General features: G+C 38.8%; 4 protein-coding genes and 3 long non-coding RNA genes across 8 annotated transcripts; 4 read left to right on the top strand and 3 right to left on the bottom strand.

Moving 5' to 3' along the window:
• The first annotated feature begins 40,120 nt into the window (after positions 1-40,120).
• LOC129430585 (uncharacterized) lies at positions 40,121-43,957 on the top strand. 2 transcript variants are annotated; one of them, XM_073861955.1, is made up of 5 exons: positions 40,121-42,395; positions 42,932-43,025; positions 43,123-43,254; positions 43,343-43,429; positions 43,548-43,957. In XM_073861955.1, the coding sequence occupies exon 1, from the start codon at positions 40,783-40,785 to the stop codon at positions 41,755-41,757; it is 975 nt and encodes a 324-aa protein (XP_073718056.1). In that variant the 5' UTR covers positions 40,121-40,782; the 3' UTR covers positions 41,758-42,395; positions 42,932-43,025; positions 43,123-43,254; positions 43,343-43,429; positions 43,548-43,957. The 2 variants fall into 2 exon arrangements, with proteins under 2 accessions (XP_073718056.1, XP_073718055.1); XM_073861954.1 differs by having other exon boundaries at positions 43,329-43,429.
• Positions 43,503-44,669, bottom strand: LOC129436706 (uncharacterized). Its single transcript, XR_012365922.1, has 3 exons — positions 44,479-44,669; positions 44,053-44,189; positions 43,503-43,733 (listed from the first exon to the last, which is right to left on the bottom strand). It is a non-coding gene; the product is annotated as an uncharacterized lncRNA (long non-coding RNA).
• A 4,353-nt stretch (positions 44,670-49,022) lies between these two features.
• Positions 49,023-87,310, top strand: LOC141359513 (uncharacterized). Its single transcript, XM_073862099.1, has 3 exons — positions 49,023-49,446; positions 86,114-86,350; positions 86,528-87,310. Exons 1-3 carry the CDS (start codon positions 49,183-49,185, stop codon positions 87,134-87,136), a joined length of 1,110 nt encoding a protein of 369 aa, XP_073718200.1. The 5' UTR covers positions 49,023-49,182; the 3' UTR covers positions 87,137-87,310.
• LOC141359550 (uncharacterized) lies at positions 69,789-74,472 on the bottom strand. Its single transcript, XR_012366048.1, has 2 exons — positions 74,098-74,472; positions 69,789-71,383 (listed from the first exon to the last, which is right to left on the bottom strand). It is a non-coding gene; the product is annotated as an uncharacterized lncRNA (long non-coding RNA).
• A 169-nt stretch (positions 87,311-87,479) lies between the features above and the next one.
• LOC129436663 (uncharacterized) lies at positions 87,480-89,808 on the top strand. The gene is made up of 5 exons (XM_073861825.1): positions 87,480-87,639; positions 87,819-87,940; positions 88,277-88,529; positions 88,756-88,902; positions 89,302-89,808. Exons 1-5 carry the CDS (start codon positions 87,480-87,482, stop codon positions 89,577-89,579), a joined length of 960 nt encoding a protein of 319 aa, XP_073717926.1. The 3' UTR covers positions 89,580-89,808.
• A 7,604-nt stretch (positions 89,809-97,412) lies between these two features.
• On the top strand, positions 97,413-109,667 carry LOC129436660 (uncharacterized). Its single transcript, XR_008641886.2, has 3 exons — positions 97,413-97,653; positions 108,483-108,602; positions 108,966-109,667. It is a non-coding gene; the product is annotated as an uncharacterized lncRNA (long non-coding RNA).
• Positions 109,668-111,759: 2,092 nt separating this feature from the next.
• LOC141359413 (uncharacterized) lies at positions 111,760-113,212 on the bottom strand. The gene is made up of 3 exons (XM_073861824.1): positions 112,830-113,212; positions 112,408-112,690; positions 111,760-112,320 (listed from the first exon to the last, which is right to left on the bottom strand). The coding sequence occupies exons 1-3, from the start codon at positions 113,210-113,212 to the stop codon at positions 111,760-111,762; spliced, it is 1,227 nt and encodes a 408-aa protein (XP_073717925.1).
• Positions 113,213-144,179: the final 30,967 nt, after the last annotated feature.

Raw genomic sequence — 144,179 nt, 5'->3', positions numbered from 1 at the left:
TCTGGGAAGAGTGCAGAGAACTGAACTCCATCACTTTTCGGATGCGAGTAGCCATGGCTACGGTCAGTGCACCTATATACGATTGCTCAGTGAAGACAAAGTCCACTGCTCTTTAGTCATAGGTAAAGCAAGGGTTGCACCCACAAAAATTGTTACCATACCTAGACTCGAGTTAACAGCTGCAGTGGTCTCCTCAGCAGTCAGTAGTATGTTAAGAAGAAGAAGAAGAAGAAGAAGTTTTATTTATATAGCGCCTTTCCATGGCTCAAGGCCGCTTCACATAGTATAATACAGTACATTAACACCTCCACCTATACAATACAACACATAAGACCATAACACAATACAAGTACATTAGATCAGATTCAACAACATTATCCATAATATCCATAATAAGGTAGACAAGGTTGTTATTGTACGAATTGAAAGGGGTAGGGAATTCCATAGTTTGGGTGCATTAACACTAAAGGACCTACCACCTACAGTGGTCAGACGAAACCGGGGAATGGACAAAAGACCAAGCTCAGATGATCTGAGGGGCCGGGCAGGAGAATAGGGGCAGAGAAGGTCAGACAGGTATGGAGGTGCAAGACCATACAATGCCTTAAATGTGAGAAGCAATATCTTAAAGTGAATGCGTGACGCCACAGGTAGCCAGTGAAGATCATGCAGTAGTGGTGTAATGTGAGCAGAACGCCTGGTGGAGGTGAGAACTCTTGCTGCAGAACTCTTGCTTGCTTAAGAGAAGAGCTAGAGCTCAAAATTGACCAAGAATATTTTTGGACTGACTCTAAAGTAGTCTTGGGTTACATCAATAACGATGCTCGAAGGTTCCACATTTTTGTTGCCAATCGAGTCCAAAGAATCAGAGAAGCAACAGACCCTGCACAGTGGCATTACATTGATACAGATCAAAATCCAGCGGATCAAGCATCCAGAGGCCTCAGTGTTTCAGAGTTGATTAGTTCAGACTGGCTTACTGGACCAAAGTTCTTGTGGAGAAGAGAGATTGTCATGCCCAAGTCAACTCCAGAGCTCATAGTGGGAGATCCTGAAATTAAAAAACACAGGCTCTGCAAACCAAAGTAGTACAAGAGGAAAATTTCTTGGAGAGATTTAATCGCTTCTCAAAATGGCATACAGCATTAAATGTGGTTGCTCGGATCCAGCTCTAAGCAAAAAGAGACAAAATACCAAAGCCCATAAATGTTGAAGACTTGAGAAAAGCTAGCATTGTGTTCATAAAATTTGCACAAAGAGATGCCTTCAAAAAGGAAATGGAAATACTAAGCCATGACAAACTGCCAAATAACCATCCATTGTTCCAGCTTGACCCAGTGCTACTAGGCCTGGCAAACTCGACTCCTTTTAAGGATCCGGGTTATTGTGAGTCACTCACTAAAGTGATCCGGGTTGTGTGAGTCACTTGAATCACTTGAGTCAGTATTGCTAAATCGCCAAGGAAACTCAGTACAGACCCATTTGTAACCGGCTGATCCGCGCGACTCGAGATTCTCAGAGCCGAAAACGTTGCAGACTCACAGACCATGGGACTCGCTCTACAGATCTACTGACCGGCTGATTCGCGTGGATCAGCCGGAGCCGGTTGGTGGATCTATGGAGCGACTGAAGTCTCCTCAAAAGCAAATCCACAACAAAAGCCTTTCACTTCTCAGATAGCATGCTTATAGGTTTTAGGTTTGGTGTGTATGGTCGACCATTTAAAAAAAATAGGCCTAATAATAAGAGCATTATAATATAGAAAAAAACTGTGTCCTGCTTATGCAGCCCCCAGAGGCGGAGAGACAGTTCGTGCTGATCAGCCGGTTACGAGTTGAAAGATTCTCGAGTCAGAGCAGATTCGCAGATCTCTCGAGTTTGCAATGTTTCCTGCTCTGAGTGAGAATCTCGGGTCAATTCGCGGCTCGCGCGGATCCACGGGTCTCTCGAGTTTGCAATGTTTCCGGCTCTGTGTGAGAATCTCGGGTCAATTCGCGGCTCTCTCGAGTTTGCAATGTTTCCGGCTCTGAGTGCGAATCTCGGGTCAATTCGCGGCTCGCGCGGATCCGCAGGTCTCTCGAGTTTGCAATGTTTCCGGCTCTGAGTGCGAATCTCGGGTCAGTTCTCGCACAGATCAGCCGGTTACGAGTGGATCTGTAGTGCGAGCGAAGTCTCATCAATAATGTTGAAAGAGGTTTGTGTGTGTGGTGGCGCTGTTTATGGTTTTACATTGAATTGTAGTAGGACTCAACTGATCCGGGTAAATGACACTAGAGACTCGCGACTCATGAGTTAATTTAAAGATCCGGGTTAAAGATCCGAGTGAGTCGCGACTCAAACAGGTCTAAGTGCTACAAGATGGTGTCCTTAGGGTGGGAGGGCGACTGAAGAAAGCTAACTTATCTCTGGACTTGAAGCATCCAGCCTTCCTACCTAAGGCAGGCGTGGTCACAAATTTAATGCTGGGTTACTGCCATGAAAAAACTCAGCATCAAGGCAGAGGGCAAACCCTCAATGAACTGAGAGCTAATGGTTACTGGATCATTGGTGGCAGCAAAGTCGTAGCCAACTACATAAAACAATGTGTTACATGCAGGAGAGCTCGCAGACCAACAGAAACACAAAGGATGGCGGATCTACCTATTAATCGTACTGAACCATCACCACCCTTTTCATACTGTGGTATTGATGGCCATTTCACACCAAACAAGGTCGCAAAGAGCAAAAGAGGTATGGTCTCATATTCGTCTTTCATCCAGAACAGTTTACATTGAAATGTTGGACGACTTGACGACGGATGCCTTTATAAATGCCCTACGGTGTTTCATAGCTATTCGTGGAGCTGTGAGAGAAATCAGATCTGATCATGGCTCAAATTTTGTTGGGGCAAAAAATGAACTGTCAAGAGCACTAAGGGAAGTGGATAAAGACAGACTGACTGCTTACCTAGCCCAAAAACAATGTGACTTCAAAATGAATGTGCCCGATGCCAGTCATATGGGAGGTATTTGGGAAAGGCAGATCAGGACCGTTAGGAGTGTTCTAAGGTGGGTCTTATCGCAGAGTGCTGGCAGATTAGATGATGCTTCTTTAAGAACATTCTTCTACGAAGCCATGTCAATTATCAACAGCCACCCACTGACCGTCAACACACTTAATGATCCAAAAAGCCTAGAGCCCCTTACCCCAAACCATTTACTTACCATGAAAGCTTCTGTTCCGCTGCCTCCACCACGAAAATTTGTAGCAGAAGATATGTATGCCAAGAAAAGATGGCGCAGGGTACAATATCTTACAGAGCAGTTCTGGTGTAGATGGAGGAGAGAATACCTCGCAAACATCACCCTCAGACAACGCTGGCATTCTCCATAACGTAATGTGAGGATTGGAGATATTGTTATTCTCAAAGAGGAAGAGATTCCACGCAATGAATGGAGGCTTGGAAGAGTGATTGATGCTTGTAAAGATGAAGATGGATTGGTGCGAAAGGTCACAATACAAATAGGAGATAGAAAGTTAGGTAAAGAGGGTAAAAGACACAATAACCTTTCCATTCTGCAACGTCCTATCCATAAGTTAGTTGTACTCATAGAAAACAACTAAAGTGTGTTTCATTTAGAAATAATTTAAACACTCACACATAAACTATAGAGTTTTTTGAAACTTTAAATGGATGTAAGGGTTTTGTAAATAATTGTTTCTGGTATGTTGTTCTGGAATTACTAGATTTATTCAAACATGTACATTAAGTTTTTCATAAATCAAAGTAATTGGTGGGAGTGTAAATGTCTGTAAGACAGTTTAAATGTTTTTTGTTATAAATTCAAGTTCATTTCAGTTAATGAAAATTTAAACAGAAGGTTAAAAATGTAACATGTAATGTTAAGAGAGTGTATGTGCATGTTTCTTTTAAACTACGTGATGTACACGTGACGCCAGTGTTCTAGCGCGGGACTATGGACACGTTTAACATGCTGACATGATCGGCTTCCACAAATAACTACGATTTATCTGCATGTGGTTCAAAAGGCGCACACGGGAACTGTGTTAATATTGTGTTAAATGTTATTATGTTGTTCATGTGCTGTTATGTAAGATGTGTTATGTATTATATATATCGTTGTGTATATAAGTGTATTGTGCATTGTAATGTCGTGATTGGGACTAATTATGAAAGGATTGCGTTTTGTCGATGTTTATTATGACTGTGAGATGTGTATTTGAATGTTATATGTTTATATTTTTTGTAGTTTTCACGGTGTTTGAAGAAAGAGCGAGTGAGAGAGTGTGAAAAAAATTCAAACGACATCAGTACGATGCGTGGGCATTATTTTATTGAACCAGTGCAGCTACACTAAAGTCACGTTCTGTGTTTTCTCGGTCAAATAGGCACAAAATTCTCAGAGGTGTAAAGAGTAGCTGAAAGCCATACTTGAGTAAAAGAACAGATACCTTACTGTAAAAATTACTCCACTACAAGTTACAAGTCACCAATTTAAATATGACTTGAGTAAAAGTATTAAAGTAACCCAATTTAAAAGTACTTAAGTATTTTTACTCGTACTGAATGTTGGCTCAAAGATGCACTAGTCCTCAACACAAAGAGACATTGACCACATTTACATGCACACCAATAATGCGATTATAATGGGATTTTGTCAATACTGCGATTATACTTTACCTCATGTAAACGCAATAATTCAATAAAAATAATGCGATTAAGGTCATAATCGCAGTAAGTATAATCGCATTAAAAGAGGTGGCGTACGCCGTTTATAATCGCAGTATGCATCCATGTAAACGCTTTAATCGCATTTATACCGCACTAATTAAGTGCACGTGTGTTTTAGTCACGCACCTTAAGCACAAATTCGTTTTTAAACTTGACATTAGGAAGTTTAACGTGAACTCTGCCAACACGACATCAGTGTATTAAACCATTGGGACATTATAACAATGATTATAACGATAAATATATTAGTGACCACATCATGATAACTTCATGCTAATTCGCTCAACCAGCACGGCATTACCTATTGGATATTTCTTGTAATTTCTTGCAATTGTTTACATGTCACTGAATAGAGCTGTTCTTGTTGCATTTATACAGCGGTAAACCAGCAGATGTCCTCAACTAGCTGGGTGATTCTCTGAATTGGGTGCCCTTTAAGTCCCCCAAACTTACTTCAAAGATTTTTAATTAAAGGAAATCACAAAATGCATTTTAACGCAATCAATTAATAGAACCAGGTGCCTTTGCATTATAATGCAACAAAAAATGCTTTTATTTTATTTTAATTTATAGATATGGGTTGCCGAAGTAGTAGACAACAAGCATACTTGCATGTCCCCACTAACCATCATTACATTTTCATTGAATATCAAACACATAAAAACTGCAATTAATGCAAAATAGTTACTGCTAATTTAATCATACGTGGGTTTACTTTAACTAAAATATACATATGTATATAAAAATGCATTAATTATATATGAAATTGCAATATTTATACACGTCCTCCAGTTTGTTTTTAACCCCGTCACGCCATACTATTTACCCCCCTATAAAAATAACGGATCAATCCCTGTGGCATCACACCCAGAAAGTGATATCACACAAGTCTCTTGAAGAACATGCTGCAAAGAAAGGCAAGTGTCAGAATCTTTTCTTACATTTATTTCATGTTTTTCACTGTCAGATTAAGATTGTCAGGCTCAACATTTCAACTCTGTTGTATTACTAAATGATAGTAAACAACGGTTTAAGAAATTAAATAAATGTTTTTGCAAAACATTAAACTTGTATGATTTCCTAAATGCCATGTGATGCTACTGTCTTAGTTAAGTACGGAGTTACAGCTACTGTTAGGCAAAGACTTCAACCCCGTCACATTCAACCCCGTCACATTTTTATTATAACAGGGTTGAATCGTTGTGACGGGGTTGAAAATTTGACACTTTTTAGTAGAGTACTCAATTGTAGACTTGTTATATTGTTATGTGACCTGTTAGAAATAATCGATTATGGTATTTTATGTCCAATAAAACCAAATTGAAAGATCGATTGATGTTTTTGATCAATTAATCCTTAATTCTTTTGATTTAATGTTAAATACTTATTAAAATGTTTGTTTGTTTTTGCCAACTTTAATAAAATACAATTTTATTGAATGTGATATCATTAATTTTACAGGTAAGAAATCCATGCTATATTAAATGATGATCATCACTTCAACCCTGTTATCATTTTCAACCCCGTTATGCTGAGTTCAACCCTGTTATTTGATAGTTTTTATTAATATTTTGGTGATAAAACGACAAATTAGGTCAAAGTTTGTTTTGCTGTGTGCAGAATTTACAGGACAGTCTGAAAAAATATGAAAGCCTGATTAAATTCTAATGTTAACGCATATTTTGTGATAAGATATGAAGACCAATGTTAGATACAGTTTTCATGACCTGATTTGGTATTCAAATGGTGAGCATTAAAAAAAATTCTACATGCAATAAATGATATCAAACAAGGGACATCTCATTGAAAAGCTTCTACAAGAATTTACTTGAAAATCTTTTTAAATCATATTTAAACAGGGTCCAAGTCCAAGTGGAAAAAAACACTCAATATTGATTAGAATTTCATGCCTGAGGTGGTAAAATGTATTTTTTTAAAGGTTTGACTAATCCACTATCACAGGAAATGATCAAAAATATAACTATTTAAGGTATATATTTAAAAAAAGTATGACCCAAAAGGCACCCAATTCAGAGAATCTCCCAGCTGCGTTTCGCGTAACTAAACATAGTAGGTTAATATCTTACCTTTTGGCGTAGTCAGTGTGGTAGAAAAATTTCACAGCAACAACTGCATCAGCTCTGGATACCTGAGGTAATTTTATGTTATAACCTCAGCAATGAATGAGCTTTCTACTGCATTTTAAGTGCGCGTGCACTTCAAGTTCAAATAGATTTGATTGGCTGTCAATGGTTTATCATTCATCATGTGCCAAAATCGCTATCGTTATAGTTGTTGTGTGAGCTCTGCTATTATCTTTAATATAAAACGATTTTTAAAACTATATTTTTATATAATGTGAACGCCCTTTACAGGCACTGTCATATTTATATCTTCATCACGGCACCGGATAATGAATCTATAACAACGTGTTTGTCATTTAACGTAAGTAAATTAAAACAGTGGACCATATATGTGAGTTCATCATTTGTGCTCTGCATTGGGCTATGTGTGAATAAACCGAAAATAAAAACTGCATGTAAACCGGAGTGAAGAGGTTAGATCCAGTCATGTAAACATCTTACTGCGATTAAGACCTTACTCGCATTATTGGAAATAATCACATTATTGGTGTGCATGTAAACGTGGTCATTGTAGGTCAGTGAAAAACAAGAAAGTTTATTTAAGAGGTTTTGCTTCCTAATATAGAAAATTTTTATTAAGTTTTAGTCATATTTTTGTCATCTGAATTGATTTAGTTTTAGTCTAATTTTATTCAACTAAATGCCATGAGATTTTAGTCTAGAAATCTACATTAAATTTAATTTAAACCCATTTAATTTTAGTCTAGTGTCATTGTGTACTTGAATGTGCCATGCTGACAAATATATAGCCTAACTTTGTGATATATGGTAACACTTTACAATAAGGTTCATAAGTTAACATTAGTTAGCTACATTAGTTAACATGAACTAATAATGAACTGCACTTACACAGCATTTATTAATCTTTGTTAATGTTAATTTCAACAATTACTAATACTTTATTAAAATCTTGTTAACATTAGTTAATGGACTCTGAACTAACAAACAATTAAAGCTTAAATTTTTATTAACTAACATTAACAAAGAGGAATAAGTACTGTAACAAATGTATTGCTCATGGTTTGTTCAAATTAGTTAATACATTAACTAATGTTAACTAATGAACCTTATTGTTAAAGTTGTTATCAAATATTCTTATATAGGCCTATCCTAAAAAAGTTATAATCTTAATATTTCAAAAATTCCAGTATTAGAGTCCAGTAGGTTGTTACAGTTAATATACAGTAACAGAAATATGATAATGCATATTAAAAACGTGAAGTTGGTCATTTGAAAGATTAATTGAAAACACATGTAGTAGAAGTAACACCACTTTCTCACATTAAGTGCACTACATTTCTTCAGTCATGCATCCCTCTTTACAGTAAATACATTAAAGCATACTTGATTAAATGTGAGGACAGTGAAATTGTACACTTATTATCAATCTTATTACTTAAAGGTATAGCGGAAGATTTTCGTTTTCCGGGTGGATCAACTCTGTTATTGGTCATCCCAGATGTCAATCATTCTGATTATATGTTGACGTATAACCGTCGTACGTGCTCGCCTCTCGGTTCGCTTTCTGCACATGCGCACTTTCACGTGTATGTGTGTTGTGCTACGGTTTCAACCATTCATTGAAGCTCGCGTTCTCGTTGTGTTTTTTTTTCAAAATGTCTGAGGGTCGCAAGAGAAAAAGTGTCTACGAATTGTATGACAAGAAGAGAAAGGACTATAAAGAAAGAAACAAGACCAGACTGTTTATGGGAGAATTTCTACAGGAAAGGTACATTTTGTCATGCTATTTGGAGAAATCCATTTAAAATCACTGCTAGTAAAGTTGATGTAAGTTATGATTAGCAATGCTAGCCCTGGCACGAGTCACGAACCGCACAGACACGGTAAACATGCCGACAGAAACTTGTAAACAGAGCGAATAGAAGAACTAGGCTCCTGCATGCTCTCTCTCTCTCTCTGTCTCGTGCACCCGTTTAACAGGCGTTCCCTCTCGGGAGGAGGTAGAGAGTTTCGTGTGCATTTTTTTTTAAATACGGAGGGGCGGTTCTTTTAAATAATTTGGGGAAATCTTCCGCTATACCTTTAAGTTACTCACGCAATCAGTACAGGACATCGCTGGGTTATTTAGGCTTATATAGTAAGTAATATCAAGTTATATAGCTGATAAACATTAGTATATAAAACATTTGTGCTTGCCTTTGAGTTGCGGGATGACCCTCCTGCGATCACGCTTCACTTTTGTTTTGATTGTAGCATCACAAGTTTAACAAAGGGCCCCTTGATAGAATAAAATGTGATATGCATCCATATGTCTGCTCTTCTCAGACCAGACGCGAACTTTTCCCTACAGTTTATGACATACGCAGCACCCAGATGTCCCGCTACGGTGGCTCAAAGCAAGCCATTCAGCGTTTGACATCAAAATACCGCGAGACCAGACTTCTCCATATGCATTTGATTCACTCTCGCAGTACTTTGATTTCATACGATTGCCCTGCGTAGCGCCACATGAAGTCCCTCAGTTGTGTGTGTGCGTCTAACCTCGCGACCACAGATTCTATCCATCATGACCCTCTGACACTTTCGTCTCATTTTTATTCGTTGACGAATAAACAAAGTAGCGAGTAACGGTAAGTGTTGTTTCAAATGTAGTGGAGTAAAGAGTACAAATACCCAATCAAAAAAGTAATTGAGTAGAGTGTAAAAGTTGCTTATATTTTTGATACTCAGTACAAGTACAAAGTAGCCCAAAAAATACTTAAGTACAGTAACTAAGTACATTTACTCGAGTACTTTACACCTCTGATAATTCTACATTTATGTTACATTTCGACTACAAATATGACCCACTTTCCATAAAGATTAATGTTCCTATCGGTGAAATGGCCCTTTAAGAGAGAAATGTTTTCCTGCACTTTTTAATTTTTCCAACACTGGCAGTTTAGTTTTGCCTGTTTGTGTTTCTGACTGATATTGATGATGATCTTTTACCAGTGCAACTTGAAGCACAGAAGAGAGTGTTCAACATTACATTTAGTTAAGTACAGACAATAAATGAGAATGAAGGTAACATGTGATATGATTTGATTAAGCCAGAGAGGTTTGTATTCATTGATTATGATCTCATTTTAGCAGAAAAGAACCCTTTCGTTTTCCTTTTAAGTTGTTATGTGGAAATGAATTTGTGTTTTGAATATTTGAACAAATATTTACACTAATTTCTTTAGTCTGGCGAAAGCTGTCAATTTATGTTTTTACGTGCAGTACATGTCCGGACCTCGGCTGGTGTGGGGGGTTCATTTACTGGACCTCCACCAATTTTAGTTGAAGACCCCTGCTCTAGACATTGAATAAAGAAGTTGACAACATACAGTTCCATCTTTTATTCTCCATTCTTGAACAATAACCTCTTTCAGATCCTGGATGGAAAATGACGTTCTGCTTGTCTTTTCAGAACTCCCCATATACCTTAACCTGGGGTTGATGTCTGAATCACTTTTACCCTGTGCTGCTTCTAAAATGAATTAGTGACCTTAGATGTGTGTTTTGGGTCAGAATCAAAAGATTGTCCGTTAATCAAGGGCACAGAGTGATGGTAGCGTCTTCTCTTTAAGTATTTTACAGTACATCTGTGTATTCTTCATGCCGTCTATAAAATTCAACTCTCCAACACCTGCAGCACTCATGCAAGTCCACAGAAGATCACTGCCACCATCCTGTGCTGAACTTGCATGATGATTATTTTCAACATCCCTCATCACAGAACACTCTTGACGAGGTGTTAACTTCAGTAAACGTCCTGGAGATCGCAGAGAGCTTTTTTAGTCCATGTTTTTTTAATTTTTGGATCCCTTTCGTGACAGTATTCAAACTTATTAGCAATGCTTAACTAATTATCCTGAAACATTGACCATTTTGTGCAAAGAAATTATTTTATTTCTCACGTCTTGAGACATTTCTTTACCATGTGGTGCTATTCTGTCACCATTACATGAAAGTGGATTTTCTCTCTTAAATACGACCCTAAATTGCCAGTTATCATGTGGCCACCTATGTGATGATTAATTATATTCATAATTTTCTAGTGAATTCCTGTTAACTACACTTTATTTAATTTTTTTGCTAACATATTCATCAGGGTGTACTCCTTTTTGCAACACCCCATTTGATTTAAATGTGTTATTTTTTGTGTCCTGGAGATGGTCAGTGACTTTTACTATTTAATCAAAGTTAATGTTTAATTGTTTTGTAAAAAAGAAAGCAAATTAGTCTCATATTTACTAACAAATGGAGAAAAATCGTGGATTTCAAGGAGGGTGTACTCATTTATGCTTTGCACTGTATATGTTTGTTTCATTTAAAATATAAATATTTCAACATTTGAATTGTGTCTCATCACTTTTAAAAAGTGTATGCCAACTGTGTATTTTTGTCTGTGGTATGGTAGGATACATTGTGTTTTTGAGGGTTCACCTACACTATAGACATCGACTACATCTTGACAAGATAGATCACTTTTTCAGTCCCATTTTCTATATTTTAAGTCTTTATAAATGTATTTTTTTTTTAAACAAATTTCATCTGGGAGTGACACAGTGCTAGTTTCTAATTTGTCTGGTAGTCTACCTGTTATATCAACTAAAATAATGCTGGTTACACACCAAAATATGTTTTTACATCTTAGATTTTCAAAATGTGATAGACCACAAACATGAGTATAAAAATCCTAGATTTAACCGTTTGCTCCTGTGTGGTAGGGGTGGTTCACTCGACACTGTCCTGACACACGTACAGAGCTTTTGAAACACTACTGCTTTGAAACAGTGCTCTGGAGCCTAGCTTGAAATGAGGCTGTCATAGGGATGGGGCGGTTAGCTAATTTCATATAATGATTATAGTGACCAAAGCTATCACGGTTATCAGTATTATCATGGTTTTCTTAAATTGAGCTGGAAATGTTCACACACTGAAAACATTTTAACAAGTTTTATTTTTAAAAATCAGCAAACAACAAATACAATTAGCAGCTATATGCACTTTTTTAAAGCATAAACATTAAATCAGGGGTGTCCAGCCTTTTTTGTGTGGTAATCTACTTTTAAAATGATAAAGCCGACAAGAACTACCTGCTAAAAACATTTTTTAACAAAACACTGTTACATTTTCTAATAACACTTTAAATGTGTGTTAGGAGGACTATTTCTATACGTTGAATTTAGGGCTCTCACAATTACACAATTATTTATTTTTGAGGAGTTAAAAAAAATAATTGAGTACATGCCATCCTTATAGGGGAATAGCGGAGATGTGGTTTTGATGAAATAAACTAGAAAATGACAACATTATCAGATGCATCTCTCTCTCTCTCTCTCTCTCTCTCTCTCTCTCTCTCTCTCTCTCTCTCTCTCTCTCTCTCTCTCTCTCTCTCTCTCTCTCTCTCTCTCTCTCGTTCGGTCGCGCGCAAATACAAGTGCATCCAAATTTCGGAAGTTAGACGACTCAGCTGCAGCAGGCAGGCATAAGATTGATAAAAACACACTTGAGAAGAAATGCGCAGCAGCTCAAAAAGACTTGTTTCTAAGACCATAATGCCAATTTGGCGCTTTGTTTTCCGAAGCTCGTTGAGGCATGGAGCAGCATACACAGTTATTAACTTATAGGCGATCTACCGGCATTGCATTTGCGATCGACTGGTCGTATTGGACACCCCTGCATTAAATGAACATTAACATGGAACCCTGCGATGTATGAACCTGTTTTAATCAACAGTAGCTTAAATAAGAACATCAAATGCACACATAAGCAATGCATTAAAACACAGTGCACCTGTTACTGCCTTCCGCCATGCCGCCTTGTGCAAAAACCAATGTTGCACGCGCGCGTGTGTCAAGCTGATTCTGACTGGAAAGGATTTACTGGGAGTTTTCAAAATCACGGTAATCAAACACGGTTGTAATGATAATTACATTTTAAACGGTAATACTAACCTCAGGACATTTTATCATGGTTAATCGTGAAACCGGCAATCGTCCCATCCCTAGGCTGTCACGTGAACTATGAAAACGAAGCTTTGTTACCTCACTGACACAGCATGCAGGTTTCAAAACACAGCGTGATCTAGTTAATGCATTAAATAATTATAATGCATCAATGTCTATATAATTGTATGTGCATGTGTATTGATGTTCATTAAATAATAATAATAAAACCACAATGACCACTCAACCATCACTCAATAAAGAATAAAAGTCCTTCTTCAATCACAGTACTGTTTGCTGCTTGTAGACGCCGTCTGACTAGATCATTCACGCTAATAATTAATTGTGAAAAATTCACGATAGAGAACCCGTTCTTAGGTTTGGGAACATTTCAGTCTGGAGAGTCCCACACAAGTAGTATGTGGTATATGTGATCAAATTTTGTCTTATTCCAACAACACATACAACACATCTTCAATGCTTCACCATCTACGTGCAAAACACCCACTAACTGTGGCAGAGGATACTCCAACTTCAGAGACACAGTCTGTACCAACTGAAGGTAAAAAAAATGTATCCAAATTATTCAGTTAAAGTTATTAATGATCATAATTACCCAAATAAGTTAAACACTATTAATAAAATCCAAATAAGTAGTTAGAGTTCTGGAAAAAGGTTTTGGCATTTAGGACTGACCCCAAACAAACAATTTAGATTAGAACATATTAGGCTGTTGCTTATTATAAGGTGTGTTCGTATTCATGCGGCATTGCGCGCAGACCAATCGACGGCTTACTTAAAGCAGTGCATGCCGTTCGTAATTTGGTCAGACTTGAGCTTGCACTGAAGGCACGTGACTGTCTTACAAATCATGTTTACTGCGATAAAGCAAGCAAACGTCACGTGATCAGCCATGCCTGATGTAACTGCAGTAAACTACCCTGCAGAAAATAATAGCATCAAACCAGCAGGGGAATTATGCTGGTTTAGCTGGTGGTCACCAGCATACCAGTACCAAAACACAACATATGCTGGTCTTGCTGGTATGACCAGCATGGGATGCTGGTGCTAATGCTGGTTTGGTGCTGGTTTAGCTGGTGCTAATGCTGGTTTGGTGCTGGTTTAGCTGGTGCTAAAGCTGGTGTTCACTAGCAAACCAGCACCAAAATACAACATATGCACGTTTTGCTGGTATGCTTTTTTTCAGCAGGGTACGGGAACCACAGCGTGTCCGACTGAGAAACATAATCTAAAAAAGAAATCACAATGTATGATTTTTTTACTATTTATTTGTATTATACAGCTGCAAATAAGTATTTAAACACCTGAGAAAATCAATGTTAATATTTGGTACAGTAGCCTTTATTTGCAATTACAGAGGTCAAATGTTTCCTGTAGTTTTTCACCAGGTTTGCACACACTGCAGGAGGGATTTTGGCCCACTACTCCACACAGATCTTTTCTAGATCAGTCAGGTTTCTGGCCTGTCACTGAGAAACACAGAGTTTGAGCTCCCTTGAAAGATTCTCTATTGGGTTTAGGTCTGGAGACTGCCTAGGCCACGGCAGAACCTTGATATGCTTCTTATAGAGCCACTCCTTGGTTATCCTGGCTGTGTGCTTTGGGTCATTGTCATGTTGGGAGACCCAGCCTCGACCCATCTTTAATGCTCTAACTGAGGGAAGGAGGTTGTTCCCCAAAATTAGGGATGCACCGAAATGAAAATTCTTGTCCGAAACCGAAAAAAGGAAACCAAGGCCGAAAAACCGAAACCGAAACACCAAAATAAATTATTATGCCAATTATTAGTACAATTGCATTTATGGCTATCACTGTGTACTAACTTTTCTAGGGGTGTGTGACGAATAAAAAAACTCAAAGTTCGGATCACATCAGACAGCAGACGACTCTGGACCGGCCCAGAGTCGTCTGCTGTCTGGGTTATGAGGCACAGATCAGATTATTTTTTGGATCAGCAAAAAGGTGGGAAAAATCTAATAAACAATAAAGAAATTGCAAACATTTATAAAAAAGAACAAAGTTGTACATTAATAAGGTCTGAAATTAGCATTTTAACACAACTGAATGGTATTTTCACATATTATCCGTTCTGTTGTCAGACATATAGTGGCGTTTTCCCAGACAGGGATTAGACTAGTCCTAGACTAAAATAAGTATAAGAGCTGTCCAAACTGAAAACATCTTGCACTGACATATCTTTAAATACATCAGTGCCTTTAGTTTGTCCTCAAAATGCACACAAGTAATGTTTTTAGTAAGGCATGTTTGTTTAAACTAATTATATTTCCTAATTAAACTAAGGTCTAGTTCTGGCTTAAGCGAATCTCTGTCCAGGAAACCACCCCAAAGACTATTAAAATAGTGACTAAACATGACCCAATAACCTTGTGTTTAATCCAACCAGCTGTTACTTTAACTACTAAGTTACTTAAATCTTGATTTATAAACGAGACATCGCAGACAATTCGGCGCAAATTACAAAATTGCCATTACACAGAGTTACTACAGAAGGCATGCGCGGGCATAGGAGAGAGAGAGCTCGCGCACAAGCACATAGAGAACCAGTGTGTGTGGGAAAACACTGCTAACCTTTCATGATAAACTCGAATCAGTCGTCTTCTCGGTCAGTAACATCTGACGTTTACGTGAAAATGCAAGTACACAGAGGAATCCGCATGGAAAACACATCCAACTTTTAATTCTTTCACTCAGTGTCATGTACACTCACGCTCACAACAATAAATTAAGCCGTTTTAAATGAAAATAAAAATGTAAATCTTGCGACCATTGTTGATTTTGTGGTGCACACAAACAAATAAATGTATGGATAACACTGCCAGGAGCAGAAGTTGCCATTACGCAAGATTAATGTAAACAGCGTGACGCATCGCGTAGTCGACGTAATCGATGACGTCGACGCATCGTTGCAGCACTATTGAGCACGAAGGGGAGGGGTGGGAGACGACTGATCACCGTGAGTGAAACCCAAGCGCTAGCGCACAGATGGGAGGGGCGCGGTTGACATTCATTTTCGTTTTACATTTTCGGCTGGATTTTTTATTTCGGCCCGAAAACGATAATGCCATTTTCGTGTATCCCTACCCAAAATCAATCAGGTTTCTGGCCTGTCACTGAGAAACACAGAGTTTAAGCTCCCTCGAAAGACTCTCCCTTCTTTTAAAACATCGGCTGGTTTTAATGATGAACGGATTTTATGTAAATGTGAGTGTACAAAACTGCGTGCTGAACTATCTGAACTTAAGAACATTGTTTTAAAACTGGAGAAGATTTTAAAGACTCTGTTGAAAGTCATTTTAACCGTGAAGTGTTTTTTAGAGAAAGTGTGGATTTTAAAATCTGTAAGCTGGAGGAATCTGTGAAGGATGCCGTGGCCACACTGGAGAGAGAGGTGGTTGAGTGTTTTAAGAGGAGGGACAACAAGTTGGCAAAACAGCTGGAGAAAAAGAGAGCTTCAGTGGCCACAGTTGCTCCAACTGCATCGACTGCCAGCCCAGTGCCTCCCACAATCTCCCCTGGTATTCCTCCTACCAACAGTCCCACCATTTCTACTACTTCACGGACAGTCAACAGAGCCATGGACAGAGAACACTGTGCCACAGTACCAGCAGGGCCAGATTTCCACTTCACCTTCTCCGTCCTCCCCTTCTCCAGACAGGCAGGCTACGGACGACATACTCCAAGGACTTACCATCTCTCCACCCACCGCCCAGACCACCAACATCAGCGTGAGGAGCCACCAGGGCCTGCTGTATCGTCATATCCAGAAGGAAGATGGCCAGGGCAAGATACAACTCATCATACCTCAAGCCCTGGTCCCCCAGACGATACAGCACCTCCATTACAGGTCTGAGGAGAGGCATCACGGAAAGTTGAAAACTCTCCTCAGGATCCTGGAGGTGGTCTGGTGGCCTACAATCCGCAAAGACGTCTGGGCATTCCTCGGAAACTGCAAGATATGTGGTGTGGAGAACAAGGAGTATGTTGTCACCATCTCACATAAGCAACCACAACATGAGCATCACCACCAATCATCTGCTAACATCATCCATCATCAGACCCACAAGCCGGAAAGGAGGAAACACCAGGGGGAATGGCGTGCCAGCGGAGCTGGGTGTAATAGAACTCTGGGAGGAAAGGTACCGTCTACCCAGGGGCACTCGGGCTGGTATAGGATTCCACCTCTCTACTGGATTTCCACAGATTCCTCCGGCAAGCTAGTGCCGATGTGGGCGGGCCTAGCACGAACTAATTTGATACAAGGACATTTTAATGCACAGGTGCGAAAGGATACCCATTTCATGAACAATGGCTGACTGTAACTTTTAAGGGTCTAGTTCTTTCCCCAAGGCGGTAAGCTAAGGGGGGGGGGGTGTCAGGGTTCTTATCTGTGTGATCTTGTTGTATTATGTTATGCTTTGTTTGTTGTATGTGATGTTTATTATTATCTGTTTTATGCATTGTTTTACTCTGTCGTGCTTTAATATTTTGAGTTGTGATTTTAGTCTTGCCTGTGTTTTCTCCTGTGTTTGATTTGGTCTCCACCCCGTCATTAGTTACTATGGTTTTTCATTGTCTATATGCTCCTCCTCCTTGTTTAGAATCATTGTTTTTGTGTTTTGATTGGTTATTGGTTTGTATTTAGTTATTTCCTGTTCACCCCTTGTTTGCGTTCCATTGTGTATTGTTACGGCGTTGTTGCCCTGCGTGTGTTTGTTCTTTTTTGTTACCTTTAATAAAAAATCTCAGCTGCATTTGGATCCGCTCTTGACAGAATGGAACGCCAATTAAAGGATTCAGCAGCAGGGAGTCCCGCGAGAGGGGTTGTGTGTTCGGGCATACGTTTGTCTCCTGCTATGTCTGAGGACGAGTTTCGAAACAGACGCATTAGGTTGGCCTCTCTGCGTCCGCAGGAGGATTCACCGGAGGTATTTACTCTCAACTTTTGGTTGGATTCTCAAGAGTTATTGCTCAACGAAAATGAAAGGAAAATATGGTTCAATTATTGTTTGGGAGAGCCAGTTGCGGTAGATGAGATTTGCCGGAGAGTAGACATGGACTTCTTTGCCTTCGCACGTTACGCGAATTGGTGTCGCGAGGGGCGTCCACAGTGCACCTCGGAGTTGCCTGAGGTGAGATCTGTAGCTTCCACATCTGTCGAGCCGGTGAGCGTTACTTCTACGCGCGATTCGCGCAATCGAAGACGGAAGAAAAGGTCCACACGCGAGCTGTCCATTGCCAGCACAAACGCCGTCCTCTTGAGTATGGTTCTTCCTGAGTCGTCTCAGAGTGAATCATCGCCTGGTGACTGTCCGAGTGAATCATCGCCTGGTGACTGTCCGAGTGAATCATCGCCTGGTGACTGTCCGAGTGAATCATCGCCTGGTGACTGTCCGAGTGAATCATCGCCTGGTGACTCTCTGAGTGAATCATCATTGAGTGAGTCATTTCTGAATGATTCCTTATTTATTCACGATTCTGAGGAACTGTTTAAAGCCAGCAAAGTCACCGTTTCTCATGAAACGATCACTGTTCATGAAGCTGAGACAATGAAACTGTTCTTGCCACTGGGAGCACCCAAGCCTTCAGAGCCTCTTGAACTTTATGAACTCTACGAATCATCAGTGTATTCTTTGGCTTTGTGCTGTGTGTGGTCTGTGTTTTGTACATCTGTTCCACAGGAAGTCACCCAGGCTGAATCATCTGAGCTTCTTGTCACTACTAGAGGGTTTGAATCTGAGCCTTCTTCCCGTTCTGTCACTGAGCCATCTGTCACCACTAAGCCTTTCGTCAATTCTGAGCCACCAAAGTCTCTAGGGTCACGTGAGTCAAAGACATTTCCTGTTTTAGATAATGAGACTGAGATTAAGTGTTGTGAGCAAATCGCCCTGATTAAGTTTGCTGAGCCTAAAGTTGTTGAGTTTCCTGTTCTGACCATAGAGCCTGTCACCGAGCCCCCTGAGCTTCCTGCAATGGCTGAAGTGGTTATTTCTGAGTTCCCTGAGTTATTTAGGTTTGCTACGGTCCCGCCTAAGCTCCATAAACTCTATGTCCTATCCAAGATGGTATTATGTGACTCACAAAGACACTTTTCTCCACTTAATATGACTTACTCTGAACTTTTCACACCACCTAAGATGGCTGATGCCGAACCATGTGTCCCGTCTGTCTTGACCTGTAATGAACTCTCTGTCCCGCCTGAAATGACTATTAATGAACTCTGGACTTCGCCAAAGGCAGTTGAGAATGAACTTTCTGCCCCACATAGTATAGACCCTTTGCAAACACGTGACCTAGACCACGTGACGACGCCATGCTGGACGGCAAAATCACTGACGCACTAGGTTGATTAGTAATAGACGAGCAGGATTTTTGATTAGTTTTAAACAGTTTAAATATATATTACACTAAAATACATGGCTTCTTATTTTAAGGAAGTTGTTGTGCCGTTATCGGTCGAGGTAGGGCATTTGGTAGGTCCTCACAAAAAGCGCTATTTAGAGAAGTTAGAGATAGCGGGACTGGATACCGACCCTTACCTTCTTCCTCCTTCAATTTTCACGGACCTCATTAAACGCCGAGTCTGCCCGACTTCAGCCCGCATGATTTGTACCACTATGTGGTAAACGGGATATCCCCATACACTGGTGTTGATCTTAAGGCTTTTAAAAGTCTGCAGAGCTGCCAACTTCTGAGTTCAGCTTGGAGTGAGATTTTTTTTTGGGGGGTGGGGGTTTGTGGTAATAATTTCTAACCATTTGCCAATTGATAATAGTGTGGATTTTAGCTATTTCTGTGTTAAATAGTTGGAAAAGACTGCGTTAAAATGGTTCACAATACAAATCGAATCATATTTTAGAAATTAAATTGAAATAAAAGCTTTTACTGAGTTTAAATGCCCGAGATTAGAGTCTTTACTATTATTTTATACACTTCTATTATGCTTTCCTTCTGATAAAAGTGCCAAAAAAGTTCAGTTAAAATCTGATGAATAGGCTACTGGTCTCTGTAAAATGTATAACTGCAGATAACAGCAGCTTTGATTCAGTTTATCCACTGAGAAAGAGAAGCGTAAAGTGATGATTTGTGGTTGGTATTAGAGGGACTGTCACAATCAAATAAACCAAATGAGTAGTTAATATTAAACTAAAGCAACAGATAATGTGTATGTCAAGACCATATAATTATATTTCGTATATATTATTGTTTATAGATGTCAAATATCAATTGACTTTTTTCTCTTTTATTAAAACCTGTCACAGCAAACATCACGCAGGCTTGTACTGCCTGCAAACATGCACACGCGAATGATGGTTGATTAAAATTGCTGTTTTCTTCACGGTGCCGCGCGCATGCGCCGAAAACGAGATTTCCGCCAGTCCGCATGCTAGGATCGTGTGTACTGTTAATGTTGTGGCAAGGGAATAATGTTGACGATAGTCAATAGCTCTTTTCAGCAAGCGATAGTCATTCTGTTTTTGAGTGTGTCTCTGCTGTTTGTGTTAAGCGCTCTGCTGTGGAAAATTCAATGTGATGCTATGCCTACATGCATGTGTTACATGCTGCCAGTCCGATATACCGCTAACGTTACTCCACCATAGTTCTATTTCTATACACGTTTTAGTACTAAGTTAATCTTAACATGGAAACAAAAAATTGTCAGAGTGGTGTAACGTTTGAAAACAATTTCATAATGGATGGCAGAACCCGAGCTAACTTTAGTGGCAAACGATAGCTGTAACTTTTACTCAAACAAAGTTAAGGTTATGGACATAATAGCTACCAAATGAATTCTGCAAGTTTTCATTAAACTTTTACAAACTTCTTTTTATTATAGGTTGAAGTGGAAGAAGTGCAGTGAGCATTCCTAAAAATCAAGGTGACCCAAATGTTAATTTAGTCTGTATTTTTTAGCATCTCTTTTATTTGAAGCCTAATTTATTAGTATATACTCTGGTTTTACACTATATCTTGAGCTAATATTTGTGAATAACCCTCTGAAGTGGAATTAATTTTAAATAATTAATTTAAAAGTGTAGGAAGAGTGGAACAGGGTTTTTATAGTTTAAAAAAATATATTAGTTTTTATTTCGTTTTGTTATGTGTTATTTTATTTCAGTTTAGTTTTAGTTCTTTTTAGCAGTGCATAAATAGTTTTGATTTCGTTTCTATTTTTCAAAAATCATTACTTTTAGTTTTTATTTAGTTTTAGTATAGTTTTAGTCTTTAGCATAATATCATGGTTGTGTACATACACCTTGTCAAATCTGGAAATGTTGAAAATACGACGAGAATAAGAGGATTAAAAAAAAAAAGTTTTGTTTATTTAGTCCTATCAATCAAAGGCCGGGACAAATACCACACCAAGTGGGGAAGTGGTGGCGCTGCGCATGCGGCGACTCGCAGCTACAGGTGTCTTTGTGAGTGTGAGTGTGCTTGCTTGTGTTTGTTTGTCATTTTAAGTAGTGTACAGTTTTAATTGTAATGAGGATTATGCTGACGTTTGACGTAAACTACTACTGAAGAAGGATTTTAAGAATTTAAGAGTAGCAATGGAGAAAATGGGGGTACTCGTTTTACTGACCCTAATCCACCTGTGTTTGTTTGAAACAACCCTGGATTCAGCAAGAATCCAATACTCTCGGGAGTTTCTTCTAAAATGGAATAAGCCTTACATCGCGAATCAATCTGTGGAATGTGTATATTCCGATTTGGCACTCTATACGCCTTTTAAGCAAAAACAAAGTGGCTCCGGACGAAATGATTCAACAATAAAAATCCGGAAGAGAGGACGTCGTAAAGGAGGTGTTCGACAGAGATTGAAAAAATTAAGTCTCTCTAAAATCCCCCATTCCTACGATTGTGTTGGCGAATGTGCAATCCATACGGAGAAAAACAGATGAGCTTCAAGCAATGATGAAATTTATGCATGATTATAAAAATGTTTGCATTATGGCGCTTACGGAGACTTGGCTCTCCGAAAGGGACTCAGACTCCGACTTAAAGCTGGATGGCTTCGGCATGCCTGTTCGTATGGATCGGGATCCGATTGTAACTGGAAAAGCACATGGAGGTGGAGTATGTTTGTACATTAGAGAAAACTGGTGCAAATGTGTGACTGTGAAGGAGAGAGTGTGCACAAAGGATATTGAGTTGCTGACTGTGGCATTGAGACGTCAGTATTTGCCACGGGAGTTCCCTCAGCTGTTTGTTACAGTTGTTTACATCCATCCTCGTGCTAATGAAGAAAGTGCGACAAGGGAGATTGAACGTGTGGTGCATGAACTGCAGTCTACATCCCCTGACGCACCTAGTTTTATTCTTGGAGATTTTAATATTTGTACATTGGTGAAATCATTAGGCTATTTAAATCAGTATGTGACTTGCCCAACACGTGAAGATAAAATTTTGGACTTATGCTATGGATCGATCAAAGGAGCGTATAAGTCCTTCGCAAAACCACCTTTGGGAACTTTAGATCACAACATGGTACTACTTGTTCCTGTATACAAAACAGTTTTGAAACGAGAGAAGACACAGGTAATTAAGACAAAAGTTTGGTCTGCAGATGCTACACTATGTTTAAAAGGGTGCATGGAATGTACAGACTGGACAGTTTTTATGGATATTGACTCGGATGTTGATGAAGCAAGTGATGTAATATGTAATTATGTTACGTTCTGTGAGGATATGTTAATTCCTGAGAAAACTGTTTGAATATTTCCAAACAGTAAACCGTGGGTTACTAAAACAATTAAGATCCTTCTGTCAAAAAGAAATAGGGATTTTAAAGTGGGAAATATTGTGGAACGTGACAGGCTAAAATTAGAAATTAAACACGAAATTAAAAGAGCCAAAGTAGCCTATAAGGAAGATCTTGAGTTAAAACTGAAAAAAGGAAATTTAGGCTCTGTTTGGGAGGGAATGCATCTAATAACGGGTCAAGAAAATAGGAAAACTAAAAATAGAATTTGTTTAAAGGAATTCAGTTCAGATGAAATTTTGTCACAAGAATTTAATAATTTTTATTCAAGATTTGATTCGTATGGTTTTAACTAGGAAATTGTGAATTTAAAAAACAAATGTAAAGTAAATGCCAAACAGGAATATGAGTGTACGTTTTTTAATGTGGAAGATGTGATAACAGTTTTTAAACAGTGTAAAATTAGGAAAGCTCCTGGGCCTGATAATATTAGTGGCCGTCTACTTAGGGAATGTGCGGAGCAGTTAGGACCAATATTTTATAACATTTTCGCTTTGTCCCTTCAACAACAAAAAGTACCTGCACGGTGGAAGCAGTCAACAGTGATTCCAGTACCCAAAAAGAGAAATGTACGGACAATAGATGATTTTAGACCGGTGGCGTTGACATATCTGGTAATGAAATGTTTTGAAAACTTGGTAAAGAGAGAGATTATGCATAAAACCCAAAGTTTGTTTGACCCACTTCAATTTGCCTATAGGGATAAGAGAGGGGTAGGGGATGCAGTAGCAACACTCTTACAGTACACTTAGTACTTCAGCACTTGGATAAGCCTAAAACATTTGTTAAATTACTTTTTATTGATTTCTCATCCGCTTTTAATACCATTTAGCCTCACATTTTAGTTGAGAAACTTATTAAGGAATTCGAGCTGAATTACAATTTGGTAGGGTGGATCTTAGATTTTCTAGTACAGAGAACTCAAAGAGTTAAAGTAAATGAGTGCTTTTCTGAATGGTTGGTGTCATCTACTGGGTCACCTCAGGGGTGTGTCTTATCCCCTCTACTGTTTATTTTATATACAAATGATTGTAGGAGCGGTTTTAAAAACAGACATATTTTAAAATTTGCAGATGACTCGGTAATTGTAAGTCTATTGAGTGAGGAGGACACAATGCAGGGCCCTGTGGTTGATGATTTTGTGAACTGGTGCCAAAATGCTTTTTTTAAACTAAACACTCTTAAAACTAAGGAAATGACTATTGATTTTAGTACTAAGAGGAAACTTACTCAACTCCAACAAACTAGTATAAATGGAATGAATATTGAGAGTGTGGAACAGTATAAATACTTGGGTACTATTTTGGACAACAAATTGTCATTTTCTCTAAACACTGAGGTTCTGTGTAAGAAGGGGCAGCAAAGATTGTATTGCTTGCGGAAATTACGGTTATTTCATGTGGACAAAACATTGATGAGTATGTTTTACAGATCCTATGTTGAGTCGTTGCTGTCTTTTTCACTGATGTGTTGGTTTAATTCTCTAAATGTGAAAAATAAGAGATGTTTAGAGAGAATTGTAAACCAGGGAAGTAAAATAACAGGGAGGAAGCAGATGTCTATGGCCCAGTTATACAGCAGAGAGGTTTTGGGGAAAGCCCAGAGTATTTTATTGGATGATTCCCACCCTATGTATAATGAGTTTGACCTTCTCCCCTCAGGCATTAGGTACAGGATCATTATCAGCAAAACAAACCGTTTTAAACATTCATTTGTCCCATCAGCTGTTAAACTTTTAAATATGAGATAATGTATTTTTAATTCTTTTGTAAATTGGGTGAATGTTTTTGTGTTGTTTTTATGTTTCTGTGTGATATACTTGTATGCTGCAACAAAAATTGCCTTCGGGAAATGAAATAAAGTTGAACTGAACTGAACTGAACCAACACTCTAAATTCTGTTGTGTTATTTGGGTAAATATAATATACATATATAAATATACATGTTTGGTTATAAATAATCATATGCTGGGTTGTTGTTAACCCAAACATGAGTTAAAACAACCCAGCATTGCATTGAAACAACCCAGCATATGTTTATTTATAAACCAACATGTGTGTTCTGTACAATATTTTCCCAGCATTGGGTTAAAAATAACCCAGATAATTTGGAGTAAATCAGCACACCCTACTTGTACAAACTGTGCACAACAACTGAAAATCAATGCATAGTTTAATGTTCTGTCTATGAATGTCCATTTCTGTACCAGAAGAGATCGCTGTAGCCTACAAACATAATATACCTATTTGTTGACTAAATATTAATATATAATATTATTTGTTGATTATCCGCAAAGGCATATAATAGTTTCAGATTAGTTAAGCAGACATTCTGTATCATAGCACTCAAAAAGCGTCAGCTAACACTGCCAAGCAAGCGGTTGGCGTCAGCGTTTTCAGCCATATTTAACGTTTTAATGCTTCCGTGTACAGTACACTGAGATAATTAAGCCTTCTTCAGTTATTGTAATGGTTTGCCAGCAGAAACATTGTCTTACTAAACTAGCCGTTAGCAACAAGATGATGTTTTCTGAACCGAACTGTTGGCTCGGGGGCAGGGATCCAGTGCCCTGACAGCGTCATACACATCACGTGACGCTGCTGTGCAGGTCAGGAGTTCTAATAGACTGCCACCTATTGGTCATTAATGATTCAGCAACATCTGCTCATTTTCTTATGATCCGGTAATATGAGTGACTCCGTGTTCAACTGCTGATCCAATAACATTTAAAAAACGAAAACGGAAGATTTGTTTTCCTAAATTTTAGTTAGTTCTAGTTAGTTTTACAGGTCCACATTATAGTTATAGTTTAGTTTTAGCTTTTTTTTTAGAAACCTTCGTTTTTATTTTATTTCAGTTAACGAAAATGTTTTTTCACTAATAGTTTCAGTTTTTGTGATAGTTTTTGTTTACGGTAATAACCCTGGAGTGGAAACAGACACACTCTGTGTGATTTCATAATATCAAAGCATAAAGCAGATAAGACCCCACCGGTATTCTGAAATATGATAGTATTGTTATTTGCACTCTTGGTCATAAAGTGCTTCACTGGTTGGGGGATCAGTTATTTTATGCAGTCAGCAGTGAATGCATGGACACTGCAGACTTTGATTGTTTTTTGTTGTTTTTTTGCAAAGTGAGTTGTAACAGTATATATAAAATCCAGTCTTTGCCAATTATTTTTGCTCTTTCTGTCCTTGAGTAAATCAATAAAAAGTCTCTTAAAAATGTAATATCTTGCTGTCTGTTTTGTGTGCACGTGCAGACTTACATTCTTACCAAAAGCAACATCATTGGTAAGTTACATTAACACTTGAAATTTTTTATCATATTTTGTATCATTAATTTGTATCTGTCCAGTCTATCAGCTCTACTGGTTGCACTTCCGGTTGGAGTCGAACACACCTTGAGCATCGTGCATCGGAGCTCCGTCGAGCTCATCATCTAAATCCTATTTTCTGACTACCTTGTTCCAATTTATATAATATAACATATTAGTTTATCTCAAGAATACTTTACCGTGACAATTATTGAGCAGTACTACCACGTGAAACGATTTATCACTAATAAACACCCAGTGTTAGCATATAGCCCGCTAGCATCAACAAAAAGGTGCCGGCTTTAGTTACCATTTGCCGATCTAATGGCGGATTCATCCGATGTATGCTATTCAGACCTGTCCTCACCTGAGCGGGAAGCTGTGGAGCAGTTGATACCCGGTTATCGCAGATCCTACGCGACGTACAGCGCCCAGTTCACCCAGGCTCCAGACGTCCACAAGCGAGCAAGGCGTGCAAAAAGCGAACACCCTACGCTCAAGGGAACGGAGACGCCATCTACTGTAAGTTTCATCCCCCCTCGGGGGATGCCATGCAAATCAAGTAAACAAGCTTCAGCTAGTTCAAAACGCTTCTGCAAGGGTACTTACTCAATCTAAAAAGTACGACCACATAAGCCCAATTCTGGCATCTTTACACTGGCTACCAGTTAAATATCGCATACAATTTAAAATATCACTAATCACCTACAAAGCATTAAATGGCCTAGCACCCTCATATCTTAGAGAATTACTATCCGAATACAATCCATCATGTACACTACGGTCGCAAAATTCTGGTCTCTTGATTATCCCTAGACTATCAAAAGTGTCTAAAAGTGGAAGATCCTTTTCCTACTTAGCCCCTAAGCTCTGGAATGATTTACCAACCGATGTCCGAGAATCAGACACAGTCGATAATTTTAAATCTAGACTTAAAACTTTTCTCTTCAACAAAGCATTCGCATAACTCGAAATAGTTATTTGTACGGAACAAAGCACTCGCGGTTATAACACAGACCAAATAAATAAATAAATAAAAAACTTATCTTAACGTATGGTCGGATTGCGATTTTGGAACTTTCGTATGTCTTGTGAATAGGATGCCATACAGACCCGTTTGCCACTGAACCTGCATAAACGACGACAGTAGGGCTCCCAGTCTTAGTCAAACGGGTTGGCACGTATGGTCGGGTTGGGATTTTGGCATTTTCGTGTGTCTTGTGAATAGTATGCCATACAAACCCTTTTGCCACTGAACCTGCATTAACGACGACAGTGGGGCCTCCAGCCTTAGTCAAACGGGTTGGCACGTATGGTTGGGTTGTGATTTTGGCGCTTTCTTTGTCTTGCGAATAGTATGCCATACAGACCCGTTTGCCACTGAACCTGCATTAACGACGACAGTGGGGCTTCCGGCCTTAGTCAAACGGGTTGGCACGTATGGTCGGGTTGCGATTTTGCCGCTTTCGTGTGTCTTGTGAATAGTATGCCATACAGACCCGTTTGCCACTGAACCTGCATTAACGACGACAGTGGGGTTACAGGTCTTAGTCAAACGGGTTGACAGGTTTCATTTTCTTTTAAAGATCGGAAGGTGACCTTTAGTTACCATATATACCGTCGCAGTGGGCCCCCAATTTGCAAAATCCTCAACTGTGGATAATATAATTATGCCGCAATAGTTAGTCTGTCTGAAACTAAGCTGATTAAACCACATCACTCTGTGACACTTGCATTACATGTGAACGGCCCCTACGCTAATATGATTTTGTTTTTCTCAGTGGCGGAGCCAGAGGGGTGTCCACCCCAAATTTAATGCGCTACTTTCACTTAATTGCTATGTTTATTTTCGATGTGCGGCAGCGCAGCACATTGTTAAAAACAAACATTATGAATATTAACCCTCCCTGCGGTCGCGGCGCAAACCCTTTATTTTTCAATCACTGCGCAAAGAGATTTGGATTACTCTGCTGATTTTGGACATACAGATATGATTTATACATCATTTAAAACGTTCAAGTGTCATTTTTTTTGTGTCTATAAAACTGAATGTTGTGCTGTTCACAAAATTAAGAAAATATACATAATGCGCGTTTTGTTATCTCTCCATCGGTGACGTCTTTTCAAAAACGCGTCAGAAAAATTACTGCAACTTAACAAATACTTTTCATACCATCAGAAGATATATGTCATGTCTACATAATGCTTGGAATCTTTAAAATGATGTAAGTGAAGTCGTACATTTTGCTAATACTACATGATTTATTTTCACCGTATTTTCACCGTATATGCTGGAAGTGAAAATAAATCATGTCTTGTGGACTGAATAAAGTCTAAGATTGCCAATTCTTTTTACAACAAAACCCAGCACCATGTTTTCATTCTTGACGTGATCTTTATAGGCTACTGTATAATTGTTAATTCGGCTGGATTGCCACATTGAACTTGAAAGCGTGACGCGCAAATCCGATAGTGCGCGTGCACAGCCAGAGCTTAAACGACTTCATATTCGCGTCTTTTTGGCTTAAACGGACAAATGCTCATATGTCAAAATAGCTGTCTTGGTGATTTTCATACTAAACATTTGGTTACTGTACGTCTTAAACGAATAAACATTCTATTGCATTCGGTCATAGCCTAACCTGTTGTAGTATGTCATTAAAGTTAATTAAATATAAAAAAAAGAAAACTTTAGCATCTTCTGTATCTCCGTAAATAAAGATTAATCGAAACATCCTTTGTGTTGAGCTCTGCTATTTGAAGTAAGTTTAAGGTTTATCATGGAGTTTAGATTTCCTGATCTTTTGCTTCATTGAAGGGATAGTTCACAAAATGAAAATTCTGTCATCATTTTTACATCCTTATGTTGTTCTAAACCTGTACGTATTTCTTTTTCTTATGAACACACAAGAATATATTTTGATAAATGATGGTATGCACACAGCTGTTAACCATTGACTTCCATAGTAGGAATAAAAACAACATAATGGAATTCAATGGATATACCATTAATTGTGTGCTTACCATCATTTATCAAAATATCTTCTTTTGTGTTTATTAAAATAATATACAGGTTTAGAACAACATAAGGGTGAGTAAATGATGACAGAATTTTCATTTTTGGGTGAATCCCTTTAACAGACAGTAAATCAGATGTAAGAAATATAGTAGAAAGATTTAAAATTCACCCTTATTATGTTTACATCTAATGCGATCAAAAGATTCATTTATGCTTTCTTGATACATGGTTACATGTCATTTTCTTTTATGGACTATGGACCCCCTAAAGTAGCTTTGGCCACCCCCTGACCACCCCATTAAAAAAATTCTAGTTCCGCCACTGGTTTTTCTCTCCCTGTCTCGTCCTCGACCCCGAGGACAATGGGACAAACAGACCCAGTTCCGGTAGATGTGAAAGTTGGCACACCTCTGATCTACTGGTCGTCCTTCAACGTGATGCCCAGCTGATGCCTGATCAACGATCACCGGCAGGACCCGCTTAATCTCCGCTTAATCTCCTTATATATGTATATACACACATATAAACGGATATCTCCCAAGGGTTTTTCCCTCCTAGGACTTTTTTTATTTCCTCTGCTAAACAACCCTGTAATGGTTTTGTTCTGTGTTTTTCTTGTATTCTGTGTATTTTTGTATTTTGGACTTTTATTTTGACATCCTGTTCTGTTCTGGCTTTTATTTTGATATACATCATGCCATGTCACAGTTCACACTTCCTGTCTGTCTGTATATAAGTCACATCCTGTTCACCTGCTCCTGGCTGATTATTACATCGCCAATACCAAGTCTGTTTATCTGCCTGTTTCTGTTAATCTGTATCTGTATCTTTATCTGTATCTGTTCCTGTTTTGACCTGTGCCTGTTTCTGGATTTTGATTGTTACTCTGCCTGCCCCTGAACATTTGCCTGATTCTGGATTACGATTTGTGGATTACCCTTTGGATTTGTTTGCTGGCCCTTATTGGGATTTTACATAATAAACACCTTTTGCACATGGATTCTCCTCTTCATCGCTTTCTTTAAAGCACTCCCGTTACAAACCCGGGGTTTTTTTTTCTCCTAGGGGGTTTTTTACCCCGGGGAGGTAGCCTGCTTCGGCTTAACTTAGCTTCTTCTTCTAGACGTTACATTAGTAATACGCTCGCTCATAATGTCGAGTCATAGCCGCAGCAAATTTGACTGCTTATGCTATTGTGTATTATGTTGTGCTATATGTCGTTTTTCTGTGCTTTTACTGCTTCTATTAATGTAAAGCTGCTTTGAAACAATTAAGTATTGTGAAAAGCGCTATATAAATAAAATTGAATTGAATTGAATTGAATTAAAGAGGTTGATTGCATAATTTGACTGGTTTCATATTGATTTTGTCTTTGCCCACAGGAGCAAGTTTGTCTGTGCCCACAGGACCAACTCCAAATATTAAAACAAGTCTGACCTTCTGAGTAATCACACATTTCACATGCAGGAACATTATGTTAAGTTTATAAGTAGTAAGTCTGAAGCATAAGGAATTTTAGTGGTCAATTTATTCAATGGATTGGAAGTGCAAGTTGTGTGCTGTCACCACAGACACCCGGGCCCATTTATTTAGGCAGTACCGTTTACAGTAGGGGTGTCAAACTCAAGGCCCGCGGGCCAAATCCGGCCCGCTCCCTCATTTCATCTGGCCCGCGAGAGTTTACTAATTATAATATTTGTGTGGCCCGCGAGAGCTTACAGTTTATTTTTTTGTGTTTTTTTAAGTTTTTTTTTTTGCAGGTTATTTCCTACATTGATTTTCTTAGCAGCCACTAAAACAAATGTTTGTCCGGCCAAAGTCTTTTTGTAATGTAATTATATTGATAATGTTGATGATTGCATGAGAGAGAACGAGCAGTGCTTTGCACGCGCGCACTGCTAGAGTGGCCGTTTCTTAATGCGAAGGCTGCAGCATCCGGAGGTCGCATTTCCAGGCTGCATACGTCATCAAGACTGTCTTGTTTCAGAATATTAACAATTATAAAGTTAAATATTATTCTTCGTTTATAGTAAATAGTTGTAATATGCGTATGACTTGCAAATGTAATGGTCAGTTAACTTAAATAAACCAGGCTTGATGGCGCTGCATATGCGACCTCCGCAGGCTGCTCACGCGCATCCAGCGAGAGAATGTACACAAACTAATGACTCATCTGAGCCGATTACTTTAATAAACGATTGAAACGATCTCCTACAACACTGAACTTATGAGACGTCAGTCAATCAGACACTATAAGCCAGGTAAAAAATAACAGCATATTGTGGTGGAGATTGTAAAACTCTTTATCTAAAAATGCCTCTCATTTTCTTACCTGCACAATGAAGGATAACAGAACATTTTGAGTGTACTAACATACAACATGTGTTTTTGTCGCCACAATTATTTTTAAAATAATCTGTAGAATAGTTGTACTACTTTGTAATTATTTGCCTGGGCTTCTACTTTCAAAGCTAGGTATTAATTTAGTTATTAACAAAACCAATAGTAATCAAATGCAGAGAGAATTATGCAATGTACAGTAATAAAAGAGTTGATACATTCATACAGTCGTTCAAATACAACCGGCCCTTTGAGAGTAACCGTAATGCTGATGTGGCCCGGGATGAAATTGAGTTTGACACCCCTGGTTTACAGCATAGTCATTATTCAAGAGTTAGCCCTTTGCCATGTCTCTACAACTCTTGTATTTGTACATTTCCATCATTTAATGCATTGCACATTCATTTATCACGTTTCCACAAAGACACATGCAGAACTGTTGCAGATGAAAGGGCACAAGACATACATACAATTTTTAAATGTCCATTGTGTGACTTCAAGCAGCCTTTCTCAGAGGTGACACTGTTCAGTCATTTAAGGGGGCATTTAAAAAACCATGAGAATGTACCATGCCCATTTAAGGACTGCAACTACCGCACAAATGTCTATTCATCATTTAATGCACACAAAAGTAGGGCACATGAAGGCAGTTTAAACTTTTCTGATGGCATTGTATCAACAGATAATGATAGTGCACCAGTCATAAATACTGCTGTCCTTGAGGATGAGGATCCTGCTCCGTGTCACCATGCAGGCACATCTGCTTTTCCTGAGTCTGACAGTTTGTGTGACACCAGTCAGTTAAAAGCTCAGTTACATCATAACTTGTCCTCCTTGTTCTTGAAGATGCAAACTGTTCTTCATGTTTCTGACATGGCATCTCAGGAAATAGTTGATCACCTGAGTCAGATATTTTCCCTGTCTCAACCTCTTGTCAAAGATACTATACAGTATAGAGATACTACAGAGGCATCATGTCTCTCCTACTGAAGCAATCGTGAATGATTTGGTGAATGCTGTTATGGACACAAATATTTTTGTCAGTGCCACAGCTAAAGGTGAGGAGTTGTCCTCAAGTAAACTAAGAAAAACTTTTATTGAGAAAAACTACCCTGTGGTAATGAGTCGGGCAGGACAGACGAATCAGAGGAGTCGGGCAGGACAGACGAATCAGAGGAGTCGGGCAGGACAGACGAATCAGAGGAGTCGGGCAGGACAGACGAATCCGATGAGTCGGGCAGGACAGACGAATCCGATGAGTCGGGCAGATCCGATGAGTCGGGCAGATCCGATGAGTCGGGCAGATCCGATGAGTCGGGCAGATCCGATGAGTCGGGCAGATCAGATGAGTCGGGCAGATCCGATGAGACGGGCAGATCAGATGAGACGGGCAGATCAGATGAGACGGGCAGATCAGATGAGACGGGCAGATCAGATGAGACGGGCAGATCAGATGAGACGGGCAGATCAGATGAGACGGGCAGATCAGATGAGACGGGCAGATCAGATGAGACGGGCAGATCAGATGATTCCGATGGTTCAGATACAGAGCCTGGAGGAACACAGGGGACAAACGAGCAGAAGGCAGACCACACGCACCACAGGGCCATGGCAAATTCAGTAAGTTCAGAGTCAATGAGACATACCTCTGCGGTAGTCGGTTCAGGCAGGGCGGCCATCTTGATGATAGGTGCAGGGTGAGTCGTAGCCCTCATGTGTGCAGGTGTGGTGGTGATGATGGCTCTCTGTAATTTAGGTGCTGGGATGACAGTAGCGCTCTCAAAAACGGGTGCAGGAATTGTGGTTGCTCTCACATAGACAGGTGCAGGTGCAGAGACAGGCAGGGTGGCGGCCATTTTGGGATTAGGCAGGATGGCGGCCATTTTGTCAACAAGCATGGTGGCGGCCATTTTAGTAACAGGCATGGTGGCGGCCATTTTGTGAACAGTCATGGTGGTTGTTTTCTCAAACCCAGGTGCAGAAACAGGCATAATGTGGTTAGGCGTGTTGTGAATATTCCCTGGTGGTGTATCCACAACACCCACAGTGAAGGGAGAGCCACACAAACACAGAGCATGATCGATGTAACGTTCCAGAGTCCAGTGTGGTGTATGGAGTGGCATAGCATGAGAAATGTTGCGATTTAATCCGCAGTAAAAAATGTCTTTCAGAAATGAATCCTTAAAATTCACCTTATCTGACAATTCAGAGAACTCTTCGACATAATCCTCACTGGGCCGGTTACCTTGGCGCAGATAAACAAGTCGGTCAGCTGGAGTCATGGTGCTGGTGGGAATTTTCAAACCTCTGCTGGATTCCGGTTTAGGCTGATTATTCTGTAAGGTGGTGTGCTTTGAAGAAAGCGAGTGAGATGAATCCATGTGCAAAAGGTGTTTATTTAGTAAAATCCCAAAAAGGGCCAGCAAACAAATCCAGTCAGGGTAATCCAAAAACGTAATCCAAAACAGGCACAAGGTCAAGGCAGGCAGAGTTCAATCAAAAATCCAAAGAAACAGGCACAGGTCAGAAACACAGGCAGGTAAACAGGCAGAATACAGATAACAAGATACAGGACACAGAATACAGGTAAACAGGTTGGTAGGCTAAGCATTAATCAGCCAGGAGCAGGTGAACAGGATGTGACTTATATACAGACAAACAGGAAGTGTGAACTGTGACATGGCATGATGAATATCAAAATAAAAGTCAGAACAGAGCAGGGTATCAAAATAAAAGTCCAAAATGCAAAAATACACAGAACACAAGTAAACACAGAACAAAACCATTACATAATGCCAGAGCAGTATGTATTAGAGCCTGAAGGCACAGTGGTTTATGTCCCTATGCTCCAGATGATCCAGAAAATGTTCAAACATAATGACATCCATGACAGAATAAAAGAAACCAAGAGCTCAGAAAAAGGCCATTTCACGAGTTCACACTTACAAATAAGTTGGTTAGATTAAATTAGTAAACGTATTTGGCGTGCTGTCCGGGGAGAGGGCTCTGAGCTTGGAAATGGGCCCGAACGCAGAGTACCCCCCCCCCCCCAGTTTAGGAATTAACCTGGTGAGTGAGAGGTGATGGGGTGGTGGAGGGATTCTGAAGACTTCAGAGGATCTTTGCAGAGTCAAACTGTGACTTATATATGGCTTGCCTTTGTCCTGATTGGGTAGATATGATGATTACTGATTGAGGACATCTGGTGGTACTAGAGTATCTGTTGATTACTGATTATAGACAGCTGGAAGTACTTAAGTGGTTTATTTGACGTGCTCCTCCCGAACTACGTTAATAAAACATCATTTCACGAGTTCACACTTACAAATAAGTTGGTTAGATTAAATTAGTAAACGTATTTGGCGTGCTGTCCGGGGAGAGGGCTCTGAGCTTGGAAATGGGCCCGAACGCAGAGTATCCCCCCAAAAAGCAAAATTAACTTATTCGGACAGCAGCCGGGAACTGTACCCCCCAAAAATAGAAATGATGAGGCTGATGTTGGCTGTGTTTGCTATGCATCCGATGGGAGTTCAATACTCGCTGCGATTGGAACCGTCTGACAGAAGTTCAATACTCACTGTGATTGTACAGGAAAGCCTCGGTTGAAAATTATGTGGACGGTTTATATTTGGAGGGCTTTTTGCGGCCTCCGAAGGGAGTTCAATACTCGCTGAAATCAGCCATCCGACGGGAGTTCAATACTCGCTGCGATCGGACGAGTAAGCCCTCACTGATGATGGGGTGAATGAATTATATTGGGAGGGTCCTGCAGCATCCGACGGGAGTTCAATACTCACTGTGATCGGAACCCGTCCGACGGGAGTTCAATACTCGCTGCGATCGGACGAGTAAGCCCTCACTGATGATAAGGTAGGCAATTTATATCAGGAGGGCTTTGCGGCATCCGACGGGAGTTCAATACTCGCTGCGATCGGAAATCGTCCGACGGGAGTTCAATACTCACTGCGATCGGACGAGTAAGCCCTCACTGATGATGGGGTGAATGAATTATATTGGGAGGGTCTTGCAGCATCCGACGGGAGATCAATACTCACTGTGACCGGAACCCGTCCGACGGTATTTTTATACTCGTTGCGATCTGTAGTGTATGCCGTCATTGATGATAAGGTAGGCAATTTATATCAGGAGGGCTTTGCGGCATCCGACGGGAGTTCAATACTCGCTGCGATCAGAACCCGTCCGACGGGAGTTCAATACTCGCTGCTATCGGACGGGTGAGACCCCGTTTGTCGATGACGTGGACGATTTGTATTAGAAAGGCTTTGCGGCATCCGATGGGAGTTCAATACTCACTGTGATCGGAACCCATCCGACGGGAGTTCAATACTCACTGCGATCGGATGGGTAAGCCCTCCATTGGCGATGAGGTGGACAATTTATTTGGGAGGGCTTTGCAGCATCTGACGGGAGTTCAATACTCGCTGCGATCGGAACCCGTCCGACGGGAGTTCAATACTCGCTGCGATCGTAAGCCATCGCTGATGACGAGGTGGATGTTTGATTATTTTCGATTTGGTGGACTTTGCAGCGTCTGGCAGGACTTCAGTACTCAATGTGATCAGGCGGTTAAGCCCCTGCTGACTATAAGGTGTACATTTAGTACATTTGAAGGCCTAGATGTAGGCCGAAACATGTTGGTGGTATTTCAAGGTTCCATTATGAACTAGCACCTTTATTAAAGCGGTTTTATAATTAAGAAGAGTGCCTTGGTGTCCTTTTGTAATGTTTGATAGATTTGGTTATTTTAGATTTGGAGGGCTTTGCGGCGTCCGACGGGAGTTCAATACTCACTGCGATTGGACGGGTAAGCCATCGCTGATGACGAGGTGGATGTTTGGTTATTTTCGATTTGGTGGACTTTTGCGGCGTCTGGCAGGACTTCAGTAATCAATGTGATCAGGCGGTTAAGCCCCTGCTGACTATAAGGTGTACATTTAGTACATTTGAAGGCCTGGATGTAGGCCGAAACATGTTGGTGGTATTTTTAAGTTCCATTATGAACTAGCATCTTTATTAAAGCGGTTTTATCATTAAGAAGAGTGCCTTGGGCTCCTTTTGTTATTTTTGATACATTTGGTTATTTTAGATTTGGAGGGCTTTGCGGCGTCCGACGGGAGTTCAATACTCACTGCGATCGGACGGGTAAGCCATCGCTGATGACAAGATGGATGTTTGATTATTTTAGATTTGGAGGACTTTTATGGCATTTGACGGGACTTCAGTACTCACTGTGATCGGATGGGTAAGCCCCCACTGTCGATGAGATGTACATTTGGTTATTTTAGATTTGGAGGGCTTTGCGGCGTCCGACGAGAGTTCGATACACGCTGTGATTAGATGGTAAGTCCTTGCTGACAACGAGGTGAATGTTTGGTTATTTTAGATTGGGAGGGCTTTTGCGCCGTCTGACGGGAGTTCAATACTCGCTGGGATTGGGCGGGTAAGCACCTGTTGATGTAGACTTGAATACGTTAAGTTATTACCAATTGGGAGGGCTCTAGCACCATCCTAAAAAAGTTCCATACTCCCTGCGATCGTATGGCTAAGCCCCTCCGACAATCGAACGGGTTAGAGTTGGTTTGCTGATAAGAGTTTGGTGCGCTTTTTTGATGTGGAAGCGGTTAGAGCAAGCATCACTACTGCAGCAGTGGAAAAAACTGACCCTCCGTCTGAGCATAGGAAACATCACTGCGGCGGTTGAAAAACTAAACTTCTGCGGGAGCAGGGAAAACATAATTGTTGCAGCAGGAAATTTATTGAGTATACAATATAGCTGGCTGTGTGTAAATTTAGTTGCTTTAAGAAATCCTTGTACCTACGTCGATCAGACTTTTGAATTGATGTTGATTAATAATAATGATAATAATGATATTTATAAATTATAAATGTTTTGTGTACTTGTATAGTTTGTATTGTATGGTATATTGTATTATGTTTTATGGTCAGTGCATGTGGACTAGGGGTGAGCAGCGGAGTTTGTATTTGTATTCATAACGATCTCAAAATTGTTTGAATCTGAACACAGCAAAAATCACCAGTGTCAAATCCACTCCGCCAGCGCACACACGGGCACCACTACTAGGTCTGGTGGCACTCTTATAAACACCAGCAGCATACATCCAACACCGGCGACTCCACTGCGTAATTTTTGTTTTGAAAATAAAATGCAGGACTTGCTTAATGTTAAAAGGGGTTATTAAGAGATAAAGTTTGGAACTTCATTGGTGTTAAAAAGTTATTAAGATAGATGAAACTTGAAAACGATCTTCCAGGCGCTGAATGACAGATTCAAAGCATGCATGGACGAGCAAGTGCGCGACCTCAATATATACACACACGCAAGGTTGATAATTGTATATTGTTTTTAAAAGCTATCATGTCCGGTTCTGCTGTAAATCATGGATGGATGAAGTTGTGGCTGCAGGTTAAGCATCAAGCCAATGCAGTCTGGGATCGAGATGTTTAATAAATCATCTAAAAGGTGAACGACGTAGGAATTGCAAAGTTGTTAAGGAGAACCCATCAAATGCTTCTAAAAGCATATAAAAAATCTCTGGTATCTTTGCAGGCAAGTAAAAATTCTCTATCCCATAAATCCAGATTACTGAGCATCACTTTTAAATGCACAGGTGATACCTACTTTGCCAGCCGAGCACCACGACTGATGTTTTTGATCAGGGTTACAACTTGATCAATGTTATAATAGTGAAGAGAAAATCTTGGACAGCGTTTATCAAAAGCCGTGTTTAAGTAACTAAAATATAATCTTTATACGACAGTAAGTTGAATGCGTGTACGTATGACGTTTCCCAGATAGGTACGTTTGCAAGATGTCTGTTAAAGATCTGGAGATCTGGAACACATCTGGTGTGTAAAACATCTTACAAAGGTTTAAGAATGAGCTGCTTTATATGCATTCTAAATTAAAAAACGTCTTGCAGGCATCTTCAACATTTCGATATGACATCTTTTAGGAAACGTCTCAGAGACGTGTTGCAAATGAGCAAAAAATCTAAATACGTCTTGCAGATGTAAACGCAGACATCAAATAGACGTCTTCGAGGTGTACCTGTGCCATTAGGGTTAACACCTTGTTACATGTTTTAATGAAATCCCTGTTTAATATAACAGACCACTGGCTGATATTGTGTGATTTTTTTTATACATTTTATGTTAATGTTAAATAAACTTACATTTTGCCCGTCAGTCATCTCCTCAGTTTATGCAAAATGGTATCAGCATGGAAGCGTACTGATGTTGAACACTTACTATTCGTTACATGCATGCCCAAGATGTATGGTGAATACAGATTATGCACGGGAATATTGTCTTATTTCGAGTCGGGGTGGCTGTTGAGCAGGTCTGAAAGTGAGTAACTTCCGGATCGTTGCTGTTTGGAGACACAAATGTTTAAAATGATTCAGTCCGAATTGGGGAACGGTTTTAACTTGTTTGCCTTAAAGAACCAGTTCAAGATAATGATTCGTTCACAAACTAAACAGACATCATTAGTCGTCACAAATAGTATTTTGGGACGTGAGGCTTTCAACGTAGCCGGGTTTAAATTGTGCTCGAGGCCGGGCAATGAATACTGATGGTAAAGCGAAGCTTTGAATCTAATTGCTTCTACAATGATTCACTGTTTCTAAGCACTAGAAAAGCCTAGATATGGCACCACCTGCTGGTGAAAACGTACTACACACTTTATACAAATTCCACCAAGCAGAGGTAGGCTCTCGCTTGGGGGGCAGGAGAATAGAGGAAGGGAGCTGAGGAAGAGAAGAATATATGGCGTTCGGGCCCTTACCGGTAGCGGAGGCAGCCTCACGCTACAGTGTTCGGTCAGGCCACAGCCAGAGGACAGGATTAGAAGGAGAAACCTGTTCCACTAACGGAGACATGCTCACGCTTAGGAATGGCGAATAATGGAAGGAGGAAGCTGAGGAAGAGAAGAATATAGGGGGTCCGGGCCTGTACCAGTAGCGGAGGCAGCCTCACGCTACAGTTTTCGGTCAGGCCACGGCTGGAGGACAGGATTAGAAGGAGAAGCCTGTTCCACTAACGGAGACATGCTCACGCTTTGGAATGGCGAATAATGGAAGAAGGAAGTTGAGGAAGCTAATAGGGTGTCCGGGCCTGTGCCGGTAGCGAAGGCAGCCTCGCTCTACAGTTTCCAGTCGGAACATGATTAGAATGAGAAGGATCCTGGGTCTGAGCCGCTAGCGGAGCCATGCTCACGCTGCAAGGTTGCCATGCGTTGCCGATGGCTGTTGCTGATGATCCATAGCATGATCTGGCCGTGCTGGAGACTGTAACATGTACTCTAGAGCAAGGGTCTAAGCACATTCTATTAATAGACAATTGTAATATTTATTTATTACATATTTTCTATATTAGCTTGGATTGGTTTATGCATGTTAACATTTTAAACAATACTAAAACATATTAACAAGTAAAACAAACATTTTTGAGTAGACTATATCAAAAAGTTGCCCTCCAGATTATTTTATCCATTGTGGTAGCCCTTGCTAACAAAAAGTTTGGAGACCCATGGTCTAGAGCTTCTGAAGACTTCAGAGGATCTTTGCAGAGTCAAACTGTGACTTATATATGGCTTGCCTTTGTCCTGATTGGGTAGATATGATGATTACTGATTGAGGACATCTGGTGGTACTAGAGTATCTGTTGATTACTGATTATAGACAGCTGGAAGTACTTAAGTGGTTTATTTGACGTGCTCCTCCCGAACTACGTTAATAAATCATCATTACATGAGCCATCAAGAGATATTTCCAAGCCATATTTCCAAGAGAATAATTTGTTGTCGTCTTCAGAGCTGTCACTGCCACTGATTTTGTACATTGATGACCTTGAAATTGCAAATCCACTAGGCACTTCAAGGAAAATCCATAAACTCTGTGCAGTGTACTGGGTGGTTGCTGATTTGCCAGTTAAGTACCGATCAGCACTGCACGTGATTCAGCTAGCAGCACTATGCAAGGTACCTGATCTTAAGAAGTGTGGCTATCAAGAAGTACTTAGTCCTTTGCTGCGAGACCTTCGCATTCTTGAAGAAGATGGTGTATTCATTGAGTGCCTTGGTCAGTCAGTCCGTGGCACTGTTTTATGTGTTGTGTCTGATAATCTGGCAGCCCACTCATTGGCAGGCTTTATGTAGTCCTTTAGTGCAGGATATATTTGTAGATTCTGCAAGGCTAAACGAGACCAAATTCAGTCTCTTGAAGTCAAAGATGGTGAATTTAGTCTAAGGACTAAAGCCAGTCATGACTGTGATGTGCAGGATGTTACACAAGAGGGTGGTCAAAGCCAGTGTGGTGTCAAAGGGGACTGTATCTTGAGAGAGAAGTTACAGTATTTTCATACCATCACTGGTTTCCCACCTGATGTCCTGCATGATCTTTTTGAGGGTGTTGTACCTGTTGAGTTGGCCCTATGTATTAAGGAGATGATTCGGCTCAAATATTTTACTCTTGAGTATTTGAACTGTAAAATTGTGTCATTTCCATACCAACACACAGACAAGATTGATAAACCACGACCTATTTCAAAGAACTTTGCTTCAAAGAGGACCATTGGTGGCAATGGCCACGAAAATGGCACGTTGTTGAGACTTCTCCCATTGATGATTGTTAATAAAGTCCCTGAGGGAGATGGTGCTTGGACTGTGTTGATGGATTTGAAAGAGATTGTGGAGCTTGTGCTGTCCCCAAGATTTGATGACTCATCTATCCAGTATTTGCAGACTAAGATACAGGATCACAGACACATGCTTCAGGAGGTTTTCCCAGACTTCACACTGCTCCCTAAACATCATTATGTGGAACACTACCCAGATCTCATACAGTGTTTTGGGCCTCTTGTCCATTTGTGGACTATGCGGTTTGAGGGCAAACACCGCTTTTTCAAGCGTGTAGTACATGACACACTAAACTTTAAGAATGTTTTAAAAACACTAGTGACTAGGCATCAGCACATGATGGCCTACCACCTTAATGCACCATCATTCTTTAAACCACATCAGCAGACATCAAATGTCTCCTCTGTCTTGGTTTCAGAGCTTCCAGAGGTTGCAAAAGAACACATTAAGCAAAAAACAGACAGCAACCTGATATACAGCACATCAAAAATCATTATTGACGGTACTGATTATGATGTTGGGATGTTTGTATCTGTGGGACAGGAGGGGGGACTGCCTCAGTTTAGCAAAATTCAGCAGATCCTCCTTGTTAACAATGATGCCACTTTTCTTTGCCAAGGACACACATCACACTACACTGAACACCTGAGATCATATGAACTTTACCCTGGCAATGCAACTGTCCACAGTGTATCAGAGCTCAATGACAACTCACCCCTCTCTGCATACAGTGTAGAAGGAAAATTGCTCTTGAAGCCCAAACGATTCATCCTGTTGCACTGAAAGTACATTTACATATTGTGATCTAAATAAATACTAAGTAGTAGATCTCTAATTATAGGTTAAAGAGCACCTATTATGAGATACACGTTTTTAAACATCCTTTTGTGTGTAAGTGTGTATTAGTACATGCTAACGATATTCAAAAAGTACATACCTCAAAGAAAACGATGACGCGAGTTATCGTCTCTAATGTTCGAGGACTACAAAAAACACTCGGATTGTAGGCAACAGTTTACTTCCTGGGATTAGTGACGTAGAGAAGACCAACATTATCATAGTTCAGCCCTCTCTGCTTTGCTTGGGTACGCCCTCAAAGACGCGGGGTGGAGAGCGCTGAGTCAGAAGAGAGCTAAAATGGCGGAGGTTGGGAGTCCCTGCTTTGACCCTGTTTGCAAACTCTTGTTTCATCATTTAAGCGATTAAATCTCTCGAGTAGACACTGTCTCTTTAGATGCAAGGGCAAAATAGCACTTTATGGACTTACACAGAGGACATCATGTTTAATACGGTTCCGGCAAAATCCAGTCAGAAGTTGTTCACAGAGTTTTCACAATAACTGCTTCTTATGAACCGAAGCTGGATTTGCGCGACGTTTCCTCCTGAAAGTTGGATTACCGTGCACTTCTGGATCACAGGCTGTAAGTATTCATGTTTATTATTTGCCTTTACTGTAAGTTATGTTACCTGTAACCGGAGCTTAACATTATGTGCTTGTACTAGAGCTCATATATAGATCTATGTGTAGAGCTAAGCTTGCAAGCTAATTGTTTTGTGTTGTAATAATGTATTTCATAAACAACGTACCATATTTACACACGTGTATGTTGAATTATGCAGACTATCGTTTTTATCGATGTTTATTTAGACGTGTTTACAAACTTGCTAAGCTGCTCCAGCTAAACTGTTACCGGTAAAGTTTGTTCTCATGATCAAACTCAAGAAACTCTAAGTACAGATGATTTGTTTAACGTTATATGTATTTTACTGTTGTTTTTACTTGAAGCTCTCTTAGATTTTGAAACGAAGTAAACACGTAATGTGTGTTGCTAATGTTGGGCAATGTAATACATTAACGTTTTAATGAATAGTCTAACGATTTATAATCGTTGTACTCTATTGTTATAATATGTCTTTTTGACTGAATACATGTTTGTTTTATTTGTCTATATCCTAGATTCGCAGCTGGACACATTCTTCTACACTGTATACAAACATGCAACATCATTACACACAGTACAAGGAGTCAGACTGGCATATGAGGAGCAAAGGTGTGTAACACATATGATGTATTTAGCTAGTGAAACCACTACCAGTCTTAAATGTATAACTGATGATGACAAAAAAAATTTCTCTGCATAATCATAGGAACCCAGGCAGTAGCATCGTTTCACAATGTTTCAATCACCATCATCAGTGGATGCCTTTGCCGTCCGTACCCTGAGATTTCAGATTTGCAGCAAAAAATTTGACTTTCCCATTTATTGGAATGCTGTGCAGGTATTTTAGTAACTGTGTTAAATAAAGTAGTATTTACTTTTACAATAAATGTATTGCTTGTTTATATTTTACAGGTTGTACCTTGCAGCCATCCATTACAATGTCACCAAGCCGTAACAAAAGCAGGAGAGGGAAAGTACAAGGCTATGTTCCCAAAACACACAAGTGACATACCGTAAGGAGTAATGTTTTATTTCAAATACAGTCAATATTAAAAACTTACTGTTTTAATGTATGAAGCAGGGAAATAAATGATCAAAACAAAAGATTTATTGACTGCAATATTTGTACAGTTATGTGGATGATGTGATCAGGCTTGTGTTTGCTGAGGTATTTGAAGATAAGCTGAAGGAAACCCCGATTCCAATGGACCTGGCATCACAGTTTGAGAGACCTTCAAAGGAGGACGTGATTGCATGCCATCTTCAGTGCAGGGGTCGTCGAAAGCAAACATTCCGATCAGGAAGCTCCAAGCATATCTGGAGAACAACACACGACAGGATGATAACCCTAAAGTGTCGTCTTAGATAGCACCAGCTAACAAAGCTTTGATATGCCATTTATCTGAATAGATAGCTGTAAGAAGTGAATTGAACAATTTTTTGAAAGAAGAGCACAATATGGTTACTAAAGTATGTTTATTTGTATATTGTTTAACATTTAAATATATATTTGTAATAAATAAACTTTTGACTGACTACTATATTTTCTTTAAAGTTACATCTTTTGTTCTTTTGGGTACTTTGTTACTATAATACTACTTTAGTGTTATTGGTTTAAAAATGTAATAAAACTTACTCTAGTCCTGCGCCTCAAAGGCTTATAGTCGGTACAATAAATGTTCTGTGTGTAGGGATTTAGACAATTTGTGCAAAACCTGGATGATGAATCACGCAGGTAAGAGGCCCTGGAACCTGTTGCATTCTCCTTAAAACCTAATAAGTAAAAACATAGCACTTATAAGTAAGCAGTCTTTCATAATAAATTTACCATAGTAAAATAATGTAGAACTAACATTCATTGCAATTAATACTTTTTTTGTGCTACATTTGGTGTTTCCATATAGTTTGCACAGTAAAATAGTATGTAAGCAGTCTTTTATAATACATTTTACTATAGTAAAATAATGTTAAGAAGTGAAATAGTTTAATAATCATTTCAACAAAAACTTTCTATGTGCTACATTTGGTGTTTCCATATAGTTATGTAGTACGTTATAATTACCTTTTGGATGTCTTTGCAACACATTTTCGTCTTCGTTTAGCATTCTGGCAGAGCTAAGGACACCTAAAAAAGTTAAATCCAATCGCATTCATTGACGGAGATCGTTTATATCGTAACGGCCTTCTGAACTCTCTGGATCGAGCTCGAAGTGGTAAGTCAGTACAGACACCATCGTTTATAGAGAAATATAACGCTTGTTTACTTTGCCTGTGACTCTCAGTCAGAACCGGAAAACCCACGTGTAGTCAGGGGCGTAACCTTTCAAACACACGACGAACCCAGCTGACCAATAACAGTTGAGTAGTCATCTGACCAATCCGATTACACTAGACATTTTGGGAGGCGGAGACAGGAACTAAACCGAGCGTTTTCCAAACAGTGGGAAATCGGTGAGGGATGTAAGCAATTTATAAGACTCACAATGCATTAGTTCAAGTTTTAATAACATGTATGTACTATGGGATATTGCAATTACGTGCTAACGTGCCAATTTATTAGCATAATTGGTGCTCTTTAACACAAGGGTAAACTTCCAGTATGTAAAGGGTGATAATTAGCTGTCACCCTGCAAGCAGGCCTATGATGACCCTTTATGGGCCCACATAGGGTTAGCTCTAAGGCCGCTCCCCACAGGTTTGCTCATTGGCGGAACTTTGGCTTCTTGGTGCTGGCCCTGCGTGGGCAGCCCTCGCTTGGCCACCGGCAAGCTCTCACGCAGCGGGGTCCCCAGAGTTAAATAAACACTGCTGGATGTATATATTATCCCAATCTTACAGAGTGTTAAAATGTAAAACTGAATCAGAATTAAATGATCTGTTATTCTCTTTCTCTCTTTCTCTGTCTGAAATTTAAAATTGCATTTTACCAGGGGCGATTCCAGGATTTTATAAATGGGGGGCACAGGGGGGACAAAGAACCAGTCAGGGGGGGCCAATCAAAAAATTCAAATGAAAATAAATACTGGTTTAGAGAATATTAAGCATGGTTCCCAAAATCTTGTGCAATGCCACATGTTCTAATATAGATGGTATTAATTTTTTGTATTTTGCATGGATTAAACAACAGTTCTGTTCCAGAATAGTTCACTTTAAATAAATTGTCATAATTTACTCATCCTAGAGTTGTTTTAGGCCTGTATGAGTTTTTCTTTGGCTGAACACAAAATAAAATATTTTAAAGAATCTTAGTAGCCAGAAAGTTGATGAACCCCATTGACTGCATGTTATTTTGTTCCTACATATGAAGTCAATGGGATCCATCAACTGATTTTGGTTACCGACATTCTTAACTCTTTTCTTTTGTGTTCAGCAGAAGAAAGAAACTCATACAGGTTTGAAACAAGTTTAGGTATATGACCATTTAAATTAAGTGAACTGTTCCTTTAAGTAGGCTACCTTCATTGCATGTAGCTGGTATTAGTTAACATTCTGACATATCAGGATTTTGGGAAAATATTAGCCTACTTAAAAATGTGTTTTTCTACTCTGTCTGATCTGACTTTCATTGTTTATTAGCCTATACTGTATTTTAACACAACTGAATGCTATTTTTACATATTATCTGTTTTGTTGTCAGACAACAAGAAAGAGTTTAAGCTAGTGACTAAAAACGACCCAATAACACCTCGTGTTTAATCCAACCAGCTGTTACTTTATACTGCTAAAATCCTAATTTAAATGCGACATTGTCTGATACAATTTACATTGAAGAGCTGATACGAGGTGATTTCGGATTACCTGTGTTTCTCATATACAGGGTTGCTCTTCTCATCTGATTGTGTTTATGAGCGCTTTTAATTTTAAATGCGAGTGATAGTTTTATTGTAGATCGCGTATAGTGCAGACAATTCAGCGCAAATTCAAAAATATCAGAGAATACTGTTAAGCGTGCGCGCGCATACCGCACCATAGGGAGGGAGAGAGAGAGCCCGTGCACAGAGAACTGGTGTGTGTGTGGGAAAACACTAACCTTTCGTTAAGTCATAATACTCGATCAACGGTCTTCTCTGTCAGTAACATCTGTTGACTGTTAACTTTTACGTGAAAAGTCAAAGGAGGAACCCAGGTGGAAAACACCGCCAACTTTTAACTCCTTCACTCAGTGTCAGAGAGGCACTGTCGAGGTTCCGCACGCAGCAGTGAGAAAGCGTGCACGCGAGAGAGAGAGAGAGAGAGGCGTTGCTGAGCGCTTGCAAAAGCACATGAAGCCGTTTTAAATAGTAAAATTAAATGTAAATGGTAATCATGGAAAATCTATTTGATTTGTGCCAGTGTTGAGTCTGTGGCGGGGCGCCCTCCTTCTTCTCGTTTGCACGAGTCTCAAATCAAACAGTGAACTGGTCCAATTGTGCGATGGGTGTCGTGGTGTCTCTTTCCTCCTGTTTTAAAAACGCGCAACTACTGTGCTCGCTTCGTCTTCGCGTTCACGCGAGTCTCAAATCAAACAGTGATTGACGGCTCTCTGGTCCAATGGTGCGGTGGGCATTTTCAGGTTGACAGTAAATCTAGCTGGCCCAATGAGATTGTAGGGGGGGGCACCAGAGGGGGCCAATCATATTCCAATGGGGGGCGGTGCCACCCCATGCCCCCCCTCTAGACACGCCCCTGCATTTTACATCTTACTTGCAGAGTCATTTTCTTAACTTTGGTTTAGATGTTGATGTTTCATTTAAAGTCACCATTATTGTAATCAGTGTTTGTTTTAGTTGAACTTGACTCTTACCTTGTTCAGTTTTTTTTGACTGAAAATAGTAAACATTTTCATTATGCTGCAGTGTATTCTGGGAGTCCTGGATGGGATTTGTAATTGGTTGATACCCAGCATGCATTGCAGCATAAAACTTTTCATTTTATTGTCACCATTGTTGTGATTCATACTTGGATTCTTGATGCTTGTGTGTCTACATTATACACTGGTTAATTTTTAAGTGTCAGTGTTTCAAAATTCTCCAGAATGATAAACTGCTGTGAGAGAGCTGGATACCCATACTATCATATTATTGTCAGAGAAAGATGCTTGTGATAAGTGTGCAAACACAAAAATAATACATACATTTTCTAGATGATGATATTTAGACTTTATGTACAGTATGAACAAACATCAAAGAATTGCTCTATTGTCTTTTCTCTGCCATAACAAACATGCCTTAAACACAAAAAGTTAAAGCAGTAAAAAAACTGAACAAGCCAAGAGTCAAGTCCAACCAAAACAAACATGGTCTACAACAATGGATTTAAATGAAACAGCCAACATCCAAACCCAAGTCAAGAAAATCTCTACAAGTAAGGTGTAAAATTTTATGGACAGACAGATGATAAGAGTGGATAACAGAGCTTTGGATTGTGCTTCAGTGTTTCTTTTTAACACACGCTGTAAGATTGGGACAATATATACATCATTCATTGTATATGTTCATTTAACACAGGGGATTTTGCTGTGTGAGGGCTTTCTGTGGGTCAAGTAAGGGCTGCCTGTGCAGGGCTAGCGCTAAGGGGCCAACATTTTGCCACTGAGCAAACCTGCATATGGCCCTAAGGCTGTGCCAATAAAGGGCCATCGTAGCCTTGCTTACATTTTTGTATGCACTACTAATCTGCTTATTTTTCATGTCAATCTTCAAACATAGATTTGTCCCTCAGAAGATGGCAGCAACCCCAAAATTTCTGCTGCGTGTTTATGTTACCACAGATGTTGCTATAAAGGTAACTTTGACTGAGCGACCAGAGTCGGTGATAGAGCTAATCAACATACTGCGAGAAAAAGCCAAGCCAAGACTGGACTTTGAGTTTACCTTGCATTATGAGGATCCTGACTTCGGTGGACAACTTAGCTGTCTAGTTGATATTCAAGAGTTACCAGAGAAAGCAACATTGAAAATTATCAGATCCGAAAGTGATACCAGCTCATGTGCATCTTGTGATACAGACATTCTTCCTCTTGTGCCTATAAGCCAGCGTCAGAAGTCCTGGCCTGACATCTTTCCTGTGCCAACTTTTTCTTATGAAGTAGAGCATGTGCTTGAAGAGGGAAACCGTACCTTTGCAACTTCTGGAAAGACACTGAAATTAACCAGATCCCAAAAGCACAACATCTTGGAGAACATGGCCACAGTAATGTTCAACTTCAAACCTTACCCATGTGACAATGATGTGGGTATGGCAGCTGAAGCTCTTGTTACAGCTCATCCTTGCCTTAAAGAGCCTGGAAGTGTGAGTGGATGGTATGGATGGAAAATGAGCTTGAAATTTAAAGGGTTAGATCAGGATTTTAGACATGAATCTCTATAGCTTCCCCATAAGCAGTGTGGTGCATTGACCATGACTTACGCGCGACAGCGTCCTGTGAGCCGAGCTCCGGTCCCGTTTTTGTCAAGATTAAATTAGTCCGGCAAGTTTGCTGGGGTCACGGCAATAAAGCTTTTTTCTTCTCAAATCAATATGTGTTCAAAAGAGATATATATTTGAAGCACAAAACCGCTGTCTATGGAGAGGTCAGACCTCGTAATGGCTTGGCACTATTTTCTTCCCCGTCATATCACTGCGCGCTGCCGCTACCCACAGCCAGCTGCGAGCTGCGCAGGCGCACACCACTTTTTCAGTTGTTCGGCAGTGTTTACAGGTGTGTTTGCGTGCTCAGAACAGCTACACGAACGAGCTAACATAGCTACTCACCAAGAGCGATCAGTTTGTACAAGCTTTGTACAAAATGGTGCGGACTTGTGACTATCCGAACTGTACAAACAAAGATGTGGCGCTTTCTCCTCACACATTTCAAAGATTTCCTGTGGCAGATGTTGCTCTGAGGCGACTTTGGCTCATTGCTCTGGGCTTCAATGTGAACACTAAACTGGCGAAGATAAAGAAGCTTCGCGTTTGCAGTGCACACTTCAGCGACGACGACTATGTTTCTCCCTGCCCAGGACAGAGGAAGAAACGTGTTTTGAAGAGTACTGCTGTCCCAGCACCCTGGGTAAGTAAACTGGACAACGGCGTCAAGCCTACTTGGCCCCCGATTATTTTCAATAGACCGAAGGGTAATAAACTTTTGCCTCGATGTTATCAAGAAAACAGGCTATACACGAACAGCAAGTAACGTTGTGTGAAGCAAATAGCTCAATGTGGTATTTCCAGTTACGCCTCTATAAAACAGAACATTATGTAGAATATTATTACTAACATTATGTAGAATATTATTACTATCATCAGCAATTACGTCGACCATGTGCACATAATGTTGTCTTTGCAATCCAGGATTACAGTCAATAAAGTCAGCTGTATGCAGGGTGCTCAGTGTAAGTTTGAAATTAGTCCATAAAACGTACATGAAGATCAAGAAACGTATGCTTTGTGGGAGAATATTCTTGTTAGAAAGACTGCAAAGTGGATGCAGGTTTTTTTAACCTTTTAAAAGTTGTAGTTTTAGTGAAATAATTTTAAAGAAAACTTTTTGTTACTGTTACTATTTGTAGATAGTAAAATGTTGATATACTGTAATTAGGGGTCAAGCACCGAAGGTGCTGAGACACCTATTGGAATTGTCAGTATTATTAGGGGTCAAGCACCGAAGGTGCTGTGACACCTATTGGAATTGTTAGTATTATTATTATTAGGGGTCAAGCACCGAAGGTGCTGTGACACCTATTGGAATTGTTAGTATTATTAGGGGTCAAGCACCGAAGGTGCTGTGACACCTATTGGAATTGTTAGTATTATTATTATTAGGGGTCAAGCACCGAAGGTGCTGAGACACCTATTGTTTCTGTTAGTATTATTAGGGGTCAAGCACCGAAGGTGCTGAGACACCTATTGGAATTGTCAGTATTATTATTATTATTTTTCCGCAATGGGAGTCTATGGCAGCCCTATGAACCGTACATAGGAAAATTATGAAATTTGGCACAGTTGTAGAGGTGGTACTGAAAAGTCAAGTGACCAAAAATGGGGTCTCTAGCACTAAATCTATAGCGCCACCAGCAGTGCAAAAATTCAATGTTCAAATGGTTATAACTGGTGATCCGCTTGATCTATGAAAATTCTACTTAGTACACGTGATTGCTCTCATACCGCTTATTGAATTTGATACTTTACAGTAAAACTCCACCCATTACAGTAGCGGCCATTTTGAAATATACAGTATTTCGTTTTTTCGCTACTCCTCCTTCAAATGTGGTTCAATTCTTATGAGATTTGGCACAGATGATCTTTGGAGTGAGCCGCACAGAAATGACCGAACAGAATTTTGATATTTATCTTTGTTCAATAGTAGTAAATGCGCAAAGTTAACGAGGTTGACGCAAAAATGGTTCTGAAGCTGTAGCTCAGTCATTCTTTGATCAATTCAAATGAAATTTGGTACACTTCATGTGGACCATGAACTTGGGGTCCATGCCAAATTTGGTGACAGCGCCACCTATGGGTCATGAGATAATAAAATAGGCTATTTTTGCCCATAACTTCTGAACTGTTTGTCAGAAAATTATGATCTTGATGTCTATGGATTGCTTACCTCATGCCGCATCTGTCGATGTGTATTATGCCGGGTTTGACCGAACCGCCTGTCCGCCATTTTGAAATTTCACATAATTTGTTATATTTTTTTAACTATTGGACATATCCGCGCAAAAATTAGTAAGGAGCTTCGACATGATGTCCTGAAGGTACCTGGGAAGTCAGAGTACAGCGCCACCTAGGGGTTATAAACTATAACAGTTCTTATGGAACTGCTTATAACTTCTGAATACTTTGTCTGATATTAATTTCTTTGTGAAATTGTATCCACTGGTTTATGCCGATTGCAACGATACCTCGTTTGTCATTTTCCAACATTCTGTTCATGTGTTACTGTAAAGCATTTGGTACATGATTTTTTCGCTACTCCTTTTACAAATTTTGTTTATTTTATGCCAGGTGCTGCTCGTATAATGTTTGGAGCAATCCGCACAGAAATGACCGAACAGATTTTTGATATTCTGTTCTCTTTCTTAGAAATACCACTCCAAAGTTGACTGTGCCTGTGCCGTTGTCTATTTGTCATAGTAAATTAATGTGACTGTATGTTACATTGTATAGCATTACTATACAGAATGATCTTCTTGTCTTCAATCTCACTTGATCTTTTTGATTCTCATATACATTGTATTTCTGTTAGTTCTGCTCTGCACTGTCAGTTCTGCATCTGTGTTGATTGGCATATGTCAATCCTTGCAGCACCTAAGCTGTTTTTTGCTGCCCTTTGGGCTGTGTTAACTGAGTTGCGCATCTGGTTAACCAGATGCCATGAGATCCTGAGGTCATGGGTTCGAATCCCATGTACAGTGATATTTTGTCTTAACTTTTTTCTCACTTAAGTTTATTGATTTTCATACAATACATTGTATTTCAGTTATTTGTGCTCTCTGTTGTCATTTCTGCACTTTTGGTAATTGCTGGATATCAATGTTTACAGCTCTATATCTCTATTCTATAGCTTGGACACACCTAGTCAGTGGTTTAATCGTTTACTCAGTGGCGTATGCGGTAACTTGTGTGCCTTGGGAACCTGAGTTCATAGGTTCAAACCCATGTGCAGTGGTTTATGTCTTAACTTTTTTTTCTCACTTAAGTTTTGTGATTTCCATACAATACATTGTATTTTAGTTATTTGTGCTCTTTGTTGTCATTTCTGCACTTTTGGTAATTGCTGGATATCAATGTTTACAGCTCTATATCTCTATTCTATAGCTTGGACACACCAACTCAGTGGTTTAACCGTTTACTCAGTGGCGCATGCGTTAACTGCTATGCTTTGGGAACCTGAGGTCATGGGTTCGAATCCCAGCTCTCACTTTCACTTATTGAGATTTCCTTTTGCGTTTCCTTTAACACGTTCTTCTCGACCTGTCTGGTTTTCCACACGTGTTATATTTTTGCCATCTTTACTGTTGTTGCTCCGCACTGCAATGATCCTGCTCTGCATTTGCTTTGCTTCGGGTTCGGGCTCTGTATTGCGCACTTTCTGCGCTTTGCACATTTGCTGCGTCGTGTGGTTTTTGCTGTGCTTTGGGTGCTCATTGCGCTGAAGGTGCTTGACCCCGCAATTGCTGCTTGCAGCTATATTTATTATTATTATTTTTCCCCAATGGGAGTCTATGGCAGCCCTATGAACCGTACATAGGAAAATGATGAAATTTGGCACAGTTGTAGAGATGGTCATAAATAGTCATGTGACCAAAAATGGGGTCTTTAGCTGTAACTCTATAGCGCCACCAGTAGTCCAAAAATTCAATGTTCGAACTGTTATAACTAATGATACATTTGATCTATGAAAATTCTACTTAGTACACGTGATTGCTCTCATCCCACTTATTGAATTTGATACTTTACAGTAAGACTCCACCCATTACAGTAGCGGCCATTTTGAAATGTACAGTATTTCGTTTTTTCGCTACTCCTCCTTCAAATGTGGTTCAATTCTTATGAGATTTGGCACAGATGATCTTTGGAGTGAGCCGCATAGAAATGACCGAACAGAATTTTGATATTTATATTTGTTCAAAAGTAATAAATGCGCAAACTTAATGAGGTTGACGCAAAAATGGTTCTGAAGCTGTAGCTCGGTCATTCTTTGATCAATTGAAATGAAATTTGGTACACTTCATGTGGACCATGAACTTGGGGTCCATGCCAAATTTGGTGACAGCGCCACCTATGGGTCATGAGATAATAAAATAGGCTATTTTTGCCCATAACTTCTGAACTGTTTGTCAGAAAATTATGATCTTGATGTCTATGGATTGCTTACCTCATGCCGCATCTGTCGATGTGAATTATGCGGGGTTTGACCAAACCGCCTGTCCGCCATTTTGAAATTTCACATAAATTGTTATATTTTTTGAACTATTGGACATATCCGTGCAAAAAATGGTAAGGAGCTTCGACATGATGTCCTGAAGGTACCTGGGAAGTCAGAGTACAGCGCCACCTAGGGGTTATAAATTATAACAGTTCTTATTGAACTGCTTATAACTTCTGAATATTTTGTCTGATATACATATTCTTTGTTAAATTGGATTCACTGTTTTATGCCGACCGCAACAACACCTCGTTTGTCATTTTCCAACATTATGTTCATGTGTTATTGTAAGGCATATGGTAAATGATTTTTTCGCTACTCATTTTACAATTTTTGTGTATTTTATGTCAGGTTCTGCTCGTATAATGTTTGGAGCAATCCGCACAGATGTGACCGAACAGATTTTTGATATTCTGTTCTCTTTCTTAGAAATACCACTCTAAAGTTGACCGTGCCTGTGACGTTGTCTATTTGTCATTGTAATAAATTAATGTGACTGTATATTACATTGTATAGCATCACTATACATAATGATCTGCTTGTCTTCAATTTCACTTGAACTAATGTACATTGTATTTCTGTTATTTCCACTTCTGCTGTGTCAATTCTGCATCTTTGGTGATTGACATGTTAATCCTTTCAGCTCTCTAATCTCTTGTCTGCTGCTTCATGAACTGTGTCAACTGAGTGGCGCATCTAGATAACCAATTGCATTAAGATTCTAAGTTCCTGGGTTCGAATCCCACCTGAGTCATGACGTTTTGTTCTTCCTCATCAATTCTTCTCAACCTGTCTGTAGTTCACATGTGTTCTATTTTTCCATGTTTGCTGTTGTTGCTCTGCATTATGGTGCTTCTGCTGTGTCTTTCTGCATCTTTGGTGATTGACATATGTTAATCCTTTCAGCTCTCTAATCTCTTGTCTGCTGCCTCATGGTCTGTGTCAACTGAGTGGCGCATCTAGTTAAACCACATGCATTGAGATTCTGAGTTCCTGGGTTCAAATCCCACCTTAGTCATGACGTTTTGTTCTTCCTCATCAATTCTTCTCAACCTGTCTGTAGTTCACATGTGTTCTATTTTTCCATGTTTGCTGTTGTTGCTCTGCATTATGGTGGTTCTTGCTGTGCTTTGTGTGCTTGCTGTGCTTTGTGAGCTTGCTGTGCTTTGTGAGCTTGCTGTGCTTTGTGAGCTTGCTGTGCTTTGTGTGCTTGCTGTGCTTTGTAAGCTTGCTGTGCTTTGTGTGCCTGCTGTGATTTGTGTAATTGCTGTGCTTTGTGTGCTTGCTGTGCTTTGTGTGCTTGCTGTGCTTTGTGAGCTTGCTGTGCTTTGTGAGCTTGCTGTGATTTGTGTAATTGCTGTGCTTTGTGTGCTTGCTGTGCTTTGTGTGCTTGCTGTGCTTTGTGTGCTTGCTGTGCTTTGTGAGCTTGCTGTGCTTTGTGAGCTTGCTGTACTTTGTGAGCTTGCTGTGCTTTGTGTGCCTGCTGTGATTTGTGTAATTGCTGTGCTCTGTGTGCTTGCTGTGCTTTGTGTGCTTGCTGTGCTTTGTGAGCTTGCTGTGCTTTGTGTGCTTGCTGTGCATTGTGAGCTTGCTGTGCTTTGTGTGCATTGCGCCGAAGGTGCTTGACCCCGTGTTGCTGCTTGCAGCTATATTTCTGCTTCTTCTTCTTCTTCTTAGCCATAGGCGTCTATGGCAGCCCTATGAACCGTACATAGGAAAATGATGAAATTTGGCACAGTTGTAGTGGTGGTCTTAAAAAGTCATGTGACCAAAAATGGGGTCTCTAGTACTAACTCTATAGCGCCACCAGCAGTGCAAAAATTCAATGTTCAAATGGTTATAACTGCTGATCCGCTTGATCTATGAAAATTCTACTTAGTACACGTGATTGCTCTCCTCATGCTTGTTGTTTTTAATACCTTACAGTAAAACTCCACCCATTACAGTAGCGGCCATTTTGAAATGTACAGTATTTTGTTTTTTCGCTACTCCTCCTTCAAATGTGGTTCAATTCTTATGAGATTTGGCACAGATGATCTTTGGAGTGAGCCGCATAGAAATGACTGAACAGAATTTTGATATTTATCTTTGTTTAAAAGTAATAAATGCGCAAACTTAACGAGGTTGACGCAAAAATGGTTCTGAAGCTGTAGCTCGGTCATTCTTTGATCAATTGAAATGAAATTTGGTACACTTCATGTGGACCATGAACTTGGGGTCCATGCAAAATTTGGTGACAGCGCCACCTATGGGTCATGAGATAATAAAATAGGCTATTTTTGCCCATAACTTCTGAACTGTTTGTCAGAAAATTATGATCTTGATGTCTATGGATTGCTTACCTCAGGCCGCATCTGTCGATGTGTATTATGCCGGGTTTGACCGAACCGCCTGTCCGCCATTTTGAAATTTTACATAATTTGTTATATTTTTTGAACTATTGGACATATTCGCGCAAAAATTAGTAAGGAGCTTCGACATGATGTCCTGAAGGTACCTGGGAAGTCAGAGTACAGCGCCACCTAGGGGTTATAAACTATAACAGTTCTTATGGAACTGCTTATAACTTCGGAATACTTTGTCTGATATTAATTTCTTTGTGAAAGTGTATTCACTGGTTTATGCCGATTGCAACGATGCCTCGTTTGTCATTTTCCAACATTCTGTTCATGTGTTATTGTAAAGCATATGGTAGATGATTTTTTCGCTACTCCTTTTACAAATTTTGTTTATTTTATGCCAGGTACTGCTCGTATAATGTTTGCAGCAATCCGCACAGAAATGACCGAACAGATTTTTGATATTCTGTTCTCTTTCTTAGAAATACCACTCCAAAGTTGACCGTGCCTGTGATGTTGTGTTTTTGTCATAGTAAATTAATGTGACTGTATATTACATTGTAAAGAATTACTATACAGAATGATGTTCTTGTCTTCAATCTCATTTGAGCTTTTTGATTCTCATATACATTGTATTTCTGATAGTTCTGCTCTGCACTGTCAGTTCTGCATCTGTGTAGCACCTAAGCTGTTTTTTTGCTGCCCCTTGAGCTGTGTTAACTGAGTTGCGCATCTGGTTAATCACATGCCATGAGATTCTGAGGTCATGGGTTCGAATCCCATTAGCAGTGGTATTTTGTTTTGTGATTCTCATACTATACATTGTATTTCAGTTATATGTGCTCTCTGTTGTCATTTCTACACTTTTGGTAATTGCTGGATATCAATGTTTATAGCTGTAAAGCTGTATTCTATACATTGGACACACCAACTCAGTGGTTTAATCGTTTACTCAGTGGCGCATGCGGTTAGTGCTGTGCTTTGGGAACATGAGGTCATGGGTTCGAATCTCAGCTCTTACTTTCACTTATTGAGATTTCCTTTTGTGTTCCCTTTAACACGTTCTTTTCGACCTGTCTGGTTTTCCACAAGTGTTATATTTTTGCCATCTTTTCTGTTGTTCCTCCGCACTGCAGTGGTTCTGCTCTGCATTTGCGTTGCTTCGGGTTCGGGCTCTGTATTGCGCGCTTTCTGCGTTTTGCGCATTTGCTGCGTCGTGTGGTTTTTGCTGCGCTTTGGGTCCTCATTGCGCTGAAGGTGCTTGACCCCGCAATTGCTGCTTGCAGCTATATTTATTATTATTATTATTCTGCTTCCTCTTCTTAGCCATAGGCGTCTATTGCAGCCCTATGAACCGTACATAGGAAAATGATGAAATTTGGCATAGTTGTAGTGGTGGTCTTAAAAAGTCATGTGACCAAAAATGGGGTCTCTAGTACTAACTCTATAGCGCCACCAGCAGTGCAAAAATGCAATGTTCAAATGGTTATAACTGCTGATCCGCTTGATCTATGAAAATTCTAATTAGTACACGTGATTGCTCTCCTCATGCTTGTTGTTTTTAATACCTTACAGTAAAACTCCACCCATTACAGTAGTGGCCATTTTGAAATGTACAGTATTCCGTTTATTCGCTACTCCTCCTTCAAATTTGGTTCAATTGTTATGAAATTTGGCACAGGTGAACTTTGGGGTGAGCCGCACAGAAATGACCAAACAGAATTTTGATATTTATCTTTGTTCAAAAGTAATAAATGCGCAAACTTAACGAGGTTGACACAAAAATAGTTCTGAGGCTGTATCTCTGTCATTCTTTCATCAATTTAAATGAAATTTCGTACACGTCATGTCGACCATAAACTGGGGGTCCATGCCAAATTTGGTGACAGCGCCACCTATGGGTCATGAGATATGGAAAATGGCTTTTTTTGCCCATAACTACTGAAATGTTTGTCAGAAAATTATGATCTTGGTGTTTACGGATTCCTTGGCTCATGCCGAATCTGTCGATATGTATTATGTCGGGTTTGACCACACCACCTGTCCGCCATTTTGAAATTGGACATAAATTGTTATATCTTTTGAACTATTGGACATATTCGTGCAAAAATAGTTAGGGAGCTTCGGCATGATGTCCTGAAGTTACCTGGGAAGTCAGAGTACAGCGCCACCTAGGGGTTATAAACTATAACAGTTCTTATAGAACTGCTTATATCTTCAGAATACTTTGACTGATATACATTTTCTTTGTGACATTTTATTCACTGGTTTTGCCGATCGCAACAATACCTTGTTTGGCATTTTCCATCATTCTGTTCATGTGTTATTGAAAGCATATGATAAATGATTTTTTCGCTACTCCTTTTACAAATTTTGTTTATTTTATGCCAGGTTCTGCTTGTATAATGTTTGGAGCAATCCGCACAGACGTGACTGAACAGATTTTTCTGCTGAATGTCAAATTTTTGAGAAATACCTCTGTAAAGCGGACCATGCCTGTCATGCTTAATTAAAAAGAATCTTACAAAATTTGCCCATGTTGTTCATTATTGTACAAAATGTTATAAACGAATTCAGTGCCATTTAAGTTATCTGATTGCCCTACACTTTGTTTTTCTGTTTATTTTTGCTTTGTTGTGTTATTTCTGCCCTTTCAGTGATTGGCATGTCAATGTTTGCAGCTTTGAAGCCTCTTTTCCAAAGCCCTTCAACCCATGATTCCTCAGTGGCGCATGCGGTTAGTGCTGTGCTTTGAGAACCTGAGTTCATGGGTTCAAATCCCATGTGCAGTGGTTTTTTGTCTTAACTTTTTTTTCACTTAAGTTTTGTCATTTTCACACTATACATTGTATTTCAGTTATTTCTGCTCTCTGTTGTCATTTCTACACTTTTGGTAATTGCTGGATATCAATGTTTATAGCTGTAAAGCTGTATTCTATAGCTTGGACACACCAACTCAGTGGTTTAATCATTTACTCAGTGGCGCATGCGGTTAGTGCTGTGCTTTGGGAACATGAGGTCATGGGTTTGAATCCCAGCTCTTACTTTCACTTATTGAGATTTCTTTTTGTGTTCCCTTTAACACGTTCTTCTCGACCTGTCTGGTTTTCCACACGTGTTATATTTTTTAAATCTTTTCTGTTGTTGCTCCGCACTGCAGTGGTTCTGCTCTGCATTTGCTTTGCATCGGGTTCGTGCTCTGTATTGCGCGCTTTGCGCATTTGCTGCGTCGTGTGGTTTTTGCTGTGCTTTGGGTGCTCATTGCGCTGAAGGTGCTTGACCCCGCAATTGCTGCTTGCAGCTATATTTAGGGGTCAAGCACCGAAGGTGCTAAGACACCTATTGGAATTGTTAGTATTATTATTATTATTATTCTGCTTCCTCTTCTTAGCCATTGGTGTCTATGGCAGCCCTATGAACCGTACATAGGAAAATGATGAAATTTAGCACAGTTGTAGAGGTGGTCTTGAAAAGTCAAGTGACCAAAAATGGGGTCTCTAGCAGTAACTCTATAGCGCCACCATCAGCTTAAAAATTCAATGTTCAAATGGTTATAACTGCTGATCCGCTTGATCTATGAAAATTCTACTTAGTACACGTGATTGCTCTCCTCATGCTTGTTGTTTTTAATACCTTACAGTAAAACTCCACCCATTACAGTAGCGGCCATTTTGAAATGTACAGTATTCCGTTTTTTCGCTACTCCTCCTTCAAATGTGGTTCAATTCTTATGAGATTTGGCACAGATGATCTTTGGAGTGAGCCGCATAGAAATGACTGAACAGAATTTTGATTTTTATCTTTGTTCAAAAGTAATAAATGCGCAAACTTAACGAGGTTGACGCAAAAATGGTTCTGAAGCTGTAGCTCAGTCATTCTTTGATCAATTGAAATGAAATTTGGTACACTTCATGTGGACCATGAACTTGGGGTCCATGCCAAATGTGGTGACAGCGCCACCTATGGGTCATGAGATAATAAAATCGGCTATTTTTGCCCATAACTTCTGAACTGTTTGTCAGAAAATTATGATCTTGATGTCTATGGATTGCTTACCTCATGCCGCATCTGTCGATGTGTATTATGCCGGGTTTGACCGAACCGCCTGTCCGCCATTTTGAAATTTCACATAATTTGTTATATTTTTTTAACTATTGGACATATCCGCGCAAAAATTAGTAAGGAGCTTCGACATGATGTCCTGAAGGTACCTGGGAAGTCAGAGTACAGCGCCACCTAGGGGTTATAAACTATAACAGTTCTTATGGAACTGCTTATAACTTCTGAATATTTTGTCTGATTTATATTTTTGCCATTTTTACTGTTGTTGCTCCGCACTGCAGTGGTTCTGCTCTGGATTTGGTTTGCTTCGGGTTCGGGCTCTGTATTGCGCGCTTTCTGCGCTTTGCGCATTTGCTGCGTCGTGTGGTTTTTGCTGTGCTTTGAGTCCTCATTGCGCTGAAGGTGCTTGACCCCGCAATTGCTGCTTGCAGCTATATTTATTATTATTCTGCTTCTTCTTCTTCTTCTTAGCCATAGGCGTCTATGGCAGCCCTATGAACCGTACATAGGAAAATGATGAAATTTGGCCCAGTTGTAGTGGTGGTCTTAAAAAGTCATGTGACCAAAAATGGGGTCTCTAGTACTAACTCTATAGCGCCACCAGCAGTGCAAAAATTCAATGTTCAAATGGTTATAACTGCTGATCCGCTTGATTTATGAAAATTCTACTTAGTACACGTGATTGCTCTCTCTCATGCTTGTTGTTTTTAATACCTTACAGCAAAACTCCACCCATTACAGTAGCGGCCATTTTGAAATGTACAGTATTCCATTTATTCGCTACTCCTCCTTCAAATTTGGTTCAATTGTTATGAAATTTGGCACAGGTGAACTTTGGAGTGAGCCGCACAGAAATGACCAAACAGAATTTTGATATTTATCTTTGTTCAAAAGTAATAAATGCGCAAACTTAACGAGGTTGACACAAAAATAGTTCTGAGGCTGTATCTCTGTCATTCTTTCATCAATTGAAATGAAATTTCGTACACGTCATGTCGACCATAAACTGGGGGTCCATGCCAAATTTGGTGACAGCGCCACCTATGGGTCATGAGATATGGAAAATGGCTTTTTTTTGCCCATAACTACTGAAATGTTTGTCAGAAAATTATGGTCTTGGTGTTTACGGATTCCTTGGCTCATGCCGAATCTGTCGATATGTATTATGTTGGGTTTGACCACACCACCTGTCCTTCATTTTGAAATTGGTCATAAACTGTTATATCTTTTGAACTATTGGACATATTCGTGCAAAAATAGTTAGGGAGCTTCGGCATGATGTCCTGAAGTTACCTGGGAAGTCAGAGTACAGCGCCACCTAGGGGTTATAAACTATAACAGTTCTTATAGAACTGCTTATATCTTCAGAATACTTTGACTGATATACATTTTCTTTGTGACATTTTATTCACTGGTTTTTGCCGATCGCAACAATACCTTGTTTGGCATTTTCCATCATTCTGTTCATGTGTTATTGTAAAGCATATGGTAAATGATTTTTTCGCTACTCCTTTTACAAATTTTTATTATTTTATGCCAGGTTCTGCTTGTATAATGTTTGGAGCAATCCGCACAGACGTGACTGAACAGATTTTTCTGCTGAATGTCAAATTTTTGAGAAATACCTCTGTAAAGCGGACCATGCCTGTCATGCTTAATTAAAAAGAATCTGACAAAATTTGCCCATGTTGTTCATTATTGTACAAAATGTTATAAACGAATTCAGTGCCATTTAAGTTATCTGATTGCCCTACACTTTGTATTTCTGTTTATTTTTGCTTTGTTGTGTTATTTCTGCCCTTTCAGTGATTGGCATGTCAATGTTTGCAGCTTTGAAGCCTCTTTTCCACAGCCTTTCAATCCATGATTCCTCAGTGGCGCATGCGGTTAGTACTGTGCTTTGAGAACCTGAGTTCATGGGTTCAAATCCCATGTGCAGTGGTTTTTGTCTTAACTTTTTTTCTCACTTAAGTTTTGTGATTTTCATACTATACATTGTATTTCAGTTATTTGTGCTCTCTGTTGTGATTTCTACACTTGTGGTAATTGCTGGATATCAATGTTTATTGCTGTAAAGCTGTATTCTATAGCTTGGAGACACCAACTCAGTGGTTTAATTGTTTACTCAGTGGCGCATGCAGTTAGTGCTGTGCTTTGGGAACATGAGGTCATGGGTTCGAATCCCAGCTCTTACTTTCACTTATTGAGATTTCCTTTTGTGTTCCCTTTAACACGTTCTTCTCGACCTGTCTGGTTTTCCACACGTGTTATATTTTTGAAATCTTTTCTGTTGTTGCTCCGCACTGCAGTGGTTCTGCTCTGCATTTGCTTTGCTTCGGGTTCGGGCTCTGTATTGCGCGCTTTCTGCGCTTTGCGCATTTGCTGCGTCGTGTGGTTTTTGCTGTGCTTTGGGTGCTCATTGCGCTGAAGGTGCTTGACCCCGCAATTGCTGCTTGCAGCTATATTATTAGGGGTCAAGCACCGAAGGTGCTGAGACACCTATTGGAATTGTACTTTTTTCTTCTTCTTAGCCATTGGTGTCTATGGCAGCCCTATGAACCGTATGTAGGAAAATGATGAAATTTGGCACAGTTGTAGTGGTGGTCATAAATAGTCAGGTGGCCAAAAATGGGGTCTCTAGCAGTAACTCTATAGCGCCACCAGCAGTGCAAAAATCAATGTTCAAATGGTTATAACTGCTGATCCGCTTGATCTATGAAAATTCTACTTAGTACACGTGATTGCTCTGCTCATGCTTATTGTTTTTAATACCTTACAGTAAGACTTTACCCATTACATTAGCAGCCATTTTGAAATGTACAGTATTTTGTTTTTTCGCTACTGCTCCTTCAAATTTGGTGCAATTGTTATGAAATTTGGCACAGGTGATCTTTGGAGTGAGCCGCATAGAAATGACCGAACAGAATTTGGATATTTATCTTTGTTTAAAAGTAATAAATGCACAAACTTAACGAGGTTGACGCAAAAATGGTTTTGAAGCTGTGTCTCGGTCATTATTTTATCAATCGAAATGAAATTTGGTACACGTCATGTCAAGCATAAACTGGGGGACCATGCTGAATCTGGTGACAGCGCCACCTATGGGTCATGAGATATGAAAAAAGGCTATTTTTGCCCATAACTACTGAATTGTTTGTCAGAAAACTATGATTGTGGTGTCTACGGATTCCTTGGCTCATGCCGCATCTGTGGATGTGTATTATGCCGGGATTGACCGGACCGCTTGTCTGCCATTTTGAAATGAGTCATAAATTGCTATAACTTTTGAAGTATTGGCTATATCGGCGAAAAAATAGGTAGGGAGCTTCGGCATGATGTCCTGAAGTTACCTGGGAAGTCAGAGTATGGCGCCACCTAGGGGTTATAAACAATAACAGTTCTTATAGAACTGCCTATAACTTCTGAATACTTTGTCTGATATTAATTTTCTTTGTGAAATTGGATTCACTGGTGTATGCCGATTGCAACGATACCTCATTTGTCATTTTCCAACATTCTATTAATGTTTTATTGTAAGGCATATGGTAAATTATCTTTTCGCTACTCCTTTTACAAATTTTGTTTATTTTATGCCAGGTTCTGCTCGTAGGTTCTTTGGAGCAATCTGCACAGAAATGACTTAACAGATTTTTCTGGCACCTAGGCATTTTTTTGAGAAATACCTCTGTAAAGTTGATCGTGCCTGTGATGTTGTCTATTTGTCATAGTTAATTACTGTATATTACATTTTATAGCGTTGCTCTACAGCAGGGGTCGGCAACCTAAGGCACGCGTGCCACTGTTGGCACGCTGAGAGAAAATTTACGGCACGCCACGCACATGCTGTATGTTGTACAAAAAAATTATTATTTGTTAAAATAAAGAAATGTTGAAGGTCGTCTTGTATTCGCATGACAACGTGTCTTTAATACGTAATCATGATTAAGTTCAAGTACTTTAATATGCTGTATTATGTCACAGCGCTTTGAGGTCACGTGTCAGCGAGTGTGCTGTTTGCGCTCACCGTGGTGCTGAACTTCGAGGTACACAAATGGCGATGCAAAAGAAGGCAAAAATTGACGTTCGGTCATTTCAGCCCTCATGGAGAGATGAATATGGTTTTGTTTTTCAAAAGGATCGTGCAGTATGCACTTTATGTTTAGAAAATGTTGTGTGCCGTACTTCCAGCGTTAAGCGTCATTTTGAAACAAAACACGAGAAATCCTTTAAAGATCAGGGGGATAAGACGGAGTCCATCAGACGTGCTGTATCCAACTATGAGAAGCAAACCAGCACCCTTCATGTCTTTGCTAGACGTAAAAATAATGCTACTGAAGCAAGCTACCAAATTGCTAATTGCATTGCAAAACGCGGAAAGCCGTTCACTGACAGAGAGTACATTAAGGATGCTTTCCTCTCTTGCTCAGAGGTTTTGTTTGATGGCTTACCTAACAAGGAGACTATTATGTCAAGAATCAAAGACATTCCCATGTCAGCCAGAACTGTTCAGCGACGCATAGAAGAAATGGCAGAAAATGTAAATGAGCAACAAACAGCTGGATTGAAGGATGCAATGGTATTTAGTGTTGCACTGGATGAGAGTGTGGACATAAATGACATACCACGTTTGGCAGTCATGGCCAAATATTGTGATTCGAGTGTAAGAGAGGAACTGTGCTGCCTAAAAGCAATGACTGACACAACAAAAGGTGAAGACATTGCCAAGGTATTCGTTGAGCATTTTGAGGAGCGTGGGGTTGACGTCAGAAGAATTTTTGCAATTACAACAGACGGAGCCCCTGCCATGGTCGGCAAACAGAAAGGAGCTGTCAGATTAATTGAGGAAAAAGTGGGTCACCCCATAATGAAATTACACTGCATAATACACCAAGAAAACCTCTGTGCAAAAATGTCAAATTCAGATCTTAATGGAGTTATGGCTACAGTTGTGAAGATTGTTAATTTCATTGTTAAGCGATCTTCCCTCACGCTGTTGTGGATTTTTTAGTGATTACAAAAAATAATTTTCAGCAGAGGGTTCCATTGCCAAAAGATGACTTTATTGCATACAACAATAAGGCCGAGTTGGTGGCCAAGCAACTAAAGAGTCTTTTTCAGAATTCAACCTAATATACAGTTCTCTAAAAGTTGAAACCCCTCCCATGTAGTTGTTTTTAGCATGTTTTTATGTTTGACAGGTGTGGTAACTTCATTCCTTCCAAATGTCAGCCTATTCATTTTTAGCTCTGCTCTCAGTTACCATATTTTAAACCCTGCATACATTGCAGTCTTTAAGACTGCTAGTCTTCAGCTTACAAACATGAGACATACATACTTGCAAAACACATTTAAATCTGAATACCATGTACACCAAAGATATAGTTCTGAATTAAAAAATCTTCTTCATTCCACCCTTTGAGACTTTCACAAGTCTCACCCAAAGTGCAACTTCATAATCCAGTTAAATTAAGTTAAGCTAATTAATGGCTTAACTAAGCCATCTTTCCCTTACCAATGACTAAATCATGCTGCCGCACTTTGGTGTAGTGTGGAACAACCATCCTCTCCTTGGAGAAGTAAAAGAACCTGCTCCCTAATTTAACATGCTTTCATGATCATGAAATATACTTGTGTGATTATGTTATTGTTGCTGTAAAATTAGAACTCATAAAAATATTCATATTCATCATAAGAGTGGAAATGAGTCAATACCTTTTCAATACAAATAATATCTTTTTCTGATGTAGTATTACCATTTTCTAACTTTTGCAAAACCCATTTTGATGCACTTTGTAATGTCCTATATGAAGTAACTTTTATCTTGATATTTCAACATTAACATTTGTTTCAATATAAGTACACAGTAAAATAACAATTCATCCAATTAAACTTGCAAATCCTTAACCTCTGATAATTTGCATCATTTACCTTATACCTTTGATAATATTCATCCTTTAACCTATACCTTTAATCATTTGCATCATTTAACCTATGAATCATTTGACATACCAAAATATATCTTTGATAATTTGACAAACCAATCACCCATTTTCCTAATTTTAAATCACACCAATTCCACATTAAGGTGCTTTCTTCCTGTATTTGTTGCAGTTTCTATCCTAAACTCTTAAGCTTGTTGATAGCTTCAATGAATACCTATGTTGTATTTTTAGCATAACATTAATCTCCATACAATAAAACTATACCCCTTTATATCTCATTGTTTTTCTAAAATTGTTAAAACATCATTAGTTAAATTTAATAAACCTTTGTTGATTATAGTAGATATAATTTAGTAATTCTAGATTAAATCAATATTTATTCTAACCATGATTTTATCTCATATCTTGTTTAAATTGTAACATATGGTAATACCAAACCAATTTAGGGATAAACTATTTTAGTTTTATCATTTGTTTTCTCTGTATTTTGTTCAATATACTTCAATATAATCATGATGATTTCTTAAATTAACCTTAGTCTTGTACATATATATTTCTTCTCTAATTGCAAAACCACCATAAGTTATCATTTCCCATCAAATCAAAATTAAACCAAAAGAATTCTGCTAACATTACTGTTTGATCTTCATATGTCCAGTGCTATGATCTGATTCCCACATTCTTTTTCTGTATACTAGCATTGTCCACCCTTTCCATACCTAAAGCCAAAATTATTAAGGATTTATAATAGCTTTTGGAATTTTATATTTGATTTGTTCAAGTTCTATGTTATAGAATATTCCCTTTAAATATCCCTCATCTTTAGTTCCATCAGGTTTACTGTAGCATTCATAATCTTTAGTATTTTTTTTCCCCTATTCTGCCTTTTTCCTATTTTAATGCTTTTATTAACTTTCCAAAATTGAGACTATTTACCAAAATATGCCCTATAAAATGGATATTTAAACCAGAATTTGTCAATTTGTTAAATTGAACACCCCTATAATATCATGTTGACTTTTGATTATTATTACCTTTCATAATTCAGAGCATAATAAGCAATTGTTCATACCAATTTCTCTTATCTTTGAAAATTTTTGTACCATTTGTACTATTCATTATGTTTTTGTTGTTTCCCATAAAATATCCAAAATATATATATTTTCCTTCCGTTGATGTCCTTTTTCTTCTTTTGATGTCCTTGTCTTCTTGTTGTTTTGGTATCTTCAGTATTTTATCTAGATTTTGTTCCTCCTGAGATTATTGTAGAATAAGTTTTCACTGGTGTTACCGGTCCTCGCTGAAGTGTTACTGATCCTTGCTGATAGGTGAAAAGTTAATTGAAAAGAGTTTGATTATTGACTGCAGTCGTGTGAATTTACCATATCTTGTTGATAATTGTCAAACTGGTTATTAGCATTATTTTTCAATTTCCATGGCTAATTCCTTGAAGTTTTCCTTGTGTGTCCTTTACACATTACCAGCAACTTTGTCCCTGTGTATTGCTTGTGAACTCTTCACTGCTTTGCACTAATTGCTTGTTGCTCCTGAAAGTCTCTCCTTATTTACATATTTTCTTAACTTTGTTGCTGTTGCTTGATCTGCCCCGAGTGGTCATTACTTAGTTCTTTATTTGTTTGTAGACTTGACTTGCTTTTCATTTTTCTATTGTTGTCTTCTGTATCATGTCTTTTATTATTTTCTTTTCCTCAGTTCTCCTCTTCATTATTGTGTTTAAGTTCTCCTCTGCTCCCCAGGTCTCCTCTTCTGTATCGTGTTTTTTGGTTCTCCTTTTCTCCTCAGCTCTCTTCTTCAGTATCGTGTTTTTGTTGTCCTCCTCTCCGACTGGTATATTCGGAATGCTGTGCAATGGCTCAGATGACATCAGATGTGCTCCTTCCCCCTGGCCTGCTGTTAGGGCTGCTCTCCTTGGTCCTTGTTTTATGTCACTCTCTCCTGAAGACCCTCAGATACACTAGATCCCATGGCATAATATGGCATTTTATCTCCATCTCCTCATCAGGCTCCTTTTCTTTTTCCTGCACACAAATAGCTTATGCATACAGTTAGTTTTATCACATAAGATCTCATCTTTATTTGTATTGGTTCCAAAAGCTCCATCTGCAGTCGTTCCAGAGGAAGTCCTTTTTTGGGGATGAATTTTTGTTATCACATATAGTATAGCGCAGACATTGGTATTGGCATTGGTATTGGCATTGGTCGACCAATAAGCATTCCATGCAGTGTTAGTTGAAGTCTTTCACTCGTTATTGCAAGAGACAAAGCATCCAGTCAGTTCAGTTTCATGCTTTCCCATGTTTTGCTGAGTTCAGGGACGGACTGGGGCTAAAAAACAGCCCTGGACTTTCTTCCAAACAGGCCCATCATCCGGCCATTCGCCGCTAGCCATGCGCAACAGACACAAGGATGTCCTCCCTGCTGAAAAAAACAGCATCAAACCAGCATGGACCAGCATGGGAATTATGCTGGTCTATGCTGGTTTAGCTGGTGGTCACAGCATACCAGCACCAAAACACAACATATGCTGGTATGACCAGCATGGGATGCTGGTGCTAATGCTGGTTTAGCTGGTGCTAATGCTGGTTTGGTGCTGGTTTAGCTGGTGCTAATGCTGGTGCTGGTTTAGCTGGTGTTCACTAGCAAACCAGCACCAAAACACAAGATATCCTGTTCTTGCTGGTAAGCTGGTTTTTTCAGCAGGGCTGATACTATGACACAATACTGTCAGACTATCAGACAAGGTTATTTAATATTTTGTCAATGTAATATTACACTTTGATGTATGAAAAAAATGGCGAGGCCCTATACATTTTGTCTGTAAAGCTTTCACAAACCACCACCAGGTCTTTGCCAATTCCACAATACTAAACAACACAAATATGAAACACAAGGAAGAACTGGACTCTCATGGAAGACTGACAGAAAGTGCAAGCTAGGATTTTTTTTGTTTAAACAAAAATTTGGTCATTTATTTAGCCTCTTTCTTATATATTAGCACGTTTAGAGTGGTAGCAATCCATGCCTGATATTTTCCCGTTTAATTCAATAGTCTTCATTGTAGCAGAAAATGTGAGCTCACTACAACCTCTCGTATACAATAAAGTCAGTGAAAGATATGAAAACCAATGCAATACGATGAATGTCCACCCACACACTGTTTTTAAATGGGGTTGGATAAATATTTTTTGCTTTGGTGTGTGTGATTTTGGTTAGATGACAGTTGTAGATAATACAGTTTGACAAAAGCACAATGTTTTGTTTTATTTCGACTGTATACAAATGAATGATGTCCCATATGAACAAAATGACGGAGTATGTATTGTTTTTAAGTTTCTACTGTTCAATCGCGCCCGCGCCTCTCTCTCTCTACACACGCACGCGCGCGGGCACACTCTCATCACGTCTCTCTCTAACAGTAGCTGCGCATTACGTTAATTTTCATGCGAGTTTTATTTATTTTTATATCGTGTATATTCTATTATAATGTCACATGTCCTGCTACTACTGGCACTTACTCTTGCTGATGTGAAGTTAACTCTGTCAGTCCCTCATCCTGACCAGGCTGTGGATGCTCAGGCTCGCGAATTCAGGCTCGCGAATTCCAAGAATCCGTGGACCAATCACGGCTAGCTAGTAGGCCGACTCTTCCTCGTTTTTTTTACACGTAGCATCATATAAGTGATCGTATTAGTGCCCCTGCTGTTGGCTGTTCATATTGTGTTATTAGACTTTTTTTCCCGACGGCCGGGCGACGGCCCTCCGTTGAACGGCCGTTCTGGACTTTTCCAGAACGCACAGATTACCAATCCGTCCCTGGCTGAGTTTAACCTTGAAGGGATGGTATACTTTTTATGATTAAGGATGGTAAACACTATGGTAATTTTAGTTTTTCCTTTATTCTTTACTGTTGCAGTATTCGCTTTGTAGTTTTTAATAAATGCTGATCCATTATCTAAAATTATTCCTAATAGTGTTTTAAATTTAGGGAATACTTCTTCTATCATTATTATTTTTTTATCATTACTCTTGGCACAAACTTTACCTGTCGAACAGAAATTTAACCAGTATTGAATTCAGATATGGAGACCATTTCTCAAATATGGAGAATAATACCCAATTTTTTTTTTAATCTTTAATTTTAATTTGTTCTTTAATACCTGTTTTTAATTTGAAATTAAAACCACCCATCTGGAAAGGTAACATTTTACTGTACAATAGAATGATTTATCCCCAATGTGTACATTAGATGTCTTGAATGTCTTTCTTTGTCCCCATTTAGGTGCCACAAAATATTCCTAACATCCAGCTTGTTCTTCTTTTCTTCTATATTATAATTAAGGCTTTTGTATTAACACTATAGAAGCACTACTTCTGTATGGCATTCTGAGGCTTCTTTAGCTTCCAAATCTGCTGTGTTGTTACCATTGATAAAATTATCATTACATTTTTATATAAGTTTAATATTTTATGATTGCCGTTTACTTTAATAATGTTCAATGCAGAAATTAAACCCCACTTATTCAGTACATTGATTATGTATACCCCCATTCTTCTCTTTGTTCCCATACCGAATTGGATATTGTTTAGTTTCCCAAAAAACTCAAATATATAAAGCAGATATCAATTACAGTATTTGTCATCTGGGAAAACATTTGTTAGCAATGTGGATCTGGATATCAACTGTTTAGTCTTACAATGTCATTAATTGGATACTTCAATTAGTACTTTGTTCTCTACATCTTTTAACAATTAATACATCTTCTTAATCTTGCATGTTGTTATCATCTGCATTTATTGTTTTTATGAAAACTATTTTCTGACAAATGATTGACTATAACATATAATTCTAATGTGATTCTTAAACATTATGGAGATCCACTGGCTTTATATAGGTTTTTTTTCCATCATATCCCATAAATCCTTTTCTTCACAATCTTTTCCAGTATACAAGAGACCTGTGGAAATAAGTCAGTTACATTAAGTCATTATTCTATTAACTGATTTTCAACCATACTCTTTACTAATTCTTGTTTACCTTCCTCTGATGTTATATCAATTTCTTGTCATATAATTTATTTTGCCACTTTTTAAGTTGAATATCTTTCTCATGATCATATTATAATACAATGAAATTCCCACTTTGATAACTTTGCATTAGAAATTTGTGCTTCAATACATTTTCCAATTTATTCATTGTTTGTTGTACCTTACTATTTATTATAAATTTGCTTTGATTCAGTTAATATCACTTTAATATCATGTCTTACTTACTTTATATCTATATTCCCTATACCCTTCTGGAAAACACAAATTCCAATGGCTTAACCCAAATTATGCATATTTTGTTTAACAAGTAAACAGTAAACAGGAGTGTGATTTTGATATGAGAATAGATATGGTCATGGTTTTGTTTATTGTGTATAGACATACATTGAATTACCACTACTTTTCCAGAGAATCATATTATCAACAACTCTTCTGGACCTTAAACTGGACTTTGAAAGGCTGCTGTCACCCTCCCCCCTTCACTCACAGAGCTGGTACATGGACATAGCGAAAGTCTCTCTTAGCGTGGCCAGGCTTTTTGTTGTCCTCAGCATGTTTTCTTTGTCTCTCCCAGTTCAAGTTGTTTTCTTTCTGGGATGGTGATGCTGCAAAGTCATTTATGATGGGTACAGGATTCTGGCTTTTTGGAGGAATTGCTGAAAGTAGCTGAACACAAGAGTCATCACTGTTATTCACTTTGCATTTCAAAACAGTGTTGTCATTCCAGGGTCTCCTTCTGGATTTCCCTCAGTCTCTTTTTTATTGTCTCTGAACAAAACTGGATTCTCTGTGTCTCCCAGTTTTCTCTTTGTGCTTTTAGAGTCCAAGCAGTGGCTGCCACACTGCTATGATATGTTCAAAAATAGTCCCTCCTCATGTAACGTTAGTCCACAGGTCAAAGGTTTCTTTCATTTCTCCATTGCCACAACTTAGTCCTTTTCCCAACCCCATGAATGCCTGAGGGTAAGTGATCAGCCTCCCAAGGTCCTTAATACCTTTATTAAACTAAGAAATTGTAAGGCCAATGGCCTAAGCCATCCTTTATCTTTTTTTTCCCATATCCACATTTCTCCATCAGATGACAACTCCTCTTTAACTCTCCCTCTCTACTCTCTTCTTATTTTACTTCATTAATGCTTTCTAATGTTTTTCCTATTTTTATTTTTTATGTATATCTTCCTACCTCATCTTCTTTTCACCTCTTTTGTGTAAACAATGCATCTTGTCTTTTTACTCTACACTCTTCACACTTATACTTTTTCTGATAATAATTAAATTTCTTTCATTTAGGATATTTCCTCATTTGTAAGATTCACTCCCAAACCTGTTTAATTTTCCTATTCTATAACTACTGATAATTTCATTTACATTTTACCTATAATTTCCACAGTGCCCTTGAGTACTGGAAATCAACCTTCTACAGTATGCATGATAAATATAGAGTAACATTTAACACACTTTCTTTTTGTTCCATTATCAACTTCCTTTAACATTTTTCTAATCTATATATGTTCCCCTTTAGTCATTAATAATGCCAATGCTTTTCTTCTTTAAATCCATCCTTCTTTTCTTTCTTTTGATTTAATATAGGTTTATTTACAATATCCATTTCTTTACACATTGCAACATCAAATGTTCCCTTCATGACAATTTCTTCAACACATTCTTTATCAGATCTCTGCCCAATAAATATTTCCACAAGAATAACCACTATGACTTTACTCTACACCTGTTACTTCTCCATTCAATCTTTTCTATCATATTTAGCAATTTTTTAACTTTTTAACATTAGAAAATTAACAAATAAAAACACTTTTAAACAATTTAACTTTCAAGCTAAGTAAACATCAAGCTTACCATTTTCTCTCCAATATTACTTTTTCTACACTGCAAATGTTTTTCAAGCAGTTCCTTAATTAATGTTTCTCTTTCAATTCAATTTGTTCTATTTGTCCAGTAATACTATTTTTCCCTTTTCAATAGTATTAAACACAAATATTTTTTCATTGGATTAAGATATAAAATATAGATGTAAAAACCTCCTTTCAACCTATATATACCATTTACCTATAATTTTAATCTCTTATTACTTTATTATATAAATAATATATTATTATTATTATTTTACTTATATTAACCGGTATTTCACTTCACTGCTAGCTCTTTCATCCACAGCACTCAGTCAGGCCTGCACTCACTCTATTTATAACATACACCCAGTCATTCACACTTTAAACATGACACCACTTGTTTTTCACTGTTGAGGATCCTTTCCACTTTTACTCACAAGTCAAACTTTTTATCATGCATTAGGGTGGTATCCACAGAATAACATTTTATTCGTTCAGACCTCTATTATATAAACATATATAAAGAGCTGTTTTCATAAAAAATAATTCTGCCCTTGCAGACCCCTATCCACTTTATAACACTTTTGTTTCATGCTCTGTTTATTTATTTTTTATCCATACACTCTAAAATATGCAGCATTTATGTTAAATCAACATATACATTTTTTGTTACCCTAACCTAACAAAGTAACACATTAATGGCTTGAAAAACCAAAGTACTTTTCCTTTTGCTATCATTATTTTACAGTGTATCCGCTTACTTCATAAGCATTTTTAATAGTCTGTTCCAGTCTACCTGTATCCGTCAAGGCCCTCTTACAGAATAAACACAGATTATTTAATTTTATCCTTTTTTTACATAAGCATTTTTAATAGTCTGTTCCAGTCTACCTGTATCCGTCAAGGCCCTCTTACAGAGTAAACACAGATTTTTTAATTTTATCTTATTTTTTTTTCATACACTGTAAATAAAATGCAGTATTGATGTCAAATCAACATATGCTTAAATACTTAACCTAACAAATTGAAACATGGATTTGCTTCCAAAACCATGTTACTTTTTCTTCATACAAATTATTCATTTACAGTGTATCAGCTTATTACATCTAATCAATAGCCCTCTTGCAATAAGCATTTTTTATAATCTGTTACAGTCTATTTTATTCGTCAAAGGCCCTTCGTCAAAGGCCTTTTATATGTTTAAAAATAAACACAGATTATATATTTCATTGCCCCTCAGCAATTTAACTTTTTATTGCCCCTTAGCAATATAACAATCTGTTCCAGGTTAATGCTAAAACAAGGCTTACTTAGCAAAACCACAGATTACACCCGAGCTCAGGCTGTTTAATCCCTTCTTCATCATAAAAATATCACACCATGCATCAAAATCCTTGGAAATGGAACCCCTTTTATCTTATATTAATCTTAGTTCTTATATTGGAAGAGCATTGTGAAAGTCTTTTCACCATGAGCCACCCCAGATGAGCAACACAACAGTACACCAGTAAATAAGCAAAAACTGCTCACCTGGTCCTGTGTATGCTGCTCATCCAAACTTAGCCCACAGCGGTCATCCACCTCCATGCTCCTTTCCAGTCCCTGTTTGGGCGCCAAATGTTGTGGATTTTTTAGTGATTACAAAAAATAATTTTCAGCAGAGGGTTCCATTGCCAAAAGATGACTTTATTGCATACAACAATAAGGCCGAGTTGGTGGCCAAGCAACTAAAGAGTCTTTTTCAGAATTCAACCTAATATACAGTTCTCTAAAAGTTGAAACCCCTCCCATGTAGTTGTTTTTAGCATGTTTTTATGTTTGACAGGTGTGGTAACTTCATTCCTTCCAAATGTCAGCCTATTCATTTTTAGCTCTGCTCTCAGTTACCATATTTTAAACCCTGCATACATTGCAGTCTTTAAGACTGCTAGTCTTCAGCTTGCAAACATGAGACATACATACTTGCAAAACACATTTAAATCTGAATACCATGTACACCAAAGATATAGTTCTGAATTAAAAAATCTTCTTCAACGCACCGACAGTTCCAGTCCCTTCTTGAGGAAATGGACTGTACATACAAAGATATTCCTCTCCACTCGGCGGTAAGATGGCTAAGCTGTGGTAAAGTTTTGGAGAGGTTTGTTGGCTGCTTCGACAGTGTCAAAGCCTTCCTTGCTGAAAAGGGCCAAGTCTACAATGAACTCGACGATGAGACGTGGGTTTTGAAACTTATGTTTCTCGCTGATATCACAGGCCATCTTAACGAGCTAAATCTTCGACTTCAAGGTGCAGAACAAACTATTTTGAACATGTTCGAAACATGGGCTTCCTTTGTTGACAAGCTAACAATTTTCTCAAGGGATATTTCTACCTCAAAATTCCAATATTTCAAACATGTACGGGAGCTTTCCGCGCAGCGCAGCATTAATACGGGTGAGATTTCCAAATACATTTCCGAACTCGAATCAGAATTCAAAACACGATTTGGGGACTTTCGAAAATATGGACCAATGTTCCCCTTTTTGATTAATCCTGAGAGCTTCGATGGACACGAATTCGACGAATCTCTAATCGGGTGGATGGATACACAGGACATGGAAATGCAGCTAATTGAGCTCAAGACTTCAGCACTCTGGATGACAAAATTTGCAGAACTTCGCAAAGAGTTAGAAACCACGGCAGGGAACAACCAAGGATCTTGCATTTTTACTTGCTGGGCATCACTGCCAGAGAAGTTCTGCTGTCTCAAAAGGGTTGCTTTGGCTTTGCTGACGGTTTTCGGGTCGACATACCTCTGCGAGCAAATATTCTCGCACATGAACAGTGTCCTTTCCCCCTCTCGAAATCGCTTGAGCGTTGATCACTCCGAAGCATGCGTGCAACTTAAAGTGACGCACTATACTCCCAAGATAACAGAGCTCAGCAAAGGAAAACAAGACCAGGGCGCACACTAACTTGTATTCAACTGGTTTGTTTGTTATTTATTATTATTTTTTCATTAGCCTGTGCAATTTTGGTATTCTAAAACACATGAAAAAGCAGCAGAACGTGATTTCAAAACTGTTTGTGTTTGTGTTCCATACACTTTCTGCTCTGATTTTTGTTTTTAAGAAATACAAATGTTTTGTATGCATATGTAACAGTTTTAGTTTATTAGAAATCGGTGCAAATTTGTGTTATTAAAATAAAGATGATAACCTATGCAACAATGTTCTGGCTATATATAAACAGTTTACATCTGAAAATTACATTGTGTTACATTTAAATGTAAAATTTATGTTGGTATGGCACAGTCATTGACAGGAAAAAATAAAATGGCACGTCATGTCAAAAAGGTTGCCGACCCCTGCTCTACAGAATGTTTTTCTTGTCTTCAATCTCACTTGAGCTTTTTGATTCTCATATACATTGTATTTCTGTTATTTCTGCTCTGCAGTGTCATTTCTACATCTTTGGTAATTGGCATATGTCAATCCTTGCATCTCTGTAATTTCTTTTCTGCTGTTCCTTGAACTGTGTTTACCGAGTGGCGTGGCGGGTAAGGCACATGCAATGAGATTCTGAGTTCTTGGGTTCTAATCCCGCCTGAGGCAAGTGTTTGTCGCTTCTATTACATTTTGTTCTTTCCCACCTATTCTTCTCGACCTGTCTGTAGTTCACATATGTTCAGTTTTTGCCGTGTTTTCGGTTGCTTTTTGGCACTGCGGTGGTTCTGCTCTGTGATTGCTAAGCTTTGGGTTCTTTGCAGCGCCTTGTGTTCTTGATGCACCTTGGGTGCTCAATGCGCCCTGGGTGATTGATACGTTGTATGTTTCTTGCTGTGCTTTGGGTGTTTGATGTTCTTTGTGTGCTTGCTGTGCTTTGAGTACTTGCTGTGTTTTATGTGCTTGCTGTGCTTTGTGTGCTTTCTGTGCTTTGTGAGCTTGCTGTGCTTTGTGTGCTTGCTGTGCATTGTGAGCTTGCTGTGCTTTGTGTGCTTGCTGTGCTGTGTTTGCATTCCGCCGAAGGTGCTTGACCCCGTGTTGCTGCTTGCAGCTATATTTAGGGGTCAAGCACCGAAGGTGCTGTGACACCTATTGGAATTGTTAGTATTATTAGGGGTCAAGCACCGAAGGTGCTGAGACACCTATTGCAATTGTTAGTATTATTATTATTATTATTATTCTTACTCTTGTCCAATGGGAGTCTATGGCAGCCCTATGAACCATAAGTAGTAGAATGATGAAATTTGGCACAATTGTAGTGGTGGTTCTAAATAGTCATGTGACCAATAATGGGGTCTCTAGCAGTAACTCTATAGCGCCACCAGCAGATCAAAAATTCAAAGTTCGAACTGTTATAACTGGTGATACATTTGAACTATGAAAATTCTACTTAGTACACGTGATTGCCCTTCTCACACTAATTGATTTTAATACCTTACAGTAAGACTCTACCCATTACAGTAGGGGCCATTTTGAAATGTACAGTTGTTTGTTTTTTCGCTACTCCTCATTCAAATTTGGTTCAATTGTTATGAAGTTTGTTACAGATGATCTTCCTAGTGAGCTGCATAGAAATGACCGAACAGAATTTTGATACTTATCTTTATGCAAAAGCAATAAATGTGTGAACTTAACGAGGTTGATGCAATAATGGTTCTGAAGCTGTACCTCGGTCATTCTTTGATCAATTGAAATGAAGTTTGGTACACTTCATGTTGACCATGAACTTGGGGTCCATATCAAATTTGGTGACAGCGCCACCTATGGGTCATGAGATATGAAAATAGGCTATTTTTGCCCATAACTTCTGAACTGTTTGTCAGAAAATTATGATCTTGATGTCTATGGATTGCTTACATCATGCCGCATCTGTCGATGTTTATTATGCCGGGTTTGACCAAACCGCCTGTCCGCCATTTTGAAATTTCAGATAAATTGTTATATTTTTTGAACTATTGGACATATCCACGCAAAAAGTGGTATGGAGCTTTGACATGATGTCCTGAAGGTACCTGAGAAGTCAGAGTACAGCGCCACCTAGGGGTAATAAACTATAACAGTTCTTATGGAACCCTTTATAACTTTAGAATACTTTGTCTGATATCAATTTCTTTCTGAAATTGTATTCACTGGTTTATGCCGGTTGCAACGATACCTCATTTGTCATTTTCCAACATTCTGTTCATGTATTATTGTAAAGCATTTGGTAGATGATTTTTCCACTACTCCTTTTACAAATTTTGTTTATTTTTTGCCAGGTTCTGCTCGTATAATGTTTGGAGCAATCCGCACAGAAATGACTGAACAGATTTTTGATATTCTGTTCTCTTTCTTAGAAATACCACTCCAAAGTTGACCGTGCCTGTGACGTTGTCTATTTGCCATAGTAAATTAATATGACTGTATATTACATTGTATAGTATTACTATACATAATGATCTGCTTGTCTTCAATTTCACTTGAACTCATGTACATTGTATTTATGTTATTTCTACTTCTGCTGTGTCAATTCTGCATCTTTGGTGATTGACATATGTCAATCCTTGCAGATATCTAATCTTTTTCTGCTGCCCCATGAACTGTGTCAACTGAGTGGTGCATCCAGGAAAGCACACGCATTGAGATTCTGAGTTCTTGGGTTCGAATCCCACCTGAGTTGTATATTAGGTTTTTCTATTAATGTTTTGTTCTTTCTCATCAATTCTTCTCAACCTGTCTGTAGTTCACATATGTTATATTTTTCCATGTTTGCTGTTGTTGCTCTGCATTGTGGTGGTTCTGCTCTATGATTCCTGAGCCTTGCGTGTTTGATGCGCTTTATGGTGCTTGCTGTGCTTTGTGAGCTTGCTGTGCTTTGTGTGCTTGCTGTGCTTTGTGAGTTTGCTGTCTTTGTGTGCTTGCTGTGCTTTGTGAGTTTGCTGTCTTTGTGTGCTTGCTGTGCTTTGTGAGCTTGCTGTGCTTTGTGAGCATGCTGTGCTTTGTGAGCTTAATGTGCTTTGTGTGCTTGCTGTGCTTTGAGAGCTTGCTGTGCTTTCTGAGCTTGCTGTGCTTGCTTTGCTTTCTGAGCTTGCTGTGCATTTTGAGCTTGCTGTGCATTGTCAGCTTGCTGTGCTTGGTGTGCTTGCTATGCCTGGTGTGCTTGCTGTGCTTGGTGAGCTTGCTGTGGTTTGTGAGCTTGTTGTGCTTTTTGAGCTTGCTGTGCTTTGTGTGTTTGATGTGCTTTGTGTGCTTGCTGTGTTTTGTGAGCTTACTGTGCTTTGTGTGCTTGCTATGCTTTGTGAGCTTGCTGTGCTTTGTGAGCTTGCTGTGCTTTGTGAGCTTGCTGTGCTTTGTGTGCTTGCTGTGCTTTGTATGCTTACTGTGCTTTGTGAGCTTGCTGTGCTTTGTGAGCTTGCTGTGCATTTTGAGCTTGCTGTGCTTTGTCAGCTTGCTGTTCTTGGTGTGCTTGCTATTCTTGGTGTGCTTGCTGTGCTTGGTGAGCTTGCTGTGATTTGTGAGCTTGTTGTGCTTTTTGAACTTGCTGTGCTTTGTGTGTTTGATGTGCTTTGTGTCATTTGTGTGCTTGCGGTGTTTTGTGAGCTTACTGTGCTTTGTGTGCTTGCTGTGCTTTGTGAGCTTGCTGTGCTTTGTGTGCTTGCTGTGCTTTGTGAGCTTGCTGTGCTTTGTGAGCTTGCTGTGCTTTGTGTGCCTGCTGTGCTTTGTGTGCTGGCTGTGCTTTGTGTGCTTTGTGTGCTTGGTGAGCTTGCTGTGCTTTATGTGCTTGCTGTGCTTTGTGAGCTTGCTGTGATTTGTGAGCTTGCTGTGTTTTGTGTGCTTGCTTTGGGTGCTCATTATTGCGCTGAAGGTGCTTGGCCCCAAGTTGCTGCTTGCAGCTATATTTAGGGGTCAAGCACCGAAGGTGCTGTGACACCTATTGGAATTGTTAGTATTATTATTATTATTATTATTAGGGGTCAAGCACCGAAGGTGCTGAGACACCTATTGCTATTGTTAGTATTATTATTATTATTTTTTTTTTTTTCTCTTGTCCAATGGGAGTCTATGGCAGCCCTATGAACCATAAGTAGTAGAATGATGAAATTTGGCACAATTGTAGTGGTGGTCCTAAATAGTCATGTGACCAATAATGGGGTCTCTAGCAGTAACTCTATAGCGCCACCAGCAGATCAAAAATTCAATGTTCGAACTGTTATAATTAATGATACATTTGAACTATGAAAATTCTACTTAGTACACGTGATTGCCCTTCTCACATTAATTGATTTTAATACCTTACAGTAAGACTCCTCCCATTACAGTAGTGGCCATTTTGAAATGTACAGTTGTTTGTTTTTTCGCTACTCCTCATTCAAATTTGGTTCAATTGTTATGAAGTTTGTCACAGATGATCTTTGTAGTGAGCTGCATAGAAATGACCGAACAGAATTTTGATATTTATCTTTATGCAAAAGTAATAAATGCGTGAACTTAACGAGGTTGATGCAATAATGGTTCTGAAGCTGTACCTCGGTCATTCTTTGATCAATTGAAATGAAATTTGGTACACTTCATGTTGACCATGAATTGGGGGTCCATATCAATTTTGGTGACAGCGCCACCTATGGGTCATGAGATATGAAAATAGGCTATTTTTGCCCATAACTTCTGAACTGTTTGTCAGAAAATTATGATCTTGATGTCTATGGATTGCTTACATCATGCCGCATCTGTCGATGTGTATTATGCCGGGTTTGACCAAACCGCCTGTCCGCCATTTTGAAATTTCAGATTAATTGTTATATTTTTTGAACTATTGGACATATCCGCGCAAAAAGTGGTAAGGAGCTTTGACATGATGTCCTGAAGGTACCTGGGAAGTCAGAGTACAGCGCCACCTAGGGGTAATAAACTATAACAGTTCTTATGGAACCCTTAATAACTTTGGAATACTTCGTCTGATATCAATTTCTTTCTGAAATTGTATTCACTGGTTTATGCCGGTTGCAACGATACCTCATTTGTCATTTTCCAACATTCTGTTCATGTATTATTGTAAAGCATTTGGTAGATGATTTTTCCGCTACTCCTTTTACAAATTTTGTTAATTTTTTGCCAGGTTCTGCTCGTATAATGTTTGGAGCAATCCGCACAGAAATGACTGAACAGATTTTTGATATTCTGTTCTCTTTCTTAGAAATACCACTCCAAAGTTGACCGTGCCTGTGACGTTGTCTATTTGCCATAGTAAATTAATATGACTGTATATTACATTGTATAGCATTTACTATACAGAATGATCTGCTTGTCTTCAATTTCACTTGAACTCATGTACATTGTATTTATGTTATTTCTACTTCTGCTGTGTCAATTCTGCATCTTTGGTGATTGACATATGTCAATCCTTGCAGATATCTAATCTTTTTCTGCTGCCCCATGAACTGTGTCAACTGAGTGGCGCATCCAGGAAAGCACATGCATTGAGATTCTGAGTTCTTGGGTCGAATCGTATATTAGGTTTTTCTATTAATGTTTTGTTCTTTCTCATCAATTCTTCTCAACCTGTCTGTAGTTCACATATGTTATATTTTTCCATGTTTGCTGTTTTTGCTCTGCATTGTGGTGGTTCTGCTCTATGATTCCTGAGCCTTGCGTGTTTGATGCGCTTTATGGTGCTTGCTGTGCTTTGTGAGCTTGCTGTGCTTTGTGTGCTTGCTGTGCTTTGTGAGTTTGCTGTCTTTGTGTGCTTGCTGTGCTTTGTGAGTTTGCTGTCTTTGTGTGCTTGCTGTGCTTTGTGAGCTTGCTGTGCTTTGTGAGCATGCTGTGCTTTGTGAGCTTAATGTGCTTTGTGTGCTTGCTGTGCTTTGTGAGCTTGCTGTGCTTTCTGAGCTTGCTGTGCTTTGTGTGCTTGCTGTGCTTTGTGTGCTTGCTGTGCTTTCTGAGCTTGCTGTGCATTTTGAGCTTGCTGTGCTTTGTCAGCTTGCTGTGCTTGGTGTGCTTGCTATGCTTGGTGTGCTTGCTGTGCTTGGTGAGCTTGCTGTGGTTTGTGAGCTTGTTGTGCTTTTTGAGCTTGCTGTGCTTTGTGTGTTTGATGTGCTTTGTGTGCTTGATGTGCTTTGTGTGCTTGCTGTGTTTTGTGAGCTTACTGTGCTTTGTGTGCTTGCTGTGCTTTGTGAGCTTGCTGTGATTTGTGAGCTTGCTGTGTTTTGTGTGCTTGCTGTGCTTGCTTTGGGTGCTCATTATTGCGCTGAAGGTGCTTGGCCCCGAGTTGCTGCTTGCAGCTATATTTATTATTATTCTGCGTCTTCTTCTTCTTAGCCATAGGCGTCTATGGCAGCCCTATGAACCGTACATAGGAAAATGATGAAATTTGGCACAGTTGTAGTGGTGGTCCTAAAAAGTCATGTGACCAAAAATGGGGTCTCTAGTACTAACTCTATAGCGCCACCAGCAGTGCAAAAATGCAATGTTCAAATGGTTATAACTGCTGATCCGCTTGATCTATGAAAATTCTACTTAGTACACGTGATTGCTCTCCTCATGCTTGTTGTTTTTAATACCTTACAGTAAAACTCCACCCATTACAGTTGTGGCCATTTTGAAATGTACAGTATTCCATTTATTCGCTACTCCTCCTTCAAATTTTGTTCAATTGTTATGAAATTTCGCACAGGTGATCTTTGGAGTGAGCCGCACAGAAATGACTGAACAGAATTTTGATATTTATCTTTGTTCAAAAGTAATAAATGCGCAAACTTAACAAGGTTGACGCAAAAATGGTTCTGAAGCTGTAGCTCTGTCATTCTTTGATCAATTAAAATGAAATTTGGTACACTTCATGTGGACCATGAACTTGGGGTTCATGCCAAATTTGGTGACAGCGCCACCTATTGGTCATGAGATATGAAAATAGGCTATTTTTGCCCATAACTTCTGAACTGTTTGTCAGAAAATTATGATCTTGATGTCTATGGATTGCTTACCTCATGCCGCATCTGTCGATGTGTATTTTGCCGGGTTTGACCGAACCGCCTGTCCGCCATTTTGAAATTTCAAATAATTTGTTATATTTTTTGAACTATTGGACATATCCGCGCAAATATTAGTAAGGAGCTTCGACATGATGTCCTGAAGGTACCTGGGAAGGCAGAGTACAGCGCCACCTAGGGGTTATAAACTATAACAGTTCTTATGGAACTGCTTATAACTTCTGAATACTTTGTCTGATATTAATTTCTTTGTGAAATTGTATTCACTGGTTTATGCCGATTGCAACGATACCTCGTTTGTCATTTTACAACATTCTGTTCATGCGTTATTGTAAAGCATATGGTAGATGATTTTTTCGCTACTCCTTTTACAAATTTTGTTTATTTTATGCCAGGTACTGCTCGTATAATGTTTGGAGCAATCCACACAGAAATGACCGAACAGATTTTTGATATTCTGTTCTCTTTCTTAGAAATACCACTCCAAAGTTGACCGTGCCTGTGACGTTGTCTATTTGTCAGAGTAAATTAATGTGTATATTACATTGTATAGCATTACTATACAGAATGATCTTCTTGTCTTCAATCTCACTTGAGCTTTTTGATTCTCATATACATTGTACTTCTTTAAGTTCTGCTCTGCACTGTCAGTTCTGCATCTGTGTTGATTGGCATATGTCAATCCTTGCAGCACCTAAGCTGTTTTTTTGCTGCCCCTTGAGCTGTGTTAACTGAGTTGCGCATCTAGTTAACCATATGCCATGAGATTCTGAGGTCATGGGTTCGAATCCCATTAGCGTGGGTTTTGTCTTGACTAATTTGTTGTTTGAGTTATCTGATTCTGTTATTCATTGTATGTTTTATTTCTGATCAGTGGTGTCATATTTGCACCTTCAGTGATTGCCATATGTCAATGCGTGTATCTGTAAGCTCTTTTCTGCTGCCACTTGAACCATGTCAACCGAGTGGCCTATCTAGTTAATCATATGCCATGAGATTTTGAGGTCATGGGTTCGAATCCCATGAGCGTCGGTTTTGTCTTGACTAATTTGTTGTTTGAGTTATCTGATTCTGTTATTCATTGTATGTTTTATTTCTGATCAGTGGTGTCATATTGGCACCTTCAGTGATTGCCATATGTCAATGCGTGTATCTGTAATCTCTTTTCTACTGCCACTTGAACCATGTCAACTGAGTGGCGCATCAAGTTAATCACATGCCTTGAGAATCTGAGTTCTTGGGTTCGAATCCCGCAAGGGGTATGTATTAAGTTAATCTATTAAAGTTTTGTTCTCTCTCACCAATTCTTCTCAACCTGTCTGTTGTTCACATATGTTCTATTTTTGCCGTGTTTGGCGTTGTTGCTCTGCACTGCGGTGGTTCTGCTCTGTGATTGCTGTGCCTTGTGTTCTTGATGCACCTTGGGTGCTCAATGCGCCTTGGGTGATTTCTGCGTTGTATGTTGCTTGCTGTGCTTTGGGTGCTCATTGCGCTGAAGGTGCTTGACCCCGCAATTGCTGCTTGCAGCTATATTTATTATTATTTTTCCCCAATGGGAGTCTATGGCAGCCCTATGAACCGTACATAGGGAAATGATGAACTTTTGCACAGTTGTAGAGGTGGTCCTGAAAAGTCAAGTGACCAAAAATGGGGTCTCTAGCACTAACTCTATAGCGCCACAAGCAGTGCAAAAATTCAATGTTCAAATGGTTATAACTGGTGATCCGCTTGATCTATGAAAATTCTACTTAGTACACGTGATTGCTCTCATCCCGCTTATTGAATTTGATACTTTACAGTAAAACTCCACCCATTACAGTAGCGGGCATTTTGAAATGTACAGTATTTCGTTTTTTCGCTACTCCTCCTTCAAATGTGGTTCAATTCTTATGAGATTTGGCACAGATGATCTTTGGAGTGAGCCGCATAGAAATGACCAAACAGAATTTTGATATTTATCTTTGTTCAAAAGTAATAAATGGGCAAACTTAACGAGGTTGACGCAAAAATGGTTCTGAAGCTGTAGCTCGGTCATTCTTTGATCAATTGAAATGAAATTTGGTACACTTCATGTGGACCATGAACTTGGGGTCCATGACAAATTTGGTGACAGCGCCACCTATGGGTCATGAGATAATAAAATAGGCTATTTTTGCCTATAACTTCTGAACTGTTTGTCAGAAAATTACGATATTGATGTCTATGGATTGCTTACCTCATGCCGCATCTGTCGATGTGTATTATGCCGGGTTTGACCGAACCACCTGTCCGCCATTTTGAAATTTCACATAATTTGTTATATTTTTTTAACTATTGGACATATCCGCGCAAAAATTAGTAAGGAGCTTCGACATGATGTCCTAAAGGTACCTGGGAAGATAGAGTACAGCGCCACCTAGGGGTTATAAACTATAACAGTTCTTATGGAACTGCTTATAACTTCTGAATACTTTGTCTGATATTAATTTCGTTGTGAAATTGTATTCACTGGTTTATGCCGATTGCAACAATGCCTCGTTTGTCATTTTCCAACATTCTGTTCATGTGTTATTGTAAAGCATATGGTAGATGATTTTTTCGCTACTCCTCTTACAAATTTTGTTTATTTTATGCCAGGTACTGCTTGTATAATGTTTGGAGCAATCTGCACAGAAATGACCGAACAGATTTTTCATATTCTGTTCTCTTTCTTAGAAATACCACTCCAAAGTTGACTGTGCCTGTGACGTTGTCTATTTGTCATAGTAAATTAATGTGACTGTATATTACATTGTATAGCATTACTATACAGAATGATGTTCTTGTCTTCAATCTCATTTGAGCTTTTTGATTCTCATATACATTGTATTTCTGGTAGTTCTGCTCTGCACTCTCAGTTCTGCATCTGTGTTGATTGGGACATTTCAATCCTTGCAGCACTTAAGCAGTTTTTTTGCTGCCACTTGAGCTGTGTTAACTGAGTTGCGCATCTGGTTAATCACATGCCATGTGATTCTGAGGGTTCGAGTCCCATGTGCAGTGATATTTTGTTTTGTGATTCTCATACTATACATTGCATTTCAGTTATTTGTGCTCTCTGTTGTCATTTCTACACTTTTGGTAATTGCTGGATATCAATGTTTATAGCTGTAAAGCTGTATTCTATAGCTTGGACACACCAACTCAGTGGTTTAATCGTTTTCTCAGTGGCGCATGCGGTTAGTGCCGTGCTTTGGGAACCTGAGGTCATGGGTTCGAATCCCAGCTCTTACTTTCACTTATTGAGATTTCCTTTTGTGTTCCCTTTAACACGTTCTTCTCGACCTGTCTGGTTTTCCACACGTGTTATATTTTTGCCATCTTTTCTGTTGTTGCTCCGCACTGCAGTGGTTCTGCTCTGCATTTGCTCTGCTTCGGGTTCGGGCTCTGTATTACGCGCTGTCTGCGCTTTGCGCATTTGCTGCGTCGTGTGGTTTTTGCTGTGCTTTGGGTCCTCATTGCGCTGAGGGTGCTTGACCCCGCAATTGCTGCTTGCAGCTATATTTTTTATTGGGCTTGTAAAACATGATTGAAATTATTGATATTTACAATCAAAAAAATGTTATATTTTCAAAGGCATGCACTCCTGTTGTGATGGCTGCAGCAGCCCAGTCTGGGTGCAGTACTGATTCAATCCCTGACGAAGTGTACCACGCATTCTCTGGACTCCCTCAGTCAACCCCTCTGAAGTGCAGATTTGACCATAAACACTTGAAGATGGTTCTCACCAGCCCACCAGAAACCGTTCCAAAAACAAAGCCATCAACATCTGGTACATACTTGGCCCTACCTCCCACCTGTGAACAGTCAAAGGTTAGCAAAAAAATATAATTTTATTTTAAACACACTTAAAAAAAATCGAACAATTTCATAAAGTTAAATCTTGAAGATGAGCCTTATTGCATATCCTAAATGAGGTCCTTATAAATGCTGTCAGTCAGCCACTTTACTTTGACTAACACTTCACTGTTTTTCTTTTTCCTCATTTAGTCAGGGAACCCGAGCTCAACAGTTGCATCTGAGACACTGGAGACAAGCATGAGTTCCATAGAGGCACCTAGTGTAGGGGATGACTGCACATTTCTTCCTCTGAGTAGTGAATGTACATCCACAAGATCATCTTCCTCAGACGTGAGCATTGTGGGAGCAGAAAGGAGAGGTGATTGGTCTGAGAGGAAGTGGATTGTGAACGAGTCGGCCCTTATGGAACTGTTTTCAACTTGTCACACATGTGGTGTATCCATTACTGACAAGAAAATCACCAGCTGTGGATCAACGATCAAAATAGAATGGACTTGTCTCAATCACCATACAGGAGTGTGGCAGTCATGTCCAGATGTCAGGGGAATCCCTGAGAATAACCTAGTGTCCTCAGCAGCCATTATTTTCACTGGAACAACACAAAATGAAATTGCAGAGTGGGCCGATCTTCTGAATTTACAGCTTCCAAAGAAGACATCGTACTACTCACTACAGTCCACTTATATGATACCTGTAATTCACAAAGCCTACACTGACATACAAGAAAAAAATATCCCCCAACTCCAGGAAGCAGCGTCTCATGGTGGACACACAGATATTTGTGGTGATGCAAGGTAAATATTTCCGTTAAATATCATACAGTATATGTGCTTATTACTGTTACAATATTATGTCTTATATTATAATTCAGTCAAATCACGATTGCCTTCAGCCCACAAGTAACTTCCTTACTTGTCATCTGCAGATCTGACTCCCCAGGCTACAGTGCCAAGTACACCTGTTACAGCTTCATGGATGCAACAAAGAAGATAATTATGTCAGACCTAATTCAGGTAAAATATATCCAGTATTGTCCTTTTACTGAGTGTCCCTGATCCCTATGTTCTACTTTTATAAGCCTCCCCGCACTTCTTTTCTTCAATGAACAATTTAGGTATCTGAGACTACGAGTTCACCAGCAATGGAGTCTGTTGGTTTCCGGAGGGGTCTGGATCGTCTGCTGGACTCTGGAGTTAGTGTTGATGTTGTTACGACTGACCGGGCTCCATCAATATGGAAGATCATGAGGGAGTCTTATCCGGAGCTCAGACATCAGTTTGACCCATGGCATGTTGCTAAAGGTGGCATTGCTTACTATACACTGTGTTTTATTATAGTAATCATCAAGGTTGAGCTTTTGCATATGAAAAATGAAAGCAGTGAAGTTGTTGTAGAATTCAGAGTTTACTTTCATGTTCTGATATTTAGCAAAATTATTGTTCACGTTATGATTTTTCATTTTTATCTTTGTGCTTTATAGGTGTAAATAAGAAAGCAACTGCAGCAGCAAGGAAGAAGGAAAACCGGGATCTGCAGCCTTGGATCAAGTCTCTGGGCAATCACTTCTGGTGGTCATGCAGTTCTTGTTGTGGTGATGAGAAGGTGATGCTACACTAGTTATACATAACTAGTGATGGGCAAAATGAAGCCTCAAGAAAAAGGGAAACGTTTGAACCAAACATTTTGAGGCTTTGAACCGTGTTCATCTCCATGGTTCTTCGGTGACGAATAAAATGCACTACCACATAAAATAGATTCAGACCAGGTTTAGTCCAGGTTCAGTCCTGGTTGAGACTAGGTTTAGTCCGCGTTTGTTCTACGGGTATTGTAATTTCTTGCAACGGGTCTGGTCCTAGTTTATTGATGATTATGTAAATTATTTTTGTTACACAATGAGCATACTTTGTGGCAAAGATTTAATTTGTGAAATTTGCTAAGCGGTGTCTAAATGTCCTCAAAAAGGAGTTGAGACGCCGGTGGACCTCTATCCTGTATCATGTGTGTGGTGTTCACCGATGGGAAGAAAATGGGCAGGAGTACAGGTGTTACCATGACGACCTCATCGATGACCAACAAATAAGAAAGAAATGGTTGAAGAAGGGGTCTGCTGCCTGGAATGCTCTCAAGGCTGTCGTACTAGATAAAAATCTCTTGAGGGTCTTCAGTCAGTTGACTTTATTCAAGCATACCGGTAAGTTTGCATAATTAGAACAAATAGCCATAAACACTTCTAAGGGCAACACAAGTTATTGAATTGTTCACTTGTCCTTTGAGAAATCAACATCTTACAGCTATGAAAGTAAAACTATGTTTTACCAAAAAATATAAAAAATGAAATGCGATCATACTAATAATTGTAGGATGTTTTGAAGACATGTAACGTTGAAAATGTGTAAATCCTTGTTTTTTTACTTCAGGGAACCTTGAAGTGTTCCACAGCTCTATGCTGAAGTACGCAGAGAAGAGGCGCCACTTCACATATGTCAGTATGCAGGCAAGGCTTCAACTGAGTGTCATTGACCACAACCTCAATGTTGACCGTCAGCAGGACCGTACTCAGTCTGGTAAGTATGAAGGACACAGACATATACTATTTGTCATGCCATACATTCACTGGATAAATCAGTAATTGTACAACTTTGGGAGTTTGAGCGTTCAGAGAAAACAATACTAGTTTATATTATACTCTCCCTGTCCAACCACCAAGTGATAACTCTTCAAGTGATAAAACCAATATTAGGAAAACAGAAAATATGTAGAGCTGTTTTTACTGAGAATTGACATTTTGAGATGAATATCTTCCATTTTACTATGTTTTTTTGTATTTTAAAGTTCCAGCTTTTTATTTGTCTCAACATTCCTCAAGTCACATGCCACACAATTCAGTTTATTCAATTTCATAGCATGTACCGTGATGTACTATCCTCATGATTCTTGTGTCCCCTCCCTCTCCTCATTCACAGGAAAAGAAAAGTACAATGTTATTTACTCCAAGCAATCAAAGCAGTGGGTTGTAAGGAAGCTGTATGAGTCAACATCTCAGGATTTTCGGAAAGAATTGGTGCAACAAGTCATTCAACGGCGAATTGACAAGAGTGTCAGGCTTGGAGATCCAGCGTTCCACATCCATCCTCCAGTCAGCATACCAACCAACATTGCTCCTACTCCAAAGCCAAACAAGGACGATTTGGTTGCCCAACATGCATCACGTTTTCTCCAAAAACATACGGAGGATGTCTGAGACAGAAGAAGCCTTGGCCAATCTCTTACCAGGCCATATTGCTTCTTGTATATATTTTACTCCATTACACTTTAATTTTTGTATTTATTTCCTAATAATTTTTAAGTACTGTATAGCATCTTTTGGTAAACTTATGTTGTAATAAATGTGCTTTTATAAGCTAACATAACCTTACCTTCAACCTTTGTATAACAGTAAGATTTATAATAAATATCACATCTATCTCTTAGTGAACATAGTTTTATTGAGCAGTACAGAATTATTTGTTTTGTAAACAAATTATTTTTTTTAATTATTTTCCATATAAAGGTAAATGTAACAAAATGTTGCTAATAGTATTTTTGTGTATTGCATGTCTAAAACAATTGCAGTGCGTCCTCTGATTCTTTGAACCCTGCATATTGTCCATTTGGTGATGGGTATGTTTTTCTTATTAGCTCCACTACACAGGAGGGACTTTCCTGTTGCCTGGGCCGAGCTTCTCTCCTTTCAGGGCCCATTCCATCACGATGCGATAGGCAACCAGCCTGTATTGTCTGAAATAGTAAACACAACATAAACATACTTGATATAACAATGACAGAGCCTTTTGTAAGGACATAGCATCAACATAAATGGCAATGGCAGATGCGTATATACTGTATGTATGTATGTATGTATATATATTTATATATATATAGATTTATATATATAGTAGTACACTTTGGGATTGTAAAAAACAAGTAGTTGCCTATTACCTGCACTCATACTAATGCATAAAATATGCCCTAATTAGTCATTTGAAATTTGTACATTATAAGACTGTAAAATACTATAAAAAAGTACTTACTCTGAGGACAACTGACCGTTGGGTCCTGCTGGCCTGGGACGCTTCTTCCAGTTAATTTTCGGAATGTGGAAAAAGGTCTGCAAGACACCAGCATTCAGGATTGCAGGAAAGTCCTTGTGATTTGTGATGCAGACCGAAGCTGGTACGCTGGCGTCCTCATCAATAGAAAGGTCTTTGATCTGTGGCATGATGAGATCAAATTCGTGGCAGCAGTAGGACTCCACTTCTGTCTGCATTAGTTCACACTTAAAACAAGTACACCACCATTTGTCGGCCACTCGATGTCTCACTGCAGCAGCTGTGGCTCCAGCTTCAACTTGTTCAACTTCTCTGTCCATCCTCTCTCTTTCTGTCCTTTCTAACTCCATCTGGCGTTACTCGTCATCTGTGTATTCAGGTTCGTAAAGATATCCTTTTGACTGTGTGTCGAAGTCAATGTTGTCATCGTCGCTGCTGTAGTCAGACATGTTATCGTTCTCTTTACGAGTTGTAAACAAAGTGACACGTGCGCGGCTCCCAGCTGGCTGTAGGTAGCGGCAGCGCGCAGTGATATGACAGGGAAGAAAATAGTGCCAAGCCATTACGAGGTCTGACCTTTCCATAGACAGCGGTTTTCAAATATATCACTCTTTTGAACACATGTTGATTTGAGAAGAAAAAAGCTTTATTGCCGTGACCCCAGCAAACTTGCCGGACTAATTTAATCTTGACAAAAACTGGACCGGAGCTCGGCTCACAGGACGCTGTCGCGGGTAAGTCATGGTCAATGCACCACACTGCTTATGGGGAAGCTATAGAGATTCATGTCTAAAATCCTGATCTAACCCTTTAAGATGGGGGATTAATGTGCCAAGCTGTCAAGATCTGGATGTTTAGAAGTGTCTGTCAATGCAGGTGAAAGGAGAAAAAATAACCCTGACAAAGAGCACCCACACTTCAACATAAAACGAGCCAGACGAACTGAAGTGAACTTCCTTCCAAACTTTCCCAAAGGAGAAAGTCAGGCCTGTTTGGAAGAAATGAGACTGCAGGTTATGGACGAAGTTCAGAAGAGACAGCAAAATCTACGCTTAATAGAAATGCTAATGCTGAAGACCTTTGCCCTTCGTCGTCAGGAGATTATTCAGGAAAACCCACATGTGAAGGACTTCTTGGGGAAATGGCCGGCTCTTCGGATTGAATCATTGAAATATCAGAGGCGCAGCGTGACATCTTAAAGGTTTATGATCTCCAGTTGAGTTAAAGATGAACTTTGGTCCGACCGGACAGCAGGTCCTCAGGGTGTCATGATCTGTCTAACACTTTGCCAAATGCCATTAAATTTTGTCAGCACATCCATACTGAAAGAAGAACGAAATCTGTTTTTAATTTTTGCTTGTTCTTCCAGGAAGTGCGCGATGTCAACATGAAGCGTACTGTAGCCCTTCGTGCCCTCTCGGTATACCTGCGTGAGGACGACCCGCAGTTCTTTAAGATTTTGAATGTAAGTATTCACTATATTCACAGAACTACTTTCTCACACGCTCGTGCATGCTCACACACTCGCTCTTTTCCACACGCTCTCTCTCTCTCTCTCTCTCACACACACACACACTCACTCACTCACTCACTCACTCACTCATGCTCTCTCTTACACACTCGCTCTCTTCCACATGCTCTCTCTCTCTCTCACACACACACACACACTCACTCACTTGCTCTCACAGGCTTTACACGCTCGCTCTCACAGGCTTTACACGCTCGCTCTCGCAGGCTTTACACGCTCGCTCTCACAGGCTTTACACGTTCGCTATCACAGGCTTTACACGCACGCTCTCGCATGCTTTACACGCTCGCTCTCGCACGCTCTCCCATGCTCACACGCTCGCTCCCTCATGCTCACACGCTCGCTCTCGCATGCTCTCTCATGCTCTCTCATGCTCACACGCTCGCTCTCGCACGCTCTCTCATGCTCACTCGCTGGCTCTTGCGCACTCTCTCATGCTCACTCGCTGGCTCTCGCGCACTCTCTCATGCTCACACGCTCGCTCTCCCACGCTCTCTCATGCTCACACGCTCGCTCTCTCATGCTCACACGCTCGCTCTCGCACGCTCTCTCATGCTCACACGCTCGCTCTCGCACGCTCTCTCATGTTCACACGCTCGCTCTCGCCTGTCTCTCATGCTCACACGCTCTCACACTCTCTCTCTCTCACTTAAAAAAAAACTTTTATGACATGCTATACATTAGATATCACAACACAGCACCCACTATCTAATCCCTCCCTACATATTAATAGTCTGTGGAATACTCAGTAGTAAAATACCAGCTGCTACAATTACATTTTTTATGATGAGCTGTAGAATACACAGCTGTAAAATACTCCTACCTGTGGGTTGTTGGCAAGTAGAATACTTACTTGAGATATACCTACTATATACTTTACTTACATGTTGAATAATCACCTGTAATATACACTCATTGGACTTATCATTAGGTACATCTGTGCAATCTAATTCAATCCATTAACAACTTTGATATACATTCAACATCTATTATTATATATTGTAAGAAAGCTAAAAATTCTACTATGTTTATTACTGAGGTCATAGTGGGTGAAAATTATGTATTAGGGTGCATTATTTTGAATACGGCAAAATATTAGGAACACCATTCAATATAATTAACCCACTATGCCACCACCATGTATTACAACCTCAGTAATAAATATGAAGTAGAATTATCACCTTTCTGACAATGTCAACAAAAACTGAAAATGTATAACGTTCATAAACATAGAATTTAAAGGAGAGCTGTTGTATTGGATTGAATTGGGTTACATATGTGCACCTGAGTAATTGGCCAGTGAGTGTACATGCAGTTGTTGTGTTTCTTCAAGTTAACCTAACAGTTGCACCCTCTATGTGTCTTTTAGGTGGAGGAGTCAGATGAGCCAGGCATCTTTGACACACCTTTTGCTATTGTCACATCAGTCACAGATGACACTGCATATCAAGTTCATTTCAGTCCTGCAAACATTTCCATTGTTTACAGTGTTGTGATGAGTGATATCCCTAACTTGGCTGATGCATTTGCATTGTTGTTTGGGTGGATATATGCATTACATTTGGACTATCCCAAGAAACTCATTCACACTTTTACATTCATCCAAAAAATCCTAATGGGGCTTGATGATGGTAAACCACTTAAACCTTGCCTACTGAGTCTCAAAAATGACCTGTTAATGAAAGAGTAGGCTGACATAAGAGTTGTGGATCATGTTGATTGTTTTGAGGTTCGCAGTATGGTAACTTTATAGTATGTTGTTGAACACCACGTTTTCAAAGCATATGAACCTGTTTACATTTGAAGAAATTATGTAATGTCCACCAAATCTAATGTAGTTGCTAATGTTTGTACACTTGGTGCTCTGAATCCTAAAATCCTGCTTTTTATAGGTTTTTACAAACAGGATGGATTTGATGTCTTGATTTTTGTGTTTTGATACGTTTATTTTATTTACTATTTTAAATATTATTTTATTTCATTGGCACTTTAATGGTAATGGCTGTTACTAATGCTGTTTTAAGAGAGGCCATACTTTTTATATGAAGCACTTTAAGATTCTCAGTTGCTGATTATCTTGTTTCTGTTTGATATGTAGAGATACATATGTGTACACACGCACACACACGCGCATGCATACACACACGCACGCATACACACACGCACACAATTGCACAACGATACAATTGTGCTGTGTCTATGTAGATTTTCATTCAAACTAAATACTTCACCACTGGTTAACACATTTTCAGCTTTGGGTATGTGGTCAAACTGGTATGGGACTTGAGTGTCTTAGCATATCATGGCACATGGTTAGACACCTCTGAGCTTGAACATAGTTTTAAAACAAAATGACTGCTGTTGATGGTCTGATGTTTGTAAAACAATTTCAAGACCGATTAAAAGAAAATGTACAACTGAATTAATTTGTTGTAGTTTTAACTTGTAAATTTGATTTGCTTGTGGGTTATATGTCACAGGTCGGAGCGGACCCAGATGCTATTGAGTCACGCCCCTTCTTAGTTTCCACCTCGAGGAGGTTCCAAAGCCACCCCAATGACCAGACACACAAGGTACAAGTAAAATTAAAATAGACTTTATTAAATTATTTAAAATAGTGTTCACGGAAGGGGGATTTAAAAACAAGGTTTCTTCTGGCCTCCAGGCAGAGGGGATGGGACTCTGGATGGTCCTTCTTGAACCTGTGGCGCCCTCCGCTTCTCCTGGAGGCAGAGTTTAACATAGTAACAGCTTTAGACCTCATTTCTCTCATCTTCCTCTGCTCTAACAGATGTGTTTTATAAACACACTACCACAATGAGCAGAAGAAAACTAACACTAAACTTCAAGACCCAAGTGCCCTACTAAAGGAAACACTAAACGGCACAATGATGACTTAATGTATTAACCAGATTTACAGCCGTTGTTTAGAAGTTAAACTTATCATCCATGTAACTCTGCAAGCAAGTTGTAATTTTAGTTTTCTAACAGAGATGATGATAGCGTTCATTTAACTCTGGGGATTTCATTTAGTGCATTTAATATTTTTTCTTTCTTCATTACTATAGTATTACTTTTGAATAAAAAAATTAAAAACAGGAAGAATTTCAAAATTGAGTTGATTTGACATCGAATGACCAGCAGGTGTTCACCATTAATGACTAAATCACTTAATTATCTTATTATCTTTAACACTGATTTAATGTTTTTTTAATACCAATCTTGGATTATATAAACACCAAGCAGTGTTAATTTAACTCCAGGGATTTTACTGTGCATGTCTACGGGCCGGTGGTCTACGAAATTTCCCGGTAGATTTTTTGGTTCCAAGCAGCGTGTAGTGTTTGGTTTAAAACATTCAATGATTTCTTACAATGCGTTTGCCTTTTTAGTAACTTGAGAGCAATAGTTCTGGCCTGGACAGTACATTAAGCCATGGTGATGATAAATGGTTGAGCCATTGTGACTTGTACACAGAGAATCAATTGGATTTGTGCCTACGTAAATATGTTTATCAGCATGTTCTGACATGCCTGAACATTAGTGTGCGTGAGTGTAGTGTTAACCTTAGAGCACAATTTAAGGTTTTCTAAGAGTGTAACCAGCCCCTTCACTGCCTACAGGGTACAGCCATGTAATTATCAAATAAGCTCTTCTGATCGACAAACTATTACAAAAGCATAGCTATTGTTAAACTCCACTTAAATCGTATAATTTTTTTACTTTATACTACAGAAATATTACTAATTAGCTTACTAAGGAATCACACTTGCTAAGACCCAAAGACAACAATTGAATTTTAATCACATTCAGCAAAACACTGCCCTGAAAAAATCAGACAGATCAGTTCAAAAATATCTTAATCGGAAAGTTTATTCAATAGTACAAATGTGATAGAGAATCTCTGTAGAATGCAATAAATTCACAAAAGTTATATTTATTTTGATCCGGTTTCTTATTTTTATTTTGTCTCTTGGGACTTTTTGACTCTTGTGTCCAGAACCATGACCCTTTCTTTCTTTTCATGTTGAATATTTTTCATGTCTTTTCAATGTTATGGAATATATTAGTATGATTAAGGTAAAAAAAATGTTGCTGCAAACTGACAAGAACTTCTACCAAAAATGGAAAAAGGTTTTTACCAAAAATAAATGGAAAACATTAAAATTGTGAGAATAATGACACTTAAATGGAACAATAAGGGAAAATAATAGGAAAAAAATGTATAAGCTTGTCATGTGCTGGGACAGTGTGACTGTGAATGCCTGTCCACTTACAGTATATATCAGTTTTATTTGTTTTTTAAATTTATTTAACACTTATCATTTTTGTCTTTTTTGTGAATTACTAGATTTCTGTCTAAGTGTTCTCATGGATGACATATCAGTGTACTTTGTTCTGGAAAAGAAGTCACCAGCCGCCACTGCACCCCAGTCCTCAATCTTGAACCCCAATAGAAAACCAGTGGGATAAACTTAATAGAAGAGTCCCTGGGAATTTAAGGATCTGGTGGGATTTTGTTTGGAGAAATGGTCTTAAATCACCATGTATTATCAATATATCAGTTATTACAGAAGAAGACCTGGGACTGTTACCTTAACACAAAATATTGACAAAAAAGTTAACTATAATTTAACTGTAATGTATTAGATTTTTTTGTATTGTTTGCAGTTGATATCGATTAAAAGTTTGATGTTAATAGTTTAGATAGACGATTAAATAGTAAACAGTAAAAACATTTTTTATAGCTTTCCTTTATCTTATTTTCACATAGTTCTAATATTAGTGGCGTACACTGTATGTAAAGGTAACAGTATTCATTGATTTCAGCCCTCTAGCAACAAGAGCTGTCAACACAGAACTTTTTACAATTAAAACAATTACATATTACATAAACTACTGAAACTTAATCCAATGTTCCATACAAAACATACAATTATTGGACAGTTGATTCAGAGGGTTGCCACAGAGATCACAGATCCTCCTTACAGCTTAAAAAGCCTGTCATGTGCAGCAACTATCATTGTGTGAGTTAACAAAAAGACGTAAGGAATTTTTATACTATTTTATGTTATTTAATTCAACAGGAGCAAACCCTAGAAACACTTCACTTAAGGTAACTTTTTTACATGTAATTGAATAACAATTTTTAACAACAACTTTAACCAAATAGTTTGATTGGAATGGATTATGCATTTATTGATTATTGAATGATACATATCTTTTTTATAATAAAACTAATACATGTTTTGACTGAAATATTTGGCTTGGTTAGTCTGGTGATACACTGGAACATAAAACTTATTTGGAATGTTATGTGTACTAGACATTACATAGTATAGTTGACTGTTAGTTTAACCAACATTTGAACTAACAGAACATGCTAGAACCGCTAGTAGTTTTGTCTGGGAATAGAAAGTATTAAGTTTCTGAATTATATTCCTACTAAATAAAACATTTGAGTGGTGGTTAATTTCATGTCAAGAAAACCAATGCAATTAAAATACATAATTCTGACAGGACTTTCAGTGAAACTTTTACCCATTCATCTATTTCCTGAGGACAGATGGAGTATTTCAGACCATTCTTAACTGTTCTTCTGGTCTTCAATGGAATTTACGGATCCTCAAGCACCACAACTGTTCCAAGCACAACAACTGCTCCAATAACAGCTGCTCCAACCATACAGGCAACACAGGGTATGTATTTAAAAACTGTTTTATATATACTGTGAAAAACACCACCACCAACTTTTGTTGTTTTAGCAAAGTTTTAATGTCCATCCATATTTTTTTTACTCTTTTTATTAAGATACAAACAGAAAATACAAGAAATATGTAAACACAATTAAAAACAAAACAATTTTCAGAACTAAATGTCTTCTTCCCCAGGTGAAAAGGAAATATATTTAAATTGTATTTTTTTGGACATACTTAATATATTTAAATGATACTATACTAAATGCATATGAAATGTATTATTTTGAAACAACTTCAAATATATTAAATGCATTTCAAGATATATTTAAGAACACTTTAATAGTACAACATATTAGAAATATACTAGCATTACACTAAGAGAAATATACTAACATTACATTAATAGAAATGTATTAGCATTAAACTACTATTTTATTATAACGCTGTTTTTGAATATTTAAAACGTTATATTATTAAATATTAAGACACGTACACAGATTTTGAATCCAGAACAATTTAATATACTTCATATTGTGTTGTGTACTTTACAAAAATATCTAAATTAAATTAATCAAGCAAGCAGAGACATACATAATCTCTTGACCAGAGAGAAACAATATAAAACAAATATTAGAGAAATGCAATTACACAGCTACTTTCATCAAATTTATAACATTAACATTACATGTATGATTGAAAAGTACATTAGAAAATAAGCAATCCCTGAATATTCATATAATTATTATCAGGTGAAAAAGAAATATATTTAAATAGTATTTTTTGGGACATACTTAATATATTTAAATGCTACTATACTAAATGCATATTAAATGTATTATATTGAAACAACTTCAAATATATTAAATGCATTTCAAGATATATTTAAAGTCAATTTTAATCTATTTGCATTATATTTAATATAGTGAAATTGTGTTAAATTGCAACAACTTCAAATATATTTAGTACAATTTAAGTGTACTTTAAAATTCATTTGAAATGCACTTCTCATACACTTAAAAATACAGTTAGAATACATTTAAAGCTTAATTTAACTGTGCTTTAAAAACACTTTAATAGTACTTCAGCATATTAGAAATATACTAGCATTACATTAATAGAAATGTATTAGCATTACACTACTATTTTATTATAAAGCTGTTTTTAATATTTAAAATGTTATATTAAAATATGCAACATCATTAAATATTAAGACACATACACAGATTTTGAATACAGAACAATTTAATATACTTCACTTGTGTTAAATTAATCAAGCACAGAGACATAGATAATCTCTTGACCAAAGAGAAACAATATAAAACAAATATCTGAGAAATGCAATTACAGAGCTACTTCTATCAAACTGTACAACATTAACATTACATGTATTAATAAAAAGTACACTATGAGTATCACGAAATTGCGTGACTATTTCACGCATGGACCAGCGTGACAATGTCACGCTTTGCCGCGTTTGGGCGTGAGCATGTCACGCTTTCTGTTTGTGTCGCTGTCGCGTATTGGTTGCTCAACTTTTTTTGTCCTAGTTTCTTACCATTGTCGCTTCGGTTTAGGGTTAGATTTACATAAAATGACACCCTTACCTAAACAAACTCTAACCCCAACGTCAGGTGACAATTGGTTAAAGTTTAGAAAATATAAAAGAATAAGTATTGTATCTTTTTATTTTATAAACCAATACTTAAAGTGACAAATACTTAAAGTGACATATAACACAAGCACCAAATCTGGCCCTAAACCGAAGCGACAATGGTTTGAGGGTGGGACAGAGGGGTTGAGTGGCCAGTGCGTGACAGCGACGCAAACAGAAAAGCGTGACAATGTTTGAAAAACGCTTTGCAAAAGTGAGTTGGGCCGACTACCAAAACACACTTGTAGCCAACCAGCAGTAAGGGGCGTGTCTACTAACAGACATCCTTGCCGGGGTTGCGTATGTGTGTGGTGGGTCTATCAAAAGAAGGTCCAGATTCTATTGGGCTAGGGGCATGTTTGTTATTAGGTAATTTCAAATGTTAACATTGGCTTTCAAAAATTGTGCACTCCGCCTTTAACCAACTTAAGATAAACCTATAAAAAGCTGAACCAAAACACAAAACAGTTTAGATGTCACATGTTTAAGTGGAGGGTCACTTCTTCTTGCAATTCAGACACCATAGTAATTGAAGACTGCTTTATCACATGGTCTGTGAAAAGGAAACAGAATATACCAATTAACCAATAATGAATGAACATTTGGCTATCCATGTTTGAAATAAATTGGCATAGACATGCATGTATGGAAGTTTTGTTAACTTCTCAGTTTACCTTTTAAAGCTTTGACTGTGTCCTCATCAAGCGTGTCAGTTTATGTGTCACAGCACTCTACAAGTGGGAATGAAAATAGGATTAGAACAGGCTCATGATATAAAGCAACCTGTGTGTATTACAGGATATGTTTTACATTGATAATTGTGTTTTATTTGAACCTAGATCATTTTCCATTGTTTGTCTATTGTGGTCTTGCAAACTTAAGGTTCACCTCTGTTTAAGGAGATTTAAGGAAATCAGAAATGTGCGATCAGCAAATTTGACCTTTTTTTGTGATATGACACTGAATTTGAAACAGCACATTGTATTTTCTGAATCTATAATTAAAGTATTTATTAGTTATACAGTGGAAATTAGTAGACATGTGAATATTTGGTTAGCATGTTGATTTACCGTGTGTGCCCCTAAATTTTCTGGTTGCCCCCCTAAAATTTTCAGTTGGGGGCCTCTGTGCTCCTGGTAAAAAAAGTTAGTCTGGAGCCCTGCCAAATGGTATATGCAAGGATGACTAGGCCAAGTCCCTTACAGCTTTACAATTAAAAAAACTGTTTTTTACACGAATAACTTAAAAGGACAGAAATTAGCCACCTCGAATGGATGTGCTGCAAACGTTTTTCTTCCAAATCACTCCACATTTGTCCCAATTAAAAAATGTCAATAGCAGTTCATCTGAAAAACAACAGGCAGGTAAATGATGATTAATGATTTGTTTTCTTTTTAAGAATTACTTACCCCGAGTACAATATATTTAAGACAATATAATATAATCAAACCCAGCCTCGACAGTTTTATAATCTCTCATAAAAGTATCCCTTCTTACAATGTAATTTTTGTGTCCATATGTAATTAGAAATACATTTAAAAATAAACAAAAAGACAATAAGGTTGTCAAGATTGAACTGCTATACATTAGCCATTGAACATTACTAGAGTTATAATAACCATATGGTAATATCATGGTATTTTCAGGTAAGACAGGTCAAACATTCATTTTAAACTAACGTTAGCATTGCAAGAGAAGCAATAGAAAAACTTAAACGTGAACTTAATGTTATTATGAACAAACTTCCTATTAATAAATAGATCCTGTGGTTTTTAGCTTGATTAACTAATTGTTTCGAATTGAGAATAATTGTATGCACCTGTGTATGGCTGTATTTAAGCTCGCTTCACTTTGAGCGAACACATACCTTGACGAAGGCTATTTGCCGAAACGTTGGTTCTAATAAATAATTTTTGCAAGTGAGTGTGCAGTCACTATTTTTTGTTATATTATTAACAAACTTACCACCAAGAATAAGTATTTTCATGGGCTGTATCTTCATTTGTTCCTGTCTACTTTGCTCTGGTTGGTCATATTTATGTCGCTGTGATAGAGGTTTTAATGATTTCTGAAATGCTTAAGAGAAATGCCTAGTCACACAATAACGATGTTCCAATTACCACACGAGACACCGACATAACGTGACATACAGAAGCTGGGTTAAAATAAGGACAACTGTAATATTTTACTTATTTGATAGTTAACTAAATAAAGAAATGCGAAAATCGGTCATCACTTACCCCCTCGTGTTGTCTCGTTCATCTCCAAACAAAAAGCGAAATACTTTTTTTTTCGCTCTACGTCAGATGCACTAAAACTGCTCACATTTTAAATCGAGTTGTTTTATCGATGTTCTCTGGTGAAACATGATCACCGATTAATTTAGTTTATACGTTTAATGCAAGCAACCGCATGCACGTTGTGAACTTACTGAACAACAGGGCTGCGTTCAGCCCCGACGAAACGTTGCACAACGTTTATTAAACAGAAACGGTGATGCATTGAACACCCTGTTGAGATGACGCAAGAGTTGCAACTACGGTAGCTGAGAGGCCATTCTTTGTGTTCTTTTTTAAATGTTTCTAAAGCCTGATGAAATCGTTATAAATGTGTGTTTAATACTGTAAAGTACCCTCGATGTTACAGTCACTGACCTTGCTGTCCAGAATGAAAGACAACATCCCAACTTGAACCCATTGAGCGAGCTGTCTCTTTACTACCGCGTCGTTTTATACATCTTGCCGCTGATTGGGCCGACATTTCTGACACACCCACCAAACAAGAGAAAACGCTTCTAAAACCTGTTGCATTCCGTTGCACACCGTTTCCAGGAAACATGTCGTTCAACCCGGAAACCGTAGCAAAACGTTGTGCACCGGTGTGACATTGAACGTGCCCCAGCTTTCAGCTAGCACCGTGACGTGTTACTATGACAACAACCAATCAGGTTTAGTCACGTGTGTTGTTTGAAAATAAACACTAAACGTATAGATTTTAAGCAAATCTTTGAAAAATTTGTTTATTATGCAATCGGAATAGACGGTGGGCCGAGGGGAGATTTCGTGTTATCAGACGATCTCTTGTGATGGATAACCCAGTTTTTTTTATGTAACCGCTACGCTTTTCAACAAAGCAAATAAAAATTGTTGCCACTTACACACCTTGCACATTACTATAATATTGGTAACTTTCTCCAGGTTATTTTCCCGGCGAATAGAGCAAGCAGCTACGTTTGGGGTCCGAAGTTCATGACGTATTTGTTGCCTTCATCCAATAGCGTGCGTGGAAAAGTGATGACGCGTGTCAACAAACTGGCGAGTTTCGCTGGAAAGATTGAACTTGTTAACTAATTTTAGCCACTAATGCAGTTTTAATATTCAGTTTGACACAAAATGTGAATGTAGAGGTAACGTTGCCCATTCTTACCGTTTTTATTTTATGTGACCATCTTTGTCATGTCCTGTCATTTTTTTGTAATCTTTAATAAATACACCGTTCTATTTTTTTTACACCGTTCTGATATCTGTTATCGCTTGGAAACACAACGTCATAAAGCAAGACAGACAATTATTTTCCCTGCTTTATCATGTTTACTGGAAAGAAATGTCAAAAAAATGAAGTGCTGCATGCATGTATTTGAGGATAGTGGACCCACCATTCCCTTCACAGGCACAAGTTGGCAGAAATTGATTTAATCAGTGTTTCTGTGGAAAGACCTTGAATGCAGAGAAAGCAGTACACAAGAATAATACAGGCATATAAGTTACAAAGCCAGGAACCGACAAACAAGTTAATCAAACTAGCTAACACAAGCTACCACAGGCAGTGCTACAGCCATTTCACAAATATTACAAAGATAAAAAGTGCACAAAGGAGAAGAGAGGAAGTTTTTATTGAAGAAACTGCAAAGGAAGGTTGGTAGTATATTGTATAGACATGCAGTGAAGAAAGTAGCATGGTTTACAGTAGTATAAATTAAATATGCAATGTTTAAGCAGTAGCCTCTAAATAGCAGAGCAAAAATGCATCTAAGACAAATGGTTTAAGATTATTATAACAGTTACATAGAAAATCGCTGGGGGGTGGCAACATGTACAGTGTATATACATACACATGTGCAGTGTAGTAAAAGTATAAGAGTAGTACAAACGTAGATGCAGTGTATTAACAGTAATATAATAAAAACAACCTACAAAATTTTCCTTTTCAATTATGGCATGATTGGCATCGTTATTATCAACAAAACCAGACACCTGGGGTCTCATTTATAAATCCTTACTAAAAGTCTACGTATGCACGGGGGCCAGGGGTGGCATGCGGCAAAAAATATTAGGACAAAAAAGCGCTGTTCCCTTTGTAAATCACAGATCACCTGCAATTGTTCATACATGAATCATTCTCAGGTCCCACCCTGCAAGCCCATTCTCCCATTAAGTTCGGTTTTGTATAGATCACAACCTTTGTGTGGGAACTGGCATATGCACAAAACGGGGCTGGAAATGTGCGTACACCAGTTCCCACACAAAGGTTGTGTTCTATAAAAGAAAAAACTTAAATGAGAGATGGGCTTGCAGGGTGGGACCTGAGGATGATTCATGTATGAACACTTGCAGGTGATCTGTGATTTATAAAGGGAACAGTGCTTTGTTTTATAGGTCTTAATATTTTTTGCGTATGCCATTTTTGGCTTTTGTGTGTACGTAGACTTTTAGTAAGGATCCTACGCACAGTTTTATAAATGAGACCCCTAAACGATGTGAAATTGGTTTATTACCCATCTTAAGGGAACAGGTGGAAACAATATATGTAGCATGAGTTTTTCACTGCTGAAAGTTACAAATCATTTTTCTTCAATCAGTGATGTGCAGAACCTAAACCTATTGTTTTGCACTTTTTTAGTGGTAGAGGCAGAGGATGGCGAGGCAACGCCAGTAAAAACACAGGCTCTGAGGTCTTAAGCCCATGGTCTTTACACATCCAAGCAGGCCCCAAACCTTGCATTATCTGCAAACATAAGAAGTATAAGGTTCAGAAAAACAGCAGTAAAGGGGTTAAAATAAAATTAACAGTATAAAACAAGGTATCACTTCACCTGCCCTTACAAAAATTAACCATTGTTTTTCTACAGTTAAAAAAATGGTTACTGTAGTAGTAAAACCATGGTAATCACAAAATAACTATTGTTTTGACAACTATGGTTTTATAGTTAAATCGTGGTTAGTGTAGTAAAACCATAGTTTTGCTGATAGTAATCAATACAACAAAATACATTGGTTACTACACTTTTACCACAATAAAACCATGGTTAATTTTTGTAAGGGTGCTATCGAGATTATACCCGGTACCTCACCACACAAAAACACAAGAACATTAACACACATATGCAAATGGGTAACGTTACAAGCACTTCGGCAAAACAGTCATTGAGGAGAGGCTGTTAACAACGTGAACTTTGACTGTCAAAGCTAAATTTACTTTTTTTAAAAAACTGTGGAAGAAACAGAGGGAGTGAACATTGCAGCTTATAAAAACTATAATACTGTGAAAAGCAAAAATTATATAAAAATGTACATTTTCGCTGCTCTAGTTGTCTACACACCCAGCAGCTGTCGAAGTGTGGCTTGCCCACCGGTCATTTTAAAGCGCAGTGGGCGCAAACTTGATGAAATATTACTAGAACATTCGGCTGGGGTGTGTCTCTCTTAAACGGAGATGTAAGAGAAATGAGGACGACACATATACATATTTTGTGTATGACCGATCGTCGGTAAAAGTTAATATGCACGGAACATCGTTGTTGTATGGAACGGTTAACGTTAGTCTACGCCTTCGTAAAACAACACTAACGAGACGCATACAATTGTTTGTACACAACAAACATTTAAAATAAATATCAATTAAATCAAATGAATACTTACAATCACACAAAGAATGTCCTTGGCGATGGTCAATTCAGCTGCAGCTCGTGTCTGAATCCGTGTTAACAGCTGTTCTACTAACCCACGTCTGATTGGTTAATAATAATCCTTTGTCAGTATCTTGCCGCTCTATTGGTTCGACTGATATAGTAGGCAACCGCGTTTGCCTGCATATTTACGGGGACATTTTATCATTTCGGGTGAAAATGTGCAATAAATGCGAGTGGCAACACTTTTCATATCGTTGAGAATAAAACAACCGTCCAAACTTTACAAATTCAGGTTCTCCATCCATGGGGATCATCCATTTCGAAAAGTAAAGCAGATACGGAGCCTCGGCCCACCGTCTAGAATGATATAATGTTGAAATGCCTGAGGAAATTTCAATGTTAGTTTATTACAATTAATGAATCATGTTTTGAAAAAAAGTATGTTTTATCCAAATATACTAAAACTTCACTAGAAGTACATTTGTGTTTAGCATATTTCTTAAAAGTGTAATTACGCACATATTTATTACCAGCATACTTCTAGTACACTTAATATAAATACATTAAAATATTTTTAAGTTCAGCATATTTCTGATAAAAATGTAATTAAGTATATATTTATTACCAGTGTACTTCTAGTATACTTTAAAAAAATACGTTTAAATGCAATTTAGCGTATTTTTTAATACACTTCAAATAAGTATGTTGGAAATACAAATGTATTATAAACATACTATTTGTATTTTAAGTATATTTTTAATACATTAAATACTACGTCTTTTTGACCTGGGTGGTTATATAATAATCATAATGTAATTCTCTGCACAAATGTGCAATGTAACGAACTTAAGATAAACCTGCAAATAGCTGAACCAGAACACAAAACAGTTTAGATATCACATGTTTAAGTGGAGGGTCACTTTTTGCTTTATTACAAGGTCTGTGAAAAGGAAACAGACTATATTCAAAATTAACCAATAATTAATGAACATTTGCATCCATGTGTGAAAAAAATTGGCATAGATATGCATGCATTAAATTTATGTTAACTTTACCTTTTAAAGCATTGACTGAGTGTGTCCTCATCAAGCGTGTCAGTTTTATCTGTCACAAAACTCTACAAGAGGCAATGAAAATAGGATTAGAACAGGATCATGATATAAAGCAACCTGTGTGTATTGGACATGTTTTCTTTGATAAATGTGTTTTATTTTAACTTATTAGCATTTTCCATTGTTCGTCTGCTTTTTACATGAATTACTCAAAAGTTCAGAAATTAGCCACTTGGAATGGATGTTGCAAACATTTTTCTTCGAAATCATTGGTCATTTGTCCCGATTCAAAAATGTCAATAGCAGTTGATCTGAAAAACAACAGGCAGGTAAATTTTTTTCTTTTTAAGATTGAACTGATATATAAACATCAGCTATTGAAAATTGCTGAAGTTATAATAACAATATGATATGGTCATATCACGGTATTTTCGGGTAAGACCGCTCAAATATTCATTTTAGACTAGCACTGCATGAGAAACATTAGAAAAACTTAAAAATATAAACACTAGCAAACGTACATGGATTTTACGCAAATCTTTGGAAAATTAGTTTATGATGCTCTCGAAATTATATGATGTTGAAATGCTTGAGGAAATTTCAATGTTAGCTTATTACAATTATCATGTTTTGAAAAAAGTATGTTTTCTCCAAATATACTAAAACTTCTAGTACACTTAATATAAATACATTAAAATATGCTTAAGTTTAGCATATTTCTTTAAAATGTAAAGCATATATTTATTACCAATACTTCTAGTACACTTTAGCATATTTCTTTAAAATGTAATATGAAGAGTTTGGTTCCAAAACGTGATAAACGCCATTTTTGAAGAAAATGCGTTACTGCCAAAATCAGTATTATATCAGGTCAGTATTTAAAAGTAAATTCTTAATTTTACGCAAAATCCAATATCTGCTGTGTTATTCTGTCATCTTTTCTCCCTTTATTCCCAAAACGCGATAAACGGCACTCCTCCTTTTCTACAGAATACAATAAATCCGCTCCACAAATTTTTACTCAAAGTTAACAAAAATCGAGCAGGATCAAAACATTTTACAGCTGATCGCTGTGAAAAATGTTAAGCGACGACATAACCGCAGCAATGACAGTGTTCTTAATATGACAAAGTAAGTGTTTTGATTAATGACATTAATGTTTATTTTTTTAATCAGTGTGTACAACTGTTCAACTAAATGAATATAAAATGGCACAGATGAATGCACATTTATACATTGATTGAATAGATTTATACCATTTTGAAAAAAAAACTGTCATGGATTTAATAAATTTTGTGGAAAAAATAATTCGTTTTTATAATAAATCTTTGAAAATCAAGTTATGGATTTGAATTTTTTATGTTTTTATAATCTAAAGATACTATGTGAAAGTTTGTAACAGAAAATAGTGGTTTTCATCTTGACACTTTCTTGGTATAGAAAACACGTTTTAACCAAAATTTGTCAAAATGTATTTATTGCGTTTTGGAACCAAACTCTTCATATATTTATTACCAGCATACTTCTAGTACACTTCAAATAATTTAACATATTTGTAATACACTTCAAATAACTATGTTGGAAATACAAATGTACTATAAACATACTATTTGTATTTAAAGTATATTTTTAATACATTTAATTATACGTCTTTTTGACCTGGGTCAGGCATCAGTTAGTATTTTGTGTGAGCTCTAAACACATCTTGAACTTTTTTTAAGGAAACTGAAGTCCTGAAGTCATTCGATTAGAATTAGTATTTAATTTCATTTAGGTTTAAAAGATCCTGCAGTTGCCTGCTATTACTGAAGTGACATAATTACATAATGAGACAAAGTCTGAGAACAGTTTGTTGTTTTTATTTGAGCTTTCATGTTGTTGTTCGCATTCGGGGACTATTTTTTCTAGCGGAAGGAATGCTTTTATTGATTTAACTTCATGAAAGTTGCACTAATATTTTTTTACTTTAATATTGTGTGGTAACAGTTTTATAAAAGCAATAAGGTACTCGAGGCAAGTGCTGTATCGTGAATAAGTAACGGCTGAAGGGGTGGCAGGCACTCCGCTTCGCGTCGTGCAACGCCCTTCAGCCGTTACTTATTCATGATACAGCACAGCCTCTTGTACCTTATTGCTTACATAAAATACATAATTATATTACAATATATAATATATTAATATTTATTGTAAAAATCAAATGTATTTTAAATTGCATTAGGAGGAGCCACACTTCCAGCTGCCACAACAACAACAACTGCACTGATAACTACAGGGTCAACAATAGCTACAACGTCATCGACCTCCATCATCACCGGGTCAACCATACAGTCAATACTGGGTATAAAACATAAAATTTACATACATACATATATACATACGTGTATAAACTACTGGCATGCATAGTATGATAATGCAAAGTAATAATTAAGTAAAACCCAAAAATAATTGTATTAACTTTTTTCTAACATTTAAAATCATTGCATAAGCTGCATATCACTCTGCGACCCTGTAAATATATTGGGATTGTGGGTGTGACATGGTTTCAAACTGCATTTTAACTGGCAACAAAAATCAACGAGTGTCCCAAAAACATATATTCAAGCCTTTAACTAATTTTAAAAATCACTTTAGAAGTCCAATGGCATGGTCGCTTTCTAAATAACATCTTATTCACAGTTTTTGTTATGTTTCCCTAATGCAGGTGTTTTTATCTGGATGATGTGGCTCCTTCAGTAGAGCATTGAGGAGAAAGTAGAGGAAAAACAGCCCACAGCAATCAATTTATGAGCAATTTTGATGCCTTAAATATTTCATTAAGTTTAGAGTTTATTATCGTTGATCTTCAATGTTTGGCTAAGCTATCTATTTATGGTTGATATTTCTTAATATTTTTCTTGTCACATTTGTGAAGTAATATATTAGCATTAAAAATATTTTTTTCCAAATATGTTTTGACGTAGATTCATTACATATAAAACATACCGAAAGTAATATATTTAAACAAAGATCTATTAAAAATCTCAGAACTATTAAAAGAAGTTGACAGATTGTTTCGGTGTTCATCCAAACACCATAAGAAATGTATTACCATGATAATTGTGTATACATAAATGAGAAACTTAGAGCAAGCCTAGAGCATTATACAACATATTTGCTTAAATTACAGCATAAGTTCTACATTTCTTTCAAATATGTCGACTATTTAAATTACAATTTAAAATCTGTGGTTTCAATAAATCATAAATGTCACATTTTTCCTCAACTTTATTGAGAATTATAAAGAATATTGTAATTAATCAAATTATAAACATATAACATACAACATGTGTATTTTGTACTATTTGTACTATTACTGATTGTCATTAACCTGATTGTGTCATTTATATGTTTGTATAAATCAATTTTTTCCTACTCATTAAAAAAGTCCATCATGAGTTTGTCTTTAGTCTTGATTATTCTAAGCACTTAATTGTTTCTCGTTAGGATGTCTGTAAAAACAAATTTGCAAGCCTCCTCCATGATTAAACGTATTTGGATAAACATCATTTTGTGGTGGATGTGTGAATTTATAATTCGACGCGCCTGGAAATGCACTGATAATAAACTCAAAGCGTGTGTCCATATGGCCCACATAGCAAGGACAGTTGGGCCGATTTAAGCTGAAATGCGTCACTATTGTATCACTGACGGTGAACAGATAATGGGTCACGACCGTGCCGACTGTGAATAACACATCTGGTTGATTTACGCATTTTATTGTATGGGCCAATGTGAGCTGAAAGCAGATGTACTCGTGCTGGCTGATAGAGGCTTTTAAGGCATTACAAATAAAATGTATAATAATAGTTAAAGCTGTAAAAAGAGCTCACACTCACACTTGCAAGTCCACGCAAATTTTGCTTTTAACAAATCAGTTAAAGGGGCCACAACAGAAAAAGAATGAGGGCAAAAACTCCTAGCTAGCCATTCCCAAAAATCTTATCAATTCATGTTTTGTTTGGGGAGTTGGAAAGTTGTCAATAGCTATAACTTTAGCACAGACAGGTCACACCTTTCCCATACCAAATAGGTCACAGTAGCTCTGGCAACTCACACTTTGCCAGATTAACTGTGAGGTTGGCAGCAGACAGTCCTTGGATACGATTTAGATGTTGCTCCCATGTATCACTATAAACAACAATGTCATCAAGGTACACTGTACAACCCTCTAAACCAGCTTTTACATGGAGCTGGGGCATTTCTAAGGCTAAAACTCATTACAGAATAGGAAAATAGGCCAAAAGTTACAATAAAAGATGAAATCTCCTGTGCACGTGTGGTCAGAGGCACCTGCCAGTATCCTTTAAGCAAATAAAATTTACTAACAAAATTAGCGGATCCAACTTAATCTACACAATCTTCAATTCTAGGTAGGGGTACAAGTCAGGTTTGGTTAAAGCATTCACACATATGTAGTCTGTAAGGCTTTGCTATGTTGTTTTAAAGCATGTAATTACAATTTTTCTCGATTGCTTTAACACATTTCTTAAAACTATGCCTCATATTCTCAAAACCGTTAACACAATTCCATAACGTCTCACACAATTCTCCAAACATCATATTTTCAGGTCAAAATGAAGCTTTACACTCAAAACCATTCACTCTTAGTGAAAAACCAAACTTTTCCCTCAGACATCACACACAAGCGTTCAAACACACACAACATAGTCTTACACACTGGTGCAATAAATTCAAAACAATATATCCAAAACTTGTAAGTTGCTTGTGGTTCTCTCCCTCAAAAACCTTTTCACATGACCAAAAAAGTATAGTGTTTTTTGTTTATATTACTGATCATATACTGTATACTAGGCCTAAGGCCTATTGCTTTTGCACAAGGATATAAGACACTCAGTTAAACTTTCGTTTCCTCAGTTAACTTTCGTTTTCTCAGTTTCCTAATTACAGTTTTTTACAATCACTTTGCTACTATTTTCAGAACCTTGATGTCATTTTTCACAACTCTAGATACAAAACTCAAAACGGTAATCACTTGTAACACAGGCTGTCTAGTGTTCAAAACATTGCATTGTGCATTCACATCTTTAAAGACATCTTGCACTTGCACAATCATTGTTTCAAAACACAAATTTACTGTGAAATACCATGGAAACATAACTATAGATCACCCACACACAAGCAACTGATAGTTTCACTAAGTCATTGTTTGTACAATCATTAAATATAGTTTAACAAAATATGTGACTTAGGTTTCATTATTTTACTGGAGACTGGAGAGAATAGTACAGACACAGTGGTTTCATTGAAATACTGTATTGTGGAATTCACTGAAATAAATCACAACATTACATAGAATTAAAAAAAGAAAACAACAACAATACAGTATACTGCAAATTTACAGTAAGTGGTTCTCACTGCACTATGCGTCTATGTTTCCATCAACCCGTTCTTGTGGATTTGGCCACAGGTTCTCACAGACATCACAATGTAAGTTTTTATTCGCTAAACATCTTGGAAATAGTCTTCTGGCGAAACCAGGCCTGACACTGATCTGCTGTGATGTCATTGCATGCATCATCCATGGCCTGGAGAAGAGTGGCTTGTTCGTGAGGGTGCCTATCATAGACCTTCCACCTCCATGTGGAGAAAAACTCCTCAATTGGATTAAGGAAGGGGGAGTATGGAGGTAAATACAGGGTGCGAAATTGTGGATGAAACCATGCTTGGACCATTCCAGCATGATGAAACTGAACATTATCCCAAACTACTACATAGGTCACACCATCAGCTCTACAGACCTGATTTAGCTCTTCAAGGAAGGCTATGAGGAGAGCTGCATTATATGACCCAATACGAGGTCTGCGTCCAACCACTCCATCTTCGGATATAGCTGCACACATGGTGATATTAGCTCCACGTTGTCCAGGTACTGTGATGGTTGCCCGCTGGCCAATTACATTCCGACCTCTCCTCCTTGTCTTGGCTAGGTTAAAGCCTGCCTCATCCAAAAATAAGAATTTGTGATGGTTTTCATCAGCATCCAGCTCCATCACCCTCTAAAAAGGCAAAAAACATTACTGATTACAATGACATTGAATGTTTGGGGATGTTTTCTCCCCCAAAACCAGGCAAATTGGTCATACCTGAACATACTCATTCCTCAGTTGCTTCACTCTCTCTGTATTTCTTTCAAAAGGCACATGGTATAGTTGTTTTAAAGACACCTGATGTCTTTTCAGCACCCGTGCAATAGTCGGCAAACTTATGGCTTCCACATTTCTGAATACGTCTTCATTGTCCAAGATGTGCTGCCGAATTTCCCTAAGGCGAATATCATTTCTGGCCCGAACCATATTGACCACAGCCTGCTCTTGTTGGTCAGTCAGAATTTTGCTTCTGCCTCCCCTATTTGGCCTAGTCTCTATTCTGCAGGGAGAAAGTCACAGTAAGAACAAATTTAGAGAATTCACATTACACTCTGTGCTACACACACTGCCTACTGTATGCCCTAATTCACTGCAACAGTTTCAAATAGCTTAAAGTGTAGTTGATTCTGAAGACTTACCGGTTTTCATTGCGGAAAGTTCTGATGATTGAGGACACAGATGATCTTCTGAGGTTTGGTTGAAACATTGTAGCTGCTACATTCATTGTCATGCCATGATTTATGACGTAGTCTACGACCATCGCTCTGATTTCATTCGAAACCCTTTGCTGTTGCTGCCGTTGTCTAGGTCTGTGGTTTTGTCCTTTTCCACGTTCACCCACACCTCTCAAACGAGGCCCATGCCCACCTCTCAGACGAGGCCCATGCCCACCTCTCTGGTGACGCCTAAGCCCTCCTCTATGACGAGGCCCACGGCCACCTCTAAGACGGTTTGCTTGCCCCCTTCTATTCCTTTCACCACCATGTAATCCTAGCCTTTCACCTTCCACTTCTGGCTCCATGTCCTCACTATGATGAGTAGGCTACTACATACCACTCATCTTACTTATATATGTGTTCAAATATGTGAAATCAATCAGCAGTAATGAGCAGCAATTAACTCGTTAAAACCACAAAAGCAAAGAGTGACATCTTGCATACAGTAGGGGTGTCCTCGACTAAGGATTTACATATTCGAATCAGAATTGTAGAATCTTTCCATAGTCGACCGATAGTCGAATCATCTATGTGTGTGTGCATGGGTTGGGAGGGGGCCAGACCAGGTACAAATTGGTAACTTTTATTTTCTTTCACAAGCAGCACACATAAACAACTTTCTTTTAAAGTGACCAAAACTGTCTTTCAAGTGATGAACGAAGACAAAACTGACAATTCATTTATATATTTATTTTTTTTAAGGTAAAATATATAGACAACATTTGTTTATTTATTCCTCATAACATTTTAAAGCCACGATCTACAGAAGATCACACAAAAATACATTTTGATAACTAAACCCAAAAAAAAATAAGAAAGGTGATTCTGCCTTGGAAACCCCGGCTACAATTATAGTGTTTTTATTTCAATTTGGAGATATAACGCGTCAAAGCAATCATGACCAAAAAAAACCCGACAAATGAGAAATGACAAATAATTTGTGATTGTGACTGTAAATGATAAAAACTAATCTTTATTTACAATTCATTAAACGTTTATTTATAACATGAAAAACACTGAAATGAATGATTTTATAGACCCTACGCGTTATTATTTAGCACAGAAATACCTGCTTGCTTGCTCTGACTTTGATCATCTCTGTATTCACTTTAGATACAGAAAGACCGGATGATATTATTTATTTCAGGAATCTCTTTGCTATCATTTGAAAGTGAACACCAACCATAATATTAAATCACAAGAAAGACATTCGTGTCAGGCAGAAATAGGTTCGGTGCAGATAGTTTCCGTTTCATCACCGAAATTGTAAAAAACGGCTTACCTGTTTTGTAGTTTAACTTTTGACAAGATAACCAAAATGTATGATAAATACATTTTAAAAACTTATACCCGTCGAAAAACATCCGTTTTTTAATGTTTAGTTTGATGAACTCCTAAATATGAGACGCAGATCAGCCCGTTCGGCTAAATTACATGCGCAAGCATGGCCAGGCAGCACGCAATAGCGCAACATCGATACAACGAAAAGCTATCCCAAATTTACAGACTTAAATTAAATCAGAATTTACGTTTATAATAGATACATTTTTTAAATAAAATAAGGTCAGAAGTAACAAAGTGCAGAACAAATATGCAAAATGCCTCAAGTGCACAGAAACAAAACACAAGCCAAACAGTTAAATCAGATAACCCAGAGTGATTTATAAATAAAATAAAATAAATTATTAAAAGAATAGAAAAGTATAGCCATAATATAATTGCCAGCTTTGTCTTTTAAATGTAGAAACAAAGAGGCAATGGTTTATTAACGAAGAAACCTCCGTGTAGTCCGGTCACAGGGGATGTTGGATTTATTAACGCATTTTAAAAATATTTATTGAAAGCTGTTACTTCACATACTATTTGCAGGATTATAATAATATGCTGTATATTAATATATTGTGAGAAAGCTGTTATATGTGAAATCAGATAATGTGTGCACCCATATACGGCCAAAATTGAATGATCCTTATTTTATAACACATCTGCGACGATTCGACTGTGAGATTGGTAGTCGAATCAGGCTTCTCATATCGATGCATCGAATCTTCGACTATTCGGGGTCACCCCTAGCATACAGTAATGTTGAATATGAAAATGTGTTCTGTAAAAGAGGTACATGGGACCATAGAAGCCATATCTGATAAAGAATGAAATATGACATCCATAGATAATGTATTCCATCTGGGTGATATTCTGTGGTAGCCTAATTGGTGTCAAATGATCTATCCTGAAACATCCTAAATATGGACTCAATTGTTCAACAATTTCCATAAAAGCTATGCTTCAAGAGTAATACAACAGTTACTTACCATTTGGGGCAGTTGTATTGATTGATAGTTAGATCATTGTAAGAAAATGAATAGACACTTATTTGAAATGTGATGTGTGAATAGCCTTTTGAAACAGTAGTACTTTGATGTTAAGTTGTGTCATATTGAACATGTGATTTTGGTTGAATGAACAAATGATCCAAGTTTTATGTGTATTGTATCCAAGCAATTGAGAAAAGAGTTAAGAGTTTTGAAAAATGTGCATTTTGATCTTTGGTTGTGAGTTTTGTGTCTAGAGTTGTGAAAAATTACATCTAGGTTCTGAAAATAGTAGCAAAGTGATTGTAAACAACTGTAAAAGAGACCATGTGCTATCCTGCAACTATAGGGGAGAGTGGGGCAAAGTGAGCCAGTGGGTAAGTTGACCCACCCCCTGTATCTAGGCTACCATACAGATTTGTAGCCGTCTGATCACAAATCCAGGTAGCAACCATCATTTCTATTTGACTATGGTAAAGAGAAGCACAAGTTAAAGAGATATTAAATGATATTTTTTACAAAAAACTGTTTTTATCCCATCAAAGTAAAATTTATACATGTCAAGTATAATGGCTGTTATGTTAAAGCAAATTTATCCAGGTGTAAATATTTATACCATTCATATCGGTGATAGGCTAATGTATAAAACCAGGTCAATGATTTAGCTTAAGATTAGCCTGAATTACTAAACTAGGCAGTTTTTTCCAAAATGGTGGCCGTGGGGCAAAGTGAACCGAATGCTGTGGGGTAAACTGAACCAGCGGTTCAATGTATCCCACCATGATGTTTAGTTAAAATTTTTAAAATAGAGCAATCAACATTATTATTATTATTACCCTTCCAAATAGGGCAAAAATAGACAATTTCATTAAAATGACAAATCCTAGGGTTGTAAATGGACTTGGATAATTTTTGCACTTAAAGGCGTAGTCCATGATGTTTGAAAGCAAATGTTGATATTTGAAATCACCTAAACAAACACGCCCCTACCCCAATAGAATCTGGACCTTCTGTTGATAGACCCGCCCCACACATACGCAACCCGGCATTTGATTTGATTTGATTGGCTATAAGTGTGTTTTGGTAGTCGGCCCGTCTCCTTATCCAAAGCGTTTTTCAAACATCGTGGACTCCGCCTTTAATAAAGTTACATACCTTCTATGTAAATATCAAAGAACAATTTAAAACATTATTTCAATGCATTCGTTGGCACCTTTAAAATTAAATTTAAGAATGGTGTGAATTTTTTAACTATGTTCGGGTTTAAACAAAAAAAGTCAGTGGGTCAGTTTACCCCTTCACATGGGTCAACTTACCCCTCAGCTGGGGCAAGTTGAGCCACAAGAGCACTTTTTTTTGAGAAGCCACCTTTTCAAAGTCCTTTGTTATAACGGCATTCTTAACATTTCATTTGACAGGAGACATCCTTAAATAAAGGTTGATGTTTTTGTTTGACTTCTGTCTCATGTTTTCATGCAGATAAGGCAACATATGTTAAAATTGGCTCATCTTACCCCACTCTCCCCTACCCCGATTGTTCTCGCCACGATTAGTTTGAGAAACAAGGTCGACATAAGCGATAAAGAAGAGGACGCCATTTCAGATTAGTTATCTTTCATTTTCTCAGTTAACTTTCGTTTCCTAATTAAAAGAGTCCAGGTGCGATCCTGCGACTATACCCCGATTGTTCTCGCCACGATTATCTTGAGAAGCAAGCTCGAAACAACTGATAAACAAGAGTACGTCATTTTAGATTAGAGAATTCGTCCAGCTGTACTTCGCTACATTAACAATAAGGTATCTGTGCAAGCTAGGCCAAGGCCATGAAAACCAATAAGGAGAATATATCATTTTAGATATGAGGCAGAATGCAGCTGCACTTCTGCTGCATCAAACAAATAAAATTAATTGTGGCAGACCGAGACCAATGAGAAGAATATACGTCATCTCAGATAAGAAGTGTTTGATCTTACTGTATAAAAATGGAGTCAGATGTTGGGAGGGCAGATGATCTTTTAGCACCTCTATGAGGGGTATTGATTGTCTCACTTTGTTGGCTCGAGCGAATAAAGTAATTTTTGTTTGGCACCTGGAACCTGTCATGAATCTGGTTTTCTCTGTCTGCCTTTTTGTCACATACACACAAACACATGCACATGCACACGCACACATTTATTCACATACACACGCCATCTCTCACATACATCCCTTCATTTTGGTGGTATACCAAGCTCTCTCTCTCCCTCTTTCTCCTCTCTCACCTGCGTGTCATTGCAATCTGCGCTCGCGCTGATTGCTGTGACACTTGTTCCCACTCTGTCCTTAGCATTTATCTGGTGGCTGTTTTGGCAGTCACTTTGTCGGTTATTGAATTACACATGTTCTCTGTATACTCTACAGCTTTACCGTGTCGTGTCGTGTATTGGAAAAAGCTCACCTGGTCTTGTCTTGTCTGTCCTGTCCAGTATCTCCACTCTCTCGTTTGATGTTCAGCTGTGTGTGAAAGCTGAGGAGTTTTTCTCCGTACCTGATTTGTCTACTGCTGCGCCCCGGGCCAGCTCCAGGGAATATCTCTTTCGTTTTCCCGGATTGGGAGTCAAGCATCTTTTGTTACATTCCAGTGCTGTGTGATATCTCCAGACTGCCTTTGTTACCTTTTTTATTAAAGACTCATTCCCTGTGATTCCTGCTTTGGATTTATCATTTCATTCTAACAGAACCTTTGTCTCCTGAGTATTTTTTCTTATGAAGATTCAAGCTAAGACTTTTTGCCACAACAAAAGACACAATTAATGTATGCATTAGCACACAGCACAACTGTAAAACTTTTTTTTTTATTCCGCCTCAACATCCCATCTTTGTTTTGGGTCAGGCCAGAGAATCTCATTCACATGATCCAGAGGTGTAAAAAGTACTCAAAAATGTTACTCAAGTGAAAGTACAAGTAGTGGGTGTAAAATGTACTCAATTAAAAGTAAAAGTATCTGGCCAGAATTATACTTGAGTAAAAGTAAAAAAGTTCCACATTAAAATTGTACTTGAGTATTAAAAAAGTAAAAGTAGCACGAAGAATGAAAACGAGAGATTCATGTTTAAGCTTTTAATCTCTAAAAACATGAAGTGAATACAAGGTTTTATCCTTTACATCTGTTTGTATTTAATTGTATTTAATTAACAAACTATAAGACTACCTAATTTCCAACATGATCTCACAAAGTTTCGTGGTATAGTCACAGAATTTTTTGCTCATTTATCCGTGTCATTGTCACGGATCTCTGCATTTTTCAGTGTCTGTACCACAGACTTTCTTTTCCGTGTCAGTTTCACGTATTAATTACTCAATTGTTTTTCCTATTTTTAAACCATTTTCGCGTGGGTTTGGGGTTAGATTTGGGGTTTGGGTTAGGATGTCACTTTAACTATTGGTTTATACTATTTTTTTCCAGACTTTTAAACAATTGTCGCCTGATGTTAGGGTTAGGAGTTGGGCTTGGATGTCATTTTATGTTACAGAAAGTCGTTCTTACCCCACCCCCACGTGAAAATGGTAAGAAAATAGGAAAAACAATTGGGTAACCAATACGTGAAACTGACACAGAAAAGAAAGTTTGTGGTACAGACACAGAAAAATGCAGAGATCTGTGACAAATACAATGAATTTCAGTATGCAACATGCTACTCAAAATTGTAAAACCTCGAATTTAACTTACATTTCAAGCTCTATCAAGCCTCTCACAGACAACCAATGCAGGAAGAGGTGTATTAGACCTTATTCACACTATCAGTCCAAATCTGATTTTGGTGCATATCCGATTAGAAACCAATCACATTTAGAACGTGTGAACGTCTAAAAACCACATGAAATCCGTTTTTTTTTTCTAATCCTTTTCAGGCTACATCCAGAGATGGTTTGAAATCCTTTTCAAATCGCATTTCTGGAAATCCATTTCTGTCTGACCTCCCTGATCGCATTTGTGTAGCTTTTCGTTACGTCATGCTGTCACGTCACATAAAACACGTCAGACGTTGAGGGAGATTGTCGTGGCAGCGCGACGTCATTGCCATAAAAACAGTGCAGATAATTCGGAAAACAGCTACAGGACGCACAGATCGGATCCTAACAGTTGTGATACACAATGTGGACAGTGAGTCTGTCAAATTAGATATGCACCAAAATCAAATTTGGACTGACAGTGTGAAAAAGGTATTAATCTTGATAGAGAGGCTGCAAACGACAGGGAACGTGTCACACTTCATGTGTTATCAAAGAAGCAAAAAATCTTCATCATTAGATGAACTGTTGGCCAATTCCTTAGTGTGGTCCAAAGGCTCCAGAATAAATAACATTTAAATTAAACTGGCCATCAGCGCCATTCATTTGGTTTGATAGAGCAAAGGAAAATAGATCTCTAAAATATAAGTACTTTTTTTCTTAAAAAATTTAATAAAGTAAAAGTAAAAGTATTGATTGTTAATTGTACTCAAGTAAAGTAAAAATCCCCCAAAATAATACCCAAGTACAGTAATCAAGTAAAATTACTCAAGTACTTTACACCTGTTCACATCACAGACTATATTGGTCCTAGCCAAACAACGAGGGTAAAGTCCTCTTGCCTGATCCACCCCTGGGATTCATCTACTGATATGTCTATCTGTATGGAAGGCAATTTTATGCATTTCTTTATTCCAGTAGCATAGTCCAACAGTGTATGCACACTAAAGTTACTGTAGAGAGCAATCTTACTGTAAGTACACCTATCTGTTTTCCTTCCTGAAGGCTCTGAAGATGGAGGTAACAGTTAAGCGAATCAAATTAGGCTTTACTCGTTGCTCAATCTCCCTCATAGTCATACCATGGACAAGGACATGGTAGACTAGAGTGGCTCGAATTTCATCTGAGACTGCTTGTCTCCTTGCCCTTCCTCTCCCTCCTCCTCTTTCACCACGTCCTCCTCCTCTCCCTACTCCTTCACCAAGTTCTCTCCCTCCTCCTTCACCACGTCCTCCTCCTTTCCCTCCTCTTCTGCCTCTTCCTCTCCCTCCTCCTTCTCCTCCTCAACCTATTTCTTCATCATGTCCTCTCCCTCCTCCTTGACCATGTCCTCTTCCTTCTCCTTCACCACGTCCCTCCTCTTCTTCTTCCTCCTTCTCCTTGACCTAATCGTTAATTTCTCTGTGGATCCATTGTTAACACAAATTTCATCTTTCAGCTTTTTCCAGTTTTTCTCTTACCAATTCCCCAGCCAAAATTAAACGTCGATGAAATCCCTGCACATAGTCTGTATTTACACTGTCACAAAAAAATCGGATTTAGTGCTCACATCTGACACAGATCGGTTAATGATGCATGTGTGTAAACACAAAAAAACGAGATCTTAAAGTACAAGTATTGTGTAATGTAGTTATTAAAGACCTACACAGATCCAAAATCGAAAATTACCTGTATTGCAGTATGTCATGTATAGACGGTTTCATCGGATGCAGGTGTGCTGATGCGATACATGTCTGGATCCAAACTTTACTTCCAGTTTCGTTTTTTAATGGTCTGACTAGTTGCTAAACTGATCTCTTGAACAAATGCCTCGTCAAAAATAAGAAATGTTTTGGTTTCCTAGGTAACATATGTGTTGTTTTTGCTTGTCATATAAATAAACTACATTTAAAGAACTCTGTTGTTATTTATTATTTCCGGAAGTTACGTGCGGACCATGACAGCCGCTTGTTTATGTTGTTACTGCTGAAACCATCTATAGGGCTGGGGTGATAACCAGATTACTGCCATACCACGGTTACGTGTCGCATGCAACGGGTCTGAGCTCCTCACCATCATCACCGCCAAAAAAAACCCCCAAAAAACTTGAAACATTGGCCTGCACTTGTGTGTATATGTGGGGATGTTATACACACCGCAGCGTGTTAACAACCGCAGCTTGTTAACTGAACATCAACGTTAACTGATTTTAATATTAAATTGTCATTGAGTAAAATACAGTTGACTGTTGTCTGTGACTTGGTGATAGAAGCAATACAAACATTTTATTTAATTTAAACGTGCAAACAGCCACAACAGATCAACAACAGAAACAGGTTTTATACATTATCCGATTTTCACACAACATAAAGAGGACGCAATCAGTCCAGAGGATTAATATCCAAAGATAAGATTGTTTCCTTTTCATCTAGCCTACCACAGTGGTCATTTCTAAAGCAGGATATATTTCAAAAGGTTTTGCTTGTGCATCTTCTTTCTCTGTTTGTGGAAAAATAAAGATGTTTATGGTAAGGGTATAGCACAGAGGTGGTCTGCCCGAATGCGCGCGAGATGGATGGACTGCATCATCTTGCTCACACACACGCGTCTCTGTGCAGCTTCCAAGCTATACTCAAGCACGGACACATATGCAGTACAAATGATTTCTTATACAAATGGTTACTTTACCAGACCATCAGGGCAGCAATAATTTGTGTCATTTACAGGCCATTTACAAATTAAGGATAGAAAAGTGGCGAAATGTCTTTAGACACGTGTGGACACGCACATTGCGTTAACATTTTTTTTTCTTTCAACTCTTTCACCGCCAGCATTTTTTTAAAAAGTTGCCAGCCAGCAATTGTAATCAGCTTTTGAATATGGGTAGGTTTCTGCAAAAACACCACATTTTGAGCAAAAAGCAGAGATAATTCCATTTTTGTGAAGGGCTTTTCATAGAGATCCCATTCAGAGCGATCTTTAAAACAGACACGGACATGCAGCCGCTTGCCATAGGGCAATACTTCCGGGTTTAAAAAGTTGCGGAAGGGCGCCACCTGGTGGATAATAGCGGTATTGCGGAAAGAGTTAACTGATAATATTAATGATTCAAGTTGTTGAATGTTGAAATTGAAGAATTGTTGAAGAAAATAATATTCACTTTACATGTTCCTTAAAGGGAAATTCCGCCTTGAAATGATCCTAGGGTTAATAACAAACGTGTACCGAGTTCGACCGTTCAATGGAGTTTGTTTTCATGCTAGTCTAACGTGACCAGTGTTATTGCTAAACGCAAATTAGCATGTTATGGTAGCCTTCGGGGCATCAGTGCATCATTTCAAGGCGGAATTTCCCTTTAAGTAATTTGCACTTGTCTTGTATCGAAGATAAATAAATCATGCATGTTATTTACCTCATTGTCAATAAACCGCAAAACATCCAAACCGGCCCAGTCCTAGTCATGTAGCTGTCCATCCATGTAAGCAATAGCCTCTTTCACACAGTAATTCTGGTAAATTACCATGAATTTACCAGAATGAATTTACCAGTAAATACAAAAATGTGCTGTTCACACATGCAGTGACGTTCCGTCTTTTTACCAGTAAGACATCATTCACACATCAGTATCAAAATACCGGTAAACTCGGAGAGAAAGCGGAAGTTACCTGTGGCGCGCGGCCGGCGAGCTCCGTCCGTGTCGTATTTGTAAACGGCGGGTTATGACTTAATATCCACGGTCCATATTTTGTTGTTTTCACATCTGTGAAAACAACAAACGGAACCTGCGCGTTTGCACATTAGGCTTCACAGATGCTGTGCTTAGGACGTCGGCAATTTGGCAATTAGATGGTAAGTTGTTTTAAACAACTTTGGTGAAGAAATGTGGATGTTAACTTCAGGTGTGCTCGACTTTATGCAACATGTGTGTGGAAACGTCCGTAAACAGTCTGGGGGAAACCGCGTCACCTGTATAAAAAACTTTCTGATTGGCCCGCCCGATCTGTCAGCGCGGTCTGATGTCATCTAAATGCCGGTAATGCTATATTTTTCGTTCACACACAGCGCTTACCGGCAAATTACCGTAACCTGTCTTACTGGTAAATTGGGAGCACTGATTTACTGGAAAGGTTCTGTTCACACATGACATGTTAACTGCAATTTACCAGTAAATTACCAGTAAAGACTGTATGTGTGAAAGGGACTAATGTGCAAAGTAGTTGAACCAAAAAGTGCACGATTAATAAAGTTATTGGCTTTTAAAGTAGGTAGTTGACTCTGAATCGCTGAAACAAGTCGTCATATGGATTAAATCTCCTGCCTGTCTTTATCCACGTAATACGAACACTTTGCATAATAATCTCCGCCTACATCCTTGCCTGGGAGAAACGAAAACTATGACCTGCCCACAGCTAGTGTGTAAACATCACATCACAGTGTCTTTTCAGTTTGTGTTGTTTTCACTACCAAAGGATGAAGATATATGAAGAATCTGTGGTTAAAATTACTTTTTCACAGAGGGATTTACTAGACGTTTGGTAGTGAAAGATGGTTCAGTACCCACTTTATTTGGAACAACATGCGTCTCTTAACCACAACTTGTAAGTATGATTATAGCTACATACTTGCTTAAATGAGTGTAAAAATTTTAGTGTCTGTTGTCGTTTTTATTGCTTGGACTAATGATGAATGATGTGTATTGATGTTGTTGTTTAAACTCTTAAAGGGACCATTTAAAATATCCGCCAAAAAATAAATAAATTCATACTCCACACTCCAAACAGACGGGGGCAGTATACCTCCAGAAAGTGAGTTGGTCTATTTTAATTTAGCAGCTGCAAATTTAGCAGCATATATCAAGTTTGATTTACATTAGCAACTAAGTTATCATTAGTCACAAAAAAAAACATTCAGTCACAAAAAAAAAAACATTCGGTCTCATTAAAATTGCAATGTTTTCTGCTACGTTTCGTGCGTCCATTTGGTGTTCATTATCATCGAAGACATTTCAAGCTTCTTAGCTAATGTTACATTTTAGCATCAGCTTGGTAAGTTAGATAACGGGTGAAAACCGGATCGGATCTGTGGGTAGAGCTAACTATTAAACGCTAACAGCTAAGGATGCGCGATAATTTGCATACGATAGTCATTGCGTTTCTGATCAGTGAAGCCGGTTTCTTGATTAAAAGTGAATCGCCATCAGCTGCTTTCAGATGGAGCCACATTTACTGCACAAAGCCGTAGTTCATGTACAAGCTGAGCATAGGTTATCGCAATGCCTATTATAAGTGAACTTCTAGCGAAATACTAACAGCATCTTACTTACCAATCGAAAAGACATTTTGTCATTTCGGAGTCGAACCTCATTTCTTTCATGTCCATTAGTTGTCTCCAGCGATGAAAAGCAGTGCCAGTATTTACTCTGGTTCGGTTCCTTTATTTATCAGATTTTATTTGTGATTCCGAGCGTGTTGTTCCCTGCAGCAAATTGTTGTGGTAGTGGTAAATGTCTCTTGCTTTAGCCATTCTTCCGCTCTCTTCCCTGAACTGAAATACGTCCGAAAACCCTATTGCAAGGCAGGAAGGCATGTCCGAATCCATGGCTGTCCGAATTGCATTTCTCTGAGCTGCCTTCATGCTTCTTAAGTCAACAAGTCAGCTTCGGACGCAGCGGTATTAGTAGAGGGCTGTACTCCCACACACGCGACTTATTCGTGTATTGCAGTTTGGCTGGCGGTTATGTGCGTGGCCCGCATACCACCTCCCATGGTCGAAACTGGTATTACAACACCAGTCGGGCTGTAGCTAGTAATTTAGCATGCTAATTCAGATTGAAATTTCTGCAGCACTATACCTTGTCATTTTTTTAATGACATCTTTGCCCTTATTTCTTCTCATTCTTTTGATGCGTGTAGCTAATTTTCTAAAATCTTTTACCTCAATTATTACAAATGGCACCTTTAATATACTGTCAGAGAGTCACGTTAGCAAGCGGCTAACACTTGCAGCACTTACGGTTTTGCTATTACCCAGTTAGCTTACATAAATGCTTAAATGAGTGTGAAAACGTTAGTTTCTGTCGTCGTATTTATTGCTTGGAATAATGATGAATGATGTGTATTGATGTCGATAATGTCTTCTCAGTAAATCATGTTAGCACTAGGTCAATACATGTTGCACTATTGTTGGTCTGGGCCACTGATCTGTGATCTATGCCGAGACTGTGTCAGTTGACCAATCAGAGCAGAGTAGGCTACTGAAAGGTGGGGTTTAGGCAGACTGAGTCGTTAAACGGCTTCACACAAATTGTTTGGGGATCTCTGAGAAATGGGGTAATTTTAAACTCATATTTTGAGAAAATTACATTGTTTTTTGATCTTGCATGCATTTAAACCTGTTGTCCGGGACTTATAAACAGTGATAGGACGCTTAAAATTTGCATATTACTAGCTCTTTTAAGAAAACAGTCAAAAGTTTGAATATAACATTGTTTATATTATTTCAAATGTTTAAGCTAACGGACACTCACACTTACTGTGGCTGTGTCTGTAGCAGCAGTAGGCTACAAGGACAGAAATGTTAAGATTAATTCAGATTAATTTAACAGATATGGCGATAGAGATTTCAGTATTAATGAAATATTAGTCAATATAGCGGTAATAGGTAACAAGGTACAAGGTGTTTCAATGTATTTAGGTCTCCTTCTCTCATGCACACTTGCCCTTTATCGCGCATTCTCTCTCTCTCTCTCTCTCTCTCTCTCTCTCTCTCTCTCTCTCTCTCTCTGAGCGCATGTGCGGAGTGATTGGGGGAAGCGTGTGAGTGTTTGAGTTTGTAGCTGCTTTCTGAGTCAGTTTTTCTCTTTTCTTTTTTCATATTTCTTTAATAATTTAGTTTAGTTTGTAGTAATCCTAATTAGCTGTTAGGGGGGTGAGAGAATGTCGGCTGATTCTGATGGATTTGCTACTTTAACCGCCCGGAACGGTTGTTAATGTAAATGTTTACCAGATGAATCTATTACAGTTGAAGACTGTTTAGGTGCTATTAGCAGTGTAATATGTGCTCGGAACCTAATGTCAGCATCTAGAATGAATAAAGCTGAAGTTGTGTTTTTGAAAGAAGAGTCTAGTCATTTAGTAGAAGTTGGCTTATCTGTTGGCGACGCGTTTTTGCCTGTTTTACCGTTGTCGAGTCCTTCTAAAAAGGTAACTTTTTCCAATGTGCCTCCTTTTATTTCTAATGAATCACTTGAACGATTACTTGGTCGCTATGGAAACATACTGATGCCGATTAAAATGATTCCCCTTGGTGGTAAAAATCCTGATTTTAAACATGTCATGTCTTTTAGACGGCAAACCTTCATGATTTTGAATGTTGAATTTCAAACCTTGGATGTTTCTGTGAAATTAACTTTATCGGGTAAAGATTACACAATTTTTATCAGCACAGATTCAATGAAATGCTTTTCTTGTGGGAGTTTTGGTCACAAAGAACAAAAATGTCCTAAGATGGCTAAACAAAATGAGACGGAACTTAATGTATCCGCGGAGTGAATAGCTTCTACTTGAAAATGTCGTTCAAGATGTCGGTATAATAAAATAGATCAGCAGGCTGTATCTGATTCTTTGTCTAAAGGCGAAAATTATCCGAAAGAGCACACAGAAAACTGATGCTGAGGGTGTAGAAAAGCGTTCAGAGATTGCTAGTGAATGTGATGATGTCATCAGTGGGGCTTGTGGTGATGCGGAGACTGTCGCTGTGGGAACCAGCGATCCAGAGCACCCAGTGGAGCTAGGTGAGCTCGCGGGAGCCGGTGAGTCACATGACTCGCACACAGCTGTTGGCCTGTCACAGTGGGACGTGGAACAGCTCACAGAGAGAAGTGAGACTCAGTCTCTAAATTCTGATAGTGAAAGTGAGATTATCTCACAGATGTTAGTTCTCAAGGAAGTTCTTCAGGAAAAACATGCAACTCTCTAATGAAGGTACCTTATTATACAGTAAAACTAATTAATGATTTTCTTGACAGCACTTTTAATCAGCAAAGACCAAAATTGGAGAAGTGTTTCTCTAATTTGCAACTTTTGGTTGATTCTTGTGCTATGGTTATGAGAAAGGCCTCAATTGAGGAGCTTTCTCAGCCAAAACGGTATAGACTCATGAAACACATGAGCGCTGTTAAAAAAAGAAGTCATAAGTAATATTAATAGGCCATGTTCAATAATAGGGTGATTTTAGGGGTTGTTGTTTGCCTTTTCCTTTCTTTCCCTATGTCAACCTTAAACATTGGTATACAGGATACAGAAAACCCTGAAGAAAAAGGTAATTGAAATAATAAATTTTTCAGTTTAAATGTCCTTAAGGTTTTCTAGTATTCTCATGATCATTGTTCTGCCATGTCTATAGCATAAGTATGCTACAGTTTATCTTTCTTCTGCAATAATGATGTTATTTTGTGACAGTTGATTAAACCATTTCCTGGTTAAAAGAAAACTTGTATGTCTTCACTACCAACCTCAGAATGCAAATCTTAAATGTTTAGAGTTCAGCAACACTGAACTTTTTAATTATGAGGCTCCAACTCACTGTTGATTAGCTGCCTTAGTTTTATGTACAAGTCCACAGCTGCATACAAATCATTCGTTAGGTCCAAATCATGCTCTGACATAAGATTAACACGTACGTTAAAAATGTCTTAATCACAAGGAAATTCCTTGAAAACACACTCTTCTAAACAGACTTGAACCTTGTCTAGAGACACTGGATGTAGATAGTCTGTGGCTCCACAAAGATGAGGCACTGCATAGACAATGGATGGTCATCCATGTGGTGACCGTGAGTTGTGAGCTGGCCTTATTCTGTGGTTGTTCCAAGACAATCTCATCAAGCTCTTCCTGTAAAGACACATGTATTAAAATAGAGTTAGCAGATGTTTGGATATTTTAAATATATATTAAAGATATTTTATGCACATATTTTTGCATGCATGATATAATACAAATATAATTCATAAAATAAAACATTAAAGTAGGAAGTTTATGATTTTAAGTGAGTCAACAATTTCAGGCTCTATCTTACACCCGGCGCAATGCAGCGCAATGTGCGATGCAAGTGTATTTTGCTAGTTTCCACCCTGCGTAATTGTAATTTTCACATTCAGCCCCACTTTGTTAAATAGCAAAATGCATTTGCGCCCCCCTTTGCGCTCATGGGTCTGAAAACGAGGTGTGTTCAGGCGCATTGCTATTTTGAGGCAACTAAAATAGACTACGCCATTGACTTATCACATACATGAATGCGCAGCAGCACAAAAACTCTTTTAAATATGAAAGATTAAAGGATTGAATATAAAAGATTATTATTGAGTCTCTTGGACATAAATGAGGACTAATTATGAGACGTTAGAAGGCGCAAAGAGCTGATTCACCTGCAGCCTGGTAAGTAAATAAATGCTTTGCTTTAAACAAATGCATCTGTTTTTAAATGTTTTTTTTTCAAATGCTACCTCACGGATTTATTGCATATGATGAGGCTGTACCTGTGGATATGGTGAGATGAGAAACATTTTTAAGTTATGCTTAAAATTCAATTCAATTCAATTTTATTTATATAGCGCTTTTTACAAGTGTTAATTGTTGCAAAGCAGCTTTACATGAGAAGATGTAGAGGAGAACACAGAAAATCAATAGATAATATAAGAAGTAGAGAAAGCGACTAAGGTTAAACCATACAAGCGAGCGTATTAATAATGTAACGTATACAGTAAAGTGCTAAGTTAAGCCAAAGTTGGCTGACTCTCCCTGGGACGAAAAAACCCCTAGGAAAAAACCCAATGGGAAAAACTCCTAGAAGGACAAAAACCCTTGGGAGGAATTAATATATATATATATATATATATATATATATATATATATATATAGATAGATAGATAGATAGATAGATAGATAGATAGATAGATAGATAGATAGATACGGTAGGGATAGGAGGCGGGTAAGCAGATTAAACTGGTTTAGCCGGTGGTCGTTGGTCGGGCATCGGCTGGTCATCACGTTGAAGGACAGCCAGTAGATCAGTGGTGCGATGACCTTCACAGCAACAGGAACTGGGTCTGTTTGTCTCATTGTCCTCATGGTCGAGGACGAGACAGGGAGACAAAAACAGAGTTCTATTAGCGTAGGGGCCATTCGCATGTAATGCAAGTGTCATACATTATAGTGGTTTAAGTCAGCTCGGTTCCAGACAGGCTAACTATTGCGGCAATTGTATATTACGAGGTATGTGAGTACTTTGCTCTAGACAAAATAACTACAGCGGGAAAAGTACATTTACTGGACATTTTATGTGAATGCGTTGTTAAAGAAGAATGTCTTAAGTTTAGATTTAAATGGATCGACTGTGTCTGATACTCAAACATTATTTAGTAAATCATTCCAGAGCTTAGGGGCTAAGTAGGCAAAGGATCTACCACCTTTAGACACTTTTGATATTCTAGGGATAATTAAGTGACCAGAATTTTGTGAGCGCAGTTTACATGATGGATTGTATTCTGATAGTAGTTCTCTAATATAAGAGGTCGCTAGGCCATTTAAGGCTTTGTAGGTGATTAGTAATATTTTAAATTGTATGCGATATTTAACTGGTAGCCAGTGTAAAGATGCTAGAATTGGACTGATGTGGTCATACTTTTTAGATCGAGGAAGAGAAAAAGAGTTATGAAGAAGTCAAGAAGGCTTTAAGTAAGCACTTTGTTGGCAGACATAACGTAATCTACGAGAGAGCGAAATTCAATAGCAGATTTCAACAGCCTGGCGAAGCAGTAGAGAGTTTTATCACGGACGTGTATAAACTTGCGGAACACTGCAAATATGGTGATTTACATGAGGAAATAATCAGAGACCGTATTGTAGTGGGCATAAGAGACGCAAAGCTCTCAGAAAAACTGCAACTTGATCCAAATTTGACATTGGACAAAACGATAACCCAAGTCAGACAAAAGGAAGAAATAAAACACCAACAGCCAGTAATTAGACGAGAAAAGTCTGATGTGAAAGAAGTAAACGTTGACGCAGTCATGACAAAGAGAACATTTAAAACAAGAATGAAAACAATGAGAGCAGAGGGGACAGCACAAAGAATACAAAGTACATATGATGCAGCTCAGAAAATTAAACAGATGGATGCCTGCAAAAGATGTGGGAAAAGTCCACAGCACTCGTGGAAAATATGTCCAGCCAGAGAAGCAGAATGCAGAAAATGCAGGACAAAAGGACATTTTGCTGCAGTTTGCCGGTCAGCTCCAAGACTTGAAACAATAGTTGACAGCTCTTATGAGTCTGCTCTTTTAGGAGCAATTCAGACCCAAAAACAAGAAAATATGTGGCAACAGGAAATCCTGGTGAATAAAGAACAAATCACTACAAATCACGATACAGGTGCTGCAGTCACAGCGATTCCAGCGTCTATGTATTCAGCTGAAAAGCAAGGGAAACTCAAAGATTCTAAAAAGATGATCTTAGGCACTAACAATACTCCTTTGAAGGTGATGTGTAAATTCAGCGCGTGTCTGCAAAGGGACAAAAAGAAAATTCACCAGAATATTTAGTTGTAATGGATTTAGGGATGCCATTATTGGGATTACCTGCAATCCAAGGTTTACAGTTACTACAGCAGGTAGCCAACATACACGAACCTGGAAATAAAATGGATGTTCAGTGACTGAGCTGTGTATGTGTCGTGAATCTATCTAGCCATCTGTTACAGGTAGGAGGCTGTTTTCACAATCAACTAGTTGGATAACATGATTGTAATTATTATTAATTTGGATGCTTACATTTTTTCAGTTTGGATGAAAAAAAGGATTTGCTGTGGGGTCAACATAGAGAAATAAGAAGCAGGCCAAAGAGTTTGTGCATTATATTGCAGAGTTGGAGAGAAACAACATCAGAGAAAATCTAAAAAAAAAAACACTCTGGGAACTGATGGAGCAGCGGTTATGACTGGAGCCAAGAGTGGTGTAGTCAGCCAGCTGAAGGGGGACAGGGCCTACATTATCGGCATCCACTGTATGGCACACCGCCTTGAACTGGCCTTTTCTGATGCCATCCGTTCCAACGTGGACCTCCTCAGTGGGCTCTACACATTCTACCACACCAGTCCACTGACCAGGGCAAACCTCATAAACAGCTTCCAGGCTCTTGGGCACACACTACTGGTGCCCAAAAGTGAAGCGGCCCACCGGGAATTCTCCCGGTTCTCCCGATTACCCACCCCGGGCCTGGCTTTACCAACTGGCCAGAGTCAGGAGACGCAGCAGCTGGTTACTTTATGTTTTATATTACAGGGCAGTCAGGTTAGGTTCAGGATCATATTTTTATAGTTTGAGAAGTAAAACTGCATGCGTGTTTTAATGCTTGTTGTAATGTTGTATAACACTATTCTAGATTCTGGTGACACTGAGCTGGAAACCTTGGTGGACCACTTCAAGCCTGTTCTTGAGGCCTCTGGCATCCATGTTGAAAGAATCCCTGACCAGTGGACAGTCCTAAAGGTGCTGATATTGTTGGAAAGCCTGCCCACGCCCCCTGCTGGTGGATGGCGATACTGCAGTTTGAAATCGGTTAAGTAAATGCTACTACGTTTTTGATGTCTGTTTAGAAAGGCAGCTGGCTTTTTAGTTATTCCTTTTCATCATTCTGTCTCGTTTGTGCGTTCGTGAGAAAAGGTGAGTATTGTACATTTACAGAAGTTTGTTGTATGACTACATACAGCAGGGGTGTCCAAAGTCGGTCCTGGAGGGCCTGTGTCCTGCAGAGATTAGCTAAAACTTCCCTCAACACACCTGCCTCAAAGTATCTAGTCTGCCTAGTACAGGGGTGGGCATCGAGGGCCACAGTCCTGCAGAGTTTAGCTTCAACCTTAATCAAACACACCTGAATGTAATTTCCAAACAGTCCTGAAGACTTCAATAAGATTTTTCAGCTGTGTTTGATTAGGGTTGAAGCTAAACTCTGCAGGGACACTGGCCCTCAGGACCAGGAGTTGCCCACCCTTGGCCTAGTAAGACCTTGATTAGCTGGATCAGGTGTGTTTGATTAGGGTTGGAATAAAACTCTGCAGAGACACCGGCCCTCCAGGAGCAGGAGTGGACACCCCTGACATACAGGAACAATATGTGTGTTAGTTTAACTGTATATAGTTTAATTATTTAGATCGAAGTTTTGGTAAGAGATGTCATTAAAGCCTAATTTTCCTTTCTACGCGGCACACTCAATAGACTTTACTTTGCCATTAATTTGTGATAACACCATTGTATATCTCACTCTGTGTGTTCTCTGAGTGTTTATACCTTATAGTTGACTCTAATAATATAGTGTAGGACATTATTGTGAAGTGAATCTGTGTTTATGTTCTCTGTAGGCTATGTGTAGTTAATCACCTCATGATTTATTCAACACTCCATGTTTGTAGCCTATTTGTAATGTTGTTAACAGCTACAACTAATATTTTTGCACTTTAAGTTAAAAGATGGTGTTTTTGCTATAAGTGACTATATTAACCACTGTTGATTAATATACCATTTCTATATGGTATTGTTATCATGGTTATTGCTATAGTTCATTTATCTTTGACATAATTGTATTGCAGCTTAAATTGATATTCTTATTGTATTTATCTATTTTCTTGTAGACCACAAACACAACACAAATACCAATGCAACTAAAATAAAGCTCTGTTAACCAAACATACATCCTCTGGAGCCTGATTCTCTGACCGGAGTCAAGTCCATATCTGCCGCCTCAACCAGTTAAATTGTGGGAGGTCACGCTCCTCCATTACAGATATACCAAGAGCCACTGTCCCTGGAGAAGATATCCTGGTTCCATGTCAACAGGAGCCATCAGCAATCCTGCCCTGATTTGCTGGCTTTGGTTGACCATGGCTGAATCCGAAATCTCATACTCACTGTGTAGGTACTGAATGTCACTGGGTACCTACCATAGACTGTAAAAAAAGATGGACGACGCGACGTCGCCTCCCACCATTGTAATGAATTGAAGCCAAAAATGTCCGACCACGGTCGTCGCCATGTTACGTAAAAACGTCAGTTTGGAGCCAAGGCATGCGCAGAAGGAATCGTCCGTGAAGCCAAAGGCGGAGCCGCGGTATCAAACTTCCGCCCAAACGCTCGCACGGCCAATTCAACCACTCCAATCATAACGACACGCCCCGTTTCTACAGCATCAAATTACAAGCTAAAATGAAACTTATCACAAAAATGAACACTTGAACATATATCAGCGTGATAACAACTACTTGAAAGGACCAACACCATCTTTGGAAAACTTTTATTGGAAGTGTAAATATTTTTTTATTTAGAGCATAGTCCCATTCATTTGAATGGAGAGGGCGGGGTTATGACTTGTACTGCAGCCAGCCACCAGGGGGCGATCAAAGAGCCAGAGGCTTCACTTTTCAAGGCTTATGAGGCACACCCGGTACCTACTTAACGTGTGCTAAGACAGTACCTACGTTCGCGTTAAGTATGGACAGCATTCGCCATGTTGACGTTATCATGCGGCCTATGACGTAGTAGACTTGTTCGAGTTCATGCGGAACCATAAGAATTGACAGGAGATTGACTTCACAATACCGCGAGAGCAACTCGAAATCAGACTTCTCCGTAAGATTTCTGGAATCGCTCTCACGGTACTTTGATGTCATTCGCCTGTTGGTTCTTGCAGAGGTGCATAAACTCGAACAAACCTAATAACAATAGGGCTTGGACAACGCGTCGACATAATCGACGACGTCGACGCAAAAAAATACGTTGACGCAAAATATGCGCGCGTTGTTTTCAGCACCCATGTTAACAAGCATGCACCCCGCCGCATGAGCAGCGTGAGCTCGCGGCTCTGTAGCAACAGTGCTGCAATCGTTTCTGCGTGGGTTCTGCTGCGCTGCTCAAGCTCAATTAAAGTGAAAGTGCTTTGTTTATGGTTTAAATGCTCGTGGATTGACGCGAAAAAGTGTCATTTTTACCATAAAATCATGAATGTGAAGTGTGTTTTAAACAGTCATGATTTTGAGCAATTTAACAGAAAGCAAGGAAATATGTCACTGTTGCCAGAAGACTGCGCTTTCATTCACTCTCTGTCCAGCAGTAAATGAGTCCTAATCTATCTTAACAAACTTAAGAGAAAGAGATTTAATAATATATGTGTATATCTTAAGTCTATAATTGTGTTTATATCTGTCATTAAATGGACTAGAACAGCAAGAAAACAATGTGGATTAAACAAATCAAGTTATAAAAGTTACACTGACCATCAAAAGGCACATTAAAGAGGTTTTGCTCATAAATGCATGTAAAATATAGTAATTTGAACTTGAGATTTTTATACTTTTACTAATCTTCAAAGTATGAGCTGCAAACGATTTACTGAATGCTACCTCTTAATAAGAATGCATTATTTTGCACTTGTATAGTCTTTTTTAATTTTGTATTTTTAAGAGCAATGAACATATATTGAAATGTTTACATTCAGATATGTAAATCAACATGTATAAATTGCTATTAGTTAATTAATGGGGAGATAATCGAGAATCGAATCGAAGTCGAATCAGACTGATAAAATGAATCGTTAGATTAATCGATGCAGCGAAAAAATAATTGTTAGATTAATCGTTTAAAAAATAATCGTTTATCCAAGCCCTAAATAACAAAAATGAAAACGTATGCGTGTGTATGAGGGACAGGTGCACTAACACCTGTCACGGCTGAGACCAGGTGAGACAAGACGATGAGGCAAGATGCGGATCCAAATGCAGTTTATTCAAAAATAAAGGTGAAAACAAGGCAAAACATAAACCATGGGAACACAAGAAACTGGTGACATCATACAACAAACCACAAACACAGAATGAACGAGCAGGGTATGACCAAGACCAATGACAGAGCAGAAACAATCAGTAACTAGGAGAACACACAAGGGGAGAAGCATGATCACAATGAATATCCATGGTTTCAAACAAGGGGGCGGAGACACTAATTAACACAGGGAGCTACACTAGGAACAAGGGTATACATGCACACAAGTAAACACAGGTACACAGAGACATGAGTATATATCAAAACACAAGTATCACAAAACACAGGGACACAGGGAACACGTTACATAGCCCCCCCTCTAAAGGGCGGCTTCCAGACGCCCACCAGAAAGAAAACCCCCCAAAGTACATAAGTCCAGGTGGGCGGTGGTATGGAGGTGGACCCGGGGGAGGGATGGTGGGCCAAGGCCATGAGAGTCCAAGGGCCAGGGCGGAGCCGCAGGGCGGAGGCAGGGACCACGGCGGAGCCGCGGGCGGAGGCAGGGACCACGGCGGAGCCGCGGGCGGAGACAGGGACCAAGGAGAAGCCGCGGGCAGAGACAGGAACCAAGGAGAAGCCGCGGGCGGAGACAGGGACCAGGGTGGAGCCACGGGCGGAGCCACGGGCAGAGCAGGCAGCCAGGGCGAACACTGGGACCAGGGTGGAGCCGCGGGCGGAGCAAGAACCCAGGGCGGAGCCGGCAGAGCAGGAACCCAGGGCGGAGCCGGCAGAACTCGGGGAACTCAGGGGATTCACTCGGCTCGGAGGACTCAGGAGATTCACTCGGCTCGGAGGACTCAGGAGATTCACTCGGCTCGGAGGACTCAGGAGATTCACTCGGCTCGGAGGACTCAGGAGATTCACTCGGCTCGGAGGACTCAGGAGATTCACTCGGCTCGGAGGACTCAGGAGATTCACTCGGCTCGGAGGACTCAGGAGATTCACTCGGCTCGGAGGACTCAGGAGATTCACTCGGCTCGGAGGACTCAGGAGATTCACTCGGCTCGGAGGACTCAGGAGATTCACTCGGCTCGGAGGACTCAGGAGATTCACTCGGCTCGGAGGACTCAGGAGATTCACTCGGCTCGGAGGACTCAGGAGATTCACTCGGCTCGGAGGACTCAGGAGATTCACTCGGCTCGGAGGACTCAGGAGATTCACTCGGCTCGGAGGACTCAGGAGATTCACTCGGCTCGGAGGACTCAGGAGATTTAGATGATTCAGTGGGTTCAGTAGACTCAAATGGTTCAGGTTTGAATCTTGTAGCAATTTGAGGGTGTTCGGGGGACTCGTGCTCACGAGTCTGGTTGATCTGCTGTCGAACTGGTGAGCCACACACTGAAAAAGCATAGCACATTGCCAGTGCTAACATGGAAGATTCACACAAATTATAAAGTTCGGGGAGCTCCGAGGACTTCAATGAATCAATGGGCACAAACAGTTTCAAGAGTTCTGTAGCAGTCTCATGTGATGTCACCAACCTGCTGGCCGTTGATTCACTCAGGAAAGATTCACTCAGAGATTCACTCGGAAAAGACTCACTCGGGGATTCACTCAGGGATTCACTCGAGGACGCACTCGAAGATTCACTTGAGGACTCACCCGGGGATTCACTCGGGGAAACGAGCGGTCCAGGGATTCTGGTCGCTCCGACAGTGATCAACGGGTAATCCAAAACACTAGAGATTAAGCGGCCGACCCGGGCTTTCACGGGATGAACCGGATAACCTGGTGACTTGTGCACCGGCTCAGACACGGCGGAAGTCATCTTGTGAGCGGGGTCGGACCAAACACAGGGAAACCTTGGAAGCACGAGGGAAAACATTTGGATGCGGATCCAAATGCAGTTTATTCAAAAATAAAGGTGAAAACAAGGCAAAACATAAACCATGGGAACACAAGGGACTGGCGACATCATACAACAAACCACAAAAACAGAATGAACGAGCAGGGTATATATGAATGACCAAGACCAATGACAGAGCAGAAACAATCAGTAACTAGGACAACACACAAGGGGAGAAGCATGATCACAATGAATATCCATGGTTACAAACAAGGGGGCGGAGACACTAATTAACACAGGGAGCTACACTAGGAACAAGGGTATACATGCACACAAGAAAACACAGGTACACAGAGACATGAGTATAAATCAAAACACAAGTATCACAAAACACAGGGACACAGGGAACACGTTACAACCCCTGATTGCAGTGTTACAGATATGTTACATGATTTTGTAGTGGACAAAAATCAGTGGCGGTCCTGGCTAGATTTACACCCTGGGCGAACCATCCCTTGGCCGCCCCCAGAAAAAAAAGAATTACCCCCAAATCCCACCACCAACATGTATTATTTTATTATATATAATCTTAAATACAAAAAGGTAACAAGAACAGAGAAAAACAAGATAAATAAATGTAATACAGTATATAAACACACACACACACTCCTCATCAGACTCCACAACCATGTCTGTGGCTGCTGTTGAAGTATCTGACTCCTCATTTTTGCCAGTGGGTGCTCTAACTTCAAAATATTTCAGAAATGCCCCTGAATTTACAATTAAGATCCAATATGTAAGTTAGATACACTTACATCACACATGCATCAGTTACCCAATTAAAATGACCATAACACACATTAGTTTATAGGATGTTAACAAATGCTAAGCATACACTACAAATTATTTAAAAAGCTATATCACTGTGTAGCTTACAAAATGGCATGTCAATTTATATTAGAAGTTATTTAAGTTCACATATAGCGTATAGCAATAAAAAATGACACAGTCAGGAGGTCTGTGTGAATTTGCACTTGTTGTGTTGCAAACACAAACTAGACTGTGTGTTGCCTATGGGTGAATTTAGTTGCATGACATGATGCCTCAATTCTAATAGTTGCTAGTTCAGCAAAACTAAAACAAAACAAAAAAACAGTCGTGTTCTGTGGCTAATAGCAACATATTAGCAAGAGAGCGAGGCTAATATAAATAACATTAGCTCGTAGAAATCGGCATACCTTTATCTTTTGCCCATTTTTCCTCATCTTCTTTTCTTATTTTTCTGATCTGGGCAACTTATGGCTTCTTTGGTCTTTTAATTTGATCCATGATGATGAAGACTCGACATCATTAACTTTGCATTACATTTTGCCAACAACAACGTCCGTTCGCCCGTCAATCAACCGGTGTCACGTGACGTGAGTCACGTAGATGACTGACTCTACAGATTTTTTTTCTCACAAAATCCAATTGATAACATGTTCGTAGGTATATGGGTCTATGTTAATTTTAGGAATGAAAAATAAAATGATTTTGGAAGCAGACGCAGCAGTTTGTGTTGTATGGCCTCTGGTCTGGGATCAGTCTATCCCTCACTCGCCCCCCTTAAGGCGAGCGAGCGTTTTGCAGTCGCAAGCTGTTTCCCCGCCCCTTTCTCCCGTGCCTCTTCTGACACGCACACAACCTGTGTACTGTATGACTCTTAGCACTAACTTGAGATGGAAATGAGTGTTTGTCTAAAAAACCGCTTGGATTTTTTTTTTTTTTTTTTTTTTTTGAGTGCGCTCGTGCGCCCTCACATAGATTGCGCCCTGGGCGTTCGCCCACATTGCCCATAGCAAAAACCGGCCCTGACAAAAATAAGTAAAACAAGCATATTGTAATTTAATCCGGGGATTTCTCGCCTACTGACTTTATGGATACTGAGGATTCGGACATACTACTCTGTTCACGTGCTGTTTCCCCTACTACATTTTCAGTAAGTATGCGGTTTCGGACGATACTTAAGTACACGTGCCTCTGAATCTCGCGAGAAATAGTCCAAAATCCCGCTAATTCTCACCTACCCTTTTACGTATACTGAGGTTTCGGACATACTATTCGTTCCCCTACTGGTTTTTGCCTACTTAATGGACCATGCAAAAGGGGTAATTGCGGTAGAGAGTGAGCAGGGGGATGAGTTTTAAGTTAATTAGATTAAGCATCTGATAGTTTTACAAAACCTTCAAATGTACTGTTATGAGCACTAGTTTAATGTTCACATATATGTCTTACCATTTGTTGCTCTGTTTTTACTTCTATGTACTCTTATTCATTGTATCTGAAATGTTTCATTTGTCTTCATTGTGTGCCTACTTGTTTGACATTTTTGCATTCTGTACATAACTTTTGGTCAACTACAGTTTCTATAAGTGCTTTACAAATAAAGTTGATTACATTTTGATCAATATATAGATTTTTTATTATACATTTAAAATTTTGCTGTGGACATTTTTTATGTTTGTATTCAACATAATACCTTATTATCTCAATTAAATGTAATGAAATTAATGTACTTGACTAAACAAGGCTGTTTATTATTCTGGCCGGTAAAAATATGCTTGGCTGGTGGATTTTTTCATCTACCGGTCCCTGTGGCAGGTGAGCCAAAAAGTTAATTTCACACACTGTGTACAAGTAACGCACAGGGTCCTGACTCACTACTTACAGCTTGCAAAATTGTACCCAAATTAATTAAAATGTGTGACAAGAATCTGAAGAATAGCAATTCTTTAAAAAACTCTCAAAACAGCACTACAATTTATACTTATTACACCACAGTTTGCCTTAATTTCATAAAGTACTCCAGAGGTGTAAAGAGTAGCTGAAAGTCATACTTGAATAAAAGTACAGAATCCTTACTGTAAAAATTACTCCACTACAAGTTACAAGTCACCAATTTAAATACAACTTGAGTAAAAGTATTAAAGTAACCCAATTTAAAAGTACTTAAGTATTTTTACTCGTACTGAATGTTGGCTCAAAGATGCACTAGTCCTCAACACAAAGAGACATTGTAGGTCAGTGAAAACCAAGAAAGTTCCTAATATAGAAAATAAATCTAACACCTCAAAATGTTGACCTGGCAGAACAAACACAGATTAAACATAGTCATAGTCTTTTGACTAAAATTTAATTTAGTTTTAGTTATTTTTGTCATCTGAATTCATTAAGTTTTAGTCTAATTTTATTCAACTAAATGCCATGAGATTTTAGTCTACATTAAATTTAATTTAAACCCATATAATTTAAGTCTAGTGTCATTGTGGACTTGAATGTGCCATGCTGACAAACATATAGCCTAACTGTTGTTATATAAATATGGTAACACTTTGCAATAGGGTTCATTAGTTAACATTAGTTAGCTACATGAGTTAACATGAACTAATAATGAACTGCACTTATACAGCATTTATTAATCTTTGTTAATGTTAATTTCAACAATTACTAATACTTTATTAAAATCTTGTTAACATTAGTTAATGCACTCTGAACTAACATGAACAAACAATTAAAGCTTAAATTTTTATTAAGTAACATTAACAAAGATGAATAAATGCTGTAACAAATGTATTGCTCATGGTTTGTTCAAGTTAGTTGATACATTAGCTAGTGTTGACTGGTCAACCTTGTTGTAAAGTGTTACCAAATATTCTTATAGGCCAATCCTAAAAAAGTTATAATCTAAATATATCAAAAATTCCAGTATTAGAGTAGGTTGTTACAGTTAATATACAGTAACAGAAATGTGCATATTAAAAACGTGAAGTTGTTCATTTGAAAGATTAATTGAAAACACATGTAGTAGACGTAACAGCACTATCTCACATTAAGTGCACTACATTTCTTCAGTCATGCATCCCTCTTTACAGTAAATACATTACAGCATACTTGAGGACAGTGAAATTGTACACTTATTATCAATCTTAGGCAATCAGTACAGGACATCGCTGGTTTATTTTGGCTTATATAGTAAGTTATATCAACCAGCTCAGGTTAGCTGATAAAGTAGCATCAGAGTATATAAAACATTTGTGCTTGCCTTTGAGTTGCGGGATGACCCTCCTGCAATCGCGCATCACTTTTGTTTTGATTGCAGCATCACATGTTTAACCAAGGGTCCCTTGACAGAAGCAAATGTGATATGCATCCATATGTTTGCGCTTTATCTCTTCTCTCAGATAAGACGCTAACTTTTCTCTACAGTTTATGACATACGGAGCACGCAGATGTCCCGCTACGGTGGCTCAACGCAAGCCATTCAGCGTTAGACATCAAAGTTCCGCGAGACCAGACTTCTCCATATGCATTTGATTCGCTCTCGCAGTACTTTGATTTGATACGATTGCCCTGCGTAGCGCCACATGAAGTCCCTCAGTTGTGTGTGTGCGTCTAACCTCGCGACCACAGAATCTATCCATCATCACCCTCTGACACTTTCGTCTCGTTTTTATTTGACGAATAAACAATGTAGCGAGTAACTTTAAGTGTCATTTCAAATGTAGTGGAGTAAAGAGTACAAATACCGAATCAAAAATGTAATTGAGTAGAGAGTAAAAGTTGCTTATATTTTTGATACTCAGTACAAGTACAAAGTAGCCCAAAAAATACTTAAGTACAGTAACGAAGTACATTTACTTGAGTACTTTACACCTCTGAAGTACTCTTATTTAAGAATTAACAAAGGGTTAACAGAAGGTTTAAAGACTGCGAAGTACAGTTCAAAATTGACACAGGTGCCGATGTCATTGTTATGCCTGACCATATTTTTCACAGGATATTTAAAGATGGCAATAAACCAGCTCTCCTGAAAGTGACAAAACCTCTGCTGGGACCTGGATGTGCACCTCTCAGCATCGTTGGGGTATCCAACATACGCCTTCAGAAAGGTGAAAAGCATACATTAGAGGAAGTGTATGTTGTTAAGAGCTTACACTCGCCACTACTAGGCAGGCCAGCTATAACCAAGCTGGGTCTTGTTACGCGTGTTGATGGCCTAAGTATGGATACGGTGCAAAATAATTATCCAAAACTGTGCAGTGGCCTTGGCATGTTACAGCGGCCATACACCATTAAACTGAGCCCAGGAGCAGTACCATTCTCCCTTAAAACACCACGACGCATTCCTCTACCGCTCATGCCGAAAGTTAAAAATGAACTGCAACGCATGGAGAAGATGGGGGTTATAAGTAGGGTGGAAGAACTCACACAGTGGTGTGCAGGCATTGTTGTTGTGCCGAAAAAGTCTGGAGACCCGAGAATCTGTGTTGATTTAACAAAGCTCAATGAATCAGTGCAAAGGGAAAAAATCATTCTACCATCCGTGGAACAGACCCTCGGACTACTGGCAGGAGCTAGACTTTTTAGCAAGCTTGATGCTAACATGGGGTTTTGGCAAATCCCTCTAGCTGAAGAGTCGGCTAAGCTAACGACCTTCATCACCCCGTTTGGACTGTACTTCTTCAACCGTCTACCCTTCGGTATCGCATCAGCGCTGGAACACTTCCAAAATCGCATGGTAACCGAAGTCACTGAGGGCCTAGATGGGGTGGTCTGCCATATGGATGACATACTAGTGTGGGGGCGCTCTCAGGAAGAGCACGACACGCGCCTTCATGCTGTGCTTCAGAAGATGGAACAGGCTGGTATTACCCTCAATTTAGACAAATGTTCCTTGTCACAAAAGAAAGTCAAGTTTCTCTGACACATTATTTCGGACTCTGGGGTACAGCCCGGCCCAGCTAAAACAGCAGCGGTCCAAGAAATGCCAGAGCCAACTACTGTCACAGAGTTAAGGAGTTTCTTAGGTATGGTCAATCAGCTGGGAAAATTCATCCCACACACCTAGCGGAAAAAGACAAACCTCTCAGAGATCTCCTGTCGAAAAGAAACTGTTGGGTCTGGGGAGAAGCTCAGGCCACAGCTTTCAATGGCCTAAAAGAAAACTTGACATCTGCACCAGTGCTGGCCTTGTATGATGCAAACAAGCCAATCAAAGTTTCCGTGGATGCATCATCGTACGGTTTGGGTGCTGTCCAGCTGCAACAGGAAAACAATGATTGGAGACCCGTCGCCTATGCATCACGGTCCCTTACTCCTGTTGAGCAAAGATATGCACAGGTAGAAAAGGAAGCCCTGGGGCTGACCTGGGCATGCGAGAGATTTCGTGACTTTTTGATTGGACAATATTTTGAGATGGAAACGGATCATAAGCCCCTGTTGAGTCTCTTAGGGGCCCAAGAACTGGACATTTTACCTCCCCGTATCCAACGTTTTTGCATGAGACTGATGCGTTACTCATACAAAATCTCTCATGTTCCAGGAAAGAGCCTCTGGACTGCAGATGTGTTGTCAAGCGCTCCGCTGCCTGCTAGCAAAGACAACACTAATGAGGAGCTTATGGAAAGCACCAACATCTACGTGGACTACATTGTGGAACACTTACAGTCATTCCTAGACAACCTAAGAGAACACCTTAAAAACTGACAGCGTGTGCTCAAATGTTATGAGAATGTGTCAAGATGGGTGGCCTGAGAGTAGTCGGTGTACAGGACCTGAAAAACTCTATTGGTCTGAACGAGCTTACCTTGGCCTTCTTCTAAAAGGTACCAGACTTGTTATTCCTTCTGTATTGAGAAACGATGTCCTCGCTAGGTTGCATGAAGGGCACCAAGGAGTAGCTAAATGCAGGGAACGTGCGCGTCAAAGTGTGTGGTGGCCAGGACTGAGTCAGCAATTAAATGAGCTAGTTCTGAAATGTCATGCTTGTATCAAAGAGCGCATCAACCATACCGAGCCATTGCTTCCAACAAACCTACCTGAGAGGCCCTGGCAAAAGTTAGGAATGGATCTGTTTGTCCTGAAAGGGAAAACATATCTTTTAGTGGTGGACTATTATTCACGGTATGTTGAGGTGGCAAATCTTTCACTTACCAGCTCTGCAGACATCACCACACACCTGAAATCTATCTTCACATGCCACGGCATCCCAGAAACCTTAGCGATAATGGTCCACAGTTCTCATCCAGTACCTTTTCTGATTTTGCAACAACCTATGGATTCAAACACGTCACCAGCAGCCCAAAGCATCCTCGCAGCAATGGAGAGGCGGAGCGTGCTGTACAGACGGTAAAGAACCTCCTTAAAAAAGCACAAGATCCTTATCTTGCATTGTTGTCATACAGATCAACTCCTCTTCAGAATGGGTACAGCCCAGCTCAGATGCTCATGGGACACCGTCTTCGCACTACAGTGCCAATCCTTCCAAAGTTGCTAGACCCTGAGACGCCTGATAGTGTCACTATTAGTGGTAGAGAGAGAGAAAAAGATGAACAGACATGAGACATTTCAATAAACGCCATCGTGTACATGATCTAAGCAACCTCTCGCCAGGTGATCAGGTGTGGGTCACAGACCAAAAGGTGTCTGGAACTGTGGTGGAAAAACATCATACACCGCGGTCTTACCAAGTGGATGTTCCCCATGCAACAATTCGCAGGAACCGCCATCTCCTCATTCC

This window comes from Misgurnus anguillicaudatus, chromosome 23 (genome assembly GCF_027580225.2).
Source record: "Misgurnus anguillicaudatus chromosome 23, ASM2758022v2, whole genome shotgun sequence".
Classification (NCBI taxonomy): domain Eukaryota; kingdom Metazoa; phylum Chordata; class Actinopteri; order Cypriniformes; family Cobitidae; genus Misgurnus; species Misgurnus anguillicaudatus.
The sequence above is the reverse complement of the archived record's forward strand: the minus strand, read 5'-3'. Positions and strand labels throughout refer to the sequence as shown.

Bases quoted from the DNA above. Each gene is read 5' to 3' on its own strand.
- LOC129430585 (XM_073861955.1), top strand. From the start codon at position 40,783: ATGATTCGGCTCAAATATTTTACTCTTGAGTATTTGAACTGTAAAATT.
- LOC141359513 (XM_073862099.1), top strand. From the start codon at position 49,183: ATGGTGCGGACTTGTGACTATCCGAACTGTACAAACAAAGATGTGGCG. The intron at 49,447-86,113 runs GTAAGTAAACTG...ATATTTTCAAAG, and splicing joins CTGCTGTCCCAGCACCCTGG to GCATGCACTCCTGTTGTGAT. The intron at 86,351-86,527 runs GTTAGCAAAAAA...TTCCTCATTTAG, and splicing joins CCACCTGTGAACAGTCAAAG to TCAGGGAACCCGAGCTCAAC.
- LOC129436663 (XM_073861825.1), top strand. From the start codon at position 87,480: ATGGAGTCTGTTGGTTTCCGGAGGGGTCTGGATCGTCTGCTGGACTCT. The intron at 87,640-87,818 runs GTGGCATTGCTT...TGTGCTTTATAG, and splicing joins CCCATGGCATGTTGCTAAAG to GTGTAAATAAGAAAGCAACT. The intron at 88,530-88,755 runs GTAAGTTTGCAT...TTTTTACTTCAG, and splicing joins GACTTTATTCAAGCATACCG to GGAACCTTGAAGTGTTCCAC.
- LOC141359413 (XM_073861824.1), bottom strand. From the start codon at position 113,212: ATGGAGCCAGAAGTGGAAGGTGAAAGGCTAGGATTACATGGTGGTGAA. The intron at 112,691-112,829 runs GTAAGTCTTCAG...TTCTCCCTGCAG, and splicing joins ACTTTCCGCAATGAAAACCG to AATAGAGACTAGGCCAAATA. The intron at 112,321-112,407 runs GTATGACCAATT...TTGCCTTTTTAG, and splicing joins TGAGGAATGAGTATGTTCAG to AGGGTGATGGAGCTGGATGC.